At 39.0% G+C, this 131,916-nt stretch overlaps 14 protein-coding genes across 31 annotated transcripts; 9 read left to right on the top strand and 5 right to left on the bottom strand.

The window, feature by feature from the left end:
• Positions 1-2,071: 2,071 nt before the first annotated feature.
• Positions 2,072-4,090, top strand: LOC116246189 (zinc finger A20 and AN1 domain-containing stress-associated protein 4-like). Its single transcript, XM_031617929.2, has 2 exons — positions 2,072-2,268; positions 3,181-4,090. The coding sequence occupies exon 2, from the start codon at positions 3,264-3,266 to the stop codon at positions 3,768-3,770; it is 507 nt and encodes a 168-aa protein (XP_031473789.1). The 5' UTR covers positions 2,072-2,268; positions 3,181-3,263; the 3' UTR covers positions 3,771-4,090.
• Positions 4,091-7,321: 3,231 nt separating this feature from the next.
• LOC116254034 (nifU-like protein 5, mitochondrial) lies at positions 7,322-10,833 on the bottom strand. The gene is made up of 6 exons (XM_031629062.2): positions 10,470-10,833; positions 9,431-9,592; positions 8,841-9,016; positions 8,089-8,192; positions 7,882-7,993; positions 7,322-7,544 (listed from the first exon to the last, which is right to left on the bottom strand). The coding sequence occupies exons 1-6, from the start codon at positions 10,699-10,701 to the stop codon at positions 7,479-7,481; spliced, it is 852 nt and encodes a 283-aa protein (XP_031484922.1). The 5' UTR covers positions 10,702-10,833; the 3' UTR covers positions 7,322-7,478.
• Positions 10,834-12,616: 1,783 nt separating this feature from the next.
• LOC116253988 (pentatricopeptide repeat-containing protein At1g22960, mitochondrial-like) lies at positions 12,617-18,521 on the bottom strand. Of its 11 annotated transcripts, none has more exons than XM_031629009.2 (4): positions 18,219-18,521; positions 15,884-15,939; positions 15,716-15,799; positions 12,617-15,633 (listed from the first exon to the last, which is right to left on the bottom strand). In XM_031629009.2, the coding sequence occupies exon 4, from the start codon at positions 15,278-15,280 to the stop codon at positions 13,067-13,069; it is 2,214 nt and encodes a 737-aa protein (XP_031484869.1). In that variant the 5' UTR covers positions 15,281-15,633; positions 15,716-15,799; positions 15,884-15,939; positions 18,219-18,521; the 3' UTR covers positions 12,617-13,066. The 11 variants fall into 11 exon arrangements, with proteins under 11 accessions (XP_031484869.1, XP_031484894.1, XP_049935147.1 ...); XM_031629034.2 differs by having other exon boundaries at positions 18,256-18,521; XM_050079190.1 differs by lacking the exon at positions 15,884-15,939 and having other exon boundaries at positions 17,069-18,521.
• A 1,206-nt stretch (positions 18,522-19,727) lies between these two features.
• On the top strand, positions 19,728-21,920 carry LOC116254025 (beta-1,6-galactosyltransferase GALT29A-like). The gene is made up of 2 exons (XM_031629049.2): positions 19,728-20,036; positions 20,329-21,920. The coding sequence occupies exon 2, from the start codon at positions 20,534-20,536 to the stop codon at positions 21,824-21,826; it is 1,293 nt and encodes a 430-aa protein (XP_031484909.1). The 5' UTR covers positions 19,728-20,036; positions 20,329-20,533; the 3' UTR covers positions 21,827-21,920.
• Positions 21,921-23,964: 2,044 nt separating this feature from the next.
• LOC116254040 (uncharacterized) lies at positions 23,965-25,564 on the top strand. Its single transcript, XM_031629081.2, has 2 exons — positions 23,965-24,109; positions 24,234-25,564. The coding sequence occupies exon 2, from the start codon at positions 24,496-24,498 to the stop codon at positions 25,258-25,260; it is 765 nt and encodes a 254-aa protein (XP_031484941.1). The 5' UTR covers positions 23,965-24,109; positions 24,234-24,495; the 3' UTR covers positions 25,261-25,564.
• A 20,941-nt stretch (positions 25,565-46,505) lies between these two features.
• On the bottom strand, positions 46,506-49,765 carry LOC116247663 (protein TRANSPARENT TESTA 1-like). Its single transcript, XM_031619907.2, has 3 exons — positions 48,991-49,765; positions 47,172-47,600; positions 46,506-47,021 (listed from the first exon to the last, which is right to left on the bottom strand). Exons 1-3 carry the CDS (start codon positions 49,588-49,590, stop codon positions 46,986-46,988), a joined length of 1,065 nt encoding a protein of 354 aa, XP_031475767.1. The 5' UTR covers positions 49,591-49,765; the 3' UTR covers positions 46,506-46,985.
• Positions 49,766-66,576: 16,811 nt separating this feature from the next.
• Positions 66,577-68,286, bottom strand: LOC116264216 (CEN-like protein 2). The gene is made up of 4 exons (XM_031644314.1): positions 68,023-68,286; positions 67,842-67,903; positions 67,352-67,392; positions 66,577-67,268 (listed from the first exon to the last, which is right to left on the bottom strand). Exons 1-4 carry the CDS (start codon positions 68,221-68,223, stop codon positions 67,051-67,053), a joined length of 522 nt encoding a protein of 173 aa, XP_031500174.1. The 5' UTR covers positions 68,224-68,286; the 3' UTR covers positions 66,577-67,050.
• A 4,670-nt stretch (positions 68,287-72,956) lies between these two features.
• On the top strand, positions 72,957-77,191 carry LOC116245852 (pentatricopeptide repeat-containing protein At1g09900-like). Of its 2 annotated transcripts, XM_031617434.2 has the most exons (3): positions 72,957-76,237; positions 76,555-76,681; positions 76,759-77,191. In XM_031617434.2, the coding sequence occupies exon 1, from the start codon at positions 73,556-73,558 to the stop codon at positions 75,734-75,736; it is 2,181 nt and encodes a 726-aa protein (XP_031473294.1). In that variant the 5' UTR covers positions 72,957-73,555; the 3' UTR covers positions 75,737-76,237; positions 76,555-76,681; positions 76,759-77,191. The 2 variants fall into 2 exon arrangements, with proteins under 2 accessions (XP_031473294.1, XP_031473295.1); XM_031617435.2 differs by lacking the exon at positions 76,555-76,681.
• Positions 77,192-79,940: 2,749 nt separating this feature from the next.
• LOC116246405 (uncharacterized) lies at positions 79,941-84,211 on the top strand. The gene is made up of 5 exons (XM_031618272.2): positions 79,941-80,180; positions 80,515-80,768; positions 80,880-81,091; positions 81,686-81,953; positions 83,736-84,211. Exons 1-5 carry the CDS (start codon positions 80,090-80,092, stop codon positions 84,027-84,029), a joined length of 1,119 nt encoding a protein of 372 aa, XP_031474132.1. The 5' UTR covers positions 79,941-80,089; the 3' UTR covers positions 84,030-84,211.
• A 7,125-nt stretch (positions 84,212-91,336) lies between these two features.
• Positions 91,337-95,267, top strand: LOC116246406 (uncharacterized). 2 transcript variants are annotated; one of them, XM_031618273.2, is made up of 5 exons: positions 91,337-91,497; positions 92,507-92,760; positions 92,998-93,209; positions 93,898-94,159; positions 94,739-95,267. In XM_031618273.2, the coding sequence occupies exons 2-5, from the start codon at positions 92,509-92,511 to the stop codon at positions 95,054-95,056; spliced, it is 1,044 nt and encodes a 347-aa protein (XP_031474133.1). In that variant the 5' UTR covers positions 91,337-91,497; positions 92,507-92,508; the 3' UTR covers positions 95,057-95,267. The 2 variants fall into 2 exon arrangements, with proteins under 2 accessions (XP_031474133.1, XP_031474134.1); XM_031618274.2 differs by lacking the exon at positions 91,337-91,497 and adding an exon at positions 92,205-92,334.
• Positions 95,268-95,905: 638 nt separating this feature from the next.
• LOC116246404 (diphosphomevalonate decarboxylase MVD2, peroxisomal-like) lies at positions 95,906-102,195 on the bottom strand. Its single transcript, XM_031618271.2, has 10 exons — positions 101,753-102,195; positions 100,659-100,857; positions 99,798-99,861; positions 99,533-99,596; positions 99,367-99,447; positions 98,735-98,821; positions 98,038-98,195; positions 97,848-97,896; positions 96,733-96,857; positions 95,906-96,308 (listed from the first exon to the last, which is right to left on the bottom strand). The coding sequence occupies exons 1-10, from the start codon at positions 101,966-101,968 to the stop codon at positions 96,089-96,091; spliced, it is 1,263 nt and encodes a 420-aa protein (XP_031474131.1). The 5' UTR covers positions 101,969-102,195; the 3' UTR covers positions 95,906-96,088.
• A 2,377-nt stretch (positions 102,196-104,572) lies between these two features.
• Positions 104,573-107,150, top strand: LOC116265622 (protein trichome birefringence-like 36). Of its 2 annotated transcripts, XM_050080579.1 has the most exons (6): positions 104,573-104,982; positions 105,225-105,396; positions 105,643-105,824; positions 106,119-106,166; positions 106,352-106,510; positions 106,673-107,150. In XM_050080579.1, exons 1-6 carry the CDS (start codon positions 104,618-104,620, stop codon positions 106,977-106,979), a joined length of 1,233 nt encoding a protein of 410 aa, XP_049936536.1. In that variant the 5' UTR covers positions 104,573-104,617; the 3' UTR covers positions 106,980-107,150. The 2 variants fall into 2 exon arrangements, with proteins under 2 accessions (XP_049936536.1, XP_031502221.1); XM_031646361.2 differs by lacking the exon at positions 106,119-106,166 and having other exon boundaries at positions 104,580-104,982.
• Positions 107,151-107,939: 789 nt separating this feature from the next.
• Positions 107,940-111,928, top strand: LOC116262058 (uncharacterized). Of its 3 annotated transcripts, XR_004174407.2 has the most exons (4): positions 107,940-108,118; positions 108,242-110,236; positions 110,545-110,630; positions 111,510-111,928. XR_004174407.2 is itself a non-coding variant. In XM_031641087.2 (2 exons), the coding sequence occupies exons 1-2, from the start codon at positions 108,477-108,479 to the stop codon at positions 110,549-110,551; spliced, it is 1,767 nt and encodes a 588-aa protein (XP_031496947.1). In that variant the 5' UTR covers positions 107,940-108,476; the 3' UTR covers positions 110,552-110,804. The 3 variants fall into 3 exon arrangements, 1 of the variants encoding a protein (XP_031496947.1); XR_004174408.2 differs by having other exon boundaries at positions 107,940-110,236; positions 111,584-111,928; XM_031641087.2 differs by lacking the exon at positions 111,510-111,928 and having other exon boundaries at positions 107,940-110,236; positions 110,545-110,804.
• Positions 111,929-117,833: 5,905 nt separating this feature from the next.
• Positions 117,834-131,315, top strand: LOC116255106 (uncharacterized). 3 transcript variants are annotated; one of them, XM_050077748.1, is made up of 18 exons: positions 117,834-118,417; positions 118,695-119,263; positions 119,478-119,751; positions 120,745-121,022; positions 121,211-121,384; positions 121,504-122,274; positions 122,369-122,460; positions 122,556-122,618; positions 122,727-122,815; positions 122,897-122,962; positions 124,341-125,012; positions 126,016-126,090; positions 126,506-126,576; positions 126,650-126,707; positions 127,824-128,094; positions 128,210-129,614; positions 129,751-129,824; positions 130,869-131,315. In XM_050077748.1, the coding sequence occupies exons 2-16, from the start codon at positions 118,842-118,844 to the stop codon at positions 128,938-128,940; spliced, it is 4,107 nt and encodes a 1,368-aa protein (XP_049933705.1). In that variant the 5' UTR covers positions 117,834-118,417; positions 118,695-118,841; the 3' UTR covers positions 128,941-129,614; positions 129,751-129,824; positions 130,869-131,315. The 3 variants fall into 3 exon arrangements, with proteins under 3 accessions (XP_049933705.1, XP_031486733.1, XP_031486726.1); XM_031630873.2 differs by having other exon boundaries at positions 119,478-119,745; positions 128,210-129,824; XM_031630866.2 differs by having other exon boundaries at positions 128,210-129,824.
• Positions 131,316-131,916: the final 601 nt, after the last annotated feature.

Raw genomic sequence — 131,916 nt, 5'->3', positions numbered from 1 at the left:
TAGTTGTTAGTGAAAAGAGACACTGCCATTTATTTATTTATGTTTTGCAGCCGGTTTGTGCCCACCCTAACTTAGATTTCTGGCTCTAGTCTATGCTTAATGCATTTAAAGATTTATTACCATGGAAGGAGGTTGGGTATAGAATGGTTCTTACGCTACACACTGTCAAAATAATTATGAGTCATGAATTCATTGTTTCTATTTATTGTGCTAGAGAGGAAGAAGATGTCGGTGGGTCCAGACAGGAAATTGAGAATCTAATGGTTTAAGCCGATTCCAGCTAGCTAGCTCATTAATGAGAGATCAATCCACACAAACTCCATCAACAATATCTTGTTCATCTCGAACAAGAACTGTCCGACTATATATATATATATATATATAATGGATCTGTTTTTAGTTACAGACATTATCCTTTTGACAAGTTAGATCGATTTTGATATAATGAATCCCAACTGCCCGCCCTGCATGTGTGGCCGCACCATCCAACAACTGTTCGTTATCTTCTTGCCTGAAACGTATTGATTGGCCGTCCGCATCCTTCATTTTCAGGCAACTCTCACCCCAAAAGTTCCGTGATATGCATGTAGAGGACAGTTAAATCGGTCGCTTTTTTCTCTCTCTAGGATGTGAATATCTTTTGTTTTCGGATGAAGAATATGAATGAGAAAAAGAGGTCATTCTCTCTCTATAAGCATTTACTTGGAATTGGTCGACTAAAAAGTCTGGTAAAATGCAATGAACATATAAACACCTAGTAGGGAAAAGTCACGCTGCATCTTTTCTACAAAGAAAAATTGTGGGCCGTCAGGACACAAACAAAGAAAGGAAGAGAAGAAAAAAATAGTCGGCAGCCCCTTTAGTATATCCTAATCTGATCGACTCCTCGCCCTTATCCAACCCAAAGTTGGGTTGGATGCGTGGAAATTATTCGGATCAGATATTCCAGTCCTTACATTTTTGGATACCTATACTTGGCTTGCAAATAGTTTTGACGTCCATTTCAAATGTTGCTTACTAATCGGATTCAAATTTGGCTACGCGTTTGCTCGGATCTGAACTGTTCGCAGCCTTAGCTTCATCTAAATTTCAACGGAGTTGGGTCATAGGCGAATTTAATATTATAAAAAAATATGAAGCTACTTGCCCAAATAGTTGACAGTTATGATGCATCCATTACTCGGATCCAGATTCAAATTCAGTTTGGTTCACGTGTTCATCAATTGCCAATTTCAAACCAAACTACCCAACATCGGACCCCTACAACTCAATCCCAACAAGTAAGATTTGTTATGGGTGGGGTTCAGTAGACCCAAGTTTGGGTGATTTGGGATGTTAATATATTTGATTTGAATTGGATATCTGATCGAACTGATCAGAAAAAATCAGATATGAAAAAAAAAAAAATATTTGTTTAAGAAATGAGATAAGATTTGGATTTAATAAATGACATCCGATTGGATTAAGATATACATAAATATTCAATCGAATTCGAGTTCAGATTCAAATCAGATTCATAACATCCCGATGCTATTACATTTTAAAAATTGACAAAATCTGATTCAAAATTTGGATTCAGACTCCCATATAAATATAAAAATCGAATTATTGCAACTCCAAGATGGGTTTCTTCAATTTCAACCTTCTAAATCGTCTTAATCAAATTCAGTAGTCCGACACCTTTGAATCAACATCCTTTAATATAAAATGTTTTAAGCAAACTTTATATTTCGAGGTTATTAATCTTCAAAAAAATGTTTCAAAATATAGTTAATATGGAGAATTCCAGCTAATTAATGATTTTGTCAGATAATTTTGTCAAAAAATAAAGAGTGGGTGGACGGCCGACTCGGTTCACGGATCCGAATCAGTGTGGACGAGAAAGTTAGGAATCTTCAGACCTCCGTCTCGGGGGGCCCACTTCCAACGTGGGCCCACCTTTCTTTCTGGACACCTCTATCCCTTGGGTGGGGCGGTGGACGCAGAAGAGAGAGAATATAGAAAGAGAGAGAAAAAAAGGAAGAAAGAGGGAGAGACGTCTCCTTCTCTCCCACTATAAATACTCTCTCCCCCCTTTTCGATTCTGAGTCTCTCTCTCTCTCTCCTTCTCTCTCGAGATACTCAACCTCGATCTTATTATCTCACGGGAAACCCACCACCCCGAAAAGTTTTCAGAAGGAAAAAGGTATCTCTTTATTCTTTCTTTCTGGGGAGAACGCTTCTCGGCCCTGCTCCGGCCGTGGTTCTCGGAGGAGGGCGACGGTGCAGGTATGTTGATGTCTTGATCTTATTTCTTGTTATGTTTTCGTTCTTGATTTTGGGCTTCTTGATCTTGGTGGGGGAGATCCTGGCTTTCTGTTTGTGTTTTCTTCGCTGTTGGGTTTTGATGGGCCTTTGGTTTGCGTTTTGTGATGGCGGTGGTGGCTGTGTTGTTTTTTAGTCGGTTTTGGGTGTGTCCTGGATCGTCTTCTGGGTTTTCCGGTTTGTGTTTCGGGAGCTTTAGGTCTTTGGTTATGTTTTTTGTTTTTTTAAGCCTTGGTTTTACTGGTTTTTGTTTGTTTCTTCGTCGATTTTCGGTTTCTCTTTTTTGGGGGTTGCTTCGATTTTTTTTTCTCCCATTTTTTGTCCTTTTTTTGCTCTACCATCCTTGTTTCCTTTTGTTCAAATCAAAATTTAATATTTTCATACTAATTTTAATTTTGTTTAGTTTTTTTTTTTGTTTCTCTATTATCCTTATTTGTGCTGCTTCTGATTTTCCCCCCTTTATGATTTGTCTAGTGGCTCCTTTCTGTTTTTCTTTTTTTTTTCCTTTTGGTGGTTTTCTTTTGTAAAGATCGAAAAATTTTCTGGATTCCTGAGATGGTTCGCTTGGATTGTTCTTTTGGCTTCATCGCCACGAAATATTTTTCTGAACCACTGGATCCTGATCCTTGTTCTTCTTTCGACTTCACTCTTTTACGTAAGGGATCCTTCTTGAAAGCCTCATGAATCCTTCTGCTATCGGTGATTCTTTCAATCCTGTTCACGTTCCTTCCTTCCTCTCTTTTCTCTTCCTTTATTTATATTTCGAGTCACAGGCGCCCTGCTTAATCCTAAGGTCCTATTTGAGAGATGTTTATAAGCAGCAGAAGAGAAATCTCTCTCTCCCTCGTATAATAATTTCTTTTTTTTCATTTTCAGGTAGCGTTCAGAAGGAGGGACCAGCTCTCTTACTCGTGTAGATCAATATTAGTTGGCCCCAGGAAGAAAAAGGAAGCTCGAAAATGGCGGAAGAGAGTTGGAGACGTGGTACCGATGGCACCGGCTGCCAGGCACCGGAGGGTCACCGCCTGTGCGCCAACAACTGCGGGTTCTTCGGCAGCCCGGCCACCCTCAACCTCTGCTCCAAGTGTTACCGTGACTACCGCCTCAAGGAAGAGCAAGCCTCCTCCGCTAAGGCCGCCGTCGAGAAGTCCTTCAATGGAGCCCCAGCCGCGGCCCCGGCACCATCTCTGTCTGCTGGCCCATCTGCCGCTCACCTGAAGTCGGCGTCCTCCTCTTCCTGCGTAACACCGTCGGAGCCGCCGGCCCAGCAGCCGCCTAACCGCTGCAGCTCCTGCCGGAAGCGTGTTGGGCTCACCGGCTTCCGTTGCCGATGTGGCCTGACCTTCTGCTCCTCCCATCGGTACCCGGAGGCGCACAAGTGCGACTACGATTATAAGCTGCGGGGCCAGGACATGATCCGCAAGGCCAACCCTGTGGTGAAGGCCGACAAGCTCGAGAAGATTTGATGGTGTTCCTGAGGGAGTTTCTTGGTTCTGCTAGACAAAGGAGGGAAAGGGAGACACCGACGAACGCCAATCAAGAGAAAGCAACAACAGGGGAGTCCTTAGAAGAACACAAAACCCAGAATAGAAACCAATCTATCCCTTGAATGAAGAAGGAGTTGCGTTCGGGTTCTTCTGTGGGAACTATTAGGTGGTGGGAATTTGGTGTTTGGTTGATGGAACGATTTCCCGTCGGGTGTTGTGTCTGTTTTTAGTCTTTCATTGGGACTCTGTCTCTACTGCTTTCGACTTAGGTGCTGTTATGGTATAAATTTATTCCTCTCTCTGAATCTTTTGAAGCTGAATGTGTGTGGCTGCGGTGTGTTTTTCTCGTTCCTTTTCTCTTTTCTTTCGCCGGGGACGTAAAAGTTCATCATTGTTCTGCTGTATTTCGTGGAGTACAAGTAATGCCTCCTCCTGTCGGCCTTCGTCGTCCTTTTGAGAGTCTAGCTATTACATGGTACTGCAGGCTGACATCCTCCGCCATTGCCTTCCTTATGGTACTGCTACTGAATGCTCCTCTCAACCATTTCAATTGGTTGGTGTTACTTCTTCCTTTTCACCAGTCGATGAGGAGGGGGATGAGGAGAGTATCCCAGATACAATAAAATCTCCGTTTTTCCCTTTTCCCATTGGGGTGGGAAGATTTGCCGCAATCTCTTGTTTAGCTCTACTGGCCTCTTCGACCAAGTCACTATGGAGCTTTCATGGGAATGGTTAAATTTCATGTTCCCTCTCCGTGAGCAATTTTTCATTTCTACAGGTGGTATGAGACCATATTACTTTTGCTCTTCACTTTCTCTCTTATGTGCCTTAATGATCTCAACAAGGCTTCGTGGATGGAATCTTTGTTATTCTCCGTCTTCCAAGAGGATCTGAACTCTCTCTCTCTATCTCTGTCTATATATATATATATTATAATATATATGTAGAGAGTTTTTGAGGGGAGGGGGATGCTGTGGGCGTCAGCTGGTGAATGATAAGCGTCGTACATTCTTCTACTAAAATTTATCATGTTGGTCTTTTAACTTTTTTACGATTTCACTATCACCAAAAATTTAATCAGATCCAGGCTGGCTGCCTTCTTGCTTTTTCGTTTGTTGAGAAGAGAATCTTTAATTGCTTTTTCAAAATCCTTTTGGATTTTTGCTTGGGCAGTGACAAAAGATCGGCCGCCTTCTTTTGTATTAAAAAAAAAAAAAAAAGGAATTTGGGTGGGGTGAGTCAGTGGTAATCATGGCGAGCGGCCCCATTCCATTTGCTCCTCCTGCAGATCATTTTGCGGCTTTTCCTCTCCGATTCTTTGTTTGTGTGCCAAACGAGACGCTCCTTCCTAACTTTTGCAGACACGGGATGGGATTTTATGTCATGAATATCTGTGATATTATAGACTCGTGTCGGCTGAGTGGGACAAAAAGTCCACAGACCACCCAAACCCATGCCCAATCTTACTGCTGTGGGTGCTTCAATTTTATTTAATGCCCTCATTCAATTGTAACAGTAACACATGATTGGAGAGAATCTTTTGCTCTTTTTTTTAAAGAATAATGTGGACATTTTCTTCCCGATCCAAGAAAAAGATTTGGATTACTAAATTGTTTCCACTTTTTTGTTTGCTTTCTTTCTTTGTCCCTTTTTAATTAGATTGCCTTACATGGCTGGAAAGGGAACCGGATTGTCAGTGCCTTGGACGGGCTTCTTTTGTCTCGTGCCAATTAACCTTCGCAGCCAACAAGACGACAACGCCTGCAAATGGATCCGGTTTATTCAAATCCAGATTCGTTTTCTTCTTCACTCAGAAGATCTTCTGATCCACCGAGTTTGAAAACGGACCAGATCCAGTTCCAACCTTGGTCCAACTTCGCATGTTATGTACATTTAGCTGTTTCAGATCCGACCCCGTTTGAGTTCTACCATAGTTGACTTCCCGATTCAAGATGGTGCAACGGGGTCTGAAACAAGGATTAATAACTTCCAAAAAGTTTCAAATTTCCATCTTTGGTTTCATTTTTTATTTTCCTTCTTTTAGAGATTGGGGGCAGGTGACCGGATCACGTTCGAGTGAAATGTTTTCACAAAACGAATCTATCAAGTTCTCAATCTAAGTTTTCATCTTCAAATTAAAAAGGAACAATTATTACCAGTGCCGATTCTTGTTTATTTTGTAATTTAGTATAGAAGTGCGCTGATCATTTGATGTTTTTCGTGTTTGTACAAACAGCAATAGCCCTTGTAATTTGATTCAATGTGAAAACAGCTAGAGACCTTGTAATAGGTACTTATGATTTAGAAAATTTCTTATCAAGAAAGACATAATTTGATTCAACACGGAACCCCTAACCCCACGGGTTGTACTTGAGGATCCAAGATAGAATGCATCTTTTTTTATCATAATTTGGTAGCTTTTTTCTAATGAGAAATGAAGTCCATCAATTGCTTTTCTTTTTCCCTTCTCAATGAAGGAAATGTGAAAAATCTGACATGTTTACAAAATGCTAGTGCTTACAAAGGACAAGAAAATGTTGGCGAGGTCTATTCATCACTTGACCTTTTCCTGGGCACGCGGTTGGACATGCTCCTCATTTTTGGAATCTTATATTCATTTTTTCTGATAATTTCGTTGATATCTAGCCGGGCATTTAAACTCATTCAAATGTCAAAAAGTATGTTGTTTCTATGTGAAAGAGAACTTTGGTTTCCACGTCATACTCATATACGGGTTTATGAACCTGATATTGCAGCTTCCGAGTAATGAGCACCTATATTTGCCTTTCTTTTTTAATTGTTTTGCTTTTCTACGGAAGGAGCATGCTTGCAACGTGAAGTGAGTGATTTTAGTGGGTATTTTTTCTATGAAAAGACAATAAGCACTTTTTTTTAAAAAGAATTACTTTCTGCCTGAATGTGTCCGACTCCCCAGTAAAAAATAACTCAGGTTGCACTAAACTAGTGAAGTTTCACTCACCCCGTGGACTCAATGGCTCGTCCAAACAGAGTTATACATGATGTCCACTACGAGTTAGTAATGTAAGAAGGATTTTATAATAATTATCGTGAATTTTCATATTTTTCTGTTGTCATTCACTACCAAGTGGATCCATCCTTCGGAGGCCGAACAGGCCCCTTTGGCTCGGCCAAAAACATTAGATTGGCAGCCAACAGGCCATGCGAGAAACTTCAGTGGCCACAGTCGGCAGAATGCGCTACTACGATGCACCATCAGATCTTGACACGAACATGTTCCCGCACTGAAAATATAAAAGTGAACAATTGACACACCTCAGAAACCGACATCGGAGGGAATACAATTTCAATAATTACCTCCAACCAGGTAAACTCCACCGCATTTCTTACAAAGACTGGCAGGGGTCTAAATTGTATCTGTCTAGATACAGAAAAACGTTAGTTGGATGTTTATTACTGATTGTGTCCCTTCCATTTTCATGCAAGCATCATAACTAGTGGGCGGATGACATCCTGGCTGGTGGGCCGGTGGCCTTGTGGAGAGAGAGAGAGAGAGAGAATAGTCTAACACTAGCATTGATCACCATGAAACTTATTACTCCAAGAATCCGCCAAACCCCTAGTCAGAGCGTAGACCTAATTTGGTAGGAAAAAGCCAAAGGTATACATATTTCCTACCAAATTGGAATAAATAAAGGATCTCTTCTGTTACTCCATCTGACCAGCTACTTCTGCATCTGCTTCAGAATCCATTTCTTGCTCCACGCCCTTCACCTGCCAACGATGGCACAGACGCTTAAAGCATATATGGAGAAAAAAGATGTCTTCCTACATGTTTTATCTATACCACCCACACAAGGATATGAATTACCATAGAACATAATAGACTCATCCTCAAGTAACTTGCCAATTATTGAACTCAAAACCGTTCATCCGTTTTCAGTAAAAACTTTTTATTTTCCCTATTCAATCTCAAGAAATGAACAAGAAGTCACCTGCAAGCACTATAACATGGATAAAATTCTCACACACGGTGCATTAGCATGCTATAAAGGGCGCTCTTTCTGGATGCAATATTTATACAGGAAGATGTAACATGAAGTTTTAATACCTCAGAGACGTAGTGCATTAGCATGTTCTCAATGCCAGATTTTAGTGTCACAGACGAGCTTGGGCAGCCACTACAAGCACCTTGCATTCTTAACTTGACTATACCTGTATCACTGGAAAAATCGAAAAGAAAAACATCATGTGGTCTTCCCTTCTTGAAAGATTTATTGAAGCACAAGACCTAGTCAGGCACAGTAACAACACTTACGGATCAAAACCCCGATATTCGATGTCACCACCATCATCTTGAACAGCTGGGCGGATACGAGTTTCAAGTAACTCTTTGATCATTGCAACAGTTTCAGAGTCATCCTACAAAACAAATACAGCAACTGTAGTAGAACGTTCAACTAAGAGAATGTTTCACCAAAATAAAAGAATATTCCCATGCTGGTGAAAATCAGCAACTGACATAATAAATGTAAATAATCGAGAAACGGAGAAACACAGAATCACACACGGGCACACACGCATATATATATATATATATATATATATATATATATATATATATATATATATATATATATATGAGGGCCCTTTGAGAAACCAACAAATGAAACCCAAAAGCAAAGTTCAAATAAATAAAAATATATATTAGTAAATAAAAAGATTAAACTCAACAATCTTTATTTATTCTCACGATTCTACAAAAGAGAGAGAGAGAAGCTTTCCAATCACTTCTTACAATTCCATTTGAAAGAATGTCACCAGAACGCAGCCAATAGTACCCACTACCCAGAGTACAATCGGATGATGATGTCTAGAAAAGAAGGTTGTGATATGAATCAACAAACAATACAAGAAACATCATTTCATTTTATTGTAAAGCAATGAGATTAATTATAAGTAACTTTGAGTGGCATATCAACCATCGCTGCCTAATGCCTGGTCAAGCAGGGTATAAGGAGTGTAAATGGTAATAATCTACCAATAGTATCAAGAGAAATAGATTAGTACCTCATGAATAGCAGTGTCCATTGAAGACGCGACCTCTGAATCCAGAAATAATGGTTTGCCAGACGTGTAGAAATCCATGATTGCTGCAAAGATTTCAGGCTTTAAGATATCCCAAGAAGCATCCTCAGATTTTGTTACTGTCACAAAATCCGATCCATAGAATACTCGTGATACACCTGGAGTTGGAAAAACAAAAACTAATAAGCTATTTTCAGGTGGCCATATGGACTGAACGCTGCTTCTATTTCCAAATATGAGTACCTGCTTAGGCTGCGTAGAAGATGTTACAGGGTATATTAATACTTAAGATTCCCCATGGTAAAGATCTCCACATGATCCTTCTAATATTTCTGTTTACAAAACACTCGAATTTGGGTGTTCCATTTTATAACCATTCCCTTTGTATTTATTTATTTCCTTTCATGTCTTTATTTTACAGGAGAAACAAATATAAGTACCTCTGAGTACTAAGAAATTTTTACCATGAAAATAACAGCAGTGAACAACTTCTAGAAAGAAAGAAAAGAAGATAAAATGATGAATGTCAATTCAAACCAGAATACAGAGTGGTTGGCTACAGCGTTCTTTACCATCGATACCAAATAATGCCTTTGCAAGTGGTGAGTTCATAGCTGCACGGGCATTTGGAAAGTCTGCACTTCCAACTTCCATAACTGGCTTATCAGGATAGAACATGAGTGATAAAGGGTTTGGAGTAGACTGAGTTTGGATGAACATGCTTCTCTTCTGCCCTATGAGATGAACATATCAGAGAACTTATCAAGTTAGTTACAGCAGACAAAATTGAACTTCCTTCCCAATGTTGACACCATAATCATATGACATGCAAACACAAAACAACATTGACACAAGCATCTATTCTCATAAACCAAAGTAGTCCAGACTGCACATAAGTTTCACGATGGCATATGCCTTTCTGTATTATTTGTCATGTGAGCAACTGAAACGTATGCTAAGAAATACAAAGCACAGAGCTTCAACTCAGAGTCATATTATACTAATTGAAAAGCCAAAGATCTTATATGTTTTAAGTGGAAACTCAGGGATCCAAAACTGTAAAACAAAATGAAAGACATAAATGATGAATCAAACTTGAGTTATAAAGGTGACCTAGAACGTATGCTCAATCAAACACTTTTCATGTTATGAATCCAATTAATCTGAACAAATTTCGACACACACTCATAAACAGAGAATGAGGGGAATTACAATTGCAGTGAATTAGCTTCAGAGAATTAAAGTACAGAAACAATCAACGGTCCCACTTAATCTAATCCATAATGACACATCATTGGAATCTTTCCTAAGTCAATTCAGCTCTAAATTATCTCTCTCTCTTTTTTTTTACTTGAGAAATTGTAAATACATGCACACGTTTAGAAGTCCTTCCACTAAATCAATTCAAATGACGCCTAACTATCCAACTTATCTCTCTTCCAACTGAAGCAATCGCAAACACATTCACATGCTGAGATAAAGCAAAAACTATCTGCAATAATAAGGGATGGTTTATCGATATCCCAAACTGGACAAATATACACGAAAACTTTCAAAGCAGTGAAATAGAATACCCAAGCCGGAAAAAAAGTAAAGATGGCAAAGAATTACCTCCCAGCGAAAAGGATCCGAGAATTTCTCTGGAAGTTGGGCTTCGGCCCTCATTTGTTCCCCAGACCGAAGAGGCATGCGAGTAAAGCGAACGAGAAGGAGCCCGGACTTCCTGCGGCCGATCCCAGACTACACATTCCGCGAGGGTTTCTCCCTCTAAGGCGGGATTTCCCATGCGTGACAGACATCGGGAAGCCCGGAAGAGGCGAACTCCCCTGCGCGCCACCTGCATCTCCGGTCCCTATCGGCGACGGAACCCTCTCTGTATCTCTCTCGTCGGAGTTCAGTTGCAGAAAGCCAGCGATTTGCAGAGACGAAAGCGTGGGGGTGCTGGGGGCAATCGGACTGGACCATCATCACGGGGTCAAGGAACGGATCGGGCACGGCCCGGAGCTTGCTGGATGTAAATCCAGAGAACACCTGCTCATTATCCAAGCATAGAGTTGACGTGGATCCTGCCCAGGCATAGATCCGTTCCACACGTATCAATCTGATCACTGGATGTTCTGATAAAATCATATTGATCCGATGCCAAAAGAAGCTTACATCATTAGATCCGTGAATTTAAAATCAACATTTTTACTCCCTTTTTCTTTTCACTCAAGTCGCCTCCCAATCTTAAATCAATCCATGACAACGTAAAATAGCATAATACGGATCTTAAAATGCATCCGATCCAGACATTTTAGTATGTTAAAATGGGGACAAATGGGAACATGAATCTTAACTTGTGAAATGTTGTGGATTTGGTGCAAGGGATTTATGATTCTTTTCGCTGTAGAGATCAGATTCGTGTTTCATTTTCCAGCCAGGGTTGCAAAATTAGATCCAATACATTCACAAAATCCTCAAATCAGATCCAAGTTCATATATCTGTGACGGTCGTCATCCATATGGCCCGTTTGTGTTTATTAAAGGTAACGATTTATCTGGTTATGGATGCATTCCTGAAATTTGGTTGCATAACGTTACACAGAGCTTCTAGAATATTGAACCTTTCTGCTGTTGAGAAATACACTTTCTGTTAATTTTCTCCCGTGCATCCTTTGCCAATGTATATATGGCGCTGAGTGAAGAATAAACCCTGATGTGTTGAATATTACCTGGTGATTGTACAATTCTACAGGTTTAATTGCTCTGAAAACTGATAGCAGGCAACTAAATCTCCCCCCTACGCTCAATACGGGGATAAACCTATAGAACAATCCGCTTGTTATATATATTCATACAAAAAACTTTTTCAAACTGTTAATATGCATTATTACAATAGTAGGTTCCAAGCACAGTTTATACACTAAGTTTCTTCTTATTTTATAAGGTACATGATATATCTATTCTTTGCTTTTAGATCGACAGCACAAGTGACTTGCCTTAATCTTTGCGTCAATAGTACTACCCAAAAATCCCATGTTCCACCAACTCCACAACTTCAGTCTCCTCCACACATGACACAAAAAGGAAAAACAAGAAAAAACTGTATATGCAGAACAATAGCCCACGAATCTCCCACAGACCAGAAGTAACAAAACTAGCTAAAATCAGGGGAAAAGGTTCAGTTCAAGGTACATGCTCAAGCAGAAACCGAGTAGGACAATAATGCCAGGTCAATTCCAATAGGATAGACTGCGCCTATGTATATCCAGTGTGTTCTCCTCGGACAGAAAACCAAACCAGATAAAAAGAATAGATACTCAAGCTGAAACTAAGCATGATAACAATGACAGGTCAACTCCAGTAGGTGGTTTGTGTGTACCCAATTTAACCCCTTTCACAGAATAGTTGATCAGGATACCAGTTAAGAAGAATTGCAAAATCCAAAAGTAAAATACATTAACAAGAGAGACGCTGCACTCGTTTCCTTGATATTAGTGGTGGCGGGTCTTTTAGGCACTAGATGTTTGAAAAAAAATGACAAATAAGCATCAGAAGAACTACAAAATTTAACTAGAGATGACAAAAACTTGTTAAAAAGTATATAAATTAGATTGAATTTATACGATGGCGGGATGTTGAAGAAAAAGCAAGCATGGATGAATACAAGGGAAACAGTAAACCGAGTATCAGTGGCCCTCTGTGCTAGGAAATAGATCTATTCAATATTTCCATCATTCCGTCCATGACAAAGTAATGAAAGGTTGCATTATCTATACATTGAAGGCACCCAGAGAACATAAATTAATGAATACAATAATACATTAGATGCACTATTAAAACAGCAGTGCATTGGAAAAAAATACTTGTACTTGAAGCATACATTTCGATCTAGTGCCTAATTAGAAGAAAAAAAATTACATCTTATTTCAACCAATCTTCTTTGTCGTTCCTTATTGCAACTCAAGGGGAGATGACAGATCAACATTGTATCTTATAATGCCGAGATTGAATAGCTATTTGCAAGAAATTTTTCGGGTTAAAAAACGGGGGGCAAAACAGAATCCATATTTACAAAGAGGCACTAGATGATCAACTTGCTTGAAGGCATCTTTCAACTGAACAATGTACTGTCAGGCCAAAGATATGGAAGAATTAACTCGACTCCAGGCCTAGCTGTACACCACGTGGAATCAATTTTTCTTCCAGGCAAATGCCAGTGCTGCTCAATGTACATCTACCAAAGAAGGGCCTTTTCCAACATTATAATCAGCCAAAACTTCGTTCTCTAAAACTTCACTTGAATGAAGTACATGGTCTTTGCGGACATGCTTGAGCAATGCACTATGAGTACATGAATCCGGTCTAATATCTCTCTGCAGCATTTCACTGTACAGTCTCAGAGCCTCCTGCAAGTTATCCACATTGCAGTTCTCGTTTATAAGTAACGTGTATGTATATTTATTGGGAGACAGACCTTCCTCTTCCATCGCATGGAAGACCTTGTAAGCTTCTGCAAGTCCCCCCATCCTACAATGTCCATGTATCAAAGCATTGTAGGTGATCTCATTGGGTAATAATTCCTTCTCTATCATCTCATTGAAAAATCTGTACGCACCACCCAACCTACCTTCACGGGCATGAGCATGAATCAAAATGGTGTAAGTTACAACGGTTGGCAACAAGCCCCGAGTTTGCATCTCGCTGAAAATTTCCCTTGCTATTCTGAGTTCGCCATTCTCACAACGTGCATAGATTAGAGAAGTGTATGTCATGCAATCTGGGACAAACCCATCCTCAACCATCCTCTGTAATAGCTCATAAGCGTCCTCTAGATTGCCCAATTTACATAGTCCATCGATCAAAACATTATAAGTAATCAAATTAGGAAGCACCCCCTTGTTCACCATCTCTTCACGCAAATGAAACGCTTCATGGACATTTCCTGACTTTAACTCAGCATCAATCCTAGCAGTGTAAGTGTACTGGTCTGGATATATGCCCTTGCCAATCATCTCATCGAAAAGCTCCTTTCCCATGACAAGGTTACCAGTCTTGCAAGATCCATTAATAAGAGAAGTATAGGTAAGAACATCAGGAATGAAGGCCTGACTGATCATCTCTTCCATAAAACTCCTTGCCTTTGACAGCTCTCCGATTCGACAAAGGCCATCAATAAGTGTATTATATGTTACATTTGTAGGAATTATTCCCTTGCTTTTCAAATCATTAAAAAGCAGAAAGGCCTCTCTCAGATCCCCAACTTTGCAGTACCCATCAATCAAGGTGTTGTAAGAAACAATATCAGGGCTTAGGTTCTTCTTCAACATCTCCTCGAATTGCTGCCTAGCTTCAACCAGCCTTCCTCTCTTACATAGGCCACTGAGAAATGTATTGAACGTCGTAACAGTAGGAAGAACTCCTTTCCTCTCCATCTCATCCCTAAATCTAAAAGCTTCAAAAACACTACCGCTAGCAAAACAACCATAAATCAAAGGATTATACGTGTAGGCTGAAACTTTCAATCCCGAGTTCAACATTTCACGTATCAAGTCCTCTGCTTTTGCCAACTTTCCTTCCTTGGATAGCCCATTGATCAACACATTATATGTAACATCACTAGGCACGCATCCCTTCGATTGCATCTCTTCCAACAACTCCAGGGCATCTTGAACCTTCCCTTCCTTGCAGTAAGAATCAAGCATCGTGTTGAATGTGACAATGGTAGGCGTGATACCGAATTTCTTCATCGATTTGTAAACCTCTCTTGCCTTTTCAGGAGACCCATGATTCCTTAGCAATCTAAGAACCCGGTTACAGTTCCGAACGTCTGGCAGGTACCCACTTCCAATCATCCGATAAAAAGCCATAAGAGAGTGTTCAACCATTGATTGCTTGGTATAAATCCACAGGAGGAGATCGAGAATCCGAATAGCAGAAGCATGTTTCACATGCCCATCAATCAAAACGTCCAAAATTTCATGGCAATTCAGCCTAATCACATCCTCCAAAACGCAGTGGGCAGAGGGAGTGAGCCCGACATCAACAAGCATCTCCAGCACAGTGCAGAAACATCCAGCAGAGGGCTCGAAGCCGGGCTGCTGCTCGGCCCAGCGGAAGAAGCGAAGGGCAGTCTTAGGTTGATTCCTAATCGAGTTGAAGACTCGAATCACCACTGAATCGGTCAGGCTGGGAAGGTGGGTGCCAGCGAATCGGCGAGGGAAATGTCCAGGATTTCTAGCAATGGTGGTGCTGATGAGGTTCACAAGGTGGGCGTCATCGCCACTATGTGGGGGGTTGATGATGGCACTGCTGAAGTTTAGGGATCGAAGGAAACAAAGGGAGAGAAAAGAAGGAAGGAAGACAGGTTTAAGGAGGATACTTACTGGGAAGGAGTTCTTGGTGGCCGTTGTAGCCTTTATGCTTAAACTGACCAGCATCAGAGGGTATGGGATAGGATTGAAGGGCAAAAGGTATGAAGAGGATGCTTACTGTAAGGAGCTCCAGGTGGCCGAGAGATGGCTAATGCAGCAAGGCAGACCTCTACTTGGTGGAGCCTTCAGTCCTAGAGTACCCTCCACTTTGCTTGGGGTTCGACATCCTTTCAACAATTAACGAGTCACCTTAACTTTGTCCTATGTGCATAACCGCTTCCCATAGGCAAAAACAAACCCTCTCAACAGAATAATTGGAACATCTTGTCATGGATGCGGTTGATCTCCCAATTCAGCAGCACAACTTTCCACTCGACATGTTCCATTCTTTTTTCCAAGCCTGTTATAGGTTCCCATAACTTAAAAAAAACAGTAAATGACAATGAAATACAACTCATATTTTTAGTACCACAATTAACATCATAATTGATCATGGTTTACCTTATTATTGTTGATCTGCTTCGAGAGGACCTTGGAATTTTTTTTTTTTCCGCTGGTAAGCCTGTGCATGACTGGGGGCAGTACCTGCAGTTTCGAGAAAACATATTGAGTGAATGTTGTAATCACAAATTAAGTACTGATGCACCACATAAGAACTGCAATTCTCACAATTGGTAAAATGTTAAAAAGAAGCCCGACCCACCACAAGCTTGACAAGCAACTGCCTATAAGGAGAAGCAAATTATAAAATTACTACAGTTCAGTGAACTCATAATGCATCATTCAAAAATATTAATGAAAAAGTTAGCAATGTATGCGAAGACAAATTTCCAATAAGAAATGTGAAGAAGCAAGAAAGGAAGATATTACTGAATACAAAAAAAAAAAAATGTATTGATGCTTGCTCGTTCTAATTAATAAAGCAGTAAAAAACTGATCAGCATAGAGATTTAGTTAAAAAAAAATAAGAAATACAATGAGGCTAACAAAAGTGCAGTTAAAAATGAAGCTGTCACTTAACTTCAGACAAAGCTAGACCAACCCATGCATTGAAATGGATATTATATGTACCAAAAGATATAAAAAAAAAAACCATAAAAACCTAGTACAGATCATTAATCAATTTAGTTAAACGCTTATAAGGTCACACTACAGAAAAAGTTATTGTATATCTTATTCTTTTACTTTTAGAGGTCTTCACGTTCAAAGTTTCTTTAAATAAAATAATAATTATATAAATTTGATATGCACACTTTAAAGCCTATAATTTTTAAAAGATTCTCGTATTCAAAATACATTAACTTTTAAAAGATTCATAATGTTTGAATATAAAGATCACATTAATCATACCCAAGATTGTGCCAAACACAAATGAAAAAATATTTAAAAATGAAAGGTGCAGTTAAAAAGTTCAAATATACAAACCTGTTGGACACACACACAAACACAAGTATAATCACAAAAATGCAAAAAAGAATTAACTGAAAGAAAAATGAAAAACATGTTAAACCAGTCATAAGCCAATACACCAAGCACTTTAGTACTATTAATGGCAGTCTAGTGTCATCTGGCTATTTTCAGCTGAATTTTAGTCAATTTTTTTAATCCAACCAAAATTTATAGATCTAGACAAAATATCGAGATACAATCCATTGGATTTTTATGAGGACATAAAATCAACGAAGGGAAACAATCCTTTCAACAAATTTGCAATGTATTATCTAAATTTATTGCAAAGTACTGTAGGGGTGATAAACTATAAAAAATTCTTGGTATTTTAGAGATTTAAATTAAATATACATCCATGGAATTCCACACGCTTAAATATACAAATTTCTTAGTACAAGGATATACTTATAACACAATGATCTTCAAGATCTGCATTATGAGGGAGAGAGGCATCCACTATGGAAGCTTCTTCTCTGCTGCTGCCGCTTTCTCCATTGTCAGTGGCAGCAGAGTTGGGAGTGCCACTGTGGTTACTCGGATGAACTCACTGGCTGGAGTAGGAGAAGCAGGTGCTTCTTTGAGAAACATGGACCTGATTCTTTAGAACCGCACTATAGTTGAAAGAGTGCATGATGAAGAGCCTATCTGGATCAATTTAAATCGTGAAAGGAAGATTATATGAACAACCAGATAGAAGCGAATGCAAGCAGACTAAAGTTCCTGCAGAAAGCTTCTGAAACTGAAAATCCTACATGAAGTAATATCAATAATGGAAGATGGTATCAGAAAAGGGAGCTGCACAGAAGCATGCCCCTGAGGTGGAATCTAACATATGGCAAATCCACCTCCTCCCTGCCGCAGCAATTGCCTTTCAAAATTTAAACACATAGAAGAAGATTCACCAAATATCGCTCGAAAATAATACACAGACTATTGTGGCAAACAACGGAAAGAGGGGAAACTTCATCGAGTATTTCTCAGTGAAAGCATTTCCCCTATACGAATAATAGAATTTCAAAGAACAAGAAACCTCTTAAAACAGATGCCTGCGGAGAGGGAGAGACATTAGATCAAATATAGAACATCATACAGCTAAAATATAGAGCTTCCGCCTACACAACATGATCCTTCCAATACAGGACCTAGCCATCCAATTACACGGCAGAAAATTCTCCAAGACAACAAAACTAGAAGCACGCGACTAGCAACCTTCTTGAAAGCTAGCAACCTTCTTGAAAGCTACAAAGAACCACCAGCTTAAATCTCAGAAAGAATTTAACTTCTTCACAAAAAAACAGTTGCGTAGGAAAAAAAAAAAAAGCCACAAACTTCTCTGCACAAATGAAGCATAAGCATCCAAATACCGTATGCAAGAAAGAGAGAGAGAGAGAGGGCATTTCAATCTTTCAGCCAGAAGACTCACATATATACCCAGCGAAAATGAAACTCAAAACAAGCAGATTGAATATGGCAAACCTCACGGAAGAAATCATTCCCAAATAGTGCCCATGGATGATCGTCCAAGAGAGAGAGGGAGAGAGAGAGAGACGGGTACCAGTCAAATGCGAAGGTGTTGTGCTCCGAGATGGTACCTCAGCTGCTGCTGCAGCACATGTACGCGGCAGATTGAAGACACGGTGCCGAGAGAGAGAGAGAGCGAGGAGCATCAACGCAGCCCTAACGGGAACAAAGAAGGATCTAGGCGGGGGATTTCAATCCAGGCAGTTTGATCCCAGACCTGGTAAGGCTCGTAAAAACCAGTCACTTTTAATTCCCCGTTTGATGGTGCGGTGCAAGTTTTAAAAAATCGAATTTTGTTTGCAGTTCATCCGTAGAATTCCACCTTATCAAACGCCGCTTAGATTTGAACTTGGCCAAGTTATATTTTACTTGTTTTATGGCGGTCATCGTAAAAGAGAGACAAAATTGCTGCTCTCTCGTATTAAGAGTCGACCTGAGTCGTCTTAGTCGACGAGGATCGCCCATTTACTGGCTCATTAAGAGTTTGTTAACTAATTACATGTTTTTCCATGTCGTGCATTGTTTAATACTAAATTTTGTTAATTTTTTAATTGTTAAATGTCGTAAATTTTACTTAAAATGCATAAATACTCGTGCCACATGTTATTCAGTTTTAGTTGACTAAAAAAAAATCACCCGATTTGAGTCCAAATCATGGCTCACCCTTCAATTTGAATTGATAAATTGTTATTTCTTATTATTGAAAAATACAAAAAAATAACAAGAAAAGATATTCAAACATGGTTTTTCACTATAGGAGCCGATGCACCTGTGCTGCATCTGCATTTCACTTGGTGAATGGTAGGTGCGACTGGTTGGTGCCTCTTCTACTTGATTAAGCAGTGTGCTCAAGTCTCCTACATATTTAGGTGCAAACAGAAAGTAAGCCAAGTATCTAGCAAACATTCTGTGCAAATAAATAAAACTTGCAGCGTGGAAAAGTCAGAGATTGGATCAAATAATGGAATTGTTGAATTGGCAGAAACTATTTATTGCGTTTTCTTTTTTAATAAGTAAATAATATGCGAAATTAATTTAATAAGGCATTAAAATATTTTAAGAGCGAAGAGTATATGCTATGCGACCACTAATGCTGTGAATAAAATCGAATCGAAATAACTTTTTAACAATATTAGTATATATTTTATGTTTTGGAAGTTTTCCAAAAACAACATGCATGGCTGTTTCGAGACCTGAATAGTCCTATAATATATGTTTTTAAATCGCACATATTACCGTTTACAACATAGAGGAGTAACACTCTACCAAACCTTCCAATCTACCATTTTAACATATTGAAATATTTATAATTTTCTGTACTTTAAGATCCTTATTATGGTATCTTACGTTGTCTTTAAGATCTGGAGGTGAATTGAATGAAAAGAAAAAGAGCGTAAAAAAGATGGTTTTTACATTAATGGATCTCAAGATGAAAGCTTCGTTTGGCATCGGATCCATATGATGTGATCAACAGATTCATGTAAAGTTAAAAAATGCTGGAGCAGAGCAAAAGTTCCTTCAATCGGGAGGCGATCCTCCATGGAAACAAAGAAAAATATATATATTTTTTTATCGTAAAATTGAAAGAACTGTCTGGTCCAGTGGTCGTGGAAGAGACGTTTCGCCATTAATGTCCAACTAGCGGTCTAAACCGGAGCATTCAGATAAAACAAAGACCGGGAACTAAAAGGTAGACCCCGAGAGAGAGAGAGAGAGAGAGAATAACGGATTCCGGAAAGGTCGCAGCTTCTTGTTGAAGAAGACCTGAGGGGTTCAGTTTTGGAGGTTTTGCTTGCTCTTTTGTGGGCTGAATGATAATCGGGTGATTGTTTTGTGGATGCTGGTGAAGAAGGTGAGGTGTTAGTGGCTGCTGATTTGGTTGGTCCTTAATCTTTTATCTTTTATCTCTGTTTCTATGGTTCGATCTGTTGAGGATATTGCATTTGGCGCTTCTTTCTGGTTTGTTTCTGGATTTGTGGAGTTTAAATTTCTCGTTTCGCTCCTGCTGATCATCTTGTTTTTTTAATTCGGATTCCCCTTTGTTTATCCCATCTTTTTTCCTCCAAGCGTAGCCTGGGCCGTTTCCGGGTTACGTGTTCTCCCTCTCCCCTCCCTTCAGCTGAAAGGTCGTTCTCTGTGAGCAGGTTGTGCTTGTAGCACCCCTCTCTCTCTCCCTCCATCCCCTCTCTGTGGAGAGAGGGAAGAGAGGGGTTGGCAGGCATGAGTTGTTTGAATTTATGGAGAGCTTAGAATCGACTACGTTTCACATAAATTTGGTTTCTCCCCCCTACAAGAAAAGATTACAGTGACAATCCTCCTGGTGGAACGTCTCGTCTCTTTCGTGTGCTGATGCAAGGTTTACTTGGAAAATGGCGTGCCTTTCATTTAGAGCTGCCTGGTCTCTCATCCTTCCTTTTAGGCCTGTCCCATTCCTTTAACCACCATCGGCTCCTCCTTCCCAAGATCTCCCAAATGAAACGACCAATTAGGCCCCTTTTCATCATTTTCTTGCTGGTTCTTCTTTGCACTTTCTTCAGTTTCCACGCTGCAGTTCGCCGAAGTTTCAATTCTGCAAATTCAGAAGCAAGCTCTACTCCCACAATTAGTTCTTTGCCCCCTGCCGTTCACAACGCCACCTTCCTGAGCTATGCTGCAACCGAGATTGGAGAATCAAATGTTCGGAAAGAGATCACTGATTTGCTAGAAGGGAATTATCCTCACGGCCGCTACAGATCCATATCTTCCTGGCGCCATGATAACCATGAGGCTAAACATGTTCGGTCTAATCGGATTCCTGTTCAGCTCATGAACTTCAGGTACCACAGTCTGTGGCCAGAGTTCAGAAAATCACTGAGGGATTGGGTAAGGAACAAGAGGTTCCATCCTGAGGTCATGGAGGAATTGGTATCGCTTGTTAAGCATCCCATTGACCGGCATTATGGTTTACCTCAGAACAACAGCCGATATGCTTCTTGTGCGGTGGTAGGGAACAGCGGGATTCTGCTGAAGAAAGAATACGGGGCACTTATTGACGGCCATGAAGCTGTGATCAGACTGAACAATGCCAGGATTGAAGGGTTTCAGAAAAATGTTGGATGGAAGACAACAATCTCGTTCGTCAATAGCAATATCTTACACCTCTGCGCACGCAGAATGAGCTGCTTTTGCCATCCCTATGGAGAAAAAGTCCCCATGGTGATGTACATTTGCCAAGCTGTGCACTTCATGGATTTCACATTCTGCAATCGTTCCCATAATGCGCCATTAATCATCACAGATGCTCGTTTCGACATACTGTGTGCGCGAATAGTCAAGTACTACTCCTTGAAGCGGTTCGTTGAACTCACAGGGAAATCTGTGGAAGAATGGGGCGCTGCCCATGATGGCAGCATGTTCCATTATTCATCGGGAATGCAGGCAATCATGCTTGCTGTGGGTTTGTGCGATAAGGTTAGTGTTTTTGGTTTTGGTAAGTCAGCAGACGCGAAGCATCACTACCATACCAACCAGAAAGCTGAGCTTCATTTGCATGACTACGAGGCAGAATACATCTTCTACAAGGATTTGGTTGAACACCCAGATTCTATACCGTTTCTTGAGGGTTCCAAATTCAAGATACCTCCTGTAACTATATATAATTGAATAATTATTGATTATTTGCAGTTCGTTAGCTCGTCTAGTTTGAGAATGCTACACTGCGTTCTTCTAAGCTGGAAAGTCTGTCTTGGTTTTCTTCTTTCTGGAATTTCAAAATTTTGATATAATCTGTGTATCGCCTGTATGAGTTCGTTGCAAGAAACTTAGGTGCCGTAGTTCACGATTTCTTGCTCTGCCTGCAGTAGTCATGGCTTCTGTAGCTGTAGGGAGGCCTTAAGAACTAGTTAGAACTGTACCATTTTCGCCAAGAAATTGTGCCTGCTTCCTGACATTGGCAACTGAGATACTTTATGTCAAGCTGGTTTTTGTTTGTATAATTGCACAAAAAAGAGGTAGAGTTGGATGAACAGCTGAAGCTGGTTTTTGTTCTGTGTGCTAGTGTTCACTCTCCATTTGCTCATTGTTCCCTCCTGGCCTTTTCAGGTCAGTCACCATCTGGGAAAAAATGAAAAAAAAAAAAGAATTCCTCCTTTTCTGTCATCTCTGCCTCTATTTGCCGCCATATTTGAGCTACAGCGTAGTTCAGTCTTCTAGCTTCACTGCTGGTAGTTAGGCGTGTCAAAATCAGAGCAGAAGAGTTGGGCTGTGAGGTGAGAGCAGAAGCGGATGAGCTAAGTATTGATGGCTGGCGAGAGCATAGTTTGATTTTCATGCACCACAGTCTGCTAGGGTTTCTTTTAGAATTTGGGGTCTTTCAACCGACACTGGTGGATCTGCTTTGCTCTAACTCATGCTGTTTGGGCCTCTGGAAATTGGTCTTCAAGATACTGTTCTCTGTCTGTTTGTTTACACTTTTCTACACAGCTTATATTCTTGCTGGCTGCTGCCTCGGTGTAGAGCTGAAGAACTAAAACCTATTGTCTTCAGTTGTCATGGCAGCCGTCAGCCTGCCTCCACAAAATGTGAACTCTCTAAACTGAACTTATATTTCTTACGATGAGTTGTGCGTCCAATCTAGTTTTGGATGTTTCCAATATATGTAAGGGCGCATCTACATTACTTGACTCAATCACTTAGAAGACTGACTCCTCCCATTAAACTATAGAATTTGGTGAGCTCCAAGGCCCTGCTGTGCTCTTCCCTGTGTAGTAACAAGAGAAGGTACTTGTTTAAGTACTCGAACCGAGTATTGTAACTGTCCTCATATGTAGATATTAGCAATATTTTGTTGACCAGACTATGGAAAAGGAAAACAATGGCATTTCTAAGTAATCTCTTCCTCTTTGAAGCAAAATACTCAGCGTCTGCACTCGAAAGAAGCTTAGGCATATCCCTTTCTTTGTTCTATCCCAATAGAATCTCCACGTACCCGTTGCTCCTAATGGAAAAGCTTCTCGTATCAAAGTGAAGATGACCAGTTCAGTGGCTTAGCTGCATCTGTTCTTCCCTGCAGATGGGAAATTAGGACAACTGATGTCTGTTTCGTCATTGTTGCTTGTTCTTGTTGTTCATACTACGATTCCTAGTATGATTTTGCGTGTGAATCTGCGGCAACGTGTATGTGTCCATGCACATATTATCAACCTTGTAGGATGAGAAAGTACATGATATTCTAATTCTGCCAATCTTGAATATGGCCCAACTCCCAGTAAATTCGAACATGCCAAATTTAAAGTAGTGATCCAAGAACAGACCTTCTGGTCACACGAACCAGATGCATAATCGGCTAATAATAAAGCTGGGCTTGGCTCGATTCAACACGAATCAGCCTGAATTTGCCCATTCGAATTTCTGAATCAGGACAGTTTTGATTCTAAATCCTTCTACACACCATCCTATTTAATGGAGACATGCGGCACATGGTTGTGGAATTTTGTTACTTTTAGAAATTTTTAGTAAATTTCTTATAGTTTAAAATTTTTTCTTTGAGATTTCAATTGAAAAGAAATTTTTTTAGCTTTATCAGATTAAAAAACAATCCCCATTCTAATTGAATTCGGCTGATTTCTTGAATCTTTCTGAAATTCATTCAACTGAAAGGACATTCCAATAACATTGTTGCGGACTCCATCTTTCTTTAAAATCTAAACCATAATTTCTTCTTGAACAGCTCTCTCCTAGTCCTTGCTCGTTAAGTAAGTCTCCCGTTTCCTTTATTTCGATTTTGAAAATCAGATCGGCTCATCGAATTCCGGGTCCACAATAATCCGGTCCGTACCCGAGCCTCGCGTTTCGTTTAACACGACAAATCATGCTTTTCGACGTTCCCCAAACACGGTGGTAGCAGGAAGGCCGCGTAGAGCAAAGGAGGGAAAAGGAGAAGAAAAGGTGCCAAATGGAACCCTAATTCCTCTTCGTTTTCAGATCTCTGTTTGAATCCTGCTTTCATTTTCATCTTCCCGGCGTGAAGGGATCTCGAGTGCTCATCTTTCTTCTGATCTTTTGTCCGAAGGAAGGAAAAGGCGCACTCTCTGATCCTCTACATAGTGGAAGGTGTGAAGGCCCTAATTCTCTTTGATCTTGGGGAAGCCAAGAAGGACCAACTTTCCTCTGTTCGATCTTCCGTCGGACGAAACAAAGGAGGCCGGTGGGCTCTGCCGTCAATCTTGATTCTGACCTCGGAAGAGAAGAGGGATCGAAAGCAGTACCCAGTTTGCCGCGAAAGAGGAATTCGAATCCCCTGAAACTGTAGATCACGCATCTGTTTCTGTATCATGTCGTCCAAGGAATTCAATATCCCTCCTGTGGTGTTCCCGACTGGCAGCACCGCCGGGTCCCAGCAACGTCGGCTGCCCACGAAGGCGCCTCCGTTCCAGCCGGTGATTCCAACGCCTCAAACGAACCCCAACCCTAACCTCCAGTTCATGAAGTTCGACATCGGAGCGACTTCTGCCTCGACCTCTTCCACTGCTTTCTCGCCGCCGATCTTTGGCGGGTACGGGATTGGGGGTTCGTTCGAGGACGAGCTTCCGCTCCTCGAGGAGCTGGGGATCAACACTCGCCTGATCTGGAAGAAGTCCTTGTCGATCCTCAATCCTTTCCGAGTGAATCCGAATCTGCACGAGGACGCTGATTTGTCCGGCCCCTTCATCTTCCTCATGGCTTTCGGGCTGTTCCAATTGCTTGCCGGCAAGTTGCATTTCGGTATAATTCTTGGATGGGTTACCGTCGCCGCGTTGTTCATATATGTAGTCTTCAATATGTTGGCTGGACGAAATGGCACTTTGGATCTCTATCGTTGTTTGAGTTTGGTGGGTTACTGTATGTTTCCCATGGTCATGTTCTCGGCCCTTTCTTTGTTCGTCCCACAGAGGGGAGTTGCCATTTACGTTATGGCTGCGGTGTTCGTCATCTGGTCAACAAGAGTTTGTACGGTTCTCCTGGTGGAGTTGGCTTCTTATGGAGATGAGCATCGGGGGTTGGTGGGTTATGCATGTTTTTTGGTCTTTCTGCTTTTCTCTCTGTTGGTCATTTTCTGATTGCTTGGAGCTTGCGAAGAGGAAATGGGCAACTTGGAGGATGGTTTCTCCTTAACAGTTTTGAGATGTGGAATTATTGAAGTCTCTTACATGGTATCTGTAATTTTCTGTCTCCCTATTGAATTTCTGAACACATTTTTTCCTAGTGTAAATCTAAACAATCATGGCTCTATTTGGCATGTTTGTGGAGTTGTCTGGTTCCTCTGTATGTCTTTTGAGGTGTACATTTTTATTTCCTTAGTGTTGCTAAGTCTAAATATGACTTGAAAATGGAAGTGGTGGTCGTGATAGACAATTACGAGAAGATCTGACTTGCTATTTCATTGCTCACTTATCTCGTGCTTCTTTTTAAATTTTTGGAAATGCACAATTTTTTTTGATTTGATCTTAACATGTGAGTCTTTTTTAGTTGACATGCTTTCAATTCTTGTATTATGTAAGCTTTGAATGGGACTGGATTTTGTTCAATTGAAGGACATGGAGCATTTTGATTTCCACATTTTTTTATGATGTTGCAACCTTTTGTTAATTTTGGAGGTTTTCTACGAAATTGCTAGGGTTTACTTATGTTTTGTTTGGGTCAAACTACCGTACCTTTGTCCAGGGCAATTATGTATTGCAAGCATTCTACATATGGTTGCGTCTGTGCAAATTTTTCATAGTGCACCAAATAGACCCTTTTAGCTGAACTTTCAGCTAGAGTCAGTTAAATGACTTGTAGCCATGTATCTACTTGAAACATAATATGCTACCAGTAACCACCATTTGTCCAGAATGTGAAGAGATCCAAAGAAGAATCTATGTTTCGTGCTTTCCTTGTTCATCTCCCATACACGATTTGGTTATCTTTTTGGTTTGAAAAATTTGACTATTGCATTTATCTGTTTTGCTCCAAGGGAACTATGCTGTTAATTTATTAACTACACCTCGTATATTTTTGTTATCTTCTTTCAGTTCCACTCTGATAAATTATTGGACACAGTATAGATCTCGATAGGAGGATTTCATCATGTTGAGGCTGTTATGCTTTAAATGGTCCAATATTACGTGATAAAATTTCTTGGTTGCTGACAAATTTGATGACTGTTGCTCATTCTCCATCTTGCTATTGTCATACATTTTAAAAAACTTGTGGTTCTTACTTCTTGGTGCATGAGATTTCTTACTATGCCTCCCTAGCATCTGTCGCATGCTTCTGTATAAGGTTTTTTTATCGACACTGATAAAAGCTAGTAATATTGAGTAATCGTGGTCACAGTTGACGCTTAGGTAGGTTAAGTTCTCAATCAGCTCCTGGATTTGCTCCTCTTGTTTTAGAGGTATATGCAGATACTCCCCAAACAATTTCAGCACCAAGGTTGGTTAAACTAAGCAGAGTCACAAGTTAAAGAATTGGTCTTTGTAAATGCAGGGGACTCGTATATTCACCTAAGAATAGATGATGAATCACATGCCAAACAGCCAAAGGTCGAGGAATTATATTATTTTTGGGCGATTCATGTAATTCCAATGTCTTCATGAACAGATACAGCTTATATTGCTTTATTTGTATGCCTCACGGTAGAAGTGCGCTTGCTGCTGAACTTCCTTTCTGCTGGGTGTATACAACAATCACAGAACTCTCACTGACTATTTGACCTGTGCTTTCCGCTACTTTATCTGTTGTGCATCGTTATATTATCAAGGATTAGCAGAATTGAAAAGCAAAATTCTATGGTCATTTCAATTGGTCTATAAACAACACATTTTTCTCAATCGTCATATTTAGTCCACTTATCCAATTAAAGAAAATAGTTTATTGGTGGTACATGATCCCTGAGAACAAGATATATTCAACCGATTATCTGTAGTTTAGCCTCCTAGTCTTTTCAATATATTATTAGTACCAACTCCTAACCACTTAAGAACTAACAAGTCTTAACTACTGACCGCAAAAGGATCTCATCCACTAATTTGTTGTCTTCTTAAAGATGTTCTTTGACATCTTTTTCCACATAAAATTACGTGATTTTGATTCCGGTTCACAACTCTTTTGTGTAGAAATTAGATTGGAAACTTCATGCAAATTTCTGTTTCCCGTGTCTGTGTGACACATCATACTAACTGCAGAAATGGATGTCCACTAAACTCACATTCATTTCCAAATGAAGGAGAAACATGTTTAATTTGAATGGACGCATCATGCAAGTTTTCCTAGTCCGGCCATCTTTTTTTGCACCTTAGTGCATGTTGGCATGTGATTGACTTTGGCCTTATGAAGGCCAAGAAATTAAACTGTTTATATTCATATTGGGAGGTTCCGAGTGACTGGTTCGCTTGGTAATTGGATCAGCTTCTGCTGACCTGTTCTTAATTCAATCATGCCATAGGTTTTGCTTTTCTTCTCTACTCTGCTGCTTCAGAACAAGGTGACTAGTTTAAGGTAGATTATCATAAACTGTATGGATGCATTGCGAGCAAATCATGAGGAAAGAACTGTATGAAGGCAACGCCTGGGTAAGATAATTATGGTGCACGTAGCAAACATCAAACTTCTGTTAGGCCAAGATTGAGGACAATCATTTCTTTTCAGCTAAATATTATTTTGAGATCCCATACCATGCCTTCACCATCTTTCTATCCACTGTTTAGTCTTGATCCACATATTGGTCCTTGTTTGTGAAAAAATTTATGCCTTGTGGCCTTCACGTAGGACCAGTTGGCTGCTATCTGTAGGAAGACTGGACAATGGACATGGGTACCAATGAACCTATTACAAGAAAATGGTGCCTACATTTATCCAGTGGCTAGCTAGTGTTTATTTGTTCTCTTGAAGAGGCGACTCCTCCACTTAGGATCTGCAATCGCCACCAGGTCTGGAAGCAACTTTGAACCCTGGTTTTGGTTGTTTGGGGTTGTGGGGGGGGGGGGTGCGGTTAGGGTGGGGTGGTGGTGGGAAGGGAGGGGGAGGGGGGCAGGTGGTGGTTGGGGTGTGTCTGTCTAAGGACTGGTTGAGCTAACCTTCCTAATCTGCATAGTTTCAGATTGTATGCCTTGCGTTAACCAGCCTTTTCTTGGCCACTCAGGCCTGAAGAACTGCAAAAATTGTTGGATCATGACTACCTGATGGCATATTTAGTTAATTGGAATAGCAGATCACTTCCGTGTTTAACCCTCATATTCTTGTTTCTTTGATTGGACTGGACTTATTACACCTCCATATCTTAAGTGGGCTAGTGGAGAGCCAATTTCTCACGTCCATCATTTTATCTTTGTTGTGCGCTTTTGCGGTACCGGTGATTTTTTGTTACTTAGCTTACAGAAGAAAAGAATTTCGCATGCTTCTTTGCAAAAAATGGAAAGAAAATAGTCAGAAATAAAACTTGTTTCATGTCAATCGTCATGCAAAGGATCTTACTAATTAGTTTTTCATTTGAATATGATGATGTGATTTATTCATGCTTTATGCATAATTATACAACTTTCTATATGTTTTTCTAGAACATCTGTCTCATCTGCAGGAACTCTAGTAGCTATCTCTAGTCCAGATGTGGCAGAAGGTTGTGTTGGTTTCTATCATCACATTTAGAGCCTGATTTTCATCCATATTTATAAAGTACTTCACGTTCTAGAATGTTTATTCCTGATCTTCACTAAGCTTGTTATTCCGGCTGCAACTTAGGGCTTCTTTCATGGGTTGGCGCCAGTTGAAGCAAGTGCTAGGTCCTTATGTGGCGGTTGGTACATCTTTTTAGGATCACTATTCTGTTCTTTCGCTTTGAATTCAAAAGTTGCTGCATTTACGTGTGGTGGTTTGGCTTCTTGCTAGATGATAGATTTACATGTAGTCAATGGTGTTCACACTTGCTATACTGGGGTTTTATGTACCGTGCTCAGATTGACACCGCTGTGGGTACGGGACACTGCAAACCCATGTTTTGTATTCTTTGTATGTTTTGGCATTTTTTAATTTAGTAATCTATATTTTATGAGTACAAACAATGAATCTGCATTTGTTTGCTTGAAATCTTGTTGTTGCTATATATATGTATATACGCACAGATGGCCAAGTCTTGGACTCAAGTTTTTTAAAATGCTTTACTCCAGTGTCTGCATCCAACCACACCCATACCGGCACCCATGTGCCGTAGGGCCTGTAACAAGTTCTTGATGCCATCATCTTGATGTTTGATACATTGCTGCTTGAATCTCATGACTTCAGATATTCACACGTGGTTCAGAATTAAAGTTCTCTCTAGTTTAGCCACATTTACCAATTAAGTCTTACAAACTTTCTGCAATTCTTGACGGGTCAGCATCGTTACGTCATAATGGCTTCTGGCATAATCTTTTCTTGTTCCATTAATCTTCAATCCTTAATCCATCCTCAGGATATCTTGTACATCCATCTTTGGTGACCGGAACCTGGGATAGTGTGCCGCGTAATCACCCCCACAGGCCTCATTCTCCCTCTCATCTTTCTTCGAGTTGTTTAATCTTGTTGTTTCTAATCGTGTTCCCGTTCTCTCACGTCGAAAAGGGAAAGACCGCAAGAACAAAATGGGTCTTGTCTCCGTATGATAGAGGTGCGACTTATTGGTATTCTTGTGTGAATGGGAGTTACCACGGTATTGATTTTCCGCAGTGGAGCGCTTTGAATATTGTGATTCGTTGAACGTCCAGTCCTGAGGCCTTCGGCGAGCAGGTGGGCGTCGTCAATCACAGTACCCGTTTTACTTAAGGGGACAGAGAGAGGGAGAGTGTGGTAGAGTGCCCGTTTCATTCTTGTGCACGTTCATTCGTGGGTGCATGGTCAAACCATGTCATTCTGGAGTTTGTAAGTACACATGGCCAGATACAGAACTGGACTGCAGGCGCACGTCGAATCTTATGATTTAAGAATGAAGCTTATCCAATGCATACAAGCAAATTGAGTTAAAATAAATACAAGTGCGGCTATGGTTGTTGATCTTGCAGAGACTACCCCAAGGTTTAGGCCGGACAGTAGGAAGTGGGTAATTCTTTTTTTGTATTTCTATGATGTTGTTGGGTCGTCACATCTCATGCGTAACAAATACTATCCTAACTAAGTATGGCGCTTAGAAGGCCTACGATAAGCTGATGCTTGCTAGTTCTCGAATATTATTAAGCTTACTACCTTTCTTCTACACTTGAACAATCTTACATCCAAACTTCTAATTCTAGCTTAGTAGCGCAACTCTAGTGGGCACTATAACATGTTAAATTGTCATTCAAGTGGATTAGATGCCGTGAAGAAGGAGAAGGAGAAGCAGTTGTCAGCTGAAATCATACTGTCTCAATAAAATAAAGAATATCAACCTACTGTCCCAATACAATAATGAATATGAACCTTCTTTCCAAATTGTGACAGAAACGTAAGACCTAAAATAGAAAATCTTGGTTCCCCATTTTTCTCTTTCGGTTCTTAAATGGCATCAGTCAAAATGGTGGGAGGGGGTAGCCTCTCTACCCACCTCCTCACGCGAATTGACTTGCCCACTTCATGCATCGTCTTAAAGTAGGTGAAGGTCGATAAGCGCGCTCTCTCTGTATATATATATATATATATATATATATATATAGCACTAGTTGCTAATCAGGTCAAACCATCTTACCGGTTCCACAACAACGAGCAACAACTCTCTCTGTCTCTCTCGCGTATTAAAGCGAGGAGCTAACACCCTGAAGTAGAGAAGGAGAAGAAAAAAAAGAAATTTAAATATGGGTACTGCTTTGTTCCTGTGGAGACACTCTTGTTTCCCCTTCCTCTTGAATCTCGTTATTGATTCACTTAGGAAACTCAGAAGCTACTTCGATGGAGTACTGACCTCATCAGAGTCTTCTACTTCCACCAAGGAGGAGTCCAGCAGTACCGAGCAGGAGTTTACTGAGGAGAATCAACAAATGGAGGACGATGATGAACTCTTCGAGATAAATCTCGACGCGGTGGGCAGAAAAAGAGACGACATCACTGCAAGCTCCAGCCCGGTCACCATCCGGTTTCCAAACGACAACCAAGTCCTCCTAGCCAACCGTCTCTCCAATGCAGTGGAACTGTCTGCCGCGATTCCAGTGGTCGACAAGGCGCCGGCGAGACCGCGAGTCCCGCCGGAAGTGATGGCGAGGTGGGTGTTCGGGGGGGAGTGCGAGAAGACAAGAAGTTCTTCGTTCAGGGAGCTCACCAGTAACCTGCGGCAGTTGCTGAAGATTCTCGCTGTTTCAGGAAGAGGGGCGGAGGACGATGGCAGCGGCAACCGGTGGGGTGGCGATTTTGGGTTGAAGGTGGAACAGTTGTTTTCTGACAACGCAAGGAAGACCAAATGGGCGGCCATATAGTAATTTGTATGCAAAATATCGGCTTCTCATCGACCATCATAGGCCGCGCCGCTTTCTGCGTGGTGAGAGCTTTATGCTGTAAGTATGAAGGAAGTATAAATAATTTCAAGTCATCACAGGTGCATGCCCGTCTAACTTTCCTGATGTAAGGGGTTTCTTTGCGTTCAAAAAGATGGGGACGCCATGGTTTCTTAAAATTTACAGGGTAATTATGAGACTCTCTGATGGAAGAGGACTCTTCAAATCAACAATATATAAACAAGGATGATACTCAATTGTTATTTTGCAAGTAGAATCTTCATTTTCTGCGCTGGTTACCAAAGTTCGTTCTAGTGAGAACAAGATTGCCACTTACTGTGAAGAAGATGACCTCGAGAACATAAAAACCGTCTTGAATGGGGATGATTTGTACTTCGTACATCCCGGTATTTGAAAGTTCTTTTAAATGGGCGGCAAGGGTGCAGGTTCGAAGTTTGAATCATGTAATTCTTGTCACGCTTCAATGTGTTGTTCATTTAGACGTGAGTAGGGTAAGCGCGGCACCTAAGTTTCAACTAGACCTGAAAAAAGCCAAAACATTAAAAGCATAAGAGTATAATACTGAGAGTTTTATGCCTAAAAACACTAAAAACACTTTTCCTTAAGTAAACAACAACCACAATAACAACAACAACAACAATAATAATAAATATCTTAATTGCAGGTGTGCCCTGACTACAAAATTTTCAGAAAGCAATACCTTGAGCAAATAAAAAAAAGGCAAAGTGGGGACTTCACTCGAGGTCTTTAGTTAGATACCATCGTGGGGTAGTATGCTATATGAGCATGAAATGAATGAAATTGAATTCATCATTAAGTCGAAAAAAGGAAATTTATAGGAAACTGCTCAATGTTTGGTGCAATACAAAAACTGCCCGACGTCTGAAATTCTACACTTTGACCGTAGGGCAAAAAAAAATAGAACAAACAGTTAAAGGATGGAGAAAGTGAAGTATAATGCCCTTGTAGATGAGTTCATTCGCTAAATTTCTTTCCTTCTACTTTTACTGCTATATTCATATTTCTTTCTCTGATGGATCTCCAACCTGTGGCCATAATGTTACGGTAGCAACAAGCAAGAATGATAGACCTCAGACGAGGCTTTGCGATGTATATCTGATCTTCTTCTTTAACGTAAATATTTATAAATGAATCAGTAAATGAATGAGTAAAATCCTTCATGGGCGGCTTTCTCTATACTTAGTTAAATCGGGCTTAACTTGGGTTAAGCAAACGTAGTTAGCGAAAGGCCTCCTTCGAGAATTACTTCTACACATTAGGCGGTGAAGTGCAATATGTCAAAGGTGGAGTGTGCATTTGTAAAACATTCAAATATTGGGTGTGCTTTTATAAATTAAGAACATCATTTAAGACCAACCACTATCGTAATTGATTTATACGTAATATGGGCCTAATACTTTGCAAGTTTTATATTCATGGAATCAGAAAACTGCTTTACATTCTTCTCCCTCCAGGAGTAACATGATCAATTGAAGGCAGCGTCACATACTCAAAATATGTTGTTTTACGTTCGAATAGATCCCATGCATTACAATAGCAACAAAGAAATGTGACCTACAAAGCTACGTACAACTATGTACAGGGTTTGAAAGGTTAAGTTTATATTTCCAAGAGATAATCAAGATGGCCAATTTTGCAAGAATTAAGATTTGTAAATATTGATCTTAAACCGTTCTTTAAGAAAAATATGAAGTTAAGAAACAACAAACTAGAGTTCTGCCGCTGCTCCCATGAGAGTTCATGGCAGGGCCTTCCTCATGGAAAAATTTGTAATGAAAGACAGTACTGATTCAAGGTTTATTCCTAATGAACCAACAATACGTAAGACAAATTGAAGCATTGATACTCAAATGGTTCAATGTATTCTTTACAAACCTTAGTAGAACACACTACACAGACCGAAATTCAAGGAGAAGGAAATTAACAAGCTGCAAAACCGGAGCTTAAAATGTTTTTTTCACGTCTGCAAAAGATGGTTGTGTGCAAAGAGTGTGTGTGTGTGTGTATTATGGTTTGCAGGTGAGTAAAAGTTAAAAGATTGTTGTCAAAGGGACAGTCGCTGCAGAGGCATTAGTGACATTCATAATGCAGCGATAATCTATAGTGCATTGAGCAATAGCTTATCGTGCTTTTCGTGATCAATTTTGATTTTTTTACCCTATCGGGCCAGCATCGAACAGAATTGAATTCGCTTACATAGGGAATTGAAACACTTAGCCGGCCACCAGATATCTGGGTAGCTAAGAATTTAAAAACTTGCCAGAAGTCTTTAATCACAATGACATTGGTAAAGGTAATCTGTGATGCTTTTAAAAATGTTCTATAGCGGTTTTAATGACAGACTTGAGCTTTTTTTTTTTTAACCATCCAGCTATCCACCAAATTCCATATATATATATATATATGTTTTATGATAAATATATGTATATATGTTTTATGATAACCCAAGACTTGTGAGATGACCATGATCATTTTCTCAAAACTGTTATATAAAATAATGCCTGTGAATTTTTGGGTGAATGGGAGGGAATCCCATCACTTGGGTGAGAGGTCAAAGGTTTTCCTTTTTCCTGCTTTTGGGGTTCTAAACAGCATCAAAACCTGAGTAAACTTACGGTTACTCCTTTCAACTTGAAACTATGTTTCCAAACAGTTGGGATGCAATGTCGCACTCCTTCACCCTTCAATATTCGAGTGAATTCATATGCATATGTCAGCGATGCGTTGAACGTAGCAAACAGCTAAATACATTCGAGATATAAATTCAAATAAAAACCAATATGGTTAGAAATGCCGAAAATCCTGATACCTGAACGGATGCATTTACAGTCTGGGCCAATACATGTCTTTCCGGAAAAAAAAAAATCAATCCGTTCATACTGGTGTGAAACAGATCCGAAGACTTAATTCCCCAGTAATGTACCTGATTTGAACCATTCTGAATTGGACCCGATCCAAGTACCAAACTCGGAAAGTGTTTGCTTCATTGTGTATCAGTTTTGGCCAATACGTATCGTCGCATATTTTTCTTTTTGAAATAAAATGAATTGAAAAAAAAAATTAATGTACTTAAATGATGAAAAACATACATTCATTTAGCCGCCATGCAACGTATCTGTCCATACAAACTAATATTAATTTGACTTAACACAGGTTTTGGCCACAGGTGCAGTTATATGAAAACCTGATTTCAAAAGTAACGTGCCGTCTTTTGTATAGTGTGAAGTAAAACATGACATTGGAAAGATCAAGTTTTTTCAACCATAAATTACATTTTATATGGGGATATTAATGCAATAAAAGCAGTCATAAATTCTTGTTAACTGTTTATATTAGTAATGCGACATATATCGACATTTCCTTACTTTCTCCCATAAAGAACTAATTTAGAAGATATAAAAGTACGAGGACATTTTTCTCTCCTGACTGATTTTATAGGGAATCGATACCATGACTCTTCCACTACTTCGGACCCCACAACATGTGCATATCTGATATGGTGTCTTTTGCTTTCAAATCCACAAGATTCCCTCCCCAAATCATGCTATAATATATTTAACTTAGCGCCACTTGTGTAGCCTACGGACATGACTACTTTTCTGTGATCTCCAAAGAAAATTAGGTTCGTTGTCTTTTATATATATATATATATATATATATATATATGTATGTATGTATGTATGTATGTATGTATGTATGTCGTTTATTTTCACACTTTAAAATCAAATGCATTCGCTTCACTTAGTTTCCACAATTTATTTGCACGAACGGGCCCGTTAGGAAAATAAGTCTAATGGGAGAATCAGAGCCGAAGCATAATAAGACACCAACACAAAATTAGGGTCATTGATTCTACAACAATTGGGTCAATTTAGTGGTTTGACAAAGATAAGTTGAGCTTTATGGCATATTGACGTGATATATAGATGATATACATAGCAGTTCAATCTATCATAATTGACGATTAAGAGACAAATAAAAAAAAAAAAGATGATATACTTTTTTGTCATATTTGCTCATACTTTTTTTCTCATTTATTTCTTTCAACCATCCATTTCATATGGACTACTCCAGCTGCATGGTTAAAGCAATATATATATATATATATATTGCTTTAATGTGATATACAACTAAAATAATTTGTAAGTTGTTTTATTCTCCTTCATTGCTAATGACGATTCATGATGCATAAACATCTCAAGTTGGAAAGAGTTGGTTCTTGATGCGAGCCAAATCTCTCTCTCGCTCTCTCTGCATCCGATGATGGTGAATGGATTTCCTGGGATTCCTTAGCATTAAAAGATGACATTCTTCAAGTAATATTGCAGGAAATGAACTCATGAGATTATGGTGGTTGCTGCGGATTAAAGAGAAAGAAAGAACGTTACCATTATACACAAGAAAATTAACTTCAGTAGAATCCTCTCTCTGAGTTTTACTTGTTGAACTAATGGCGCCGACGATTCAGAACAAGCGTACTCGAACAGTGGATGCGTTGCAGACAGCTATCGTTGATACTGTGTTTGGAAGAATACACGTAAATAAGCCATCGTATCCTTTTCGTCAACTTGCTCGCTTACAATATTGTGTCGGGTTCACGTGAAGAGGAACTTTAGCTGTGGAAAGCGCCGGGCGGGCCCAAGTGAAAACGTAAATAAGCTAAAACATACTCAAAGTTATGCAACAAAAAATATCGGCCTTATGTGCAACATCGGTCGCAATCCTCTAAAGGTTCGATAATATAATTAACTCTACTATATATATATATATATATATATATATCACTCCTTGGATTTGAGGAAATACATATATAAAATGACTAATCAATCCTACATGAAATGCTTATATTCTTAGTAATATTCCATCAAAGGTGTTCAAATTTGCCAACCTTGTGACATCAAGCCTGACATGTTTATACATAATTGAGCTCGTTCTTGATCAGATCTGAGATGGAAATCAGTCTTGAGTATGAATTCAATTATCAAAAGCTAGCTGCATCCTAGCAGATCCAATTATCAGATTCAGATTTATCTAATCCGTTACATCTCCACCCACCATGCGTTTGTTTCCAAAGAATCCACATTATTCTTTCTCAGCTTGCTCTTAGAAGCACAACCATGCGGTGTGTACCAATCAAGCAGAACTGGTGGGATCCATCCCTTAGAGCGGTATTCCTACACCCTAGAGTATTGGAGCAGTAAATCTCCATGGAATTTTTGACACTCTTTCTTGTCCATATTTTCGAGAATTGGAAGCATAAACCAGATGTTAGTGGAGAAGAGCCAAAAATACACGGAAAGTCGGCTGCAGATGGATTTAGAACAGCCAAAATTTGCAGAACCACCATTAATCTAGCTAGCTTCTTCCTGTTGGCATTCCTAGCCGTGGGCCAGGGTGAGATATCCCGAAAGATTTTACAGGAAGGTTGCTGGAAAAGCAATAAACCGGAAATTCCTCAGGCGATCGGCCGGAAAATCAGCGGTTTATCCATCTCCATGATTAAGAAAAGTTGTCGGTTTAGAATAATTTATTGGTTTTCCTCAATCTGTGGGTCACATCTTCCCACAACAGATGTTGGTGAAGACAGACAAAACCTACCTTAGAACAAACATTTTGTATTTCATGTAGTCAAGCTGGGCAGTTCACCTATGCTAGCTAGCTCATAGGAGTACCGAGTTTTCTGTCCATAATTTCAGCACCAGCCGGCCGAAGCTAACATACACATCAAGTAGAACGACTCTGTTTCTCAAAATCAGAAACCATCTTGTTGGAATTGAAAATTTAAAAGCTAATTAATCCCACCGGATTCCGACGAACGGAAAAAAAGAGTCCGACCACCGGCTGGCTAAAGCGGGTCGGGCTTAATTAAATTAAAAGATCCTTTTTAAGTCGAAGAAGGCAAAAAATCCAGTGCCATGGATGGGTCTGCCTAACCCAAACATGCCTGCTCAAAAGAAAAGAAAGTGCTGTTTGGGTGTCTCGAGTGATGTGACAATACTATGCCAGAATTTTTGTTGGACTCATTAGATATATATATATGAATCAAAGCTGACTCAAGACCCAAAACTCATCTTGACCAAATCGTCTCGGTTCCTCTGCCTGCCTTCGCGCACACGGCTCGATTCGAGCGGCAAAAGTGGATTCGGCTAAGGAGCAGTAATACGATAGTATGTAAACTCAACTTTAGGTCCTTAAAATATCTTGCACCCTTTGAATACATAGAAAAATGGTAGAGCGGGACTAGTACATAGTAAACAAATTATGGGGGATCTGTGTGGACAAATGCCCACACGAAGGCCATTCCTTCCTCTGTAGCTCTATCTATAAGCATGACAGCGTCAAATAGTTGACTTTGCAAGTAAATAACCTTGGAATCCAAGTCATATTGTTTATGTGTTGCTGTGGACAAAGGTGGATGATTTAGGTTATGTAAGAAAACAAAGTTCAAACCTCGAAGCAAGCTAGAACCTTAAAGATACAAGGGCATGACCTTGAGGAGCTTTATACTGATAGTCTAAATAAACTTAAAAAAAAAACATTACCAGGGAGTCCCCTTATAAGGACAAAAATAGATAGTAAAAATTTGAAAGTTTAAAACAGTTTTTTTTTTTTTTGAATAATCAGCAAAATACCCCAACTCCACATTTTTTTTCTGGTGCATATCTATTGCCTGCACCACCAGGAGGGAACGGACTTTCATGCCTGCCCTTCTTATGGGCATAATACTAAAATTAACCTCACTGATTGGCATGGGAGTATGAGCTGCTTAGCCACAATCGCCTCCTAAAGCCTCAACTAATTAATTAGAAACAAACAATCACTTTAAAATCTCATGATATTTACATTTTTGATATATATAACTACATAAGCATGTGGGGTACCAAGTTGAACAAGCAATTAGAAGTTGAAAACCCGGCGAGAGAGGATGCCTCTTGCCATAAGGTCAAAACTAGGTGCACTTCCTAGTGGATAGGGGGGACCTCGACCTCCAGGGTTACCAACAAAAGGCCTATTAGTTTGATCTTCTAATTGGTACTTGGTAGGTACCAAAACCCTTGTTCAATCTCTTTTCTTGGTTAATTCACAAGTTCTTGGGATACTGTCTTGAAGGTGCAAGAAATTAAAAACTTAGCTTTATTGAATAATTTTTGAAACACACTCCCGATTAAGTTTCGAAATTAAAATACTTGAAAAAAAAAGATTGGCAGTGACTACAATGTTTGATTTATTAACTCTTTATGCTATTTGAATTGACAACAACATACAATGAATTTAACGGAAAAAATGATTAATACTTCGCAACTATGCAACCAAAATCTGAGATTCTTTTTAACAAACAAAGAAGATTATAGCAAAACATGATTCACTGTACTTAAGGGTGCTAGATCAACATCAACAGTACTATATCCTAAAGGTCTTCCATCAAAGCTGCTTTCACATCAATCGATATACAATAATGATCACTTGACTAGCCTTTTATTACCTTTCCTTTTATCAACTTTACGGATTGAATTACTGACACTTTTCTATTTGTCCCTCTTTTGTTGCCCTTCAAGAAAGCTCTCCTGCCTCTCAAAAGATGCATGTAAACTACATCTCTAATAAGCTTCAGGATAGCTCCATCTTCCTGCAGCCTCGGATTTCAGTTCCGAGATTATTTGAGATATTCCGGGATCAGTGAATTTCACCTGGATCTGATGAAATACCATGTGCATCTTCAATGCAGGGATCTAAAGAAAGAACTCCTCTCCCTTTAATCAGAGATATATGGATATGGTGGACCAACGAGGATCTTAAATCCATGGTTCTAAAATCCGCAGTCTGATGGAAGCATGAACTTGTGGTAATGGGCTTCAAGCAGTGGCGGACATATATACATGGGGGCTCGTGTGGGCCACTGCCCACACCATCCTGTCAAGAGAAATAGTAATGACATTGTGATAACTTAAACATGACATGGAGCGCCCACATCAGACCTGTGCTGGTGGCTTCGATGTCCTTAGACAAAATATCCTGGCTCCGCCACTAGCTTCACGTTACATCCTACCATCAAATCCATAGTTCCTTCAGCTTAATGGAATTAAGCAAACCCACAAAGCCAAGTGGGTGAGTGATCATGAACATACACCAAGAAAAAATGTCAAAATATATATTCATTTATAAGAAGCTGTTGAAACATATGGTGATGAGATACACCTTACCATATGTGCTTCACCCGAAAAAGTTCAAGAAAAAAAAAGAACTCCAACTTTTCTGAAAAGCATGACTGATAGATCGTAGATAAACAACTTATCATGTACAACTCAGGCTACATATTGGACAAAGTTGCATACTGCTTAAAGAAGCTATCACACAAATGGGTAAAAGAAGAGTGAAAATTGATAGTTTGGTGAAACTCTAATATTGAATGATTGCAGGTTGGATGGGTGGTAGAATTATTAGGCAATTATGCTCCTAAGATAAATGCTTGGCCTGTTTCCTTGTTGGGTTTCCTCTTCATTTTCATACTGAAACATGGCATCCATTGTTGCACCCCCAAAAGATTATATATGATTCATGAACATATCTTTTGGCAAATTTAGGGCAGCGCATGATTCTCTGCACTGTGAAGTAGGGCCATGACCCATGTGAACCATAAGTAACGTGCCTGCAGGGAGACAACTCCCCACTGTGTCATCACATCCCATCTTCGTAAGCTCTCCTTTATGTCATGTGACTGATATATGTGTCCTTGGACATGCTCACAATAATTCTTGTCTTTTTTTTTTTCTCTCCCTTTTTTCTTTGTTTTTATTTTTCTGCCCAAAAGAAAACAATATTTGTTTGGAAAGATGATATTTGTTTCAAATCTGAAAATAACAAGTTACATCCCCACCTCACACCTTCACATTAGTTCAAAAATAATCAATGACCAGATGCATCAGAAGAACCACTGAGTTGTTTGGGATTTAAAAATTATTTCCGGTCAAAAGAACAAAAAGGTCACTTTCATCAATAATATCATAAATATTGAGTGCAATATAATTATCATGTCAATAAGAGAGAAATTAACGTGCAATATAATTATTTAAGATTTATGATTATTTTATTATTGGTGATTGTAATTACACTAGTAAAAGGTGTTTAGCATGATAATGGGGCAAGAATCGGAAAGGATGCACATATATATACAGATAGCCATTAATAAAGTTTCACCCACCTGACTCCAATTACTTGGCACACACTATAAGTTGGCACTTAGCTTAATCTCAATCAAGAGGGTGCATGTATATATATATATACATGTGAAAAATTAAGCAGAGAAAGAGTAGTCGTAAAACTCGTCATATATATGAAACACATTAGCTATTAAAACCCACTTTTTACCTACATGTCCAGCAACTTTTCATCAAAATGGAGTAGACATAGACAATGACTACGCTAAAGTCAAAAATCAAATCAAACATCGTGCCAAGAAAGACAGAATAAGATCTCGGAAACTTTCATCCATATGAATGTGTCCTAACAGGGAACTCGGCGTTATATATATATATATATATACATATATATATATATATATATATATATATATATATATATAGAGAGAGAGAGAGAGAGAGAGAGAGAGAGAGAGAGAGAGAATTTTACAGAACCTAATCACAGTTTTGGATATAAAAGAAAAACACGTTCAAGTTAAACTTATTGACTTGTTAAATATCTATATGCAAAAAAGGCAGTGATGAAACAGAAGAAATTCAAAGTGAAGAATGCGTTTGTTATGCCACCATAATAAGTTGAGCATGGTTTTGTCAAAAATTCCTTTTCGATTATTAGTAAACTGCACCACATTTGCTAATCTTGGTGCAGCCCAGAAAACAATTTCAACTACCAGTTTTATTCAAGTCTAGAATCAATATTCTTCTTTGAAAATAGACAGGACCAAGCTTTACAGGTATCCTTCTTCACCTTTATCTAATTGAAAAGTTCTGGATCTGATTATGCTTTGGTGTATGGGCCATGTCTACTAGATCTGGATCCACATATAACAGGAAACCTTTTTCTTCTTGTCAAGCTTGATCAGGATCTGAACAAAAACGAGACCTATATATCACAGACCAACTAGTTCAGGGGATATAATGCCTTAGTTCAATTTGTTTTTAAGGAAATAATTGATTTTTATACTATTAAAAAAATTGAAGTCATAAGAATTTTTTATATGTTGAACTCAAACAATGACTAATTTTGTGTATGACTGTCATCAACCCTTTCTAAGATAATATCTGTACGGTTAGAATATACCAAAGTACTTTAATAATCATTAATTTAGTTTTCATCCGAATGGTATGAAATTTCCAATTATTTCATATATATATATATATATATACATATGAACTGAAATCCTTGAACCATGTTGAGCTTAGTTCAATCATGGTGAGTCAATGCATTGCATCGGGTGAGTATGACAGTGCATTAACTGTATGCTATGAGAGAGAGAGAGGAGGGTTTCTATATTCAAACCTGGATGAAGAAATCTACAAATTATATATATAAGTCTCAAAGGAGGTTTAGCTTGGAGTTGGGATTGAATGCATGGCTATGTGATAGGTCCGGACAACTTACATTGCCAGCTACAGTATCCAAGGGCCTTGTACCTTGTAGAGGAGACAAAGCACTGTTACTCGACCCAAGGTGGGCTGGGCCTGGGGCTCGACCGTTTGCTCAGCCTGTGCCAGAGCCTGACCAATTATAATAAATTGACAGTGTTTCAGGAAGGGCCCGCCATGTCCGTCCGATGGGACCGGACCCATCCCAGCCATTCATCAGTCGGATTTAAAGGACCGGCCCAGCATGCTTAAAGCCAGTCCTGGCCCAGCAGGCCCGAATCGGGCAACCGTGAGCTTTCAGCAGAGCCGGCCTGCAAATCCGAGTCGGTCGTGGTTGGCTGCCAGACCTTTACTTTGAAAGGTGAAAAAAGGAGAGGAAGACGAAGACGAAGACGAAGACGATGAGAGAGAGAGAGAGAGATAGGGAGAGGGAAAGAAAGTCTCTTCCCAGCCGACAAGAGATCGTGACCGATTCACTCTTTTTGGCGTCCCGCTTTATTTGATTCCTCTGTCTCTCTCTTTCTCTGTCTTTTTTCTTTCTACCATTAGAAGAAGGCAAGCTAGCTAGTGCAGTCGTTTCCTCTGACCTTCCCCTTTCCCATGATGGCGTCAACCTCGCCAACATCAATCAATATCTCTCTCTCTGTCTTTTGGAGACATGAACACATGAACAGTGTCTCCTATCTCCCTCCATTTGGATCTTATGATTCATCTCATCAGCCTTTCGTACCGCCCTCTGAAACTCATTATTGTGAGTGGCTGCTCATCGAATATGTGATCCTGTGGACAGAGTCCAAGTGCCTGGTCGAATCGGAACTGATCTTCATTAAACGCATTACCATTCTTTTTTACATAAAAATTGCACCATCTTCTTAGTTATCGCCGGAAAATCTTACGGACATCAGAATTTCCGGCGACCCAATTAAAAAGAACGACTTCAGTGAACGTGCAGGTAACATGTGAGCAGTCCCATTAATTCGATTAAGGTAAGTCGCAATAGTTATACGAGAGATCAGATCAGTACATATACAACTTTTACGGATAGATGACGCATGATCTCTCTCTCTCTCTCTCTCTCTCTCTACAGGAGACATGGGCACATGAACAGTCGCCATCATAAGCCCCTCCATTTTGTTTTCACTTGCAAATTCATGGTGCCAACAGGCACACCCCATTATGAGAATTTTGAATGAGATGGATGTGGCTAGGGGGAGGTAGGGTTTGGTTGGAATTAGTGCTACTACTCATGTTTGCCACCACAAATTAAAGCTTCAAATCCAAGCGGAAGCATATAACGCAATTTATATCTACCTTTCTTGATTCTGATTATGGCCATTAATCGACAAAAAGATAAAGAAGCATATAAATATAAGGCCTACACTTGGTGACTAAGAAAATCCTCAGTAAACATTGTGGAATGTGTCTTTCAAAGAAAAAAATCCAAATTAGTACATTGTTTCCTTAAATTTGAGCCAATCATTCTCAACTAGCCTGAGTGGGTTGGCCAAGTCGATTAAGATAAGCGTTGAATTATGAATTAAGATACTTTAATCATTTTTGTTCGCTATTAGATCTGAAATGCATACGAAACAAACAATTGTAGGGTCTCATGGGGCCATTAGAGGCATAACTTTGGTCTAGATTCGATAGCATTAAAGGAAAAAAATATTATTCTTTTGCTAATGATTCACAAAAATCGCATGCCTAAAAAATTGATCGTAGTGATCCGAAAATGAGATAAAGAATATCGTTGCATGGATGATGCATGCATTGGAATTTAGTCCGAATTCATTTGGCGATCGGAAGACCTTATCTTGTCCATACTTTGCCAACCATACAAGTGTGCATATTTACTAATGAATGAAAAGTTCACACGTTCATTAAATATATATTTACGTAGTTATAAACTTAGGGTTCTTTGTTCTGTCCTTACAAAATGTAGATATATATCCAGACAAAATAAACCTGTAAATTGCAGTTCACGTGAGAGTTCTGGCTCATATTCTGATCGTCGTCAATATTAATAAGTCAAAAATTATGTTATCTATCATTTTTTTTCCCCAATCCAGTGTACAACAGTTTTTCTTTTTGTTTTTCACTTTCTTCTGTGCACTCGTTGGACACATTCCATTATATAGATACATGTTCACGGAAGTCGTCTTTTAGCCATACATTTGCTCGACCAAATGAAGAAGACCACTCTACTCCTCTCTGTTTTCTTCACCGTTTTCTTTATAGCCGAAGCAAAAGTTCCTCAAATATTACCAAGAATATTTACCACCTTAGTTTTTTTTTTTTTTTCACGTCTTTAGTGCTGCAGGAGGAGATACAATAGACGCATTATATACACGACAAACACTAGGCAGTTCGGTGGCACAGCACAATAAGGGAGATATAGAAGTTGGTCAAGTCGAATACTTTATTGAACATGGATAGTCAGGAAAAAGTAAGAACTTTTGGAGTAAAGTAGTATAGATCATTGCCCCCAACACAGCCACATTCACTAGGGGTTGAGTTCAACGTTGTTATGTAAAGGAGGCTAAGTGTTTAACACTGGAAAACTAAACTGCAGCTAGCTGATCTTGGATTAAAATTAATCTGGTAGCAACAAGCTGAAGAGAGAGTTGTTAGGGAATACCTAGTATAAATTGCACCTTGCATGGTCTCGAAATGGCATCTTCTACTAAAAATAGAGCTGATCAATAAGGTTTCAGTTATATTGAACCATTTTGTTAGAATTACGTAGATTGTAAAACCAATGCTCATCACGTATGCATCTTGGTTGTCGCATGCATAAAGAGAGAAGCTAGATCTTGGCTAGATACTGCAAGCATAACATATTGCGACTATTCTTTTCCTTTTGATTTTAATGGATAGAGTTGAATTTTGTTGATATATAGGGAAGCATACTGTTGTTGAAGGTTCCACATATGTAGAAGTTGAGAAAAGTTCTTCACTTTTTCTGAAAAAAGCTGACATGACCAAGCCGCACATAGATATATAGTCGGACTTAGTTGCACAACCAATTGCAAAGCTAGTAGCTCCTTGTTCCTAGGGTTTTATGCGTGCTTCGGCATACACAGTGAGTGACTCTTGAAGGTTCTGAAACTTTGATCGCTTTTGTGATAGCTAGCAAAAGTATCTTCCACAGTTTCCAAACCTAACCCCTTAAAAGCCAAAATTTTTTGCCTTTGGCTGGATGAGTTCGTGTCATGACTACCAATATGTGTTTCACACAACTAGTATCTAACAATTTTAACTACTCAGTTCATCTTTTTAAATCACACTAAGAGCAAATCCCGCAAGAAATATACTGAGAACATAATTGTATTCATATTCCATCTCTCTCTCTCTCTCTCTCTCTATATCTATATATATATATATATATATATATATATATATATATATATATATATATATATATATATATATATATATATATCATCGTCGTCATGATTCATCATGTACTGTGTGCATCATGTGGTTAGTATTAGTCTTTTAAAAGTGTGTTACGGAAGGGTGACGTCCTCTCTCTAGCTCTCTCTGGGCAATCATAGTCACTTCAGTGTCTTCCTCTTTTTTAACATTAAAGAATGCATGGTGGATTCGTTACGGTCTCAGGTGTGGACTCAAGAGGCCCACATCCATCTTTTCAAAAGGAAACAAGGCTTCTATCCTTAGAGAGAGAGAGAGAGAGAGAGAGAAGAAAAAGAGGACAAATAAAATGCTAGGATAACGAGGGAAAGGGAGAAAAAGGACTTTCTCATTTTCCGGTGAACAAAAAGTGCTTTCGTTGCTTACTTTTTTCAATATATATGAAGACCGGCACCTACAAAATGAGAGAAAACTCGTAATCTTTTATCGCAGCTCCTTTTAAACTCAGACGAAGGAAGAAGGAACAAAGCGACTGTTAAAGCAAAGCAAGAAATAAAGATGTGAGATTGCTTTTCCCTTTTGGGCTTACCCCGATGAACCAGATTTTCTCTTTTCAATATCTAAGAAAAACACGACTCCATATTCCGTATGTGACAAATATGCTCCTTTAGCACAGCACTTCTTGTCAAGATGATCCCACCGTCATCTTCTTTTATGGAGGTAAAGTTCCACGCTAATATTATAGCTCACCTCCTTAAGATTCTCTCCCTCTCTCTATGGAATCAAACTATAAAAAACATTTATTGAGAGAGAGAACCACGCTATGTGGTGTTAATTATATTAGTATGATATTGGAACAGACAACATTAAAAAACACAGGAGCAACACACAGAAACTAATAGAACTTTTGTTATGTAAAATTTTTCCTCAATTAGCTTGTCCGTGATCTAGGCAAACTTTCTTTCTCAAGACCTTACAGCAATAAAGAGAACCTGCATGAAAGGCTACATATATATGGTCTGCAACAATGAAAATTCAGCTACTTCGCAGCTCCCTTACATTCTGTTACTCAACCTGATCAGCCTGAACCTCAACTTTCAGTTTCACCTTTCTGATTAGAAGCGCCTAGCTTGATCATGCACAGTAGACAGAATGTTCTCAACTCATGCACCAATCCGCAGTCCTCAATTTCCAGAGTCCTATATAAACACTCCCACTTTCACCAAAATGCATTCTAACACACCATCTTGCAGCAGTTGCAAGAAATTCCACAATATATCCATGAAGACAGCCTCTGTCAGGTCGATCGGCACGAACAGCGGATCTTCAATCCGGATGGAAATATTTCGTCGCAATAAGAAAAAGAAGCTTCTAGCTAGAGAAGTCATATTTATCGAACCCATTAATCTGAAATGTAAAGAGGATGATAAGTTGCATGGAATGACAATACCTACGAGAGGATGGATTCATATGCTTAAGATAACCATATAAATAGCGCATGCAACCGAGCCATATACGATGAACTCATTAATTAGCATTGCTCTCCCTCGTTATCACCTCTTCCGCCTCCGATCCAGAGACACATTCCTTCTCTTCCTCAAAAGGGCTGTGGTGAAACGGGTGAGGAGAATGGCCCTTCCCGAAGGCTCTGATATGGTCCTTGAGCGACCTCTTGTGCTTGAAATCCGAGCCGCAGATACAGTGCCAGAGCTTCCCACAGTTCTTCTCATGGGTCCTCCAGTCACCCTTCACCGCAAAGGGCTTGGTGCACTTCCTGCACCTGTAGGGCTTGTGCCAATGCTTCCTCTTGTAGTGCGTCTGGAGTGTCCTGAAGTCCTTGAGCGCCCTTGCCCGCGGGTGATCTATGTTGTTCTTGCAGCCCTGAACGCAGCAGTAGCAAGGCAGCCTCAGCATGGCCGTCGGCTGTGTCCCTCTCAGCGATTCCGGCCCTTTCCTGTACATGGATCCATGCCCCCACATGTGCATCTGCACCAAATTCAGTACACAAAGAGCCATTAGGTCGAGATGGCCATTAGATCTTTCTCTTTAGTTTCTCTTTTCCTCTAGACTGAAGATATAGAAGATAAAGCAAGTTAAACTACACCCCATGATTCTTGTTGGTAGAATCTTTAAGGTCACCTCTGCCTGCCAAAACTCAGCTCATATAATTTTCCGGCTTCCGGCAGAGGAACCCGATCTGCGGGCTCCGAACCCTTCACGTTCCATCAACTTGGTGTCATTCACAAGTTGTTCTTGTAAGATGAATGGAGCCGTTGTGGGCCAAGCAAGATATGTAGACGGCACACGATTCTTTTGAGTGTGTACGGGGAAGTCTGGTTTTAAATTGAGTGAAGTTTTCAAAAAGCAGTGTGCCACTTTAGTTACACTGGAAGAAAATGAAATATGCAGAGGTCCTAATGATGGTTTTTCAGTAAGAAAGGAAAGGAAAGGTAATATTTTTCTTGTTTCATGTATTAATGTGTACAAAGTCTATAAGATGGTGTGAAAAGATTCCCAAGTTCTCAAGGTAATGTGCAGTAATGGGAAAAGGAAAGAGATATCATTTTTTATATGTCCAAATAACGACATTTCCTTCTTTTCTTCTCACATACGTAGACCCTTCCTAGAGGGTGTGCACGTGTGTGTGTGCGTGCACGCTTGCAGCGGTTCCATTAACGGTTGTGTGGTGATTCGGAGTTTCTGCAACTTAGTGATTCACATAAAGTACTCTTCACTGCCATCTGAGTTCTCGGAGGTGACTAAGTGGCAGCGAGACAATCATATTCTCTGGTTTTTTTCTCTAGCAATCAACAAATTTTGTTTTCTATTTTTGCCGGCTTTTCGGCTTTCCTTTCCTTTTTTTTTTTTTCCTTCAGTTGCTTTGCGTTAGAATCAAGAAGGTTTTCCCTGTGAACAGAACGAGAAAAACATGGCGGTTCAGTTGTGAGGTTGCCCAAAACACTGTTGGATTTTTCAAGTTTATTACATCACATATTTCATTTCGAAAGATCAACAAAAATGGACATAGATGGTAGAGTTTGATTCAAGGTTCAAAAGCAACGGACATGGTCTTCAGTTGGTATGCAACTTTGGTTCAATTATGAAACGCAAATACCGAGTTGAGGGTGTGAAGGTTCAAAGACGAATTTGTAGTTCATTTCCTGCAAACGATGATGGCCTTTACTTAGGTTTTGGTGTCGACTCTCTCTTTCTTTCTCTTTCGAAACACCCAAAATGAATTTTCTTTTGCACTGAAGATTGCCGTTAAAACCCATCTTTCTTCTGCTAAAAACACCATTAGAAGATCGCCGATGTAAGAACCAGAGAGAGAGAGAGAGAGAGAGAGATCTAGAGAGAGAGATGAACAGTTGCTAACCTGCATGTTGTTGTACCGATTGAAGGTCTTGTTGCAAACGGGGCAGGTGAACTGCGTGGGCCCAATGAGTATCTGGGCAGGCGTTGGGATCCAGTATTTGCCCTTCACCTTCCCATCTTCTCTTTCCTGCTTCTTACTCTCCTCAGACCTTTCTCCCATGAAGCAGCAGCCTTCCTCCTCTCCCTCTCCTTCTGCTCCTGCTCCTCCTCCTCCTCCTCCTGCAGCCGGCTTGATCGGCAGCCCGATGTGCAGCGCCACCATTTCCTGTTGGCAATCATCAATCTCTTCTAATTCCTCTCTCTTCACAACAAAACTCTCTCTGCTCGGTCTGCTGCTCCCAGATGTCTCCGGTGCCGACTTCCTCTCCTCGAATTGGCTCAGCAGGGGCAGGCACCGATCATCATACCGCTGAATTCCTTCTTCACCGTGGTGTCGGTGAGACGAGAACTCGAGAGCAGGAAGTATGCCGGAGAGAAGAGGCTGAGCAACAGCACTGTAAGGAGATCCGATCTGTTGGGTTTCCCTTGCTTCTCGAGACTCCGAACCCGGCGGCTTCAGCCACTCAATAAAAGTCTGAGCAAGATGCTCCCTGAGTTCCATGAGAGGGAAAGAGAGGAAGAACGAGAGAGAGAAGATCTGTATCTGGGTGTGACGAGAAGCATTTATTTTGGTTGCCTCTCTTTTTTCCTCTCCCGTTTCTTCTCATCTTTTGGATGGTTGATGAGTCTATAATTCCATCTTTTTCTCTCCTTTAAAAGTGTATGGAAATTCAGAATCTGCGAGGGAGAGAGAGAGGTTGGTGGGATCACACGTTGGATAAACGACGCGCTTTCATACGGGGAGTGAGCGAGGGATGCGCTCCCTGTCTCCACGACGTCGACGACCGAAACGATTCGCCCTCCTCGAACCGTCTCGGCCTTCAACATCTCTGCCGACTCGGCAGAACTCTCTCTTCCCCCTTTCTCTCTCTAAAAGTGGGAGTGGGAGTGGCTTCTTACTGTGCTATTGTGAAAACCAGCATGACATGTGACACGCCATTTATGATTATAAACGTACCTCTGGGTCCCTCAGCGTGTGAGAATCCCCTTGTCTCAAGGCAAAGCAAGAGGCTCCTGGGGTTTCATATTCATATGGAGCCACCTTCTTTGTTTTACACTTTTCAAAAGGCGACCTCAGGGTGTACTAATCTACACCATTCCTACTATATATATCACATTTTCTCTATGTAAGATGCATATTACATATATGTGTATAGTTAAAAAAAAAAGTTACCATACCCATGAATCCCTGAGAGAACCCTAAATTCCCTTTCATTTTGTTGTACTCCAGTCTACACCCAGATTTGGCTTCGTGGCGATGAACGCGCATTTCTAGGCTTTTTAGACTTGTGGTGTTCCTCAACTTGCAGATCTTGACAAATGTCTCAGTACCCAAGTGACCATCTCATTGCCCCCATAAGAGCATAATCCACTTGGATGAAGGGTTGAACTTTAGTCCTTGTAAGTTGAAAAAACGACCGTGAGAAATCAATTGCTAGGTGTCTTCCTAACTCCACACACAGCACCCAAGAAAGGAAAAAAAAAAAACAGATCTACATATCATTTAGTATTAGATATAATCACTTGAATTGGTAGATTGGTGAAAGTTTGGTCGTTTATTTTGATACTATTAATGGTAGATACATTATATTCTAGTTCAGAAAGGTAACACTATCAACTCAAGTCTCGAAGTAGCCAACCCTAAACCTTAAGGTGGTATGGAGGAGAGAAAAGGGAGAAGCTAGGCTTCTTTAGTGTATTTTCTTTCTTAATTTTTTTTTCTTATTTAAGGGTGAGTGGTTTATTCCACTGCCCCTAAGAGAGGTCACTGATTTCTTCTATGTACATCCTACCCCCTTTGAGTTTATAGAGCATGTTTCGGAACTTTTTACGGTGTAAAGATAGAACACACTGATACGTGACAGTGACCACTTCAAAATTCGAACATGAGTTTTTAGAGGAACTGGACGACCTTGCCGCCCAATACGCTACCTTCAATTTGTCCATAGTTTAGACAAATAATGGCGACCCAACAAACAAAATCAGATCTCTAAAATGGGTTTGGATCGAGATTGAAGCATGATGACCCCTTGGCTGCCTAGTGTTGCCAAAAGCCACAAAGTTGTTTTTGTATGTTATTAGAAAAAGATTTGCGTATCTAGTGACCTATTAGCCCCTTTTACTCCTTCGAATCTCGATACACGTGATGCAGTTGAATCGATGTTATCCATCCATTTTGTTTAATAATATTTTGCCTAATAATTGCAATCATCACTTGCTATTACATTGAGATTACATTTATTTATCGTTTATTTTTTTGTAAGTATATGCGAACTTTCTTCTTTAAGTTGTGACACCCCTGGTTGAAATCTCAATGCTACCAGACTTTTCTCATAAGTATAATTGTTAAGCAATTTTCAAAAAATCTAATTGTTTTAAAGATTTTATATTCATCCTATCGGGTCAGTGGGTTCGAATCTACTTTACAGATAAACTTAAAGAGTTTTACTCTGATGCAAATATTTGATTTTATGAACCCTAATTTTTGATAAATGTAGAACAATTCAAAATTGCTGATTTGATATCCTCAAAAAATCCAAGCGCCATATCGAATTTTGATGCCCATAGATTTGGACCTTCTGGGTTCAATGGCGTCGACACATTTTTGAAAAGACAAATTAAAATCTAGGCAAACTAAAATGCATGTCACCATCACTGCAATGTTAGTTGTCCAAAACCATCGTTATTATCACCACATCTCATGTTTTTACCATTGTCATATGCTTCATGGATTTTAGTGTTTATCATCATGATCCATAATATATTCTCTTCACTCACAGATTTGTAACCGGACATGAACTATCACCTCTTAGTCTTAGTTCAGGAAGGGAACCTTTAATCTACACCAAAACACAGTTTAAATAACAATTCTTGGTTTCCAGTAGGTCTATTTCCTTCATTATATATATATATATATATATATATATATATATATAGAGAGAGAGAGAGAGAGAGAGAGAGAGAGAGAGAGAGAGAGAGAGAGAGGGCCCCTCAAGTTCTACGGTGAAAAAAGTGCTTTGAAAATGAAGAACATCAGCAATCTAGAAAACTGCTCCATTTTGAAAACATTGTGCAGAGGAAGAAAGAGTAATTGGTACTGCATGTTACAAATATCGTATGGGAACTGTTTCGTTTGCCGATTCTTTTTAACCTGCGCCTTTGAAAATATTTATTTGTATGCTGAAAAATTAGATTGTTGGTATTATTTTATTCACATAACGGCTATGTGGTACCGAGTCGATACGATTTACATTGACTGGGACACCGATCCACATATGTTGCAGTGCATGTAGAGCCTGGTAGGTATCACTCATAAGTTGATCCTCAAGAAGGTTGACGCAACTGGCAAAAGCCAGAGCTGGTAGGCGGCTAGTTTTCGTTTTTAATTTTCAAGATACCAATGTCTTCTATTTTAAAAGTGGGGCACCAATATGTAAGTGGATGCATAGGGATGGTGCCTTACCCGATGCATTAAAAGCAGACATAAACCTTATGGGCATAAGAAGAAGGGTGGGATTTGAAACTTCTTGTTCTTACTCACTCCTCAATTAATGTATGAACCTTTCAACGGCTGTCATTAAGTGTATTCGAAGTTAATGGGCGATTTTAATTCGATGGATATGATATGACATGACTTTACTGATGTAGCAAAAGGTTAACACCAAAAATTACGTTTCATCAAAACCTGATGATCATGAGATGACATTATCAAATAGGAAATGCTAGATAAACACCTCTTACCATTTTTTAGAAACACCACTTATGGGGATGCATACACCTTTTATGGACATGACAATAAGTTTTAACACAATGGTTGCGTTCCCAAATAGTAATAATTGACTCACGATCGATTTAAATGATGCAGCCATGGACTCAACAAAGAACAATGTGGGCAAGTGTCTCTCTGAATCCACCATTGATCTAAAATTTAATGCACTAGGTTTCCATGGTAGTCGCTTTCATATATATATATATATATACTAGCTATAGGCTTTTCTATGCAGATAAATTAATTAATTCGTTTGGAGGAAAAATTAATTCTCAAGATCAAGACTAAACTAATTTTGATGATATTCGAAAACACCTTTAAGATTAATACATATATTTTTAATACTTACGGTGAGAAATTATATTATTGATGCATATCTGTGGAAGTCCTGGCATCTCTAATATGGTCACACCTGCCGTGGTCAAGGAACTCAGGATATTAAATAATTAAGGAACTTGCTTAGTGTCAATAATTTTCAGCCAAGGGTTGGTCCAGAGTTGTTAGAGAAGTTCTGAATTTTTTTTCTTTTAATTAGGCTAGGAGATTAATTGTCGTCTATCATTCGTAAACCATATCTCAATATTAAATATTGATTGAGAGATTTTAGAACTTTTCCTTTCAACCGCGGAAAATCGTAGAAGAATATTTTAACGCAAAAGATGAGGCTGTCAATTCAAACATGGAAAAGAAAAACGGAGACTATTAGACTTTCCTAGATAGGCTAAAATTCTCAAGGTAGATTAATCTTTAGACTATCATATTTTCTTGGCATTTCGTGGCCTGTCAAAGAAATTCTGATAAGTTCTTGAGATTTGAAAAAGAAAAGACATTTGCGACTATATATCTTAACACCACCTAATCCCGTCTAATTTGAACTCTCGAGAATTCTCATCCTTCACTGCTGCTACCTTTTTCAAAAGGCCTCAAACCGTAAAATTCTTGACACTCGCGATCCAAAGAACGAAAAGCAAAAACACATCAAAATTTTGTAAAATTCTGTCATGGGCATTCTCAGAATATAATTTTGGAAATAAAAATGAATCCAGATTCTTCGAATATATAACTGGTTCAACAAAAAACCGACAAAAAACATGAAAGTTGGAAAAGGAAAAAAAAAGGACATCTGTGATCAGATTACTATTAACCAGCAGAATTTCTCATCCTTGACTGCTGCCATTATTTTAATGATGAAAACTACTGGAAACAAGCTGATTTCATTATCTGAATTGGCTGATTCCCACTGAAATCAGCCATAACTGACCTTATCCGATGACATGATCACCAACTTGCACAACTATCCTCCATCATCGTCTTTGCAAAATTGTCTACCGACTTTCGGAGGTCCGGTGTATTGTGAATTCGATCTGCCCGTCATATCCAACGAGTCGGTCAATGGAATTCTGACTTCCAGGTATTATACTATTCTTTTCTCATCAGAACAGAATGGCTTCTGCGGGAGTGGGAAAACGTCAATGGCCAGAGGTCATGGAGTATGGTGCAGTAAGAAAGAAGCAATCATTCACCTTGACATTGTCTTCCCTTCATGTCATTTTCTAGAAGCCTACGCAAGTGGAGGAGGACAAAGGTGGTAAGATGTTAGATGCTGTCTCAGGCAGTGATAGCTGCTGCTGTTATTCCTCATTAAAACCATGTTTGCAGCAGACGAATCAAACTGTTACTTCATTTTTATTGAAATTATAAATAATATATAAATTAAAGTGGCTGATAAATACCCATTTTTTTAATCTGTCAAAGGAAGAAAATTCACTAGAAGTACTGGGATTCAGACATATAGGAAAATCACCAGTAAATGGCAAACAGACACCTAGATTCTCATTAGAACATCTGAAACTTGCTCCTCCTAGCAGGTACAGCCCTTGCAAAGCTGATGTAAATTAACTGCTCCTTTTGAGTACAACCTCGGAGACAGAACAGTAGATGAAATACAGAAACAGCACTTTTTTCGAACAATCAGCAAAAAAGAATCGGCCTTCTTCATCTTTTGCAGACACCCACAGCTCAAAAGCAAGAACTAAATCAGTAATCCAACAATTATCTGACCCTCAATCGCCTGAAGATCAAAACCGGAGCTCCAATACCTCAATTCGATTATGTATATGCCCATTACTCTAATCTGGTCTTATAAGGCAAACAAAAGTCGCGGTTTTATGTACATAGTGTATATATATATATATATTCAGTGGGTTCGCCCAGTGTCAGTCAAAGGAGGCTCTACTATACTGATCTCAAATGAAAGGAAGCATGTGGGGGCAAGTGTTTAAATGATGTTGGTTTGTTTGTATTCTCTTAAGGCATGGTTTATCAGGATCGAATTGGACGCTGAAGATATGACAATTGAGTGGATAGAATTTGCTTTCTTCTGTTTGGCTGGAACTTCTAAATTTGTTTACTTCAATCAAGTCACACGTTAAATTAATTATCTAATCGGAAGAACAGAACAATGAGAAAGGCGACTTTTTACAGAAGAAAAGTAACTGGCCATGCCAATGTCTAACATACAAAATCACTTTTCTAAAAAAAAAAAAAAAAAGTAAATAACAACTTTATTTTTGAAGAATAAGTTTTAATTATATAAAGTTAGATCTTCTTAAAGCTCAGCTTTTGTTTCAGATGGTAATCTTCCGTTTGCTTCCCTGCAAGAACTACGTACCAACGCCTGTGACATTGACACCACTGCAGTGCAGGAAACAGAAACCAAAAAATTCACAAGTACCCAAAAACTTTTTTTCTTTTGAAATGCCCGATGTAATTGGGGGACCCGCCGCTGCTCCAACTTCGAGTACAGAACCTGTCATCTGTTTGTTCTGCTGCACATTAATGTTCTAAGCAACTCTCTTAAGTCTTGCCTGACCTACTTAGAAACCCTGTGGGAAAACGATTCTCAGACATCTATATAATGAGATCTCAGCATTTAATTTCTTGTTCACCAACTGACTGTTCAGAACCAACTTTAGTAATTGCTTGGTAGGAGTCCTCCGGTACATGCAGTACAATGTCTCAGTCATCTTGAGCTTCTGTCAAGCAAATACTTCAACCACGCATTCCTCCAAAGAAGAAAGAAGAATCCGCAGCTTAAAAATGGTGCAATACATGCTAGCTAACGGGCTTATACGTACCGAAGCAAAAACTTCTCTGTAGTTTCAGGTTTGGTTTGTCATGTACCGCTCGGAAAAGCAAAAGCAGACTGTCAGTGCTGCGTCTTCTTCATTATATTGACAGGGGACCGATGGAGGGCGACAGAGTTCATGGCTTCTTGGGGGGATCAGGTTCTATATATATATATATATATGAGCTCTGAAACTGGTTTGGCAGATCAGAACCTGCTTTATGATTTGCTTTAATCTGCATCCGGAAGAACTATGAACCCGGACACAAGATAGTACAAGATCTAGACACATGCTGCCATCGTCGCAGTTGAGCATGTCAGATAATTTAACATAATACTGATTAATAGCATAACATAAGATTTATTAAATGTCTTTAGCCAGTACATTCCACTTATAAGTTCTTCCCTTTAGATGTGATCTAATAGCTGGATCGTTACTCTTGACAATGTCAAGGGTATTAATTAATTGACATTGAATATCTTCTCAATTGGGAGCCGATCTTTATCTTGGTTTTCCAAAAGGATAAAAACAAGACACTTGAAAAAAAAGTTAACATATTAAACAACAAGAAACATATTGAAGAAAGAAAACTGTTGCCATAACAGAGGACACAAGGGATCATATTATGTGGGGGGACGCTTCTGATTGGTTCATGCATGCAAATGGGGTTATTTGCCTAACATTCCAATGTAGGCGAGGACAAAGAACACGAACATGGCTGCCCTACAAAGCTTTCTTCCTTTGAAAGTCGAGCCCGAATGGGACCCAGAAGAACTCGAACATGAGACGCACCAGGTAAGGGACGTTCACCTGATCACAATCTATATCATGGAGGCAGCATTGATTAGTGCAGCCAAAGTTTCATTAGCAATGTAATTTCTTTTGTCTCGCGTGTTATAGTGTAATTGGGTGGCAAGGAGAAAGCAAGGGGAGAGTTAGGAATTGTTTATGAGGGGAACTGAATTATAGTTTCAAAATTTAGGTAAGGGTCAAAATATAATTTTTTAAAACTTTTATATAGAATAAATATATATATTCTAACTTACATGTAAATTTTTTCAAAAAATTGATTGAGGGTCAAGGCTCTCTCTGGCTTGGCCTCTGCACTCAAGTGGTTAGAATTTTAAATCTCGTAGTCTCTATAGCCAGTCAGAAATTTTTCATGAGGGGTACAGATTATAATTTCAAAATTTTGACAATAGCTGAAATTTCGTTTTTCAAAATTATACGTACAATTTTTTACAAAATTTATATGTAAATTAAAAAAAAACAAATTTGAAGGGGTTTAGCGGAGGCCCTTTGTTGGCCGCCCCCTTGACTCTGCCCCTGCATATCATGCTCCAGTGTATTACTTATATCATAGATTCATTGATGGTCCAAAACAAGTCAAAACCTTGGAAACATAAGAGTAAGAATTTGAAAGTTTTTTCCTCAATAAACAATTAATTAAAAAAAAAAAATTTTTTCAAAACAAAGACCAATATGTCGCCGACACTAGGCCTGAGTTTAAGATTTTGTTTTGCTTAAGGTTATTTCCATTACGATGAAAATATATAAAAACATGCACTCCCTATTTATTCATCGAATCGTATCAGTTTGTCATTAATTCGATTAGACTCGACCGATTCAGACTGAAATTGGCATGGGGCCAAGATAACTTGACCACTTCACGAACGTTGGCCCGTCATAGCTTGTCTTGATCAAGCATAATCCAAAACCCTTAACGGAAAAGACCTAAATAGTGTTAGGATGCATGCATATGATTTTGAGATTATTTTCAATTTTCACTTTGTCGAATTTGACTGTTCCAATTGCTGATATATGTATTTAAGTTGTCTAATTATAACCAGGCAACTGCCATTCAATTCATGCCGGAAATTACTTATTTTCGCAATGCATGGGACAAAAATGTTTAGAAATTAAATCGATGGCACGATTCAGAGCCAAAAAAACTAGAATGTATGCGGTCCATTTTGTCGCATAGAGTTTTTGTCTTCTTTTCCAATCAGTGAGGGAAATCAATTGTCTCGTTAACTTTGTTCCTTTCGAAAAATCTTCTTAAGCAAACAAAACCATGAGAAAGTTCTTCTTTCGGTGACTGGGGTTTTCCACCGCCTAGAAGAAAGTCGAAGTCCTTATTCAAACTTTTATCTCTATAAAATACATGACCTGCTTTCGGTGTCTTAGAGTGTTGTCTCTCTATCATACTTTATCTTGCACATTAGGCTTTTTGTGTTGCGGCAACACAAAAGGTTGATATTTCTAGAATTTAAAGCTTAAACAAATCGCTGCGATCCTACCGTTATGCCAGCCCTATTGAAGAACAGGAAGACACGCTTTCCCAGCTATTGGTTTTTAGATTTTCTTGGCAAAGTCGGACTAAGCAAACGCAGCCGTGGGAAAGAAAGTCATTTAGTGGTCATCTTGTCGTGGGTGTGACGCAAGTGACCCATTTATTACATGTCTATAACAAGCACAATGTGTTGGCAATTCGCACTTGCCCTTTTCCAAGCTAACCACCGATCTCGTCCTCCTCTGTCTACCACTGATTGTGGGTTCGAATCCCTTCCTAACTTTCTTCAACCTTTCTCTCTCTACCTCTCTCTCTCTAGAATACGATTTGATTTAATTTATTATATGGTTGAAAAAGCCAAAGACAGAGATGTAAATTTTCGTGTCAAGTGACCTCTGATGTGCTATGTACAAGTTTTGCAGCAAAGGAAAAGGAAGTAGACCCTAATTTTGTTAAAGCTTCCCTTTTCCTATAAACCTAAAATGGGTCTTAGAACATTTCCAGTAATTCTAAAACGGGTCTTATTTTCTGGCAGTAGAAGTAGAGAACAACCCAACTAGAGAAAAGTCCCAAAATTTCTACATGTTTACATAGCATTCACCATGTAGATCATTCAAATAATAATTATTTACTCATACAAGAGAAGAGAAAGATAATTATTGATAGCTCATTAAATAATTTGTAGTGAGCAAAAATATTTCATCCTACCATCTAGAAAAAACCAAACGCTTCTACCAACTTTTCATATTTTTAAGATATAAAACCTACTTTTGATGTCTCTAAAAATTGTTTCCACTGTACTTCAACTTGCACGTTAGCAGCTTCAGTTGATGTTCTAATGATTCAAAATGATGAAAAATTATTCAAGCAAATAGAGAACCAAGAATTGGACATTAGTACAGAAAAAAATATTTGACTTTCCGTTAATAAGAAAAATACCAATAATAAAAACAATGCTTAAGAAAAAAGAAAAAGAATACTATATTATCAACTAACGAGAACAAGTAATAGACATAGAACATGCAGGATTATCTGAAAACTACTGTGTATCTCCTACTTCAGCTAAATTTGGTAATTACAACTAAACCTTCATTCCCTGTTTGAATTTTTTTCTTTTTCCAAAACCCTCATAGGCTTTTACCTGGACAAGAAATTACTAAATGTGGCTGAGCGTCCTTTTCTTATGCGCTTAATGAAATAGTAAACATAAAAGAATAAGAAAAGATAAAATTTATATTCCAAAGCTTTTGGCCGTTGCACCGACAACGGATCTAGGAAGGATATTGGGGAGCTATACTTTTCCCCCCTTTCCCTTTTTCCCTTTGTTCCTTTGTCAAGAAAGCGCGCCTCCTTTCTTTTTTATCACATCTAAGACCAAAAACAAACCAACAAAACAATCTCTACAGTTTCCCTACTCTATTAATCTAGTGATGTGAGGAAGTGAGAATAAGAGCCAGAGTTTTCTTTTCTTCCCCTTCCACTGTTGTGTTACTTTGCCAAGAAGGCACGACATCAGGGGCGGAACCAGGATTTTGAAACTCAATGAGATGCTTAACAACGTTTCGGAAATTCTTTTAAACTTTTTCAAAAGTTTTTATATTGGCCAAATTGAAATTTTTAAAAATTTTTGTATGTAGAATGTTGTTTCTCAAAACCCAGGGTGCCGCCGGCCACTTGGCTCCATCCCTAGACCTCATCTTGATTGGTTAATTTCCATGTATGGGGATCTAGTTTTCTAGTCAACTTGGTTCGATTTGATCGTGCAAAATCAATGTATTGGGAGTCCGACAACATTTTCCCAATGATATTCTTAGATTAAGAAAATCGAGAGAATTTATGTGATGCTGATCACTAGAACCCTAACGAAGAAACGTGAACTTTGGTGGTAGATTGTTGAAAATCTGTGCTTTTTGGGAGTTGGATTGAATTTGGTTTGAAGATCACTAGGTAATGTTTGATTGCACTTGCCCAAGGTGCACTTCTTCATGCTTTCAAGGGAAAGTTTTTAGGGGCAGAGAGTTAGGAATTTTCATAAAGAGGGCTGAATTCTAGTTTCAAAATTTTGATAGAAGAAATGAAAATTTTTAAAATTTATATGTAATCTTTTTTAGGGGGGCCAAGATCCCCGAAAAGTTTTGAAATGAAATTAATCAAACAAGGTAAATGCTTTCTAGGACAAACGTTCACTTTGTATCTATAAAAAAAAAAAAAAAAGCATAAATTTTGCTTCAGTAGGGGTACAAGGAGAGCCACATATTTTTCTTCAAAAAAAATTTCTCCCAAAATGTGTTGCAAGAAATTTATTTTACTTATTTTTTACATTGTGTTTTTTTATGAAGCTTTGATAGGCCTTGGCAAAACCTGGTTATATGCGCCATACTAGTGCATGAAAATTGTTATAATGAAAATACCCCTCGTTCACGAAATCGAACAAAGTAAAAAGTCTATAAATACCTTTCTAAAGAACTACTAAAATGTCCTCTATTCTTGCTGTGCATGTATGTTGTATGGCCATAACAGCACACACAACTCAATCTGGGCCTTGCCAATGGCTGCTTAGACTGGTGTCCACCAAGCCTAACAAGCTAATGTGGGTTTAACCCACAGAGAACCCAAGTTAACTAAGTTGACAGTAGTTTTGGTTGATATAGGTCAATTCAATTCAATACTGTTGCCGAACTGACTAAAATTTTAAAATTTGTTACTAAAACCAATCAGGTTTATAGTGTGACGATGGTTTATGGTGACCTTAACAACATTTTATGGTGTTTCGTGTCGACTTCTTAAATTTTAGCCATCCAGCAACTTCCGGACATTGGATAGCATTAAAACAAATGTGCAGCAAACAAACATTACAGGACGAGGAGCAGAATAAATCAGAGATGAGAGAAAGAGACTTAAATCCGCTAAGAAGCCCAACTCTCAACGTTAAAACACTGACAAGAATTGTTTGGTTAAGTCGAGTGCAGTCAAAACAAGGGGTGGACTGTGCCACTGAGGCACAGCGGCAGTCAAGATGAGGCAATCAATACTGACGTTGACATAGCTCAAACAAGATACATCGATATTGCCGCTCATGTGGTGCACCAAATACTAAATGCATTCGTACAAAGGAATTTAGTCCGGAAGCTGAATTTTCGTGTGAAACGAATTCATATCGTCTGTTTGACCTCTTTAAGTGGGAATAGGATTCTCATTATTTGTGGTCGGACCTTGAGCCACTGTCACTTCAGATGAGAGGCTAAAGCTTTCCATTCTCTTGTTCTTAAGGTACAAAACTGCATCGAAACCTGAGAATGTTCATTGGTCAAATTGAAGTGTCATACTTGCCATTATTTAGATGTGAGTGAATGAAGTAGCACACACAAGAATCAAAATCATAGTCCAAGATAGTTTAGTGCATCAAATGATGTAAAATTTTGTTTGGCATCGGAAGGTGGAAATGAGATTCTCATATATATATATATATATAGACAAGTGGATTAATGGGCAGCTGAGGTCGCCAAGTTGGGAAGGATAAAGGAAAAAAAGGAACACAATGAGTAAAGACGAAGAAGGAAGAATGGATGTATGATGTGGACGATGAAAAATAATGGGTTGCTGTACTGAATGAGTTGAAAATGACATTTATGGAAAAAAATCTTGAAGGGATTGCTCTGTCTCCCCATTGAACGGTAGGGAAAGGGCAACTGGGTGACTGTTTCGGGAGGGGAATTGCAAGGTACAACGTCTTGAAAACAACCTCTTGTTCTTGACAGCTCCCGAGAAATGCCTCTCAATTTCATCCACTCATCCATTGCTACCGGGTTTTGTCCCAAAGACACAGCACTCTTCCAGCTTCCTGACCAGTCCTTTTTTATCATGCCATCCATCTTGGAACTCTCTCTCCCTCTCTCTGTATCTCTCTCTGCAGGCCTGACACCTTGTCTTCTTCCAGTTTTGCTTCATACATTTTCATTCTGCTCTCTCTCTCTCTCTCTCTCTCTAATGTAATTTCGTATCTCCCTTCTCTTGACTGACATCTTTTCTCTCAGTTTTACTTTCCATTCTGTTCTCTCTCTCTCTCTCTGTCTCTGTGCCTGAGTTGGATTGATGAGTCCTATTCCTGATGAACTAGTAGTAGGGGTTGTTTATCGATATGACTAAGTCGATAGGGCATCATGAGCACAAGACCACAAAAGTGTGCTGCATTTTCTCGCTATACATTATTAGGTTTTCTTCTACCATTTTATGTCCAGGGACTTGCCCTGGTGGTTTAATCCGCTACACTCTAATACACTGTACGAGTTGCTTCATATATCTCATGGTTCTTTTAAGAAATAACAGAAATCAAAGCAGTAAGAAGTACAAGAAAGAAACTACTGAGCCAATCATGTGGGTCCTTTTAAAAATAAAAGGAAATCAAACCAGTTAACGAATTCTCAAGATAGAAACTGCTAAGCAAATCATTTTAAGTATAAAACCTCCTTTAATCAAAGGAGTGTTCGATATGTAAGTTGAAGCATAATGAAAGTGCCACCCTGATACATCGACAACAAGCTTGGTGCTCTTGAAGAATAAGGAAAATGGTGGTTGATATTTGCTCTTTTCTTGGGCAGTAGGATGAAGTGTTCATCTTACTCACCTAAAAGGATACCATTTGGTCTCAATTTATTCAAAAGTGTGAATATTTCTTATCGAACGCCCTGGCTCTCTTGGCTTTTATAATCATTCAAAGCTTTCAACAATATTGCCTTCATATTTCCAAACAATTTGAATAATTACTCGAGCAATCAAAAGGATAGGGCTTAGCTCAGCTCATTAATATGTAGGAAATCACTAAGAACAGAAAATCCTCCAAAAACATGGCCGATAGATCTGTTTGCTCCCTTAATTTAACCCAATGAAGAAGAAACACGGTCATTCAGTTTAATTAGGCAAAGTGGCTGCTAAAAGGCCAATTGCAAGTTCAATTTTTGTACGTGTCAACGTTCTGCATAAGCCAAAGCAGACACAGAGTTTTACACTACCAAGCAAGCGACAAAGTCTGGTTCAATTTCTTCTAGTGACAAGCCAGGAAAACATCCCACGTTGGATGGTAGAGATAGGTCCTCTCTTGTGTAATTGTCAGCAGTGTCGTCATTGACAAAAAAAAAAAAACTATAATTTATATTAAAATAAATAAGAAAGTAAATTTAAAAAAAAATTGTTTAACCTATATAAAAATTTGAAAAAAAATATATTTTAATTCTTATTAAAATTTTGAAACTATAGTTTGATCCTTGCATCAAAAAAACTTCCTAGTTCTATCCCTAATAACACATATGAAACTTTTTAATTATTTGAAAATTTCAACAGTGGCTTTGGCCATCGGCACTCTGGAAGAGTCAAATGGAAATGCAATCTTTGGTGGGAGCCGTGAACCAATTGGATTTGGTCCAGATACTACCTTCGCCACATCCCATTCTAATTAGATCTAGAATTGGATCTGGTTTCATATTAAAATTGCTATTACAGGACTCCATTAATGAAGTAAAAAATGTCAGATTTGTAGGGGGGGCACCATTGACCACTCAATTTCAGCCCCTTAGTCAAGCATACCCCCTTAAAAGAAGTTATCCAAGATAAAAGCACCCTGAATCCACTATTTTAGGCATTCAAAGTCGCTCGTAATTCGATGCCTAGGGATTTTCCTTTCAAGAAGTACATATGTCTACTAAGTGGTCTGTTTTGCAGGGCATCTCGTGATCTAAACTTTTAAGTAAGCATTGGTTCGCATCCCACTTCATCTCAAAATCCTCTTCCTTACACCCTTGAATTGAACTTGAATTGATTATTGCACCTCCAAGATGTACCATTTAATAACAAATAAGCAGTGAGTTCGATTAACAACAAATGGCAGGTGATCTCTCTTTCACATGAAAAAGTTCCCATCATTGCTTCGTCCTTACAACAAGGGATGTGAATCCCAGGTAATAGAATTCCCAACTCCTATATTCCAAGTCCTTTTCTCGAGGAAGTTCGAGGATTCAATCTTTGAAAACAATGGTAAAATCGTTTAAAAATCTTCTCGCTTTTAAGCAATACACTTTGCTTTTCGCTTTTAAGCAGTACATCTTGCTTTGGCTTTCAAGAATAAGAAGACGACCCCACGAACTAAAAACTAAACTTTCATCTAGCAATTGGGTTGCTTAAAGGGCATGGTGTAGCTGATCGGGTTTGAAGGCTGATGAAAATCCAATAGTCAGTTAAATTTTTATGTTGCTATTCTTCTTTGGGCTCTAAAGCACTAAACTGTCCATCTAACAATTGCGTTGCTCTAAGGGAAATGGTGTAGCTAGTCGGGTTGGCAAGCTTAAGAAAGTCCAATTGTCAGTTAAATTCCATGACACTATTCTTCTGGACTGTCGAGTAGGAATACAAGCAAAATCGGTGGAGGTTTCCATTTGATTCAGAACCTGTCACAACCATCGATGTGGTTACTATACACTGTTGAGGAATAAACCGATTGCAGTTAATTCGTATTTTGCAAGAGCGATGCATGATTGCACACTGCGAAACTTACAGAGAAGAAGTTCTACTTCTCTTGTTCTATTGACCAATAATTCATGATTTGCATCTTTTAGAAGGAACAATGTTGACAAATCCTGTTATGTTACCATCAAAGCGTCTGTATTTGTTTCAGTAAAATAATAAAGCAGCAGCCTTTGGGCTCCAGATTCTCTCGGAGACAATTTTTTTGCAATTCGTTTTCTTCTTTTTAAATCAGATATTGCAGAAGTAAACCATAGTCCTGCTTCTGCGAATGAAATTTCTGGAATATGATCTGGAAGCAGCTTTTGCAGACCAGAAAAATTCATCCGTTCACAGAATCTAGCACTTGGCTAGATGTAACCGGGCCATGCAGCTAAATGATGGAGACTACTACAAACTTTTTTACTGCATTGAATCTAGTGAACACCTAGATTTGATCGACATCCTCAACTGAAGAAACGTTCCGGTGCAGATAAATATATGCTTGAACCCTTCTGGTTTTCGTGTCGATTCTCGGGGCTCTTCACTATTTATGATGCCCAACTTGGGTCGGCTTCTTGTTTAATGTTTAGAACAGCTACTACTACACACCATAATTAAGCAACCCAAATGTTGATTCTCGCAAATCATCATGGTTAATTTCTGTTGAAAATGGTCAGAGTATTACAGAAGTCATAATCCGATTGCTCTCTCTCTCTCTCTCTCTCTCTCTCTCTCTCTCTCTCTCTCTCTCTCTCTCTCTCTACGTATATATGATCATCATGTAAACAGTTTATCTTCTGAGTAGATTCAGAAGACAAAATTATGGCTACTTTTTAGTTGAAGTTAATTATCTGAGATCAAACTCAAACCATTTTCTTAGTGCAATAGAATGATGTTGGATCGTACCGCACAAAAAGCTCCTGAAATTAAAAAACCATGACCAAAAAGGTAACCTCATCAGCAGGTTTGGAATTGGGCAACAGACATTCAACCATGTTGTCTCAAAGTGTTTATGCCCTTTAGGAAGTGAATCTTGTTGGAGATACTTGTCCTTGCACGTGCATGCACACAGGCACATGAGCGCGAATACCCACAGCTTGATTACTTTTAACCTTCACTAAGTTGGAGGAAGTTTCGTAACAGACTTTATATATATATATATATATATATATATATATATATATATATATATATATATATATATATATATATATATAGGATTGACAGGAAGAAACTGAGAGGCTGGAAACAAACAGATCGCAGACTGACTCAAGATGGTAAAACTATGAGGCTAAGACCCTTAATCTATGATAGTACTACCAGTCTGCTTCCAATACCATGCGTCCTTGAGCCAATAACCAATTTCAGATCCACTGCAGGGTTTCTAAAAGTGACTCAAGCCAGTCCCTAGAGACTTTTAGCTAATGTTGCAAATACTCAGACTTAGATCAGCTAATAGGAATTTGGTTTTGATTGGAAGTACAGCAGAGGGAAACTCGGAAATCCAACCCGAACCATTTGCACCCCAACTATGGCACTTCTTTTTGGTGCAATTGGTACTAAAGTTCCTTGCTTCTCGTACAACCAAAGAATTCAGACATGGAACTCATGGAAACTGTTCTCAGTGTTTACACTGCCACTTCTTCATATCAGAAAAGGAAAGCAAGAAACAACAAAATCGATATGCAAGAGCGGGATGGCGTTGCATGTTAGTACATTTTTTCTACTGAAAAGGGAAGAAGTGGCAGGGGAAGTAGTACCTGAAATAACCAAGTTGTGACAAAAGGTTTCATTTCAGTACAGAGAAAGTAGAACAGACCAACCAGAAAAGGCCATGAGGATTCCCATAGTAACTGCAGAGAAGCCCACTACAATTTTCCTCATGACATAAAAAAAAACAAAGACCCATGTGATCCTTGAATAAAATCCACACGTTCACAAGCCCCAACTTCACGATACACAAATCCATGGGGAGGGACGTTCCTCGTCCATACACTACTGCGACATCTTGCAGATTTATTACTTGTTTCCTGCACTAGCTAAGGCACCACCACATCTCTCTTCTCTCTTTCTTTCTCTCTCTCTCCCTCTCTCTCTCTCTCTCTCTCTATATATATATATATATATATATATATATATATATATTGCCATCTCTTGCAGATTTATTTGTTGTTTCCCACACCAGCTAAGACCCCATACCTCTCGCTCTCTCTATCTCCCTCTCTCTCTCTCTCTCTCTCTCTCTCTCTCTCTCTCTCTCTCTCTCTCTCTCTCTATCTAGCGCCTTCTTGCTGCAGTTTCTCTCTGTGCATTGAAGTAGACAGCAGCAACGGGAAGGCCAAGCTCATTCTCCTGTGCAAACCTCTTGGTGTTGAAGTGGTCCCTTGATGAAGGCGAGCAAACACACTGCCTCCTTTTCTGCTTGAACAGGACAAACACAAACCTGTGTATGCCAATATTTGGCCTTGGTGACTCATAAGCCGCTAGTTCTTTTCCTGCCAAAGGCCCCATCGGTTGTCAGTAACCATCTCAGAAAGTTAAAGACATCCTGAAAGGGTTAAACAAATATGAATCTCACCAAATGATACGTCTGTTGTGCCTGGTATGTCGGTCACCAGCCTATAACCATTCAACAGGTAACTAATCAGAATCCAAGTGATATAGAGAAATAAGTGAAAGGTGTATACAATGATTTTTTAATCATTTTAGTCACATAAAGAAGTCGCAACTGCAAAACGAGAAGACAGACAGACAACGACCTCGCATGTCCTGCTAGATGTCAGTTTTATGTATTTGAAATTTAAGTATGCGCAAATTTAGTGTGTGTATGTTCAGCCACAAGGCTGAAGCAGTAGAAAGACTTTCTTATTCGAGTTTATGCATGTCTAATCTTGGTATCAAGGTATGACTTCATCCGAAAAAGGCCAAAGAAATGACTCAGTTTCTTGGTCGGTAATAATGCATTAGAAAATCATTACTGATCATCTCAAGTAAGTGCTGCCCATCGTCATGAGCAAAATGATAAGGAAAAGTAGATGCTAGAAGCTTAGAGGAGAAAGTGAAATTACCAATGAAGATGCTCTCTCAAATATGGGTCACTAGGGCCTGGCACATCAGGGTCTGTCATGATCTGTTAGAGAGATCAGCAACGTTGGTTAGTCCAGAGTTCATAGTTGGTTCACGATTAATCCAAAAGAATATGTACTTACGATATATCAAGTAAATGAATAATAGCGAGAAAAGCATTACCATTGTGAAGAAGGACCTCAGGTCACCTCCATTAACTTCTACCTTTGGTTTAAATGCTACTGCAGAGGGCATGAACTCATGTCCATTGCAGACCTGCTTATTAGAATTGTAAACTACACTCATCTTGATGCTGGGAATGAAGTCTTCGAGCACTTCTCCTACAACCCTTCCAAGTACAAGAGGCTCAAAGGATCTAGCCATCGATGAAAAGAAGTGAGAAGGATAAGGTTTTTGTCAAACTCTTCAGCTGTTGCCTGGGAGTGGGATTTCTTTGTTGGATGAAGCCGCAGGCCCGCAACCAACCTGCATTTATAAACTGTCCTATTGTTGCTTTTTGGAATGCATGTACCACCCACAGCTCCCTCTCTCTCTCTCTCTCTCTCTCTCTCTCTCTCATAAAAGTTGTGAATGATTAAATTAAATATTTGCTGTTTCCAATAGCTATCCACCTTTGGTCTAGACTCTGGCTCAAGAGATCACCAGAGTCTCCAAAATTTCAAGAATCCACGGAAGTGTCATTTATAAACCACTTCTTACAGCTAACCTCAATGAGCACCACTTATTTTTGCACTACCTGATACAGGTTAGCATCTCACAGAACTATTTTTTACGGTATCCCATCTAACCATTTCGACACAAAAGCTGTTTATTTCTTACTCAGCACAGAGGCACGCCACTTTGTTATCTGAATTTGATTTTAGCTTGAGTTGAAAGCATCGTTCTAAGCGCATATTTTGACAGTTTTCAGAGAAAATGACAGTCCCAAACTAAGAAAATCAGAGCATCATGCCGTTGCATAGAATTAGGAACAAAATCTACTCCCCCAGAGAAATTCTCGTCAAGATTTCGTTATAGATCCTCTCACAATGGAAACCGATTTTAATAAACCTGGCTATCATGTTTCATTCGGTGCGCAAGTAATTCTTCTGTTAGAGCAGAAAGCGTTTTGCAGATCATGGCATCTTTGCATATCAATACTTGGACAATATTCTCGCCAAGGCAAAGAAACAAATATATCATATATTATATTCCATAACATCAAAGTGTGTTGCTTTTAATTCCAAATGCTCATCCTACTTGGAGCTAGGTCTGTCAGCGTTAGGCATCCAACCCAGCAAGATCCTCATGAACTCACAGTATGGATTTAAACAACAGGATATAAAACCTGACCCACATAAGTTGGAGATACATTAAAGCTAGAGAACGACGCTGAATTCAGCCAAGTAGATCAATAATCGAGTAAGAATTATGCCAACTCAGAAACACAAATTTGATTCGATGCTCTTTATGTCCACAACCTTGCAACCAGGTTCATGTCGAGTAGATGCATGACACAGACTTTAACCATAATATAGTGACAAAAGTTCAAAACGTTAATTTCTCATCATCCAAGTTGTCCTACGAATTTTCAAAGTTTTAAACGTTCATCAGTTTCTGCGGCAGAAACTTGGTAACTCAGACAAGCTAAACCTTGTAAAACGTAACAAATATTGTTTCTAATAAGTACAGAATATCTTACTGAATTTCTAGCCCTAAGGATGAGTGTTTTAGGAAAAGGGTAAAAGCGGCAAAAGAGAAAAATAACAAAGAAAACAAGAGCAAAAAGCCCATTCTTTTGCCTGCCACCAACTTGTACTGTAAAGCATTTTTTCTTTAATAAATTTGGAAACTATGCCAATTTCCAAATTTCTTCTAAGCAACGCAAGCATGAGGCTCAAGAGGGTGGTGGAGGTATGGGGAGGGTTCTCACGGAACCTTCCCGAGTTTGCAAGTTCCCAAGGAACTTTGCTTCTTGTGGTGCAGGAATGGAATAAAGGATCAAAAGGACAATCCCACTACAAAGGCATAGGCGCAAAAGGGACTGACTCAGATCCAAGATCTTGGTTTGGAAAGCCCAAACTTACTCAGAGTGGAAAAAAAGCATAAGTACTTGGGTCACCCACAGCTATGAGAAATTAAAAAAAAAAGCAAAAAAAAAGGGTATTTGGTTCTATACTGAGCATCCACTAGTTTTCACGAGCAATTATTTGTGCCTTCAATAAGAGATATTTTGATGCAGTTTGCTTGACCAAAATAAGAAAAGGAGATGCATGAGTGGATGGCAAAACTGATGCCTTTCATTCAGTCAGTAAAAAATGACTAGCAGTTCAAGGGCTTGTCCACAAGTCAAGGTGACACACCTCTGCGACGCCATGTGATTATTGGAAACTTTCTCACGTTTAGCAGAGTGAAAAAGTGAAAGGTGCAGTTGCCATTCTCTCATCTTTCATATGCTCTGTTCTTTTTTTCACTGACAACAAGAGACATACGAAGTTCAGATCAGTTAAAGGACCTGCTCCTTAAGTGGTCGTTTAACAGGCAGATGGAAGAAGAAGAAGAAAAAAAAAAGGTTTGCCGAGTCTCATAGTTCACAATGCATCACAAACATGGTGATCGGAAGATGGTAACGCAATTCAAAACATGATTTCTGTTAAGTAAATAGTGCTGCATGACATCGAGTGAAAGAGTTGTCTTTGACCTCAGGATACGTTATTCGGTGTGGGGTTGGGGAAGGGGCACTGTAGGGGGGGTGGCTCTTTCCCAACGCTATGGATCTGGTCCTAGAAGTTGTTTTTAAGATGGTGGAAGAGCCGTATATATGGAGCTCATCTTGGTTCTTGTTGGGAGCTTGCTTTGTTGGTTTTCATGTGAAAATCACAACCTCAACATTGTTTAGAGACTACAGTTTTCAAAACACACTACATTGGGGAAGGTGTTCAGCCCTTTCAGTGCAACGTTTTCGATACCACATCAAAACCATGTGATTGTCTTTCATATACACCTACATTAATGATGAAAATTACTGTACATATTTCAATGAATAGCTTCCACACAGAAGCCCGACGCAAGTCATTGTTGTACAAGTTTTATCCTTAACTATGCTCGTTATTTAGAGGAGAATGTGTCATTGAAGCAATAGACCCATGCAATGCCACAGAACAACCACTCGCCAAACTGTGAACAAGTCGAGCATAGCACAATCCAGTTGTTAATGTAATAATGTGTAGAACGCATTGAATGATACATAATAACGTCTGTATGGATGTGGAATCCAAATGGCCAGCCTTTCTACATCTTGTCTGCGACGTGGGGAGGGCACTGCAGATGCATTCATAGGCTTAATCTGTGCTTCGTTTCTGCATCTCTCAGTGACCAGGGCAAACTGCATAATGCGTCAACTACATATGCCTTACTAAACCCACTGACTGATCTGCTGCAAGGTGAAAAATTTCAGACGCCTTGAATGGCTTTTCAATGCCTTCACTTTAAATATAAGACATGATTCTAAATTTCAAAGTCAGTCATCAAACCAGAACAGTGGCGTTATTCTTGATCGCGAATTTTGAGACCTCACGGTCCCTCCGGTTCTCTCTTTGAACAATAATATTGGAATACTATGTCACATCCAACATCACTTCTCATTTCCACTCTTATCTGCATTGACCGTACGTGCGCTCTTCAATAATTGAAGGACGAAAGTGGGGGATGTGTTCAGTGCATCGTTCTTGACCAACATGGTACCGCTGCATCCTTTAAACGGATTGAATTTCTTGATGGGATAAAGCAGCTAACGTTTTGGAGAGTATCTTTTTCTTAGCCTTGTTCTCCAATAGGAGGTCCATGTGCTTGCCCATATAGGGTTAGGATCATGTGCCATTGATTGACTTGAAGCATGTCTGTTTCACTGTTCGGTGCAAGAACTACAGTACTAAGGTGTTCCAAATTCAAAGAAAAGCATGCAAACAGTGAACAGAGGAACGCACGGAACGGAGAGTCTTATGTCTTCCAAATTAATTTATTAAATACAGCCTTCCATGGTTTATCACAGAAATCTGCAGAAAGAGACGCTTGAGCACCCCTGCCAAACTGGGAAATACTGTTTTTCCAGTTTTATCAGTTGAAGCCGTCAATGTTATTTATTCGCTCGTCAGTGTACCATCATCAGTACACCCAGCAGGCCTGATTGGGAAAACGTATGGATCCATATAATTGAACAAAAGAATGAGGGACCTGATTTTCATTGGTTCTTTGAGAATTTGTTCAAACGTTCTTCCTCGCCATGGCCAATTTAAAATTTGGTTTGTATAATGAGGAAGATTGTCAGGATTGATGCATTTATGATGACATCAGTCACCTTAAGAATTTATCAATCAATGACTAGCAATATGGTGCTAATGTAAAAACGTATCTTCATTTAGCAGCCAAAGTGATAACGAAACCTGTGTCTTTCATGCAGATTGTATCACGAGTCGATAAACGTGAGGTCGTTTTGAGAGACCAAAATAGTTTCCATAATTTCAAGTATGGATTGTGCTCCTGCAGAGTCTACTGTAATCATTTTGGTATTCTACAGCCATCTGTACAAATTTAGACATGATCTCCATATTCATATATTCTGCTAACTGTTCCTTTCTGTTTCCTCGGGACATGGTTCCACAAATTTGTAAATCCATCCCTGCGTGCTCATACAAGGAAGAAAAATGTAGTTGAAGGGCAAAAGCCCACACGATTATATGATTTTCAGGAGAACAAATATTTTCGCCCAATCCATTGAATACTGGATCTCAGGCCAGACTTACGATTCTAAAGATGGTTCCAAGAACACTGGAATTGCCTAATTCCGATTGCTTGTATCAGACTTGGGAAAAAGCCATTCTGTTCCTTGTTGGGTATGTGAACTTACAGGTTGACGTGTAGATAGATTGATGTTTGGAAGGCTGTGTGGATCGCTACATATGAGAAGATCCGCTGGACAATCTTGGACATCGATCGCCGGTTTATCCGTGTGATATGGTTCGTCAATCGAACTCACTCTGATTCTCTAAGTATGATCTTGAGCTATAACATTACTGGGTATGGTTTTATAAACAAACCAAATCTTACATGAGGAAAAGTTGAAGATTGTAGAGAGAGAGAGAGAGAGAGCGATATTTAGATTTGGTTAGGTCCAAGTGTCATTGGGTCTAATCTAACTGGTTCGCAGTCAAATTCGGGTTGAAAATCAAGCATTTATATGCTCGATCTTTAGTCAGAATCAGTTTGCATCTGAACTCCGTCCCCAGCTTTCCTGCCCATTGCAAATCTTTAGTTCCTATATACGGCTCCTGTTTCCAACTGTTGATCGTTATCGTTCTTTCCAGTGTTCTTCCTAAATCTTTAGTTCCTACTTTAGGGTTCCTGTTTTCAACCGTTGATATTTGTCATTCATTCCAGCATTCTATACAGAATGGTTGGGCACCCAGATCCAACTGTTCTTCGTTCGCTTATCTAATTCCAACTACAACCTGGATTAGGATCTCTATGAGTCTATCTATGTTCTTTGGTTCTTAATTCGGATCATCCAATCCATATGCATCTGACCCGTTGTCCGCTGTTCAACGTGGAGGCAGAAGCCTTGAGCTTCAGCTCTGAGCTAAAATGGCCGTCCTGGGTTTAGGGTTTTAAGGGTTTTTTTTTCTTTTCCGATGAACGGGGAAGGTTTCGCTGCACCTCGATGCTTTGTAAGAGTCATGCGCTTGGCATCCAAAAGAAGCTCCCCGCGTTCCGCCCTGTCTCTCGATTCCTCCGCTCATCTGCTCTTGAAGCCCTGAATCTCCCTGAAGAATCGCCGGCGGAGGGGCCCCAAAATGCCAGCTTTCTCAGATTCCTGCAGCTGGAGGTTCAATTTTACGCCTCCAATGGGTGCCCCGCCGACGCCCTAAAAGCCTTGAATTACATGAGAAAAATCAGAGGTAAGCCCACCATTCTCGACTACAATCATCTTCTGTACCACTACTTGAAAGCGAGGAACGTTTCGTTGGATCATGTTTCCGTAGTTCTTAGTGAAATTAGGCAGTCGGGCTTCTCATGGAACGCCTCTACGTACAACATACTCACTAATGGCTTCGTCAAGTTGGGGCTTTATAACGACGCTTTTCGGGTTGTTTGCGATATGTATGAAAACGGGCTTTTGCCTTCTTTTACTTGTTTGATGGTGGTGTTGAGGAAATTGCTTGTAGTGGATGATTTGGTCGCCTCTGTTACTGTAGTAGAGATGATGTTGAAGTGGGGATACATTCCGACTCCACCTAGTGTGAATCTTTTGATCCTTAGGCTGATTCGCTGTGCTTGCATTAGGGAAGCATTTTCATTGTTCTGCATACTTCTCGAGAAAGGATTTTACCCCAACCTGTATTCTTACAATCCTATAATTGATGGATTCTGCAAATCTGGAATGAATGCTAATGCTCTGGCGCTGTTTGCTTGCTTGCGGAAGAAGGGTTACACGAGTAATGTGTACTCGTATACGGCATTGATACATGGTTTCTGCAGAGAAGGGTTGTGGGAAGATGCTAATTGGGTTTTGAATCACATGGTGCTTGACGGGCATCAGCCTAATGTGGTGAGCTACACGGCGCTGATTAAATTTCTGTGTGAGCATGGGAAATTAGAAAAGGCGTTCACTATTTTGGGTAAGATGGAACAGCAGAAATGTGAACCAGATTCCATCACATATAATGTAATTATTCGTGAATCATGTCGGCAGGGAAGGATTGTGGATGCCTGTGAATTGTTACGGGTTATGGATGCAAAGAGGTGTCCAATTGATGCATTCACGCTTAGTGCTTTGGTTGGTGCTCTTGTTGATGCTGGCCAAGCTGATTCTGCCATTAAGCTTCTGCGCAGTGTTTCAGCTATGGGCAGTGTGGTTGATGTTGTCTTGTGGAACATTTATTTTGATTGTCTGTGTCATGAAGGGCTCTTGGAAGAAGCTCTGTCTCAAGCATCAAAAATGAAAGAAAATGGTTTTCTCCCAACGGCTTGTACATATAATACAATAATTAATGGGCTTTGCAAGGGGGGTTATCTTCAAGAAGCATGTGAACTTTTCTCTCTGTTTGAGCACATGGGTAGTGGACCTGACATGGTTTCTTGCAATACAATGCTCTCTGCTTCATGCAAGCAGAAGGATTCGTCATTGATTCGAAGAGTCTTGCATGTCATGGAAGTCAAAGGCTACAAGCTTGATGCAATAAGTTATACTTGTCTGATTCAGTACTTTTGTTTGGAGGACAAGTACTCAGAATGTTTTAAGCTCTTGAAGTCCATGGCCAGCGGAGGCCTTGCTCCTGGCATTGTTACGTATAATGTTCTTCTTCACAGTCTTTGCGAGAAAGGTTTGGTTAGAAATGCTTATAAGTTCTTCATGGACATCAAACGTTTCGATAGCATGTTCCCTGACATTGTTTCTTACAACATTCTCATCCATGCAGCTGCAAAGGAGAAAAAAAACCTTTTAGTGGCAAAGCTTCTAAATGATATTTATGACTCTGGTCTTGTGCCAGATGCTGTTACATATGGTTCCCTTATTTACAGCCTTTGCAAGGAGGGAAGTATATCTGCTGCCATGAAGCTTTGCTGCCAGATGAAAGAGAAGGAGATATATCCTAGTATTGTTATATACAACATATTGCTAGATGCCTTACTGAGAAGAAGAAAATTTTGGCAGGTGTTCTTGCTATTAGTCGAAATGTCAATTCAAGGATGTGAGCCAGATGAAATTTCTTTCATGATCCTGAAGCGGATTATGACACAAGGAGGCCAAAGGGGCCACCCTGATGCCATGAGAGCTACTTGGGTGTTGATGAGAAAAATTTGTAGTTGTCATGATCAATTTGCTGTAAGTCCTGGTTGACAGAGGCTTATATATTGTAAGCACATATACCACACTCTTTTGAGCATCCTGTTGGTATCCTGCACTGTGTTGTAGTAGGAGGTGGAGCATGGAGCTACCAAGATGCCATGACAGCTATGTGGGCTAATTGTTGAGCAAAACTTGCTGTCACGTCTCACGAGACCGTTTTAATGGGCATTCATTGTGAAAATTTCTTAATGGGGCTTGTGTGTTATGAGTGATGAAATATGTTAGAGAAATGCTGTTCTGCAGGTGATCCTGGGCTTCGTGGTCTCAAATCTGTCTCAACAAAACAATCTTTGCTTTATTGGCTTGCCATTACTGTGACTGCCAAATACTGGCTTCGCTTGGTCATGCAGATTGTGGATTCTGGTTGGCTTACTTTTGGAATTTAAGGCCAAAATCCTAAACCCTAATTCGTTTGCAGTATTGAAGATTTGAACGCTCCGGAGGCAATGTTATTAAGACAGCTGCAGAGACTGTGCTTCTTCCATGAAATTGGTGAGTCTTGAACAGTGTTAATCATTGACCCACCGAATGCAAGTACTCCGTTGGGAGCTTCTTGTGAGATTTGCTGGAACATTTCATAGCTAATCAGCTTGCTTGTTGTCCACATTCTCTGCTGAAAATTTTTACTGGCTAAGGATTATCTGATGTCTATCTCTTCCATTTAGTCTTTTACACCACATGTTTTCAGCTACCATGTCTACTTCAACATACTTTGACAAATAAAACTTTTTTTTAGTACTGAACCCTAGTGTGCATGGATCTAATATAACACACTCTTAGCTAAAGGTTGATCTCATCCACATTGTCAGGTTATGCAAAAGAGAAATAAGAAAAGAGATCCGCGCTTTCAACTACAGGGTTTTGAACTACAAGGATTGACGCAACATATGAAGGGACTGATCGGACCAGTTCCTACCGTGGATTACATTTTTTTGGGTGTGTGGCTGGGGTTCAGGTTCTTCGTGGATGTTTTTTCTTTGGAGGAACTAATGTGGAATTTTGGTGATTTACAGGTTATCTATTATGGCTATTTTCCTCCCAAATTTCAGAGACCATTGGGAGCCTGTTAAAAATGGTGATCGTCGAAAACATCAAGCACGTCTGGTCTGGAGAATATGAGCCCGAGCATTGTTCCTTTTGGCTGTGAGCACTTGGGCTAATGGGAGATACATTCATGACGTCGTGATCTCTATTCATGATTTCAATCTGAAGATGCGCCTCTTCTTCATAGTGTTTTTACCTCGAGTGAAGAATGTTCCTGATTTTTGTGAAGAATGTCTCTGGTTAGTAACGACCTACAACATAGGTGAAGTTGTCCGGTATAAGTTCTGTGTCAAGAAAGTTTTCTAGCTAAAACACGGGGGGAGAAAGTCAGACCTCGACGTGTACCACTCTTTTACTGTGGAGAATTTATCAGAATGCATGCACCTGAATAGCTTCTCCAGACCACCAAACTTTCCCTTCAAGATTCTTGGCCATTTCACCATATATATATATATATATACTCTCTCTCTCTGTGCGCGCGTGTGTGGGCGCTTCTAGACAAGCCTCTGCTTTACTTCTCTGTTGGTTGAAGTTCTCATTTATTTAATTGGCTGAACTCGTATCATCCAAGGCTTGGTTAAGTTGGCTGAGCTTGTGATGCACTTTGACATGCAACAGAGCTCCTTTTTTCTGTCATACAATAAAATGCAAGCAGAAAGAACATGTAACATCCAGCCTAAGCAATCTGCGGCTTCTAGCATGGCTCCCGCTGTTGGGAAGAGAGACTCCTTGTGATATACAATCAATCCCCACTCTAACTTTGTCAAATTTCTCGAAAGATCATTTCCATTCCTCAAATTTTGATTGCCTTTTGCCGTTTTTTATCATGTGGCAGCCATTGGGCTTGGGCGTACGCTTAGATTCAAACGCCGTTATGAGATAAAGTTGAACCAACGTTGGAAACTTTTAACAAAGAAAAGCGATAAAAAGAACCAATGAGTCATATTAGAACGCAAATTGGATTGATTTTACTGATATGGCAATGTAGGTATACGAGAATAGTGATCGTATTCCAAAATGATGTTATTTTAAGTTCGATATAGCACAATGATTGAGTAGATATAATTAAGTAGCACCTAGAGTGGCTGTCTTGTATTCTCGTTACTCTCTCCTTCCTCGGCCCAGTCCTTTCAGTAAACCGACACACCATTAGAAAAACTAATTTCCACAACAGAGAATTTTAGAAAATCACACTCAACTCTTGAAAAACTAACAAAAACAAGCTTACATTTCACATTTTTTACTGCATTGAAAGGTGGGCAACAAGCCGGGTGCCCAGTGGGTAGTTGGATATCTAACCTGTGATGAGCCGAGCTTGGGCTGGTTATTATAACATCCAGGGTGACCCCCGATTAAAAAGTATAACATCCGGGGTGACCCGATTAAAAACACACAAACACTTGTCGAGTCGAGTATTGGGGGCTCGACCCAACCCCATATATGTATTTAAAACTCATATCTCCATATTTTTTATTCTCTCTCTAGAGAAAGAATGGATGTGATTCGGGGAGTTTAACACGTTGTGGAATTCAATGAGCTTAACATGTTGATGTTGTGGAAGCAACGAGGAACTGAGTAGCTCGGGGAAATCGTCTTTTACAAGTTTTTGCATTCTTTGGCTCCATAGCATAAGATAATTCGGTGACAAAAAAAAAAAAGCAAACAAGAAAACAAAATTCTAGGATAGAGGTGCAATTTTCAGCATTAGCTTTCAGCTAATGATTGTGTTAGGACTGGTCACAGTTCAAGAGCTTGTTGAAGCTTGGTACTTAATATTTTCCTTTCTTTTTAGAAAAAATGTTGATGAGAAAGAGAGCAATTGAAGCTGTTGCTCGGGCAAGACATGTCAGGTTGTGGGAAGGGTGTCTCCACCGGCTAGCTCTAGCTATCTCATATGCCATTGCCAACCTTTATGGTAAGCTTTTCTTTCCCTATTTTCTTATTGAAAATTCTAATGTGACCTCTAAAACCTAAGCTACGTTGTTCTATTTCCCCTTCTAATTTGAATTCTAGTGGGTTTCTCTTCTTTCAGCCAACAATGTACTGCTTTTTTAAGATCCCAAAAAGTCATCTATCTTTTTGTGTCTTACCTCTGTTTTTACGTTTTTGTGCAGAACTTTTCAATTACAAATTTGCAACAGGAACTGCTGGGCAGTCGTAGTGACTGAGTTCAGATCAGTGATTTAATAATCGTTCTCTTTTCCTCTCCCTCTCCCTACCTGCAAACTATCTCACAGTGAACACATGACAGCTACGTATACAACCATGAAGGCTGTTGTTGACTGAATGCTTTTGTGGGCATTTCAACAAACAAATGGAGGCGTTGGCAATGAGCATTTGCCACGAAAGGATAATTCCACGAGCAAACATTGTGCACCAAGATGCTTCATACTAAGAAGCGTTCACATAACAACAGAAAAATGCGAACGACGTGGACACGAAAGCAGTGGCGGAGCCCCATGGTAACATTCCCCACCCATTTACTGCATCATTTGTAAAACTTTTTTCTTTATTGCTCTGCCAAAAATTTCAAGGTTGAACTAGCACGCCTTACCATAAAACCAGAGAAAGAAAACATGGGGGAAGAGGGAGGGACAATAACAGTCATAATGGTATTCCTAATCTATCTCAAGCTCAACATTGTTTAAGATTATTGAAATAACACCCTCCAAGATTTGAACGAGAAAGTGGCTATAACACATCACCCAACCCACCTAACTCAACCTTCTCTCCATGACTTGGTGAGAGAAAGAGAAAAAGAGTGTGGGTGTCGCTGGAAGTAGGCACCAAAAAAATTGAGCCCGAGATACCTAAAAGAGGTGGCTGAAAAATGAGATGAGACATAGAGGTTCGGACTAGTAGAACATGAAAAAAAATTCTCTTTTCTGTTTTACAATAAGGTCGTGGGTCCTTTCATTAACCTATAACGGGTACTTTAGAAAATTTGTTTATCACGTAACATTTTTCGTCGGAAGCAGTCACAAATGTGTTCAGTAAAAGTTGAGGGCCCTTTTGTGCACGCCCAAAAAGTGAGCGCTTTTGTTGTTAGTGACCCAAAACTTGAGCATTTATATATATATATATATATATATATATATATATATATATATAACGGCTTTAGAACCGTTCGTGTGAAACTATGACTATCGATGGCTTTTGGAAAACTTGGGCTTCTTAAAGGGTAAACGGGAATGGTGTGTGACATTTTTCGGACAACGGTAGCCAGCAAGGCAGCCGAAGAACGAAGAGAGAGACTCTTTCTGTCTGTCTGTCTTTCTTCTCTCTCTCTCTCTTCGGTCGATGGCAGGTTCCCATCGTAAGATTTCAGCTGCATCAGCGAGGGCTCACACCAGGAAATCAAAGCGAGGTTACAATTTCCGATTTTCCGCAGGCGAGTCTTCTTTCCCTTAATCTTCTTCTTTTCAATTGTGTCTGCATTTCTTCCATGAACTTTAGGGGTACATAGTCCTTTTCCCTTCATTTTACTCTCTTTCTTGGTTCATTCCTCTTTGTTTTCGTGGCATAAGGGGTTGTTTTCTGGTTTCCCTGTGAGCTTATTAGTTTAAGATTACGAAATTCGCTGCCCACTTCGTGTTTCCTTTTCTTCTTTTCCTTTTCTCTGTGTTCATTATGTTCATGTAATCAAAATGGTTCTCTGGTTCCTTTTTTCCTTTTTATTTTGGTTATCTTATCTTGAGTATGTTATGTGAAAATGGATGTTTCAGGTTTTTTGTCAAAGATTGCCATTGTGGTTTTAGTTGGATTCTTAGCATGGGGATATCGAGCGATCCAGCCACCTCCCCCTAAAATATGCGGATCTCGAGATGGTCCTCCTATTACTGCACCTAGAATTAAGCTCGCAGATGGAAGATATCTTGCTTACGAAGAGTTTGGTGTTCCTAAAACGGAAGCAAAGTATAAGATTATTTTTGTTCACGGCTTTGATGGGTGTCGTTTTCAGACCTTGCCTGTTTCCCCGGTATGAACCTTTTTTCTTGCAAAGTGATTCATTTTTTTATCTTTCGGTGTTCTTTTGTATTTCATTTCATCTGTTTCAGAGTGGGAAGTATCAATGTGAGTGGTATTTCAGGATGTTTTGGAGGAGATGGGAGTGTACTTAGTGTCCTACGACAGACCCGGATATGGAGAGAGTGGCCCAGATCCCAATCACTCAGTGAAGAGAAAAGCTTTTGACATTGAAGAGTTGGCAGATCAGTTGCAGTTGGGATCAAAATTTTATGTGATTGGATTCTCCATGGGAGGTCATTCTGTCTGGAGTTGTCTTAAATACATACCTCACAGGTACTTGGTTCAACGTTATTCATCCACATCTTGCTGTTGTTTGGTATTCCTGTTTTAACATATCTACTGTTGCACACGTAACATTCTTACCTTTTCTAATAAGCGACCTTCCAAAATGCCGCTGTGGTGCTTCTGATGTTCATTTTTTGCACTAAACATCAACTGTATGTAGTCAATGCTTACTTTCCTCTGAGGATTTCCTTAATTTTCTTTTGTCTTCCCTTCAGGAAATTAATGCTCTCTTCTAAGTATGCAGATGACAATAGCCTGGCTTACAGGACCTCCAAGTTGTTAAGTTTGCATATGTGAAAGCTTTGTGCATAGTTTTGCCTGACAAGAGGAAAGGTTTATGTTTAATAGTTGGTGCTCATCCTTTTAGGATACACAGTGGCTTAGGTCCATCTTGAAAAGGTGTTGATGTAATGTTCTTGTGTAGTTTGTCTCACATTTCATATTATATTTGTAAAAAGGAGATGCAGACTGAGTATGTTAATTTTCATGTAATACTTTGCACATTGCCTTTGTATTTTAGAAATTTAATCAACTTAGTTTTTTCCAGGTAAGAACTAATTTTTGTAACTTGACTGGCAACAGGATAGCAGGAGGAGCACTAATTGCTCCAGTTGTTAACTACTGGTGGCCTAGTTTCCCTACTAATTTGTCAAGAGAAGCTTACAACAAGCAGCTTTTACAGGACCAGTGGGCCCTTCGGGTTGCTCACTATGCTCCTTGGCTTACGTATTGGTGGATGACTCAAAAATGGTTTCCTTCTTCTAGTGTTGCATCGAAAGATCCTAGAGTTTTTACTTCTCCAGATATGGAGTTGATTCACAAGTTGAGAGACTTGAAAACGTGTTCTCAGGTTTGTCCTTATAAATCTCAAAGTATATTTTTTGAGTCATTCATGTTAATGCCTAGGTACAGAAGTGGTTGTAGGATCTCACCTTATACCACAATTTAATTTTTTGCCTACTTGTAGTGTCTAGGGCAGATTCATTAACCATTTTTTCGAACTCATAGTTAAAGATGAGTGCATTGGCCTGTAGGTCACATCTAAAATCATGGTCCATTCTTCATTAGTGACATGCATTCTGAAATGCATTGAAACCTAAGCCTAGGATGTTGATACAGCAATGATCTGTAAAATTATAGCAAGAGAAATGAAACAGTTCATGTTTATGTACACTTAATTTTTGTCCATAATTTGAACGGAAGTATTTTTCATATAATATTCCTGGATAAGAAACTATTATGTAGAAACTGTGAAACTTCTATCATTCACAGGGAACCAGATGTCCAGATTAAGGTGCAAGTTGTGTCACAGAATAATTTTGTCGGTTCAAAATTTATTGATTAAAACTGGAAACTAGTCAGAAGAAATTATTTTTGGTTGAGGGTCCGAGCAGTCTGGAAGATTGTTGGTATTCCAAGTCTTGACCACTGAACCATGTCTTGTATAGCTAGAAGAAAGTATGTACGGAACAGGCTTTAGAGTGTCAGCTATCCCTTCCAAGGCCTGACTGAAGGAGTTGAGTTGCAGCAGTTTATGGTTTACTCCGCTGGAAGCTTTGTTGCTAACCAATTCAGCCAGTTTACGATCTAAAAAATTCTTGAAAACTAAGGAAACCAATGGACGGTTGTTTTCTAATAGACAGTACAGACACATCCTTTTCAGATGTACTTGGTAGACGTTTTTAGCTGTCAATTGAAATTTTCAAGGCTAGAATGCAGTATTGTAGGCTAAAGGATTATTAGATGCCTATTAATTTTTGAATTATTTTAATTTTTTTTTTATTAGTGGTGTTTCTGTTTCAAAAGCATTGTAACATTTGCCTCAGCTATTATAAGCCTTGGACCTTTGCAGTCATGCCAGTTCCCTGGAGTTATTTCAACTCCTGACTCTCAGTCTCTGTGCATAAAAGTGCAAATTTGTTCTTCCTTCCTATTGTACCCATTCTTCTGTTGAAAATTCATGACACTGACTCAATTGAATCCTGGCAGATTCGTCATGTTCTTCTAGTGAGCTATTCCAGAGGAAACTATTCATAACAGACATAGATGCATGCAGAATATTTAACTATGGAAAGAGAAATTTCATAATGATGCTGGATCCTTTTCGTCGTGTGAGGATATGCACTACGTCAGTAGTGGACTGCAAAATGGCTACCATAAAGTGCGATGAGCTTTTGCAATAAATTGTTCTGTGTTTCTTCCTTTACCAATAATTTAGTATTGCACTATGAGCAGTTAAATTCTTGAAATGACTTTGCTTATTGATTTTTTTGCTAGATGTTTCCCCAAAGGTACCTTCAGCAACCATACTATTATTCACTATTTTAAAGTATAAACTTCTATGGCCACCTTGTGTTTGTTACATTGATCTTATTTTGCTCTCTAGGTCCATACATTCTGCATTTGGGAACATTGATGCTTGTGCTTTTCTGCTTATTAGATTGCAATAATCCGCATATCTGACATATATCTTTCTACAACTTTGATGCACAATTGTTGAATTGCTGGTTCCGTATGTTGTCAGTATTAGTTAATCTCCTCTGTTCTGAAATCCTATTTCTTTTATGTAGATGGCACCTCTTTTTCTCCCTCACACATTGTTTGTTGTTTCCTTTCTGGTATGCATTTTCAGGGTTATAGTAGACAGCAAGGTGCCTATGTTTCTATCCATCAAGATATGAATATTGGATTCGGAAGCTGGGAATTTAATCCTATGGATCTAGATAACCCATTTCCTAACGGTGAAGCTTCTGTTCACCTCTGGCAGGGGGATGACGATGGCCTGGTTCCAGTATCTCTGCAGCGCTACGTTTCTGAAAAGCTTCCTTGGGTGCACTACCATGAGATCAGAGGTGCAGGCCATCTTCTCATCTTTAGAGATGGTTTTAGCGTGGAAGTTTTGAAAGTGCTTTTGCAAGGAGAATAATAAAGCCTACTGCTTTTGAGTTTTGACTGCGTCCATGATTCTGTTCTCCATTTTGCCTCCATCTTTTTCCCTTTCCCTTTTGATTCTGTACGCCAGCTTGCTTCCTCTTTCTTTTTCTCCTTTTTCCCTTGCAGATTCTAAACACGTGGTTGCCAGTTAATTATGAGCTTCTTTTTGTAATATGAAGAGTTGGTCGTACGAATCTGATCTGGAATGCTTGTGTTTGGTATGTTTGAGCCTGTAAACATGATAAGATGCTCATTATATAAAAGATCAGTTGTAGACTGCACGCACGAGCACGTGCAGGGCATCAAGAGGGTGGTGGAAACGTAAGTGTCTGCGTGTGCGTGTATATATATATATATATATATGGACAGTCAATCTTGCCTCTTTGACTATCAAGTTTTGAGTTCTGTGTTTTTGTAAACCTAACCATATAAATTTATATGAATTAGATATACAAACTAGATTTTATAAGGATTTAGAAGTTAAGAATCCTAGTTTTTTAAGCTTGTAAAATTCAGTTTAAACATCAAATTTTGAAGATGTTCTTCTCATTCATGTAATTTTATGTATTTTTTAACCTATAAGTATGGTTACTTTGCCGGAGAAACAGCTTAACAAACTATGAAGCCTGCATATGAGTAATATGTTACTATATATATATATATATATATACGCACATTCTATGCATGATTATGAGCATGGCATGCAAGATATTCGAAGGGAATTGAGTTGAAAGTCAGTTCAATAGGCATGCTTTTTTTCTAAAGAACTTATGAATACCCAGAAATTGGTATGCAGCGAAGTTCAAGCATCCGGTCTTATTTGAGGTGACTGCTAATTCAAGGAGAGTTAGACAGCTCAAAAAGTATGCTGTGATTAGTTTTTTTTTGTCAAACATCAATTGCATTCACGATGTACTCGGTGTAACACTGTTACGAGAAGTTCAATCTCATATTTGAAACCATTGGAAATCTTCACGGGCCTATAAAAGGGTTGGTTAAGTGATCATGGGCTTATAAAAGGGTTGGTTAAGTGATTAGCTATTCTTGTTCTTAGTTTTCCTAGTTTTTTTTGGAGGTAGAACTAAAACTGTTGAGGGGTGAGTTCAAATATGTTAAACCAGAAGCACGAGATCAGATTGAGATGGAGCTGGGTTATCATAATTGATATCCAAGGCTGGTTCAACACTGCGTCCCTGGGTCCTATCTGGATGGACATGTGCCTTAAAAGAAGGTAGATTGTAAAACCCTATTATAAAAAGCTTAATCATGTATTAAAAATTGTTGGAAATTTTCAAGGCATTATAAAGGAGTTAGTTAAATGATCAGTCGTTCTGGTTCTTAGCCTTTTTAAAATTGAAAACTGAAACCTTCAAAGGACGAGATGAAATCTGCCAAATTAATAACCCGAGCCGGAATGGGTTAAGTTATTACACTCATTGCACACCTCGCAGGAGCACGAGAGTCCTTTTGCCACCCGTGTGTGACTTTAGGTCGCATATGACTTGATTAGCATAGCTCATTACTCTAAACTTGGTGGCTTCACTACCAAATGAACTCCAACATACTGTTTTCACGACAACCAGAAGAGGAATTAAGAAAGGTATTGATATTCAGATCTTCGATCCTCTGTGTGTGTGTCTGTATGTGTGTGCGCGGGTGCCTGCAAGGAAAGTATTACTCATGCGAAAATAACATTGTCTTGATGGAGTATAATAAACAAGGCAGGTAAGAAAAGGGCGTGAGAAAATGGCAGGTGATGTTTGTGTCAAATGGGAAAGTGGGTGACAAAATGGTGATTGATGTTTGCTTCAAGCAAGAAAAAAAAAAATTGTACAGGAAAGGCGAGGCGATCCAGCTTTGAGTGTGTGCAAACAAGATGAAACCAGAAAAACCTGTGGGCAGAGATTTCGAGAGGATTCATCTGAGTCATGTTCTTTTTTTTATGGCAACATTCAATATCACCTCTCGCTTCCTCCACGCTTTTGCTTCTTCAAATCAAAATCCAATTTCATACCTTTTCCTTCTTCTGTCATCTAATTTTGAAACAAACAGGAGCTTGAGAGAAAGAAATGCTAATAAAAAATTCTTTTCAGTTCAAAGCTTCAATATAAAAGATCCGCAGTACAGATCATGTGCTTGTCAGTTCAAAAATTTAATGTTAAATTTTAATTTGTGGGAAGCAACCTTCCATTCATTGCCCAATCACGTCGACGTCGTGGTGGCGAAGGTTGTTGGCGGCAACGACAGACAAAGCTTTTGAAAATAGAGTTCGGAAGTCGGCCGACTGCACAATAATTGATTAGTTTTTTTTACTTTAGAAAAACAATTGTTAATATTATTTGTCAAAGACCATACGCAGAAAACTAACCGCGCTCGTATATCAAAAAAATAATAATGAATCATCAACTGCGTTCCATACATTCCACGCAGAAAGCCACAACAAAATGTTCTGTTTTCTTTGTAAATTCAATTATCACATAGATCATACCTAAACTAAATTTAAGAATTTTTCTTTTGTTTGAATTGTCTTTTTTTGACATTATTTTATTATAGTATCAAAAAAACTTTTGAATTTTTTAGTTCATTAAGGCCAACAGGCGACTCACATTTAAGGGGTTTGAGAGATGAATCTCATAATCGTTGTCATGTTTTAGCAGTTTTTCTGAAATGTAAATGATGGTCAGTGCGACTTTTAAGGGGTTTGAGATATGAATCTCATAATCGTTGTCATGTTTTAGCAGTTTTTCTGAAATGTAGATGATGGTCAGTGCGACACTCAAGTTGAATGATTTAACTTAAGTTCACTCAAACCCCATACATATATATATATATCACCCAAGCACTCAAAACAAGTCAAAACCTTAAAAATTCAAATATATATATATATATATATATATACTAGTGAAACCAGATATGTTTGGTTGAGAGGTACCACTTGTGACTAAAGTAAGTCAAGCAACAGTTGAAAGGTGTAACTCCACTAATAATTAAAAAAAAAAAAAAAAAGTCTTTGCATATCAACAACTACCAAATTTCTAATACATGATTTGCCTAGCTCTCAAATTTTTTTCCCCCTTTGTCTTCTGCCAAGATTCGTGATTTTCTATTTTCTGTAAATGTGCCCGAAATAGAGATAAAAGAGCCACGCCAATACTTTATGCGAACATTGTATCTTTTTTTTTTCTTAAGATACATGTTCTTGAAATACACAATTTTAATAACATCGAAGTTTGCTTCGAGGAATATAAATATTGTTCCTTCCCTCTAAGAGTCTCAAACAAACTCTTGCTCTTGAGATTCTTAAACCAACTCATTGCCATAGGTTCCATTCCCACTTCGATATCGACTTCATCAAATTTTAAGGCCGTCTGAGAATTTTATTTATTTATTTATTTATTCAATTGTTGGTTGAACCAAGGGCCGGCTCCCCTTAATTTTTTTTAAATTAACATGTAAATTTAAAAAAAAACATTTATATTATATAAAATTTTTGAAAAAATAGATTTTGGTCCCTACCAAAATTTTGAAACTACACCAAATTTAAAGTTTGGCTAGCTTTACCAAATTTGAAATTTTTATATGCAAATACATATATAATGTTAAACTGCTCAATGCTGATTATATGTATATATATATATATAGAGAGAGAGAGACTTTTTCCAACAAGGATTTGGCATCTACCCATCTCCCTCACACCCCCACCCCCACATTTTATTTATTTATTTATTCAATTGTTGGATGGAAAATCTCTTTTGAATTGGCCGACAGGGCAATCTTAGCAAAGGAAACCATGATTTGTGTTTTGGGTGTGACATATTTTGTCAAATATGATCTGTTTGTGCTATTTAATTATTAGATGCTTGTTAAGAATGGCTTTTATCTATACTGTTGTGTGTGTGTATACTTGTCCTTTTAATTATTTATTTCCATATTTTTCCATTATTTTTATTAATACAACATGTTTTACAAATTTGGCATTAAAATTAATTTACACCATAATGCATCCTCTTAACAACTTTGCTCTCTGTCAGAGTCTACACAAGTCGTGGGTTTATTTTGTTCAACCAAAGCCGTGGGGATGAGCTTGTCAATATCTTACTTTGTATTTGATAAAAATTCGAAATCAGCCAGCCAACATTTATTCTCATATGAGTTTTTTTTTTATTAATTTTGTGATGCTAAAAACTGTCACAATAATGTGTCCCATGACTAGAAACCATTTACGACACCTTTTAATATCGTAAAATTTAATTTTATCCGTCCGGCAATGGACACTGGCCGGCAGCTTTCAACTCCCTTGTATTTCTTATCATTTTTGCTAGTTTCATTTCTCTCCAACTAAGAATAAGTAAGTAGTCTTGTTGCACATGCTCATTTCATTTCTTTTAGCATGATCATATTTGTTTCTTCCACGAAATAACATGTTTTATGGAGAAATTGACTGCTATATAGTTGGAATTAAAATATATGATATGACAGTCAAGTCATCTTGGTTTCTGAAAGTGACCGATGGCTAAGATTTTAACACTAATATTTCTTTACAATTATTCAACTCTAGTCCCTTTCAATAAAAATGTCATTTATTGTTTGAAACATAGTAACGTATTCTTTCTAGAGAGAGAGAGAGAGAGAGAGATATGGAAGATGCGTGCATAGGGCTTTCCTTGTGTTTTTGGCCATTCAAACTTCGCTTTCCCACCTAATCTTCTCAAAAACAACCGGACCTGCCAAAAAAGACCTATTTTTTTCTTTTAATTTCAAATTTCATTTGGAAATCTCCTATCTTGATTGACTACAAATAAGTACGAAGAAGGTAATATCTACCCTCATCCAATTAGTGACAGAGTCAGAAAATTTTAGCAGAGCGACACTGGTGCATATATGCGTTTGGTGTGGGCACCCCATATGGTTAGGCGCGAGTCCAATACATAATAAATAGAAATTTTATAAAGAATTGTGCAGGCTAAGGTGGGCAGTTGCCTACACCAATCCTATGGTGTCTTCTCTACTACATATGATGAATGGGCATAAAAGATTGTGAGACCCTTGTGCCAATTGAGAGATGCGAGAGCTTGGTGAGCAAGAAGAGTATTTTACCCTACCGTTTAAAAGAAATTTGAAACTCACACATTTCTCTTCATCCCAACAGGTTGTAAGGGAAATTTTAAGAGCCATAACGTTTTATTTTTAACATCTAATAAATTTTTGAAATTCAAAATTTGGCGCGGCCGAAGGACTTCCGGTCCCACCCGAGAGCAGTGAAGTTATCTTAAATTCTTAAATATTAAAATATTTATAAGCAACACTGTCAATAGCGGTCCGGCCCGACATGATCGGCCCCTCACTGTGTTGCTGCAGGGGCTTTTTCAAATATCGGTGAATATGGGGCCGATTGGAGCAGTGTGGGTTTGGGTCAGTTAATATTTAAATAAAATAATGATTAATAAGTTATAAGTTTATAATTTTGGAGTGGGAATATAGAAACCATTTGTTGGCAAAAAAATAATATGAAAAGGAAGAAGTAAGGTTGGTAGCATACTGGGCCTCTTATAAGAAAAATCTCTTTTTTTCAGAAACATGCTTTATGAACTAGCGAACATATAAAGGGGGACCAGTTGCTTTCTTAGGACTCACCTTTAAAAAAATATATAAAAGATAAACTTTTGTGAAGTATCTTGAGCATTAAGTTTTTAATATAAAATAACAAAAATAAAATTATTAAAAATAAATTGTCTTTCTCAGCTAAAAACAAAAGAGTGATTCTTTACAAGAAGCATCTGTATTTTTTATTTTTCCTTTTTTTGGTTGTCGTCTCATATCTCACAAACGTAATCAATATATGGGCAGTCATTGTTTCATGAAAAATAGAACAACCCACTATGAGTCAGCCCGAATTGGTGTATTAATTTAAGCTTTTAACCTGAAACATTTTATATAAAAAAAAAAAAATCAAAAATCCGACGAAATCCAAACGGACACTACACAAACTTTAAAAATAAAAAGAACATCCACTTGCTCCTTTTTAATAATTGAGCCATAAACGAACCAGACGAAGGGCTACTCGTTCCCAGTTTTCTGGTTATTATAAAAGGAGATATGAGACCACATGCTTTCAATTATTCGTTTCATGTGGCTTGCAATTGCCCAATCTACCACTTTCTCTCACTTGTCTCTTGATGCTCTCCGTCAACTATCGGTGGTTGGCTGTTTCTTATATTGCAGATGAAAGAAGGAATTCTCAAATTAGTTCAGATTATGAAGACGAAAGCATCTCAGATCTTAAGATATCCAGATTTTCGTTTCCAAATTTCAAATCATATGAACTCATAATTTTCTTTCAAGTCCCAGAGAGTCGGATTTGCATTTGATGCTGTGTGGCCCTCATGCTGGATCTTGTCGAATCTTATGAAAGACTTGGTTGTGGAATCTGGTGTTGGTGGTGGGTGGGAGCGGGGAGTTCATAACGTTGATCACCTAGGGTTTACCTCTCAAATGGATTTTATTTATGTCTTACCAACTTCGTTAAGTTCTACAAGAAACTATTATTTAGAACTACTTTTGACAAAACAAACCAATTTTATGAAGAAAAGCATACATATATATTAAATGGGTTTCTTATTTTTATCATAATAATCATGGATATATGCCTTAGAACTAGAATCAAATAAAGGTAAGCCCTTAGTTGACAAGCAAAAGTGAAACTCGTATCAAGATAATCAGAAACAGGAAGACTGTATTTGATATGGTCTAAAGATAGTGTCCTAAACCAAGCTATTCCTCACCAAATGCTCATGAAAATGTCGTTCTTCTCTTTCAGTACTTGAATAAAACCTAACCTCAAAAAACGCAATCATATGTTAGATGCAGCATTTCTTATGTTTTTGTAACGCTTATGTTTTCACCGAATCTTTTCTTATTTCATAGGCACTTTCAGCTCTCTCTTTTTGAAGATTTTTCCTTTTAAGAAAAGAAGTGTTTTAACTTCGGAACAAAAAGTGGTCGAACTAGTAAAAATCAATGTATTCCACTATTGTACTACAAACATTTTCTCTTAATGGTCCATTCTGGAAACTGGCAAGCAAACGAACAACAATTGGTAGTCAAATACATAAACTAATGTGCAATAAATTCTACCACATGGAAGAAGACAGTTTCAAACAATGACTGTTGAATGCTTTTCATGGTTAGATGGATAATTTGATAGCCGATGATTCGTTCGGCGTTTTAATCGGAAGGAACGAAAAAGTGTATTAGTCAACAAATAATGCTAATTTGTCATATTCATCCTCTTGACGAAGGAAAAACGAAGAAATACTAATTTATCATCTTCGCCCTTTTCTGAAATGGTCTGCTTCTTTGGGCCAAGTTACCAGACAATATAAAGTAACGAGTTCGGCTAGAAAACAGCAGGGCAAGCAAAGCAAGGCGCACCAGAACAGTTGAATCTCTTCCATCGTCAGGTCGAGTCTCCATTTTCTGTTGGCATTCTTTCTCTTCATTTGCTGCTTTTTTGTGTCAGTGAAAGGCTTTAGTCTTTTTCTCATTCTTTTTCAATTTGCTGCTTTTGTGTGTCAATGGAAGGCTTTAATCTTTTCCCGCCTTCTTCTCAAAAATTTCTAGCCGTTCTAGATCCCACCTTAAATACTGGGTGAACCCTGGTTGAAGTTCTTTTCACCTCATTTGTTATTTGTCATCTTATCAAAGAGAATGATTTCATAATGGAGGATGATAATCTCTTTGCTTCTTTCGTTGTGGTGCTGATTCCTGGTTTTCCTGGTATTCCTATTCTTTCTCACTTTTTGAAAATAAGGAATGCAAGGTCCTGGAAGTTTGCAACTCAAAAAGAAAGGCTATTACCTTCTGTATTTTTTTTCCTTAAAAATGCCTTACTGCAAGTGTTGGTGAATGATAACGAAGAAATAAGCTAATGAAGCTTAAAGAAGATGGCAACGCTATCATAGGTCAAATTCCCTCTCTGTTTCCTTTTTGTGTTTATTGTGATTCAACGAGACTTTTTTATGCTGTCGATACATTGAGTCTTTCAATAGATACCTTCACAAAGGAGCAAACGAAGATTGCGTGACAGAAAAGGTGGAGAAGTGATCGGTAGAGATAATGACGTTTATCTACTGTTGTAGTTTTCTTCACGGCTTTAATCTTATAACAAAATTGCTGGTTTAAAAATTTTCAAAAGGAACCATTGATTCAGCTCCAACCTCTGGTACCAAAAGAAAAAGAGCCAAACTGAGAAATCTTGGGAGCACTTGAGTTCAAGAAGACGCTTTAATTTCTCTCCTGTTCGCTCAGTACTCTTACTCTCTGTTGACATTTTCCCTATTAGTTTTGTTCTTGGTGTTTTTTCACTTCTGGTGTTCTGGCTCTTAATGCTATAAACTTTTGACCCTCCGAAAATGAATTGACTATTACTTGAAAGCAAAATATTTGATGTTGAATCCAAATCTCTTGCAGTTATGCTTGCCCAAATCGCCATAGTTGGGTTGGTGGGTGTTGTAGCATGGGTTTACCAGGCAATCAAGCCACCTCCTCCTAAGATATGCGGCTCTCGGAACGGTCCTCCTGTCACAGCAACTAGAATAAAGCTCAGAGATGGAAGATATCTAGCGTACAAAGAGCTGGGGGTGCCTAAAGAGAGAGCAAAACATAAGATCATCTATGTTCATGGTTTTGATCAATGTCGCCTCGATGCTTTGCCTGTAACAATGGTAGAATTCTTTTCTCTGTTCTGCTGCTTGTGTTCATCTAGGTTTTCTTTCTTCTTCCTTTTTTCTTCTTCGCTAATGATGAAGGAAAACTCCCAAGTATTTTAGACTTGCTGAATACTGACTGGCGTTTCCCCATCTAAAACCAGAAAAACTCTACTTCAACCACCAGAAAAGCTCATCTTTTCCTGTGTGGTGTCTTCAGCAGGAACACTTGACTAACTTATTTTGGGTGATCAGGATCTGTTGGAAGAGTTGGATGCCTATTTTGTGGCCATTGACAGACCAGGGTATGGACAGAGTGATCCACATCCCAGACAATCTGTTAAAAGCAAAGCACTCGACGTTGAAGATCTTGCAGATAGTTTGCAGCTTGGTCCTAAGTTCTATGTTATTGGCTTTTCCATGGGAGGCCAGCATGTTTGGAGTTGCCTCAAGTACATACCCCACAGGTAATGAAGACATAAGTTAGAAGAACCCCTCTTTTGAAAATTTTGATATTCGATCTGCTCCTCCTGGTAACATTCTCATCTTCAATTTGTCGTGGTTGATTTGAACTTCTTCATGCTGTTAATAGGTAGAGCTATTTCATTTCCCTGATGGCAACGAAGAACGGATTTCTCTTTTTAGCTAGTTAATGCTATTTCTTGGCAAGTTTTTCTCAATATCTCCTTTTTTCCAAAATGTAGCTTTTCCACGGAAGGAGTAGGGAAATGGAAGACATGAAAAGTATTTGATAGTTGAAATGGTTGGTATTTTACCGGTACAAGTCATGTGTTTTACTGTTGTTCTTACAAAATAGGAAAAAACCAATATACAGAGTTTTGAAATGTACAAGGAACAAAAAATGGTGGTAAAAATATCTTGACGGCAATATCAGCTGATTCAAAATGACAAAGAAAATGCAGTACTTGGAATTCAAAATAACACTGAAATTCTTGACTGCTTTACGAATTCGTCTATCTACCAAAGAAGCTTCCAGTTAATCGCATTACCATTTCTAGTGTAATATAACATGCGTCTAAGGTGCCTGGATACTACTATCTTGGTACTGTAAAATTTCAATTCTCTGATCTCCTGCCTGAGTTGCCCTTTTTATTCAGTGGGTATGGATGGTAATGTTCGATATTGAAAATGCAGGTTGGCAGGGGCAACATTTTTGGCTCCTGTCGTTAACTATTGGTGGTCTGGTTTTCCCGCCAAACTATCTAAAGAGGCATATTCCCAGCAATTTGTACAAGATCAGTGGATGCTTCGAGTTGCTCACTATCTGCCTTGGTTAACATACTGGTGGATGACTCAGAAATTGTTTCCTGCGTCGAGTGTTGAAGCAGACGATCCAAAACTCTACAATGCCCATGATAGGTCACTTTCAGACAAGTATCAAAATTTGCCTCATGAAGTAAGTTTAGCATATTTTAGTTGTGTTTGCAGTGAACTCAACGCTCAATTTTGTCTACAAAAGTAACAAATGTCTGTGCTCTATCAAACCCTTCTCGGCCTTTTATATGTTTCAGTTTGTTTTTGGAACTGATGTAATTATAAATGGTTGAGAATCGAGATAACTCATAGGGAACAGAAACCTTCCAAGTTCCAAACATTCTTCACATGATATCAATTTGGTATTTGAATCGTACCCATGTGAGAGTGTCCTAAAGAAATGAGGAAATTTAACGCTCTTCAACTTCTGTAAAACTTTGGTTTTCACACGTGATCTTTGAATCTTGCCCATGCGGGCATGTACAATAAATTGAAGAAATGTAAATCAAAAACATGTTCACATTCTTCATGCCTAGAGAAGAATTTTCACGTTATTAGCCTATTATTGAACTTTTTGAGTTTGAAGAAGAGTTAATGATCATGATAGTAACACAAGAAGAACTGATCACTTGGATCTGCTGCTTTTTCTCTAGAATGCATTCCTCTTCCTGATAAGTCCCTTTGTTTTGCTTTCCTCTTGTTTGGTTGTTTCACTATTCAGAATGAAGTAAGGCAGCAAGGTGAATATGAATGCCTCAATCGCGATGTAATTATTGGATTCGGAAGTTGGGAGTTCGATCCCATGGACCTTAAGAACCCATTTCCTAACAATGAGGGTGCTGTTCACCTTTGGCAAGGTGATGAGGACGGGTTTGTGCCAGTGCTGCTACAGAACTACATCGCAAAGAAACTGCCATGGATACAGTACCATGAGATCAGAGGTGCAGGACACATGTTCGTGTGTGACAACAATTTTGTTGATGCAATTATGAGGGCACTTTTGCTGGGAAAGAAACCGACAAACTTGTCCGTTGTTTAAGGATGTTCTCATCACTGTTGTCTCCCCAGTCCCCCCAGCACAGTGTCACACGATATCCTTCTCTTGGGAGGTTTCTCCTTTCAGTAGGCACTCTATTATTTTTACTGCTTTCGGTTACAAAATATGTGCTAATTCACGTTGTGGATAAATTCCCTCAGTTTCATTTGCTGCACTTTTAGCTTCGTCGGCATAGTTCAGAAGCTTAACGCAAGTTCCAGTCTTGTGCACATATTCTCGTACTTTTTACGTTTTGAGATCATATTGTGCAAGATCAATTACTTCGCTTTATCAGAGGAATGACATCTTTGAGGCCTTTCACCATCAATATCAGAAAACGGCCTCCTGGAAGAGATTTTGGCATGGATTGCCTAAGGAATGGCCCTGCACGATGACAGATGCGTTATGTAAAATGTAAGATTATTAAACGGGCTAATGGATATCCATAATCGTCAAGGGTGGTTGCTGGTAGGGGACTACCTCCATCTCTCTCATGCCTCGTCTTCCTCGTTAGCTCCTTTTATTGTTAATGACCCAGTTGGTAGCTGCCAAATTCAGCTGCCTCCAGCTCGCAAACCATGGCAAGTTCTATCTCTACTAACAGTTCATACCAGTCGAGGGATGGCCAAGGCCCAGTATGAGTTTGGTCAGATCATCACCAGGCCATGGCTCAGGCCCAGGTCACCAGGTGGCTTCTCATGCACTTAATCAAGCCAGTTGATGTCCAACCAACTATTCATCAAGACTTATACGAAGACAAACTGGAAGTTGTTAGTATTTCCCAGACCAAGCTTTCTGTAATTCAGAACTACCACAAAACTTCAGTTGCAGAAAGGAAGGCCGCAAAAAAAGTGTTCACAGTTGCAACCAGCAAGCCATCCATGTAAGATTAGCAGGGAGATACAAAGTATATGACAACAAAAATCTGTCCTGAAATACAATTACAGACAGTCGAAACTTAATAGGCTTTGGACTTAGCTACTAATTGAAGACGGCACACAGCAGCAGTTAACACGGTACTTGATGAGGCTGGCATCACTTTGGCAGACCTGTTTGAGGATGCAAAAGTGATTCGTTTTCATCAGCTAGTAGTACAGGTCCTTGGCCAGGCTTCGTGCAGATGAAGTAGCTAACCTCCCCACTGACTCTAGAAGTAAGCTTGTCTGCCATCTCAGGCGGTGGTGGAAGAGCTTCCACATCTCCCATCGATTTCAGACCTGCTTCTTGCAGAATGGTTTTGTCGCCCAATATGTAACTGGAGAAAAAGCATGGCAACAGTTAAAATACATGTGCATTTGTAACGTACCCAGTGCCGAGGATAGTAGGCACCCACAACCCTCACCAACTAACATGAACCAATAACCCATGATATCGGCATGGAAAGGGTTGTCACAGAGCAATCAAATCCATTAACACCAAACTAGTGTTGCCAAATATATAAGGACATTTTAGAGCACCCACTAACATCCTAATTCTACCCCACACTTACAGGTATAGTTGCATTCTTTAGCTCATTACGTTTAAGCTGCAATAGGAAGACTACCACAACCTAACCTATGTAACTAAAATCGTCAGGTGCATCTAGACATGGTCCCAACAGCACACCAGCTTGAACACTTAAATTTCCCAAGTTACACACTGCTTGACATGCATCAATAAATGAAGCTGAGCTAGCATACCTGGACAATTCTGTATCTGGAGATGGAGGGAAGTAATAGAGCATCCTACAAAGAAGATCGGTAGCAGTTTTTCTGTTTGGAGCAATCATCACTGCATTTGGACCAGCATCAAAAGTATATGCTACCTGCCACAATTTACCATCTTTGTCAACCGATGCAGACAAGCAGCTTTAAGATTTCGATAATATAAGTATATGACAAAAATACTCCAAAATTGTAAACCGAAAAGCATATGAGATACAACAGGAAACTTGAGTAACAATATATCAATATGCAAACTGACAAACATGTTAATCCATCTAAAAAACAAAAGTCATTCCATGTCAATTGATGAGACATTGTTTGGAGCCTCTTGGACCATCACATGGGCTCTAGTAGGGGTTATGTCCAGTGCCTAACTAAGACAGCTCACATTGCCATCACCTCAGTAAAATTTCCTTTGCTCCATGTTAAGATGATAATATAGAGTGATAGACCCAAAAACTTCCCGGCCACAACCACACGATGCTTCCATAGAAACTCTCAGTCCCATCTTCAAGTTAGGAGACCACCTATACCTTCCCCTGGACTTCACTTCTTGAGTCTAACTTACTGAGCTTGACACATTTTCATCCAATCTCGGAAGTCTATTCTTCAAGTACAGTGGCAACTCAAGACTGGTAAAATTCACCAAGGCCAAACTCATTCTCCATAATGCTGTTAGTCTGAAATGAAGAAAAGGCCAGTCCAACAGGGGTCGGACCTTTTTCTTTTCCCTTTTTCTGGACATCATACATCTAGGTGAACCCATATGAATCAGTGAATAAATTTTTCAGAACATCAAACAAAGAGCACCCTATAGACACTTAAACCTGATCAAGGTGATGACTGTTCTTATTGGACCTAATGATTTTAAACTGAAATCTGCTAAGAACAGTTTTCATGGACCCATTAAACCAAAAAGGCCATACTTCGGAGCCACATGTGACCTGATGCTCAAAATCAGCACCAGATTTAAAATCTGACCTCAGACTCATCAATTTAACTGATTGAATAGAATCGTGAGAAAGGCAGCTTATTCTTATTTCTCACAGATGAAATTACTAAGAATTACTGCAGATTAGGGGCATACAAACCTGTGGGGTACCTTTAAGCTTGTTCCATCTTTCAATGCAGCTGATTATCCTAAAATCACAAAACACCTTTTGGTTCAGTGCAAAATGAGTCCAAAATTATCAAGACAAGAATTTATTGAAAAGAAAAGGATACTTCAATGCCCCAGCCAAAGTATTTAGAAGAAGAAGAAGACAGAGTATAGGAACATGCCTATGTGACGTGTCATTCATGTAGAAGATTGGGGGGGATGTGTCCAAGCAGACAGCATGAAACTGATTGCTATCTGCACAAGTTAGACTTGCAAAAGATGCAAAATCACGGCTTCTTATAGCTTCTTCCATTTGCACTATGCGGCTAGGAACTACAACCTGTGAATGACAAACTACTTAGGCAAAAAAACTTTTAAAATTCTAAAACTAACTAGAATCTAGAAATGGTTTAATCCTATGAAAAGCTAGGAACTACAACCTGTGAATGACAAACTACTTAGGCAAAAAGGCTTTTAAAATTCTAAAACTAACAAGAATTTATCCTATGAAATCAGGTATTTCGCATCAGACAAAACAAATAATCACTTTCACAAATACAGTTCAGTTTTCATCCAAACAAATGGCAATAAGCAGCATCTCGTTCTGATTTGCTAAATCCATACAAATAAAATAAATTTGCATGAATTAAACCCATGTGACTGTACATTCACCAAGTAATGTTGTATGTAGCAGGGTTTATTCTTCACTAAGCAGTATATAAGCATTGGAAAACGATACATGACAGGATAAATTAATAGAAAATCTACTTCCCACCTTAACATCAGAAAAATTCAATATTCTAGAAAATATTATGCAAGTCCCTTGTATATTATACCACAGAATTTCAGGAAAGCATCCATAACTAGTTAAATTTTTACCTTTGATCGGTGATGCAACAGTGGACTTGTTTCAACACTTTCACGCATTCCAGTAGTACTACTTGTCTCCTTTTGACGGGAACTTACCTGCAGCATGGATAGAATTATAAGAATCTGAAGATCAGTGACAACATACAAGTCTCCAGAAAACTAGTTATCTGGATGACCGTCACAGGTGCACAAACTCCACCTTATGGCTTCCTTGTATAAAAAAAAGTCAGCATTATGGTCTCTATGATGCACAAATTACTGTTGCGGAATAAGTTTCTCTGTGAGATTATTTGTCAATGCGACTCAAGTTATGCTCATGTCAGCCCAGGTTTTACTGCATTAGTAAACTGCTCTACTAGCTATGGTCTTTACACATCTTTTCATTTGAACTAAATCCTAATACAGACCTCTACACTTCGAGAACAGAACATATCCCACTTCCCCTTTCCTTTTCTCCAAAATCATCTTTCCTCTTTTCTAGATTTAGAATAAAATGGGTAGCAACAGAACAGTAAGAAAAACAAAGCAAAACCAACTAAGTGCAAAGCTTATAGATGAGACATAAATGTAAAACTAAAACAGAAAACAGAAATCACAGTCTTCTCATCTATGTTTGGTCTAAGGTGCAAGCGGAAATCTACCACTGCAATAAGAATAACAAGGTCACTCCAATGAGCTTCATTGACCAGCTGTACAGCAATGCTATCACTTCCTGATGAATCCTTGAAGAAAAAAAATATAATGTTAAAAGATTGACTTATAACAACCAAGACTGAATATATAGCGGACTTGAACCATAAAACTTACATTGCCCATCACCCACTTGACAAATCCACCATAGAGACTTCGACAAGCACTTCCAGAACCTTGCCTGTAAGGCAAACCAATCCACATGTGAAGTTACAAGGGGGGAAACATAGCTTACAACGGCACAACTGAATGATATGTTCAACCGAAATTGTCTATGCATGCTATCCAGTGATGTTACAAGGAAGTGGCAAATTGCACACTCCAATGCTGTACATCTGCATGTTTATGTTGTCATGGGATGCACATATCTATCATGACAAACCTTGCAATTGCAGAGAGCGCCCCATATTCTTCAGAGACATTCATTAGCTTTGCAAGAGAAAAAACTACAGATCAACAAGACCAGGTTAGACATGTGCAAATTATTGTTACCAAAAAAGGAATCTTATTTATACAATTTTATAGAATTAGATGGTGAAAGTATCACAATACATGAATACAAACATAAATTGCAATTAACAGGAAAAAGGTCAAGCTCTTTTTTGATGTCCTAGTCTATAATTTCTTTCAATGTTTATTCAGATTTGTGTGATAAATCTGGTCAACATATCCAGAAGACATAGCATAGAGGAAAGGCTGGCACATTCTAGTACCAAAATTTTGATCTGATCCATGCATGTTTGTCTATTTGTTTGTCATATTATATAAATGGGTTTCAATACAAATAACAGAAGAGAAAAACTAAAGCATCCAGCCTGGCGAACTGGTTCAGAAATTAAAACGTCAGTCATGTACTTGTCTGCAAGAGTGTAAATACATGCAGAAGAATGATGATGTCAGAAATGGTAAAATTCAAACTACCGAAACAGAGGTTGACGCATACCTGTCTTAATGCATGTCCATGTATTTGTGTGTGTCTGTGCAATGTCATATTAACTAGGATCAAGCCAAACTACTTATAAAGGAACACTAAATCATCCAACACTAACTAAGTAATTGATAATAACTCAAAGTATCAAGCGACAGGCAGTTGTGTTTGACTGCAGAAGTAAAAATATGTGGAGATTGATGCTGATAGTGTAAGCGATAGGTAGAATTCAAACTACTCAAGCACAGGTCAAGCATCAAACCTTTAACAAAATAATTTACAAAGTGAAGAGTCAGACTATGGTCCCCTTTTTACCTAAGCATGCAAAGCCCGCAGCTGAGGAAGCTAATCCGGCCGCAGTAGGGAAATTGTTATAAGAAGCGATGTGGACATGGATATTCTGCCAATCTTCTTTACTAATACGAAGTCCCTTCTTCTCATCTGTGACGTCATGTGCACGTTTGCGAATTTCCCTGAGACAGGCTTGGAATCTTCCTCCAGAAAGAGAGATCTCCTGCTCTACCCAAGAAAGAAGAAACAAAAGACAAAAAACAAAATGAGAGAGCAAGTGCTTCAATCCACATGGTTAACAAACCAGTAAAAGAAAAACTTTACGAGAGAAACATGGCATTCTTTTGGGAAAATGGGATTTTTGTTCGCTAATGAAACAGGAAGTCAGCCCTGCTCACAGAACCGAGTATGATTGTCCGAGGTAAAGGTTACGGGGTTCAAGGAGCCTCTATCTCGAAATTTACAAATTTACACTGTTGGGTGAGTGGATTCTCTGTTATCGGGAAAAAAATGTACGAAACAAAACCATAGGACAAGAAAAGAACGAAAGTTATTGATCAAACTTATGGACATACTCAATTACAACAATATTCCATAAGAAAATTATGATAGTCATTAAGATCACAAAAACCATCGTAATACCATTTTAAACAAGGTATACAATAATGATCGTTACTGAAAATAAAAAGTATAACAAAACAAAATGTCTAGAACTCTATGAGATTAAAACTGAAAGGTTTTGACTAACCAAATTCTCTTAGAACAGATAAGTATTTAAACTCCAGCTTCGAAACATCATTTAAAACAACGGAACACAAAGTACCTATCACTTTCGTAACCAAAAAAGGAAAGATTCCTTCGAGACTCGAAAAAAGAATGGCTGCTACATTCGTAAACGATGAGCCAAAACAGCCACGTCACAAAACATTTTCAAAAAAAAAAAAAATCAAAAAACAGAAAGACAGAGAAAGAGTAACCACTGGATCATAAAGTACTACAACGATCTGCTCGAATGAAAACGTCATAAAAAGCCAAATCACGAGAAAGAAAGAAAGATACTGATGACAACGGCGACGAATAAAAATAAGGCGGAAAACCAAAGTAAGGAAAGTAGGAACCTTGCCGTTGAGCCACATGCGATCTGAGTCGAACGCGGGGCTGGCGGCAACAGTGGTGGTGGTGCAGAGATGGTCAGGGTCGAGCGTTACGCTGATGCTGTCGTTAATTGGCAGGATGAGCGACTCGTCCCTCTTACCCCAGTACTTTATCACCGCTATGTTGGTCGGAGATCTCGCCGTCGCCATCACCACCCAGCTCTCCGTTCCCACTCCCATCTTTCCTGCCCAACAAAAACCACCAGAAAAACAAATCCAAAATCCCGAAACCAGAAATCCTCCCTTCCTTTATCTCGTTCTTCCTTTGTTTTTCTCGGATTCCAGGACAAACCAGGAAATGCCGAAAAAATGGAAGACAGATCGGAACTAGTCCTCCCCCCACTGGCACACAGAAAGATAGAGAGAGAGAAAGAGAGAGAGATTTCGCTCTTTTACCGTGCGTTTCGTTCTTGGGCGATGTTGGCGGAAAAGGCATTTTAAAAAGGTCCGATTCGGTTGTTCTGTTCGTGGAGTCGGGTCCAAATCTCGTGGCCCACCGGAATTAAGTTTGGATTTGGACTTGGATCTGCACAATTGCCGACTCCACGTGGTCTGTTAATGCTCGAAAGCAGCAATGCCGTCCAACTCACTTGGTAGTCCACTGGCAGAGTCCACCTCGATCCAAATCCAGATCCATCTCTTTCAAATCGCTTTAATTTAAATTTCACAATTAGTTGCAAAATATCGGCCTAAGGCACCAAGCCTTCATCAGTTTATCACGTGAAAATGACGATAATTTGATTTTAAAGCATAACATAACGAAACACCTTTGATTTTACATAATGAAACACCTTTGATTTTAACAATACAGAAAGCAAAATAAACAAATTTCGTTGTAAATTTGGAAATTAGAAATATGTGTCCAGAACGGAAACGGATCTATTTCCTAGTTGGATCAGTGAGCCCCGGATCTTTGGACCACGTGTTATGGCAGTTCCCTCTTCAACGAAAATGACGAAAGTAGATCCGAGTTGGATCTGTACTCAATTCACGTGCTTGACCTCGATCCAATCCACGTGGCTTCTTGTCGGGCCTTATCAATGGCCTCATACCCAGTTGTCAAAAACTTCATTTTAGGAATCAAGTTGTTGCTTTTAATACCAAAAGCAATATAATCTAGTTTCAAAAAATATGCGTTTTTTTTTTTTTCTAACGATAAACCATGTTGTTGTTTCATAATCATTTATAGTATAAAAACATAATATTGTTCTTATCAAACATCTTGTTTAAACCACATCTCGTGAACGTGACATTCTACTTTGCGCATAACAATGTGATGATAAATCATGATGTTTGCACATAATCTTGCAAATGGCCAACATCTGAAGCCGGTGCAAAGCTTGTGACAGAACTCAGAAGTATAGTCTGCATGTACTGCATCAAATGTAATCCAACTACCAACTAAATAGAATCTAACTACATGTCAATTACCAATTTATATTCAAGATCTTAAATCTATGTTTGAGATATGTTTTATAAACGAGAATGAGATTAGACCAAGCTTAATCAAGACTTCTAAGGCAAGCCTGATTGTAATTCAATCCTACCCGTCTTGTTATCTACGAATGGAAACAGTATAGGTTCCTTAGCCTTAAGAACACACTAGAAACAGGATGCGTAACAGTTAAGATTCCTTTTCTCTTTTGGAATAAAAAGCATGGTCTTGTTAGTTTCTCATTCATTTTATTTTTTCTTAATTTTTGAGATTTTTTTAAAATTTACGTATTTTTCCTCGATATATTGTAGCTGAAAAAAACCTCACTGTCTGAACTGTGAAAATGATAATGTTATGACTATGATAAAAAAGATCACCTGTCGAGAGCACTTGATTTTTTCTAAACAGCAAGTGCTTCCAATTCAGTGGGAACATATTCATACCGGATGTCACCAAGAAATTTATTCCATTCCAGTTTCATGATGCAAGGGCCATTATGGTGCTTGGTTCGTGCTGCCTGAATCTTCACGCTACTGAACTTTATTTAGCCTTACTGTTTACCTGCAAGAAAGGGGGAGAGAGATATGATGGCCGTGGCAATCACAGTGAAGAGAAAAGCCAGACAATTTTGAGTGCCAAGCATCATAAGCACCAACCTGACCCATGTTCCCGTGACTCAAGCCATAACTCCTTGCATAAATTCAGCAATCTCCATTAAAATGCCCAAGTAACTGCCATTGATGTCCACGCCTATCAATTAGTTAGGCCTGGAAAGAAAAGGGAAGAAAGTCATCATCTTTTTCCCCTTCATTATTACCATGTCTCTTTTTGATGTATGGTCAGAATATGAGGTCTTCTTCAACCGTTTCAACTAGGTTGAATTCTTATTACTTGTTTTTGGGTTTTTTCTATGTCCCCGCCTTATAATCAAACAACATATTCATTTCCACCATCGCCCTTTGCTTGCCAGTTTCAATTGGGTGACTGCGGGTAAATTTGCAGATACAGAATACTGTTTTCTCTGGTAGAATCTTCTTAGTCAAGAGAGGAACTTAGAAGTTAGATCATATGATGTAAATGTATACTTTCCAATTCAATAGCTATTTTGCAACAAACAAATTATGATAAGCTGCTGGTCATAGTTAATTCTAAGAAAAAAATGGATCTGCCTTAAATGTAAAAAGGCAAGAGTAATTTGGCCTGTCGTGTTTAGGCAGAGATGCATCTGTCAAAATCAAAATGCCCGTAAGTCTAGGAGGACTTTGGAAAGGCACTGCAAGGAAAGGTGATCAAGGAACCATGAGATAGCAAAACTAGGGCTTACTTTTACCAGGCCCCTCAACCTCTTAAGCTCTTATATTGGCTGAGTTGCTACCCCACACCTGCATTCAAAAATGGGTGACATCCCCGCTCCATGTTTCTCCTCTATCTTCCTTCTCTTATTGCTCTGCTTCTCCTTCATCGCTTTAAGAAGCTCTCATGGAGAAAGTCTTCAACTCAGCCACAGTCTCTTGGCAGGCTCTTGGTTGGATGAGGAGGAGGCGGCAAAAGAAGGAGACGCTAATGTGGTGATGAATAGCCAAAACTACAGACAAAGGTGTGACCTGTCAATTGGGAAATGGGTCTATGATCCTTCATACCCATTGTACTATCCAAGTTGCAATTACCTTAGCTCCAAAGTGAATTGTTGGCGAAACGGGCGGCCAGATTCCGATTATCAAAGATGGAAGTGGAAACCAAGCAGCTGCTCTATCCCTAGGTATGTAACTTGTCCAGTGTTAGCTGTACTCCTGCAGATGGTTTTGTTGCTCTGCACTTGCATTATTAGAGGGAGAGAGAGGGAGATGGAAGCCTGCGACAAAACTAACATGAGATGCATTTGGACCAGAGTTTGAGCATGCAACCCATGTATAGCTCATGCAGAATAAATTTTGCAGGCGATTGCATTCTGAACTGATGGTGAATCATGGATGATACGTCTCATTTGCTTTCTTGGTTCAGGTTCAATTCATTGGATTTTCTTGGAAGGATGAGGAGGAAAAGGATCATGTTCGTTGGAGACTCTATCATGAGAAGCCAATGGGAATCATTGGTCTGCATGGTTGAGGCAGTTCTACCCAAGAGCAGAAAGACCCTGACCTTCCATGGCCCCTCTATGGCTTTTCATGCCTTGGTACGTCTTCACCCTTCTCTCTTCCATGAGTCCGAACCATATTTAGTGTTTCCGTGTCATAGAAGTCGATTTCTGTTGCATATTTGGCATAATCTCATGTGAAAGGAAAACGTTGCAGGGAAAAATTTCTGCATATGAAAATTTTTGTCTGTATGGCATAAGAAAATTTTCTATCAAGCGTATGAGAGTTTTTCTTCAAGTCCATAAGCTTCTTGTCATATTCTTTGACAAAACGATTGGTTGCAGGATTTTGAAGCATCGATTGAATTTTTCTGGGCTCCCTTTCTTGTGGAGCTGAAGGTTGGACCAGGAAATAGGAGGATACTGCACTTAGATTCCATTGAAGAAAATGCACGATACTGGAGGGGAGTGGACATTCTCGTGTTCGACTCAGCTCACTGGTGGATACACACCGGCAAATGGAAATCGTAAGCCTGGAAAGACTGCTTTTCACACATTGAACAGTAAATTTTGGTCTCTCTAACCGTGCTTCTTTATATATAAGCCATGTCGAGAGCTTCATCAAAATGGTGACCCCAAATCTCTGTTTTTTACAGTTTTCTTTTAAACGAATCAAAACTGCATAATTGTGATTGGCAAAATTTTTCCTGAAATTTGGATTAAAAGGAGCTCTGAACTCGAGATGGGTGCTCACATTCTCTTTTGAACAATATGCTTTTCACATGTGGTGGTTGATGTTAATTAAATCTCATGTTTGACAGGTTTATGACTGAATCGGAATCTAAATATGATTGGGAAAATAAGAGTAGGTTGGACTCTTTAGACGTTGTGTTTTGGGTGCAAACTGCACACATCCCTACTTTCTATAGAAGAAGAATTGATTATGTAGACAAATTTTGACATCAAGAACTACTTTCTTTCGGAATTTGAACTGTTTCTATTCATGTCTATCCAGAAGAGTAGGCCAGCCCTCTGTAATCTCTCTCTTTTGCAGATGGGACGTTATGATGGAAGGGAACAAAGCCTACACCAGCCTGAACCCAATGGTCGCATACCAGAAGGGTCTCTCCACATGGGCTAGATGGGTAGACTTGAACCTCAACCCTGAAAGAAATCGAGTCATTTTCAGAAGCTTCTCCCCTTTTCATAATGGGTATTCCTCTCTCTCTCTCTCTCTCTCTCTCTGAGGGTAAGATTGAAGTCCTTACTGTCGTGTCATTAAATTGTATGGTCATGTAATGCTAAGAAGAAACTACAGCTTCCAGTGACTCAATTTTTACCGTGACCGTGATCATTGTGAGTTTCTGAGCCGCAGGAGAGATGGAGGCAAATGCTACCACCAGCAGAAACCCTTGCAGAAGTTCCAGCCGCGGCATCGCTTGCCAGTAGAACTCCTAGTGCAACAACAAGTGATGAAGACGATGAGGTTTCCAGTACATCTCCAAGAGATCTCCACGATGTCGGCGCTGCGCCGAGATGGGCATCCTTCGCTATACACTCACGTGCTGAGTGAGGAAGAAAGACAGCACGTTAACCTCCATGGCCTGGATTGCAGCCATTGGTGCCTGCCTGGTGTGCCTGACATATGGAATGAAATGTTGTACGCATATTTATTAGGTTGATCTGTTCAGGAGTTTCCTCTGTCAACCAGCGCCTTTTGTCTAAGAAGCTTTCGTGTCTGCTACTGCGAATAAATTTGTGACAAACAGCCATAGCATTCTGTAGCTTAGCACTTCTTGTATTTGGTTTGTACTTGGTTCAGATATATATATACATCTAATTTACATGAGCAATATGAATATAAATGTAGAAATGAAGATCAATGATGCTTAGTATCAGTTATACATAACACTGATTCCAAATCTGGAAATTGGTCAGCATATTTCAGCAATTTTACTGAACATGATATTTGGAAAGGCAAACCAAATCACAGTATCTTCTCCTTATAAACAAGTGCCATCTACTGCCAAATAAACTTGGTAAATTTGATTTTCCAGCTTTGGTGTCAAACTCTATATTTTAATTTACTTCTACAATGAATCAGGGTCGTTGAACAAATTATAAAAACTAAAACTTTTTGGTCTGTTCAATTTACTTCTAAATGCTTAAAGACATGAACATCCAGTTTTAGTTGACCATGTACTTATGGGTTCTGCATCATATATAAGTTTTTTGGGGGATGTTTAAAATTTGATTTACAAATACAATTACACAGAAAATTTTGCAATTAATCCCTAGGGCTGAGTCAGGTACCATATGAGGGGCTGGATAAAAAAAATCGACTCGGAATGCAGGCGAAAACAGAGGTGATGCCGATCCGATCCGTGTATATATATATATATATATAGCGAGTATTTGTAATTGGAATTCTATTAAAATTGGATTTCATATGTCTTGGCTGTTCGAAAATTTGAAAGAATAATTTATGCAATTATAACAACACCGTTTATTTATATTTATTCATACTTTGTTTCCGAGTTTTAGGATCAATTGAAATGGACGAAAGCGATTCGGTTGAGGATCCGAGTTTGGAGAAGCTTTTTGTTGGATAAGGCGGGCTCTGGCTACATTTGCTTTTCGGAGGAAGAAGAAACCCCGCCGTCCGAGTCGTTCTGAGTCTCGGGGCATCAGCTAGTCGAGTCATCTCCTCTCCAGCGCTCAGAGACAACAAGGGGGGAACAAGGAAATTATTATTCGAACCGGGAAACTTTAGGGTTTTTGTCTGCGAACGATACGCTTCGTCATACATCGCCGGATGACGGTGAGCCGCCTCTCTCTCTCTCTCTTTCTCTCTATCTTGGAAGCGTCTTCTTTGTCCACTGTATTTTTCTTCTTCTTCTTCTTATCACCATCCTGAGCGACCTCTTTCTTCTTCTTCCATCAGGCGAAAAAAGTACGTCAACCGTCTTGTTCAAAAGAAATCATTTTTTACTTGTATGGAGAACGTTTGTATTATTACGACGATTCCGTTTGATTTCTTCGTTTAGTTTTTCTGTTGTGATGTTCGGTTGGTTTTCCCTTGGTGGTTTCACGGAAGAGCTCGGATTCCCTTTTGGGCAACTTCTCTTTTGATTATACGTTTTGTCGTCGGTCGTCTTTTGTGCTTTCTCTGGGCAGCCATGGATCTGATACAAAATTACCAAGAGAACAGTGAAGAATCTAGTCCGGAACGGCCGTCTGGTTCCGGTTCGCAGCCCTCTTCGCCGGATTCTTCGCCGATGAGGTTGGAGTTGCCCTCTAAGAGCTCCGCTCCCCAGGTAGACGACGCTGTGGTCGCACTAGGGGTCGCCGATCCTAACCTTTCCCGTAATGTTGAGAAACCCATCGATCCCGTTCAGCATCTGGTTTCGTTCAACCCGACCTTCGATCAACTCTGGGCGCCCATCTATGGCCCCTCGCACCCGTATGCCAAAGATGGGGTTGCTGAGGGGATGAGAAACCACAAATTGGGGTTCGTGGAGAACGCGTCGATCGAGCCCTTTCTCTTTGATGAGCAGTATAACACGTTTCACAAGTATGGCTATGCTGCGGACCCGTCGGGGTATGTGGGAAGCGAGTATATTGGCGATTTAGATGCGCTTCAGAAGAACAGTGGCCTGTCTGTGTACAACGTCCCGAAGAATGAACAGAAGAAGAGGAGGAAGACGGAGTTGCAGAAGAATGAGGAAGAGGGCGAGAAGGAAGATTTGGGTCCTGAAGTTGACAACCCAGAGACTCAAGAATGGCTTTTGAAAAATCGGAAGAGCCCTTGGGCGGGGAAGAAAGATGAGGTTCAGACTGAACTTACGGAGGAGCAGAAGAAATACGCCGAGGAGCACGCTCAGAAGAAAGCAGCAGCTGAGAGGGAGAAGAGTGGTATCACGGAAGTCACGGAAAAGAGCACCTTTCACGGGAAAGAAGAACGGGACTATCAGGGGAGGTCCTGGATCCTTCCTCCTAAGGATGCCAAGGCTACAAACGACCATTGTTACATTCCGAAGAGGTGGGTGCATACTTGGAGTGGGCACACCAAGGGTGTTGCAGCCATCAGATTCTTCCCGAAACATGGGCATCTTCTTCTCTCAGCTGGTATGGATACAAAAGTGAAGATTTGGGATGTGTTCAACTCTGGTAAATGCATGAGAACTTACATGGGCCATGCGAAGGCGGTCCGAGATATCACTTTCTCGAATGATGGTACAAAGTTTCTGAGTGCTGGTTATGACAAGAACATCAAGTTGTGGGATACAGAGACGGGAAAGGTGATCTCCACATTTTCTACTGGTAAAATTCCGTATGTGGTTAAGCTCAATCCTGATGAAGACAAGCAGAACGTGCTTCTTGCTGGAATGAGCGATAAGAAGATTGTTCAGTGGGATATGAATTCTGGAGAGATCACTCAAGAATATGATCAGCACCTTGGTGCTGTTAACACCATTACCTTTGTCGATAACAACAGAAGATTTGTTACTTCCAGTGATGATAAATCCCTGAGAGTTTGGGAATTTGGAATCCCGGTTGTCATAAAGTATATCAGTGAGCCTCACATGCATTCAATGCCATCCATCTCACTTCATCCAAATGGTAACTGGCTTGCTGCTCAGAGCTTGGACAATCAGATTCTGATATATAGCACAAGAGAGCGGTTTCAGTTGAACAAGAAGAAGAGGTTCGCTGGGCATATTGTTGCTGGGTATGCCTGTCAGGTCAATTTCTCACCCGATGGAAGGTTTGTGATGTCTGGAGATGGGGAAGGCAAATGCTGGTTTTGGGACTGGAAGAGTTGCAAGGTCTTCCGAACTCTCAAATGTCATGAGGGTGTGTGTATCGGTTGCGAATGGCATCCATTGGAGCAAAGTAAAGTTGCTACATGCGGCTGGGATGGAATGATCAAGTACTGGTATGACATTATCATTTTCACCCGATTGTCATTATTGTGTACCTAAACTGCAAAAGCTTATAATTTTTTCTTCTCTAAGCTTTTGCGGTTTAGGTAGATAATGGTCTTACTCGATTGGACATTGTTCTTTGTGTACCTTATGATTTATTTACTGGATCTCATCCTCAGCATCTGCCCCCTACCCCGTTTCTTTTCTGGAGCGGCTTATCTCTTCAGTTATCTTCTAATATGTTTCTACCTTGGTAACTTATTTTCTTGGTGGCTTTGTTGTTTGTTAGTAGTAACTTCTTGCTTTGTCTGTTGTTCAGGGATTGATCGTTATGGTCAAGATCATGACGTCAGCTTTTTCCAGTTTATGTTGAAAAAAAGGCTGTCCAACTGCGCATGCCCAATGGTGAGAAAGTTTGGAACAAGTTGCCTGCTGTGCAGACATCTAGATTTGAAGTATTCTGTTGTACTTAAAGGCTTAAAATGTATAAAATTGATGACTATCAGGCTTATCTTTTCTCTTTAATTTTGAATTTTCAACATCTTGAAATATGAGTAACGCATGTCCTATTTGAATTTATTATTGAATGGTTACTCGGAAAAATAGTAAATAGTAGTTGGTTCTGCCGGATTAGCAGCTAGCTGGATTCTGAGAAGCTCACCGAGTTATAAGCTAGCAACTGACATTTGTTCTGCTTGTTTGTTTATTGTTTAGAAGGAACATGTACACTAGTACCTAGGTCCGGGGATTTAATGTTTCTGGAAAACTTATTTACTTGCACATTTTATTGCTTGCATTTAAACCATTCCCTGATCGTCCTTGTACTGTAAATGTAACACCAAAACATCAATTTCATTGTTTCCTGCTCCTATAAGAAGTCCTGGGCTCCACGCTTTGGGTGGCAGTGCAGTTGAATCAGTTTGATATAATCTTTTTGCCTTAAGTGGTTTTGGTATTCTCTTCGTATGTTGGATCCTCTAGTGCTAAGTTGCAGTATTTCATTGTGAGCCGGGTGTCTGATGAAGGGGATTTTTCCGAAGGTTGCCATGAGGGGATCTATGAAGTGGATATTGTTAGCGAGTCGTCGTTCTTTTTTCTTTGGTGTATTGCTATTATTGTCTAGAGCAAACAAACATTTATTGCCCTCAGTTTCATTGAAGTTCGTCTTTTATTCGGGTAGGCCATTTGGTTAGATTACATGTTGTAATACGTTCCATTCATTTCTCCTGAGGACCAATTCAGAAACTTGTGCTAACCTCTGTTCTATCATTTCCTCCACGTCAGATTCACGTGAAAGGAGGAAAATGAGGCTTGCAAGATACTGGACTAAACCTTTGTTGTTTATCGTTGCATTCAAGTTGATCTTCATGGGAAGCAGCTGAAAGATGATCGTTCGATGCAAGTTTTATAATGACGTGCTACACAGGAAATTTTGCTTGATGTCGTGGCTGTGAAGTTCGCGATGCTGAAATAAGGGCATACTAAAGAACTGTAATTTGTTCTTCGAGTCCGGTGGGACTGAAAATTGCGGGATGCTGGGATGCTGTGTTAGAGAGAAAGTGCATTAGTGACTTTTAGTTAGATCCCGTGCCAAGTAACAGAAAAAGCATAAGCGATTTTCTGCTTTTTGGTTCAATGTAGATGTGATCTTTCATGTTTATTTCAGGGCAACATATTTTAGATCAAATTACTTAGTGATAAAATTTTGATTTTCTAAATAGGAAAGGACTTATTCGGACATTGTATCAGAAGTTCCTCTCTCTCTCTCTCTCTCTCTCTCTCTCTCTCTCATGATGTAATCATGATTTCAGGTGAACACAATCTAGGACTGCTTTGGACTATAGGTGAATCCGTCTTACACAAGTCAATTAAAATATCGCACTGTTACAATTTGTAGTTTAATTGAACTTTCCCAGGCTCGTCAATCTTACCGGTTATGTTGCACTCCTTAGACTTATGACATAGTCATGTCTTATAACAACAAAATTATGATGAATTTAGTCATCATTCAAATGAAATTTTGTCTGTTAATTGAGGAGACATGAGGGCGTATCCATGGCTCGGAGAGGCAGGGTGGGGAACAAGTCTCCTACCCTAGGTTCGTTACGAAAGGCTACATCTAAAGCCAATAATCTAAGATTTTTTGATCTTAGAGGCCATCAAATTACTCACATACTTGGAGATATTGGTTAAAAATTAGGGAAAGAAAATTAAAAGCATCTATTTACAGCATTGTTAACATCTAGTATTTACAAAACTTTTTGAGTACTGCTGCAGTATTTTGGGTTTTGGCAGCCAGCATTGCATCCCGCCACTTGCCACAGGCATTATCCGGTACTCCGATGGATCCAAAAGCCGATACATATCCTGGTACCCACAGGACGCCCACCCACATCTCGTGCAGAGAAAGGGATGAGGAGCCTCCTGGCAAAAACCCACCGGCCGAAGATTAAGGGTGGGTATCGGCCGAGCCGGCCCGATAGCCCGGGTCTCGGCCCGGGCCCCGTCCGACCCGTTTAAAAATAAAAAATAATTTTTTAATTATAAAATAAATTTTTTAAATATAAAATATATTTGTTAATAATAAATATATATTATTAACAAATATTTTTTAATCATAAACGGGCTGAATCGAGCCAAGCCAAGGCCAGGTTTTTCCCAGCCCGGCCCGGTGCTCAGAAAGAGCCTGTGGTTTGTTGAAGCAATGAGCCTGTTTCAAGGACACAATGCAGATACTCAATATATCAGAAGTCTTCTCAATTATAACTTTTTTAACAACTTGCCACTAACAAACCATAAGTGTTTATTAAAATGCATGTGTATGGAACAATATAAGAAGGTACCCAAAAACTATGTCCCGCCTGTTTAGGATTAAAAAATAATTTTTTTAATTTTATTGTTTTAATAATATATTTTTATTATTAACAAATTTATTTTATATTTAAAAATTATTTTATAATTAAAAAAATAATTTTTATTTTTAAACAGACCGGGCCCCACCCTTACCAAAAAGCAATTTGAAAAACATGGAGAAAATTCAAAGCAATTAAAAGTTCTCATGAACAAATATACCTTCTATAATGAAAAGTACTAGACAAATTAACGGCTACCACCATTTAAGTTGCTGCATACCTTGCCGTCAACAATAGAATAACTTCATATGCAATTATTATTGTCATTTTGGTTTTCAATTATTCATATTCACCTCTTATTTTTGACAATAGAGGCTCGCTATTCTTCCTCATGGGTTAGTTAATTATTATTGTCACTCACCAATTGCATATAAAAAACTACTTAAAAGTTTTATGAAGTCTTCTGTTATCTATGTTATCTATACCGTTCTTCATGTCCAACAGAAGAAACCTTGATAAGAAAGCAGTACGTTAGAAAAAAAAAAATGTTTTACACTAGGCCGCAGTCTTTCATTCTCATACAAGAGGAAGTACATAAAATATATATATATATATATATAGCTGTTCCTATATATATATATATATATATACGCCAAGAGAAATTTCAGGCAGGACAAATCCCCGAGTCAGTGGCAAAACCAGAAGTTAGAGGGGCACCAATACACATTAAAATTTTTAAAAAAAATTGTAAAACAAACAACATTGTTAAGAAAATAAATAAAAAAATAATAATATACGTAATTATACCCTATGTTAGAATGTTATCAATAAAACTTTTTTTTTTCAAATAGAATGCTAGGAAAGGAACAAAGCAAGGAAAAAAAGGCGTGCATTTGAAATTTACTATCACAAAAAAAAAAAAAAAAACTTTTTACTGGACAGACAAGAAATGGGTGCTTGTGTGTGAAATGAAAGATTTAACTCCGGAAAACGTAGGAAATAAAACATGTGAGAAAGAGTGAGTGGGGAATTGAAATTGATGGGTTCACTTTTACATTGATGGGTTCAGAGAGGCACCAGCCTCAACAAAGGGGGCACAAATGAAACGTGGTGCGCAACTCCTTAAACGTGGTTTCACCACTGGGCAGCAGTGTACAGTCCAGCCCCTTGCTCGCCATCAGCGCAAGCTACGCAAACTCTGCAAGTGCCTGAGCAGCATCCAGCTCCCTCTTCACCGTTGGATCCCGTCCAACACTACTAAAAGGATCGTCCTCCAGAGTCATCGACCTCTCTGCCACCGCATCCGGCGGCTCCGAATGTTTTATCCGAGGAAGATGGCTTCGCACCTCGCCGGAGCTCGCCAGGAGAATGCCCGAGTTCGAGCCGGCACCGGAGCAGTAAACCCTAATTCCCTCTCCGTCCGCAGCCATTGACGAGCAAGTCGCTGCCACTCTCTCTGCTCCGACGCCTGTTATAGGTGGCATGGCCTCGTGCCACGTGTAGTGTCATGCGCTTTCCTCTTGCGCACCGATCTCCCCTTCCTGCCACGCCATCAAGTCCATCCTTGTTGGAGCTCGGCCACCTTGCCACGTAGACAGAAAAGCCTCGTCAGATGGATGGATGAAATGACGCGGGACCCGCGCTGACATGGTCGGCTTTGAAGAAGGAAACAAAAATGAAACGGTAATAGCCTTTTCGGTTCGGGAACTGCAAGAACGATATGTCCTGAGGATCCCGAGTACGACCCGGGGCGGACGGGCGCAGTCCATCGCTCGATTGATCACTCGTTTTTTTCGTAATAATATTGAAAATTATTAAACTAAGATTAGGCCTGGGTGTCCGAGCCCGGCCTGGAAAAAACCTGGCCCAGGCCCCCGCTCGGGTCAGCTCGATTCGGTTTGTTTAAAATTAAAAAATATTTTTTTAATTTTTTATTTAATAATATATATTTATTATTAACAAATATATTTTATATTTTAAAAAATTATTTTATAATTAAAATTTTATTTCTTATTTTTAAATGAACTGGGCCCAAACCGAGACCGAGGCTATCGGGCTGGGCCCAGACCGAGACCCGGCTATCGGGCCGGTTCGGCTCGATCCAATGTTCACTATTAATTAAAATACCATGTGTCCTAGTTAAAGGTGGGCATTGGGCTGGTCAGCTCCGGTCTCAGCCCGAGCTCGGTTCGACCCGTTTAAAAATAAAAAACAATCTTTTAATTATAAAATATTTTTTTAAGATAAAATATATTTGTTAATAATAAATATATATTATTAAAAAAATAATTCTAAACGGACTTAATCGAGTCAGGCCAGCTTATCAGTTCCGGGCCAGGTTTTTCTCGGCCTAGAGGCGGTATGACCCGAGGTTCGGAACACCTAGTCCAGAACACTGCCTCCCTCGTGATCGTGGACCGGCCTATTGTTTATCGAGTCGTAAGTTTCGGTCTGCAGCTCACGCTAAGCCCGAAACTAGATTGAGGTAAAAAAACAATGGGCCGACGTGGCTTCACCGGGTGCAAGTGTAGATTAGATATAAGACCGAGGTGCTTTGACTGGACTCAGGTTTACTCAGTCTCCAAGCTTGAAAGGACCAAGATGGGCTCATAAGTCAGACATGGGTGCGAGCCGCAACTTCCAGAGACCGTGTCGACCTTATGAGAAGCTTGCATGTATCAGATTTGACATTTACACCATCAGCTATTGCAATCACAAACAACGAGAAGGTTAAAAGAAGAAAATAATAGTTGCAGTGACCATGGATACGCGTAGACAGTTACATAAATGAAACTAGGAAGAAGTGATTACATATCATTCAATAGTTGAACCTTCAATGTTTTTATTTAATTGAATTTAATTTATTGCATATTTTCGAGTGATGAAACAGCTGGAAGCACAGTAGACCCTATCCATTGGAACAATTTGGTTTTAAACTTTTAAATCTGATGTCTATCGCCTAATTTAAAAAAATTAGGATGAATCTATTGAATTTTGTTAATTATACTGTTCAAGAATATTGTTAAGATGGCATCCACTTTTCAGTTATTGTCATAGTCAATAAAATATTACCATGCTTTTAGTTTAATGTCTTCTTCATGTATTTAGACATAAGAGTTGTATTAATCTAATCCGTTCAATGCAGGTTGAGATTTCTCTAGTTTTCCCTTCAATTCATTTGTTTTCTTTCCCTTTAGTTTCTATCTTTTTCCCTTAAAAAAAAAAAAAAGCATGCCATGCCTTCTTTTCTATCAAATTTGTTTGGACGACACCTTCACAAAAAACTGTTTTTGAAAATTATTGGTTTTGTGGAAAAGTGTGTTTATAATCTTTTTTTAAAGATTGGTTTGTGTGTTTGTATAATAAAACTGGTTTTTTAGTAACCTTGGGGGACCATGTTATTTCAATCATTTCTGAAAGCCCGGTTTCTTTTTATTTTGAAAAGTGTCATCCAAACACTAAAAAAGAAACAAAAAAACTGTCTTAGAGGCGACAAAAAACTGTTTCAAATTTGTGATAATTTACATTTCATTTGTCGAAAATCAATTGTATTCATGTTGTCCTCCTTTAATATGTACTAATACTTTATGCAGTCCAACAATATTTTCCAGTTACTTTTCTTTCAAGCAAAAGTGGGAGTGGACATTCAAAGCGGTTGTGGATCTCGTCTCCTTACTGCCGGAGGACCAGATACTGGATCGGGGTCAGTCAAGGGCAAGGTCTGACCCATTTGGATCTCCCATTTTTTTGGAGAAAAAAGCAAACTTTACGGCAAAGTTGACTCACGTCAGACTTCGACGTCACCGGGTCTGGCATCTCTTCTGTCTCAATTCGGACCCAGTTCATGTTCATACCCATATTCAGTTAACAACAAACTGCCGCTGGATTACGTAATCCAAATTTTTACATTCTTTTACAACATTTCAATCAAGACATCTTACACAATCTTCCATTGAAAGGCACTCGTTATAGTGATTTTGCCCTTTTCATATCTGATAGCAACTGAGAATTTGTAATGCACGTAACTGATCTTGGATTTTCATCAATCATTTGATGGAAAACACACTTTCAAGTTCCAACCTGTTGCGATAGTCACCCGAAGCTTGTGGAAACAATTCTTTCTTTATCTGCATTGTGCTTCCATGCACTAACTTCTAAGTCAACACCAACATCTTTGTATTCTACAAAAGCCGCCTTTTTGGGTTGACCATCAGAAATCTTTTTGTAATGTGTCCAAATGGCATCAATGCAAAGCACTTGGCTTTGGCTTTCCATAAAACATACACAAAGCAAATTGAAGGAGTTCCTTAATCTTTAGAGTAAATTTATAGAATAATTTGTTATTACCAATGGACTCATGATGGAACATTATTTTCAAAATTATCGTTTTCAAATTGTGACCAAACTCGGTGGTTTTGTCTGAAATTTACACGTTTAACTAAAAAATAAGTTACAGTTGTTTGTTTCATTTAAACTTTTTCTAGAATTGCCAGTATGCTGATGAGAGTATAATAAACGAACGACCTTGTCTCTACTTGCAATTTGATTTTGAACCAAACCAAAAGACTTCAGGTGTACCAAAATGAGGTTCGAACTCTTGACCGAGTAGCGGTGGGCGGACCGGAGGAGGACCCAGCCCCATCCGGTCGGAGTAACGTGGGTCCCATCCCCCCTCCCAGGAAGTAAACCCACCGGTCAGCCTCTCGCTCTAACCAAGACAAGAGAGAAAGAGAAAGAGAAAGAGAGGGGCGGCCACCCTCCGCCCTCGCCCCCCGTCTATTTAAGACCGCACCAATCGTGCGCGTCCGCGCAGCCACCGAATATTCGGCGATCTTACTTCCCCCAGTCTCTCTCCTCCTTTTTGCTCACCCCCGACGATCGCTTGCCGTCCGATCGTCCCGGTCGCGGCCAATTGCGCCACGCTTCTCCTCTCGCCTTCCCTTCCCCCCTCTTTTCCGTTCTTCCCCAATCCGACCTAGGGTTTCATGATCCCATCCATCTGCTCCATCTCCAAAACCCTAGACCTCGCTCCACCCTAGAATCTCGTCCACCCGAGGTCAGCGAGGATCTTCGGCGAGTGTGGCTGCCTGAATTCGGCTGAGTTTCGGAGAGTTTTGCCGGTGGGTCACGGTTCCTCCGGTGGGATTATCCGTCGGGTCGAGAAGTTTTTGGCGGTGTTTGCGGGTGAATTTAGAGGAATGTCGTCCTTTTTGTAGCTTGACTTTTGGTTTCTTGTTAGTTGTTGAGAATGGTTGCAGCGTCGTCGGGGAGTATTACTGGTCGATGGGCTTAATACTCGGAATTCTTGCTGTCGCTGCTTGTTGCTGTCCTCTTTGAAGTGTAATTCCAGCTCTCCTGTCTATCTTTTTTGTTTGGTTAAAGACATTACTGGCTGTTTCGCCGAAGTCTCCTGCTCTTTACTAGAAAGATTATTTAAGATTGTCCATATATACTGCTTGACTTTACCTGTTAAATGAACGATTTGAGAGGTAATTTGTGCTGTTTTGGAATTCAGGGGCTTCTCTTTTTGTTCGTGGTGGAATGATGCTCTTTGTAGGTTGTTTTGGTCGGAGGAAAATGTTTTTGAGTGTGACGAAAGTTGTGGCGTTCTTTTCAGGTGTTCGATCTCAATGCTGGTCGTGCGTGTGCATTCTTGATCATGGTCACTTGTTGGTTTGGAACTCGGTTATCTGTTATGCGGTTCGAAGAATACTGGGGGTGTTTAATGCGTTGCCCGGTAAAGAACCAGTGACTAATAGCGCTAATGGCATCCAGTGCTCGTTTTGATCCTGTTTCTGGGAGCCCAGAAGGATTAGCTCTTCCTGCCAGCTATTCCAATGGGCAGCGTGGAACATTTTCGGCTGGTTCGTTGGACCGGTCAGGCAGCTTCCGCGAGGGCAGTGACGGTCGCACGGCAAACACTGGTTCCACATTATTTAGAGGCGATGTCTCCTTGTACGTGGACATGCCACCAATGACCCAATGTTTGAACCTTGATCCAATTTCATTTGCTGAACAGAAGCTTACTCGATTAGAGGAGTTGAAGAAAGTCCTGGGTGCTTCTAGCATCGCAAATGAAGACGGTGCGGTGGGTGCTGTTCTTCATGCGAAGCCTCTTCCTCAAATGGTGTTGGGGGAACTGAAGCGTTTTAGATTGAGCATTATGGAAAATTCTGCGCGAGCAAAGTATTTGTTCCTTTTCCATGTGAATAAGTCTCGTTGAATTAAGCCTTTAGTGTAAATTTCCAGCCTATGCTAACAGCAGAAGAAGGGAAAATAGTGAAAAAAAAACGTTAGCGGTTTTTTTCTCTAAAGCCACTTGTTGCAGATATTTGGTTATTTTAGTTGCCCAGAATTCTGGTAAACGGAGATTTCTAACTTCAGGAATTTCATTGACCAGGGAGAGAACAAAATTATTGAACGAGTCCATAACAAAGCTGGATAAATATCGTCACGCTCTTTTGTCTCGGAAGCGACCACGGAATGACGGACTGCCAAATGAAAGGTCCAATAGTTTGCTCCCTGGAGATCGTTCTGCTCAAGGAACCAGCTTTAAAATGGGGCCACAGAATCATCAACTGTTAGGCAGTGATCTTATGTCTCCACGGTCTGATGATAGGACTAAAAATATTATTCCTAATAGGCGTATACGCACATCATTGGTGGAAGTACGGGTTTGTATTTTTATATCTATAAAGCTGTTTAGCTCATTTGTGATATTTTTTCCCTTTCCTTTTTGACTTAAGTGACTTGACTCATGATTAATGGTCACTGGTAGTCTTCATTTTGCTCTCTGTTTTCCCATATCTGAAATGATTTTCTTTTGCTGTTTTTGTAACTTTTACAAAGATTATGTAATGCATCCTATTTAGTTTTATTCCTTTATCTTAATCAATCTTGATCAATTCTCCTCTCTCCCTTGATATATATATATATACATATATATATATACATATACATATATATATATATCGATATCGTAATTAGCTGGCTGATGGATGGTTAAATAATTAAAATCTGTTGCTAAAAGTCTTTAACAACAGGAACATTAGCGATGGTTTACCATGTTTCTACAGTTCATTGTACTTTTAGCAACAGTTTATGACGTCTTTAGTTACCGATTTTGAACACTTAGCGACACACACACACACACACACACACACACACATAGCATCTGGATACGTGAGATCTTATCCAGATTGCAAGAAATCCAGATTCACAAAAACATGCAGAGTTTACCCAAAGGTCATGGAAACTTCTACTATTGTTTGTGGAGTATTTGTGTAATTGCTTGCCCAAACTTCCCTTAACATGATTTAATTTTTGATAAGTTGTTTTGATGTGATTTGTTCTTTTGAAAATGCTATTGCATATGGTCCAGGTACTCATTTTTTGCTTTTGTTACTGAGTGGGAACTTTGCTAGTTGGTGCAAGATGTTTCTTAGGATTTAGTTCTTTGCTGCATAATCTTCTTATGTTATAATGCTGTCTGGATCTTTACCTTCATCATCATTGGTGGAAACTTTCTTAATTTGTATCTGTTGTTGTGGTGATGATCTCAATTAGCTTCATCAGTTTGCTAAAATTATAACTCAATGTGTTTTATCAGATATTATTGAAAATTAATTTCCTCATTTCTCCTTTCCTTACATCATGGATTTCGGCAGGCTGAGGGGCGTAACAGTTCATTATCTCGGCCATCTGGTTTTGTTGAAAAAGATCGTGAACTTTTGAGGACGACAAATGGAATGTCAGCTCAGGCTGAAGAAAAAGCTCGAGGTCTTGCTCCTGGTGGTGATGGCTGGGAAAAGAAGATGAAAAGAAAACGTTCTATAGGATTGGCTGTTAGTAGGCCTTTAGATGGTGATCAAGATCATAAGCGTAGCATGCAGCAGAGGCTTAGCAATGAAAATCGCTCTCGGCTCAATGATGTCCATGGTTTCAGGTAAAATGTGTTCTTCTCTTGTTAGGGTATGCTATTCTTACCTTTTTGCTGTCTCTAAATTGATTTTGCTGATGGAGTAGATAAATTTATTATATTAGATCTCCAGTCCCTCCTTTTGTTGAAATCATGGGTGTATTATGCTTTCTTTTGATGCATATCTCAAACCTTTTGCATCTATTGCTTTTCAGATCAGGATCTGCCAATGCAATTGTTGGAGTTAATAAGTTGGATATTGCTACCCAACCAAGTGGATTAAATGTTCGCGCTATACCAAGGACAGATCCAGATAATATTTCTGCAGACAGAAAAGATCGAATTATTGGATCAGATAAAGAGAAGACAATTGTAAAGGCCATCTCCGAGTATGAACCATCAGTTTTAGAAAAATCAGTTGATCTTTTAAGTCTCTAGAGAGCATCTTCATATTTTTCGTCTTTTGTTTCTTAATTCTTTGCACTTGTTGGACCAATCCTATGAACAGGCAAAATGCCCGTGATGGCAATCAGCTGGGAAGTCCTATCTCTGTTGCAAAGCTAAAGGCCTCCAGGGCCCCGCGTACTGGATCTGGGGCACTATTAAATTCATCCACTAACTTTCCACGTACTGGTGGAGCACTTGAAGGATGGGAGCAGTCTCCAACCTTGAACAAGGCACAGGGAATAAGTACACTTAACAACCGCAAACGTCCTTTATCTGCTCGCTCCTCTTCACCTGTAACTCAGTGGGGTGGTCAACGACCACAGAAGATATCACGTGTTGCTAGAAGAACAAATTTGGTCCCCCCGGTTCCAAACAGAGATGAAGCTCAGTTACCGACTGATGGCTTTCCCAATTCTGATACAGGGGCTAGATTGATTTCTGTAGATGCTAATGGATCTGGACATCCAAAACGTGCCTCTAACATTTCACAGCATTTTAAACTGAAAGTTGAAAATATTCCATCCCCAGCTGGATTCTCAGAGAGTGAGGACTCAGGAGCTGTTGACAAATCTAAAGATAAAGCAAGGATAAGTGGTGAAGCAGAAGATAGGGCTGTCAGTTCTATCCAGAAGGCCACTAGTCTTGCTCTGACATCAAAGAAGAACAAGGTTGTTACAAAAGAAGAGCTTGGAGATGGTGTTCGGAGACAAGGAAGGAGTGGAAGAGGTTTGGCTTCATCACGAAACTGCTTGCCTCTTTCTAGGGAGAAAATGGATAATGCCTCTAACCCAAAGCATAGAAGCACAAGACCTGTTCCTGACAAGATTGAAAGGTGTTAAACTTTTCCAGCTTGACTATATTCAGTCCTGTGTCGTGTTTTGTCATCTGCTTTGTTTTGACCACCATTCACAATGTGCTGGTTTCAGTAAGTCAGGACGCCCTCCTACTAAAAAGTTTTCAGATCGCAAGGCATCTGCTCGTCCTGGGAATGTAGCAAACATCTCACCAGACTTTAATGGTGATCTGCAGTCCTCTTCAATGGTTCATTTTTGGACTTGTATGTTATCTTCTACTGAGATGCTGAGAACTTTTTGTCTACAAAAATTTCTTCAGGCAAAGCAGATGATGATCGTGAAGAACTTATAGCAGCTGCTACTTTTGCTCAAAAAGCCAGCTGTATGGATTTCTCATTTTGTCTTAATCAGTGTCTATTCTAAAACGTGCTTAAGTTTTCACCATTTGACTTTTATTCTTAATGTATTTAACAACATGACTCCTTTGCAGATAATGCTTGTTCAAGCCCATTTTGGCAACAAATTGAGCCTATTTTTGCCTTTGTAACACCAGATGCCATTGCCAGCTTGCGGGAGCAGGTAAGTCATGCTTGCATTTGCATGCACAAAAAGCTTAATGCTGTCTGTTTCTTTTTCTAAACTTTTGCTGATATCGAGCAGAGGAGATTAGCCGAGGAGTTGGAGAATAGTTTGTGCTTCAGGACTGGCACAGACCAGAACGGCAAGGTACCTGAATTTCTGCTTATAACTTGCCTTTTACAGTTTTACTTCATTGGTTTGACAAAAAAAGTGTTGCAAGAACTTTTTGATGTTGTCAGGTTTTAAGTAAGCTTTTCGACCGATATGTGGATTATAATGCAAAATACTAATGAGATCATTGTCATTCATTTCATATGGATAACTACATATTCTAAACCAACTATCTGACTTTGTCAACTTCTTTTTTATGGAATTGTGTTAAATTTAAATATTATTTAAGGTTTAAAACATAAAACACCTAAAAGTTTAATTTCCAGAATAAGCTTTTAAACTTTAAAGGTTGGACTTATGCTTGCAGTTTTGGAAGGTAGAATTCCATCTGTGTAAGAACAATTATGGAGTGTAAATCTAAGACATTGATGCAGGTCTTGCCATGCTACAGGAATGAAGAAAATGCTGCCTATGTCATTCCTGCATATAGTTTCCCAATGTTATTTCTTCTTCTGCTAGGCTTTCAACAAGAGTAAAAAGGAATGCAGCCTGCTGATGTCTTTCTGGAAAACACTGCAAACTCTGATACTAAGAAAAATGATTGAGTACTTTCAAATACGAGATAAATGATAACCGCCCATTATGGTCATATAAAAAACTCTTGACTCATGTTCCTGATTCTACTGAAAACTCGAACTTGTCATTTTTTTTATCTTGTCAGAACAATGATCAGATACCAGTATCTGAAATTATTTGAATTCAGAATAATATCTACAATGAATTCTTGTAAGGCGAATAAAATCAATTATGTATCATTTGAGATGAATGTGTGTGTATATATCTATATTGATCGTCTGCTGGTATGAAAAGATGAATCATGAAAGATAGTTTACATATTCTTCAATGGTAAGAAATATTGTAAACATATAGAGTATAAACTAATCAGGATGCTAGACACAAAAACAATGTGGACTCCTGTAAGTGATTAAATTGGAAGTCCAAAAGTCCTAGGAAACTCAATTCTTGATCTATATCTTGTCAAGATAATGACTAGGCACAACTGCACAAATAGTCGCTATTTATTATTTGACTTGAGAATATATGAATACGGTCTTGCATAATCACGGATTTGTATAAGACCTACAAAATCAATCATGTGATAGCATTTTGTGTAGTGTAAATGCTTCAGGAAGGTTCCTGTTGGACATTATAATTACACTAAAGTAAAAACTTTTAAGCACTAGAAGTTCTACTTATAAGTCTTTTGCAGTTTGGCTTGTTATTAAAAAAAAATTGTAATATTGCTTTTTTGCCCATAATTTTCCATTGTCATATTGTGCCTTTATGTCTGAGTGTGTGAACAATTCTTTTCTTCTTGCTTGTCATGATCAAGTTTTCTTTTCAATCTTGCCAGGATCAGTCTGTTCTTGATTCATTCACAACATTTCCTGACATTGTGTGTGAAGAGAAACAGCCAGTTCAGTCAAATGAAGCAATACTGAATGGATTGGGCAGGAAAGTGAGTTCTATTGATGAATCACAAGATGTAGATGATGGGACAATAGAAACTAACAGCTGGTTTGAGAAGATCATTCCTCTTTCACAGAGGCTTCTTGCAGCTCTGATTGTTGAAGATGATATTAGTGAAGCTAACCAAATTGAGGGAGTCGACAAAGATAATCATCATTATGCAAGTGATTTTTCTCCTTGTGGTGCTTCTGATCATATCCATAATGAATCCAGAGGCATGGACAGAATCAAATTTGAAATTGAGTCTGAAGGGGAGCTAAAGAATCATAGGTATCATTCCCATGACAACTTCTCATGTGATGGAAGCGCTATATCAAATGGTTTTAGAAGCCCAAAAACACATAATTTAGCATATAAAAATCAAGAAGAAGTGGTGCAGCAAGATTGTTTCACTCCACATTCTGATGTTGGTGAGCAGCATAGAGCTAATGGATTGCAGCCTACTCAAACAGATGTTTCTGGTATCACTTTGGTTGATTGCTGTTATCAGCAGATGTCACTGGATGACAGGATATTGTTGGAGCTTCAAAGTATTGGATTGTTCCCAGAAACAGTGGTAAATGGCAATTTTGGCACCCACTCAGTACTTTGTTGTCACGAATGGGTTTCTTTTAATTGTGATGTTGTTAAGCAATTGATTACACTATCACAGCTATACAATGGCCAAGATATTTCAGATAGTATGGTTTCATCTGGCAATCCATGTTTTAGTTGCTTCTTGGTTGATGTCATCATTTTTTTCATTATACTACCACAATTGTGCTGCTAGATTTGATTAACTTTTGATTTATTTCTGGAAATGGTTTTTTAATGTCTATACATGGTCAGAGGCTACGTAGAGTTGACCCAGACATGCATCAATAGGCATCATTGCTCTGTAGACAAATTGCTTGCAATTTATTGGTTATTAAACAGTTCCAACTATCTCATGTGTGTTAAAGAGTCTTGATTTGTCATATCATTTCTAGATGCTGGATCTTTGCATGCATGATAAGGTATAATTTTGTGTACTCTTAAGTGTCGTTCAATCTATTGACAACTAAACAATAAGAACCCCAAGTATCAGAATAATCTGGACGCTTCATCCAATTAATATAAGATCTATGGGTGCTGTCCATGCATATTGATTTATAAAGCCAAACTTCTTCCTCCTATTATGTATTCATAACTCCTCAGTTCATACTCATCACCAGCTATTATTTTACACACCCAAATACGGTATGGAAGGGAAGAATGTTCTTTTCTATTATTGTTGCTTTCCCTTTCCTGTTCCAATTTTATCCAGTTACAATTGGATTGTTGATCATTAAGCAGTTTATTTGTTTGCTCTTGAGTGTGTTGATGTGAATTTTGTTGTTCAATGAATTCGACATGCATTTCTTTCTATGAAATATCTATATGGAACTTTTGCTTATGATAGTATTTCTCTTTCCAATCCATTGCTGCAGCTGTGCTTGTGATTTTTTCCTGTTTCTCTCTAAGATATTAATGAGGTCATTGAGGTGGTTCAAGTTGATGTTACTATATCTTCATATATATTTTTTTTCTTTTTCTTTCAGCCTGGTCTGTCACAAGGGGAAGATGATGAGATCACTAAAGATCTCTCTAAACTTCAAAAAGACTTGTTTCATCAGGTTAGTTGTAATGGATTTGTGCTGTGCATACTTCAGTTGGACATGCCAGGATATCTAGGTCTTCTTCGTGAGTTTTTGAATGTATATTGTGTTCTTTCCATAATTTGGCATATTATCAATCAACTGCTTTCTGCCCTGATTGAATATTGCATTCTAAGTCTATAACATACCAATAGAAATAACCAAAATAGGAACATTGTAAAAACTCTTCAATATGCAAAAATACAAAAAGGAAAACCTCTTCCATATCATTCATGTTCATAGAAGTTCTTGGCTTGTCATGTGGAAGAATAAGTTCAAGTGCTATATAATATGAATGTACTCTTGCATCTTACTTGAATTGTAGTTTCAGTTTATCTGTGGATATTCTTCTGTTTTTTTAGTTATTTTATAGTTTATGTTACCCATTTGGCAGGTGAAGAAAAAGAAAAGCCAGCTGTACAAATTGGAGAAGGCTGTTCTTAGAGCAAGGGGGCTTGAAAAAAGGTTTGATGTGCTTATTTTTCACGCCTTCCTACTCTACAGTATCATTTAGCATTTGCTACAATTCATTTTGCAGGGATCTTGAACGTCTGGCATTGAACAAGCTTGTGGATGTAGCATACAAAAAGCATATGGTAAATTATTCTGATTTGTGTTCTTTCACAGTTTTTTCATCAAATATTGGTTTGAGATTCAGTTATTTTCATTTTCTTGTGTTGTGTGTCGAAACTTTTGACTAGCCTGTTACCACGATGTTTCTTTTTCTAAATGTATTTTTCATCCTTACCTCATGCTTTCTACATATTTATGGCATGCTGGTTCATTATGACGCTATATGTATGTGGCATGCTGGTTCCGTATGACATCTGTTTCTGTTCTTGCTTGTTTAAGCAGCAAAGATGGTGGCTTCTTGCCTGTGAAACCACAACTTTTGGTGGATTACCAAGAGACGATCCATCCTGTCCATCATGACTGCAATAGTATTATAAAGATTTATATTAACATGAATAGACACTTTTTCTGGCTTCTCGGCTCTATTTTCTGTATTGCTGAAAGCCATACTAGAGATGACAAGGTCTTTTCAGTCACCTAAGGTGCACGAAGTCCACTAACAAAGTTTACCTGCAGAATGCAGGACCTGAAGTTGATCTGGTTGGAGACATTAGGGTAGCTTTTTATATGTCACTTGTTCCCATGATCCCTGAAGCTTCATCCTTTGGCCACCCTTTAAATGTCTGAGGTCGGGTTGGGTTCCTTGACTGACATTTCAAGCCTAGCTTTTTTGACATAGGCTTGATCTATGGCAGAAGCGGACACATTGTGGATTTGTAAAGCTTGGGAGGCTTGTTGCAGGCTTGCAGCACTATCAATTTGTTCATTTTGGAATGCTTCAATAGCTCCTGAAGTGAAACATTATGAGAAGTATTTATGTCTGACTGGAAGCACTGATAAAAAGGATGAATCAGATAAGAATGCTACTATTTCACGGGAAAACTTAGAGAGGGATATTGCCTATTTGGACTCTTAACATTTTTTTTTTGCAAACTCCACTGTCTTTTTTATGCTGTTCGAAACTTTCTTGAGATCTTATGTTTCAAAAACATAAAAGTTGCTGGTAGTGTTATCTTAAGCAGTATTATGTTCTTTGCATATCAGTTGTGCTTTATTTTGTTACTATGACTGTCTTTTGCTAAAGCACTCATTATGAAACTTATATTGTTGGTGCTTCATTCTCATTCTTATTCAAACAGGCTTGTCGAGGTGGTAATGCATCACATAAAAGTGGAGGCAGTAAGATATCTAAACAAGTTGCTGTATCTTTTGTTAAGCGGACACTTGCCAGATGCAAGAAATATGATGAGACGGGTACAAGCTGCTTTAGTGAACATCTCTTCGAGGATGGATTTCTGGCTGCACCAGCATGCAGCTCTGACACAAAATGCATGGATAGTACTAAGGATGGCCTTACTCTCAAGCCATGCCTTGAGTCTCCAGCAAGTCAACATGAGTCTAAGGCCACAGGCATATACTTCGATCTCTTATGCTACATATTCTGCATTTCACATGTATCATTGTTTGTTTGCTCGAGTCTCAACCCTTTACCTTCTCTGGTTTTTGTTTTTGCCTTACTCTGCAGGTGTCTTGGCTTCTAGTCGTGCTATATCAATCGAGAATTGTGGGCCCCATAGTCTCAACAAAGATTTATCTGGTGCATCTGAACATGCTGGTCATTCGTCAGACCAAAGTTTTGGTAAAGATGAGCCATGGCCAAACCGAGGAAAGAAAAGGGAATTATCACTCGATGCTGTTGTAAGCAATGTAGCAAGGGGTACGGCAAACCTCAGCAGTAGTCTCATGGGTGGAGCAAAAGGAAAGAGGAGTGAAAGAGATCGGGATCACAACAGAGAGGGAATGATAAGGAACTCTGTAACAAAAACTGGTAGACCAACAATAGGCAGTGTCAGGGGTGAGCGCAAAACTAAGACAAAACCTAGACAGAAAACAGCACAATTATCAAATGCTGTGAACGGTCTTCTCTGTAGTAGGCCTTCTGAAGTGCCAAGTCCCATGTTCAATTCCATAAAGGAATCCAGTGAACCATCTGTAAGTCAGAGCACCAAGGTCCAAGAAGTCCTACCCAACCCTTCTGTTGTTGTTGCTCAAGATCCTCTTGATCCTGAAGGAGCTATTGACCTTACACATTTGCCTTTGCCTGCAATAGAAGAATTGGGTGTTACTGATGATCTTGTTGATCAAAGCCAAGACTTGGGTAATTGGCTAAGCTGTCCAGATGATGTCATGCAAGACCATGACAATGATTTCGAAGGCCTCGAAGTTCCTATGGATGATCTGTCAGAAGTTGTCTGATTCTCTGCTGTACATCCTCTCGCATGGTATTAGGTTCCAGAAAATGTATCTGAAATTTTAACCATCTAGCGAAGTTATCCACCTCACATGCACTAGAGCTTGTATAGTCAAGAGGCCATTCTTTTAAGATACTTGTAAAGCAAGTATGGTATTTTCCATCGTGATAATTTTTTGTTTTCCCTTTTTAACCCCATTCAAGTCCTATCTCGTTTGAAAATATTTGCTTCCAGGTATTGGTTTCTGCCAACGTTGATTATATCTTATTACCTAACTGCCGAGTCTTGTAGCCTTTCACTTGTCAGCCTAGTGCCATGCTACTTGTACATTAATTTCTCTTAATAATACTGATATTTTTTTTCTTTAGAATTTGTATTGTTGTAAGTCTCATGTATGAAGCAGTTCTTTGTGCCAATTAAGAACTCTTTCTCTCTCTCTCTCTCTCTCTCTCTCTCTCTCTATATATATATATATATATATATATATATATATATATATATATATATATAAATGCATATGTATATATATAAATGTGTTTAGACACACACACACACAGAGGAGAGACATAGATGATGCTTGATTGAAGATGATGTGCTTTTCACTTGAGGTGTCGATGCTATGATTCTTTTTGAGCACGGTTGTAGACTTTGGAAGAATTCATTTTTCGATCTAAAGAGGTAAATGTGCTGACAGCGTGTAATTTTGCTTTATCTTTTGAAATTTTTATATTGATTTTTCGAATTGGAAAACATATTACCATTGTGCTTTTGCCACCTAAAAATTCCTACTTGTTCTTTTATTTTATATTTGTAGGCCAATTTGTTGGACGGTTTGGTTCTCTGGAATATGGATCTGGTAGATGCTAATCCATCTGGAGTGAAGAAAAGGTGAGTGTTTCTGTTTTCTTTTTTAGGATATTTATTTTCATTGTCAATGTGGGTTTTTAGTTGTTTTATCATTGTATGTTCTGGTGATATCTTGTTCCACTGTCTTCTATTATTCAAATCCATGCAATGTGGAAACAAGGATGGATCACCAGTTTCATTCTGTTTTGCAAAAAATTATGGAAAGTGTTATCTAAAAGCATAAAGAAGAGAAATAGAAGCGTTGCTTACTTTCAGGTATGTCATGATGGTGTCCCATAAGACATGTGAACAAAGAGTAGACTAAATTTCACAAAAATAGTTGTACTTCATATAGTTTTGGGTTGTACCAAGCATGTTAACCATTCTTTCCGTGGGGGAATTGTTGTTACGACATATTTATCTGCTTGAGGAATTTCAGTACATGGTAGTTTCCCACTTGGAGAGTGCTGATACGTTAGGTTTTGACTTTGCAACACCATTTCCCTTCATGATTATATTCTGGGAATATAATTTATTTTTCACGTCACATCAATCTTTGTGATTGACATTCCCAATGTCTTGTTTTGATGGGATTTTGTAATTCTGCATGTTCTTGCTGATGCAAAGTTAGTAGACATTTCATTACCACTCACCAGGATATTTCCCTTTTCCCCAGTGTGGCTGGGGAAGTATGCTCTCGATGTTTTTTTTGTCTTACTCTCCCCCTCTTTCTTCTATTAAGTGATCATGCCATAATGTTAACCTGCACATCCTACCTTGACTGGTATATGGGGTAACATTATGATGATGGCCATCGACGTTTCCGCCATGATCTCTGCTTTATTAGGTCCTCTAAGTTGTCTTGCATGTAATGCCTCCTGATTCAGCCAACTTCAATTAATCATGTTCTGCATGTCTTGATAAGGTATTCTACTTCTAGTTGTATTAGTATTTCTCTTGTTCATATTTTCTTAGTTACAAGGAAATAATTTAGACCTGAATTGATTAAAAGTCAATCAATTATTTGCTTGTAGCGTACATTGGTAAGATGAATTTATGTGAGAACTAATTTTTTGCTACAATCAGGGTTGTAATGCCCATTTTGCTTAGGCTGCATTCCTGGTTGGGCGAATGAATAGTGACAAACGCAAGCGCTTCCATCATCAGTATATGCCCAGGAAGCAAGCATTATGCTACTACAGATGCTTCAGTTTTATCCTTTTCTGACACGATTTCTATCGTCATCGGGACACCAAGGTGCTGGATCTGGCCGCCTTCCGACTCTTTTGTTCTTGAGCAACATAACCTTGCTGGGTATCAAAAGATCTATAGTTCCACACTAGTTTAATGATTGATAATCTGTAAAGATCTACTTGAGTTGGGTTTCTGGGGTTATGTTTGATGTATCAGGTTCTATTCTCCGTTAATTTTGTTTTAGGTTATTCTCTATTCCTATTTCATTCTCCCCTGCACTTCACATTAACTTTTTCTCGATTGGCAAAATTTTAGAAGAGCAACCAGCTTGTGGGTTGAGATTCTGCTGTGCTTGAATAACTTCTTTTATGTGCCTTTTTTACCCCGAAACGTTATCCTATCGGTATTCTTTTGGTGAGAGAAAAGATCAAGTTTATCTAGAAAGTGTTGAATTTGCCTACTCAGAAGGTATGCGTGTTTACCATATTCTTTTCTAATTTTTCTTTGATGCAAAAAACTTGGGTGCTCTCTCGTTCCCATTCGGATCTTCCCATTTCATCAACCTTATGCTCGACGACAAGCTGCAGTGTCGAATTACAGAATGCTTGCCATTAAAATTTAGGCTGGCTTCCAATTAGATCACGTTTTTTGGTCAATAACGATCTCATGAAGTTAGCAGCTATCAACCCACTCCTATTCTATGCGGTGGCTAACATTTTTATACCCTTTCTGAAGGATGCATTTCTTTAGCCCATTGTAGTTACAATCGAGACGAAAAATTTCAACTTAAGTGGTTCTCATCAGATTTGATTGTGTAAATGTGTTTAAAAGCAAAATGTTTGCCTGATTTATTATTTTGATAGTGTTTTTTCTTGAAATTTGTTACTCTAGTTTAAAAAAGCGAAGAGCTAATCGTGGAGAATTTTGGTAATAATCAGCA

Source organism: Nymphaea colorata, chromosome 1, assembly GCF_008831285.2.
Source record: "Nymphaea colorata isolate Beijing-Zhang1983 chromosome 1, ASM883128v2, whole genome shotgun sequence".
In the NCBI taxonomy this organism is placed as follows: Eukaryota; Viridiplantae; Streptophyta; class Magnoliopsida; order Nymphaeales; family Nymphaeaceae; genus Nymphaea; species Nymphaea colorata.
Note: the sequence above shows the minus strand (reverse complement) of the source record. Positions and strands in the feature narration are given on the sequence as shown.

Bases quoted from the DNA above. Each gene is read 5' to 3' on its own strand.
- LOC116246189 (XM_031617929.2), top strand. From the start codon at position 3,264: ATGGCGGAAGAGAGTTGGAGACGTGGTACCGATGGCACCGGCTGCCAG.
- LOC116254034 (XM_031629062.2), bottom strand. From the start codon at position 10,701: ATGCAGGTGGCGCGCAGGGGAGTTCGCCTCTTCCGGGCTTCCCGATGT. The intron at 9,017-9,430 runs GTAAAGAACGCT...TTCCAACTCCAG, and splicing joins GGCATTATTTGGTATCGATG to GTGTATCACGAGTATTCTAT. The intron at 7,545-7,881 runs GTATTAAAACTT...CATCGTTGGCAG, and splicing joins TAATGCACTACGTCTCTGAG to GTGAAGGGCGTGGAGCAAGA.
- LOC116253988 (XM_050079190.1), bottom strand. From the start codon at position 15,280: ATGCTGGTCAGTTTAAGCATAAAGGCTACAACGGCCACCAAGAACTCC.
- LOC116254025 (XM_031629049.2), top strand. From the start codon at position 20,534: ATGCAAGGTTTACTTGGAAAATGGCGTGCCTTTCATTTAGAGCTGCCT.
- LOC116254040 (XM_031629081.2), top strand. From the start codon at position 24,496: ATGTCGTCCAAGGAATTCAATATCCCTCCTGTGGTGTTCCCGACTGGC.
- LOC116247663 (XM_031619907.2), bottom strand. From the start codon at position 49,590: ATGGAACTCAGGGAGCATCTTGCTCAGACTTTTATTGAGTGGCTGAAG. The intron at 47,601-48,990 runs GTTAGCAACTGT...AATTTGGTGCAG, and splicing joins ATCGGTACAACAACATGCAG to ATGCACATGTGGGGGCATGG. The intron at 47,022-47,171 runs GTGATAACGAGG...TTTACATTTCAG, and splicing joins CTGGATCGGAGGCGGAAGAG to ATTAATGGGTTCGATAAATA.
- LOC116264216 (XM_031644314.1), bottom strand. From the start codon at position 68,223: ATGGCTAGATCCTTTGAGCCTCTTGTACTTGGAAGGGTTGTAGGAGAA. The intron at 67,904-68,022 runs GTAATGCTTTTC...TCTCTCTAACAG, and splicing joins TGAGGTCCTTCTTCACAATG to ATCATGACAGACCCTGATGT. The intron at 67,269-67,351 runs GTGAGATTCATA...GGCCTTTGGCAG, and splicing joins CACAACAGACGTATCATTTG to GAAAAGAACTAGCGGCTTAT.
- LOC116245852 (XM_031617435.2), top strand. From the start codon at position 73,556: ATGCTTTGTAAGAGTCATGCGCTTGGCATCCAAAAGAAGCTCCCCGCG.
- LOC116246405 (XM_031618272.2), top strand. From the start codon at position 80,090: ATGGCAGGTTCCCATCGTAAGATTTCAGCTGCATCAGCGAGGGCTCAC. The intron at 81,092-81,685 runs GTACTTGGTTCA...GACTGGCAACAG, and splicing joins CTTAAATACATACCTCACAG to GATAGCAGGAGGAGCACTAA. The intron at 81,954-83,735 runs GTTTGTCCTTAT...ATGCATTTTCAG, and splicing joins ACTTGAAAACGTGTTCTCAG to GGTTATAGTAGACAGCAAGG.
- LOC116246406 (XM_031618273.2), top strand. From the start codon at position 92,509: ATGCTTGCCCAAATCGCCATAGTTGGGTTGGTGGGTGTTGTAGCATGG. The intron at 92,761-92,997 runs GTAGAATTCTTT...TTGGGTGATCAG, and splicing joins ATGCTTTGCCTGTAACAATG to GATCTGTTGGAAGAGTTGGA. The intron at 93,210-93,897 runs GTAATGAAGACA...TTGAAAATGCAG, and splicing joins CTCAAGTACATACCCCACAG to GTTGGCAGGGGCAACATTTT.
- LOC116246404 (XM_031618271.2), bottom strand. From the start codon at position 101,968: ATGGGAGTGGGAACGGAGAGCTGGGTGGTGATGGCGACGGCGAGATCT. The intron at 99,862-100,658 runs GTAAAAAGGGGA...GTTGATCTGTAG, and splicing joins TGCGGGCTTTGCATGCTTAG to TTTTTTCTCTTGCAAAGCTA. The intron at 96,858-97,847 runs GTTTGTATGCCC...AAATTGTGGCAG, and splicing joins AGCTTAAAGGTACCCCACAG to GTAGCATATACTTTTGATGC.
- LOC116265622 (XM_050080579.1), top strand. From the start codon at position 104,618: ATGGGTGACATCCCCGCTCCATGTTTCTCCTCTATCTTCCTTCTCTTA. The intron at 106,167-106,351 runs GTTGGACTCTTT...TCTCTTTTGCAG, and splicing joins GATTGGGAAAATAAGAGTAG to ATGGGACGTTATGATGGAAG. The intron at 106,511-106,672 runs GTATTCCTCTCT...TCTGAGCCGCAG, and splicing joins TTCTCCCCTTTTCATAATGG to GAGAGATGGAGGCAAATGCT.
- LOC116262058 (XM_031641087.2), top strand. From the start codon at position 108,477: ATGGATCTGATACAAAATTACCAAGAGAACAGTGAAGAATCTAGTCCG.
- LOC116255106 (XM_050077748.1), top strand. From the start codon at position 118,842: ATGGCATCCAGTGCTCGTTTTGATCCTGTTTCTGGGAGCCCAGAAGGA. The intron at 122,816-122,896 runs GTAAGTCATGCT...GATATCGAGCAG, and splicing joins TTGCCAGCTTGCGGGAGCAG to AGGAGATTAGCCGAGGAGTT. The intron at 126,577-126,649 runs GTTTGATGTGCT...TTCATTTTGCAG, and splicing joins GCAAGGGGGCTTGAAAAAAG to GGATCTTGAACGTCTGGCAT.